Genomic DNA, 123,197 nt, shown 5'->3' on the forward strand with positions numbered 1-123,197 from the left:
TGTGCCAAACAAAGAAACAAACTATGGACTAAACTTTTAAATCACTTAAAAACATCAAATTCCACAGAGGTCAAGAGGGAGGAAGAAAACTCTGCAAAGAAAAAAACATAATTAAAAAAATATTGTCTGTCTTCTCAGCATGTTTTGGTGCAACATATGTTGAGTTTTGTTGAAAATGTTAAATGCAGATTTTATGGTGCACCTTAAATGGCTGACAATGTAATATGACAAGTTTTAGAGCATTGTAAGACCTGGAAATATACAGTATTTAACTACGGTTGTTATTATCATTGTTGTTATGCTATTTATGTTGTTATCATAAGTTGAACAAAGTGTGTGTTTGTTAGTCTTGAATATTTGGGTTATTTAACTAGGGGAGGAAGCTGTGTGAGGATTCTGTCAGGGGAAGCTGTGGGATAAAGCTTAATGAAAGGAAGATGATGTCTCTATTTCTTTCTGTATGTCTGTCTGTCTGTGTCTCTGCATGTATGTCTGTCTCTGCCTGTCCCTGTCTGTCTATCTGCCTCTCATTTAACTAAGATATGATACAGACTAAAGAGTAAGTTTGATCTGTGTGGACATCGACTCTAGTGGGTTAACATCTGACATGTCTGCCATAACCTTCATGTTTCACCTGGGACAATCTTAAAGTTTCCCTGGCTCGTTTCGCCTTCAATTGTGTTGTTGTTGTGATACAGAATAAGTTCAGGTTAGTTTCTTCAGCAGTTCCCATGGCGATCACATTAATACAGGTAGAGCTATCAGGACACAGTATCTGTCCTCTATTCCTGGTCTCTGCTATCAGGACACAGTATCTGTCCTCTATTCCTGGTCTCTGCTATCAGGACACAGTATCTGTCTTCTATTCCTGGTCTCTGCTATCAGGACACAGTATCTGTCCTCTATTCCTGGTCTCTGCTATCAGGACACAGTATCTGTCCTCTATTCCTGGTCTCTGCTATCAGGACACAGTATCTGTCCTCTATTCCTGGTCTCTGCTATCAGGACACAGTATCTGTCCTCTATTCCTGGTCTCTGCTATCAGGACACAGTATCTGTCCTCTATTCCTGGTCTCTGCTATCAGGACACAGCATCTGTCCTCTATTCCTGGTCTCTGCTATCAGGACACAGTATCTGTCCTCTATTCCTGGTCTCTACTGGTTTAATGGCTGTGACTCATATAAGCTGCCTCCTGTCTGGTTTATACAGTGAATGAGGAACTTCTAGACACATCTATTCATATTCCAGGCTGCTGACGGAGGGAGAAATATTAAAGTGGGGAACGAGAGGAGGGAGGTTGAGAGGTTTAATCAGATCAAGGGACAGGTGGAGTGTGTGTGTGTGTGTGTGTGTGTGTGTGTGTGTGTGTGTGTGTGTGTGTGTGTGTGTGTGTGTGTGTGTGTGTGTGTGAGAGAGAGAGAGAAAGACAGAGACAGAAAGAGAGCGAGAAAGAGTGAAAGACAGAGCGAGAGAGACAGAAAGAGAGCGAGAAAGAGTGAAAGACAGAGCGAGAGAGTGATCCTCCTTACAGTGATTTTTTTTGTGTTTTTTTTAAACGGCTTCTTAGCAAAGGGCAATTTCTCTAGCAGGAATTCTGCTATGACTGGGAGTAGTCTGAGTGGGGAGGGGAAAACTGAAAAATAGTTGTTGTTGGCAGATAGGGTTGGAACGTTCTTTCTTATTGGTCTATTAACTAATTTACTGCATGGTGATGTCACCATGCATGACCAAAACTCCATACCACCAAAACAGGCTGAAATTTCAGGCATTTTTTAAAACGGCTCTTACACTAAAAGGGCATTATCATCATTTTCACAATTTCATAGTATTATTCCAAACTCATAGTATGGAAATATATATAAAACACAGGAAATCCCTTTTTTTTTGTCTGCACTGGGCCTTTAAGTGCAGCCATACAGCTGTTCTGTCTGATCTCACTTCACTAGGAATCACTGGGGTACAATTGCCAGCCCGTTTTCACCCAGAGTAGCAGCTGGTGATGTGAATAATTCGATCCGTTTCATCCCTCCATTCCAGACATCTTATTTTCTCAAGAGGAGACTGTGCAATGCTGTATTTTTGGTTGTTGATGCAAATTGTGTGTTTTCTCCCTCACCAGTGCGACACGTGGACAATGGTAATAGTGAGTTTATAGGTTAGTTGTTTGGTCATTAGTTTGATGCAGTATGTTTAGTCGTTTAAGATTATAATGCCACAAGGTGGCAGCACTAGCTTTACAAACATCATACGGAACCAAGAGGAACATTGATCAACTGTTCAGATTTCTCCTGCTGGTCTTTTATAACAGTATCTTTATCACAAATATGTTTGACGTTCGTCAGACTCATCTACAACACATGGATTCTATTTAGAACATTCAAATTCAAACAATAAAATTGAGATTTTGACTTGCTGGTATTAGTCCCTCCAAAAGTAGGGACATCAAAGCATGACTCATCGCCTCTCACTGTCGAGGCACCACCAGCATTCCCAAAACAAGTCCCATCCACTGTGTTGGATGATCTGCAGCTGATGCTGACTGAACAAAGAAGCTTCTGTCTATCTTTTTATTTATAGTTGAGAGTGTTAACAAGTCAATGACATATGGGGCTTCAGCCATGGCCTGTGCCAAGAGGGGTTGCGTCCAATTGGTACCCTATTCCCTCTGTAGTGTGCTACTTTTGACCAGGGCCCATCAGGCTCTGGTCAAAAGTAGTGATTCTGGTCAAAAGTTGTGCACTAGAAAGAGAATAGGGTGCCATTTGGGACTCAGTGGGAATGGGACGTTGCTGGACATGGGGGACAGGATCCATCATGATGGATTGAGCCGCCACTGCCTGCATTTGAAACATTCAATCTACGCTGAAGGTTTGTAAAGTGGCAACATTACAGATAGTTTACTGCAGTGTTGATTGGTTGCTGTTATTTACGCATGATCCTCCCTAACAGATTATACACAGTGCATCTTTCAGGGTTTTGGTTGCTATGGCTAAAACCATTGATATTTGCATTTGTTGTGTTGTTAGACGTCTCAGGTTTCTACTGCTGTTACAATTTAAACTTATAAAGGTCATCGAACTGTGATGGAATAATGATTTGATGCATCGGACTAAAAATGTCCACACTAAAGGCCAGACACCTGTTATCTGTGCAGGACAGGCTGTATTTGTTTAGCTGTTGCTCTGGGTTACGGCATCATGACGACTGAGCCTTGTAGTGAAAGCAGACACTAGGACAGGTGTATGTGTGTGTGTGTATGTGTGTGTGTACAAGCCTGTGTTTCCACTGTCACTTTAACTTTTCTATCCAACATAATCAACCAATTTGTTGTCGCATTGTAGAGAAGGGACCTGCAAGTAAGCATTTCGTTGGACAGTGTATACCATGTGTATCCTGTATATATGGCTAAAAAAAACCTCTGACGAACCATCAAAAAGGCAAAGCGTCAATACAGGACTAAGATTGAATCGTACTACACCGGCTCCGACACTTGTCGGATGTTTTAGTTAATAGTTTGCAGGGTTTGCAAACTATTATGGACTAACTAGTGGTTAGAGCATTGGGCCAGTAACCGAAAGGAATCCAAGCCTATCAGATGAGCTAAATTACTTCTATGCTCACTTCCAGGCAAGCCACACTGAAGCATGCATCAAATCAAATCAAATGTATTTATATAGTCCTTCTTACATCAGCTGATATCTCAAAGTGCTGTACAGAAACCCAGCCTAAAACCCCAAACAGCAAGCAATGCAGGTGTAGAAGCACGGTGGCTAGGGAAAACTCCCTAGAAAGGCCAAAACCTAGGAAGAAACCTAGAGAGGAACCAGGCTATGAGGGGTGGCCAGTCCTCTTCTGGCTGTGCCGGGTGGAGATTATAACAGAACATGGCCAAGATCTTCAAATGTTCATAAATGACCAGCATGGTCAAATAATAATAATCGCAGTAGTTGTCGAGGGTGCAACAAGTCAGCACCTCAAGAGTAAATGTCAGTTGGCTTTTCATAGCCGATCATTGAGAGTATCTCTACCGCTCCTGCTGTCTCTAGAGAGTTGAAAACAGCAGGTCTGGGACAGGTAGCACGTCTGGTGAACAGGTCAGGGTTCCATAGCCGCAGGCAGAACAGTGGAAACTGGAGCAGCAGCACGGCCAGGTGGACTGGGGACAGCAAGGAGTCATCATGTCAGGTAGTCCTGAGGCATGGTCCTAGGTCCTCTGAGAGAGAGAAAGAAAGAGAAAAAGAGAGAATTAGAGAGAGCATACTTAAATTCACACAGGACACCGGATAAGACAGGAGAAATACTCCAGATATAACAGACTGACCCTAGTCCCCCGACACATAAACTACTGCAGCATAAATACCGGAGGCTGAGACAGGAGGGGTCAGGAGACATTGTGGCCCCATCTGATGATACCCCCGGACAGGGCCAAACAGGAAGGATATAACCCCACCCACTTTGCCAATGCACAGCCCCCCCACCACTAGAGGGATATCTTCAACCACCAACTTACCATCCTGAGACAAGGCCGAGTATAGCCCACAAAGATCTCCGCCACGGCACAACCCAAGGGGGGGCGCCAACCCAGACAAGAAGACCACGTCAGTGACTCAACCAACTCAAGTGACGCACCCCTCCTAGGGACGGCATGGAAGAACATCAATAAGCCAGTGACTCAGCCCCTGTAATAGAGGCAGAGAATCCCAGTGGAGAGAGGGGAACCCGGCCAGGCAGAGACAGCAAGGGCGGTTCGTTGCTCCAGAGCCTTTCCGTTCACCTTCACACTCCTGGGCCAGACTACACTCAATCATAGGACCCACTGAAGAGATGAGTCTTCAATAAAGACTTAAAGGTCGAGTCCGAGTCTGCATCTCTCACATGGGTAGGCAGACCATTCCATAAAAATTGAGCTCTACAGGAGAAAGCCCTGCCTCCAGCTGTTTGCTTAGAAATTCTAGGGACAATTAGGAGGCCTGCGTCTTGTGACCGTAGCGTACGTGTAGGTATGTACGGCAGGACCAAATTGGAAAGATAGGTAGGAGCAAGCCCATGTAATGCTTTGTAGGTTAGCAGTAAAACCTTGAAATCAGCCCTTTCCTTAACAGGAAGCCAGTGTAGGGAGGCTAGCACTGGAGTAATATGATAAAATGCTTTGGTTCTAGTCAGGATTCTAGCAGCCGTATTTAGCACTAACTGAAGTTTATTTAGTGCTTTATCCGGGTAGCCGGAAAGTAGAGCATTGCAGTAGTCCAACCTAGAAGTAACAAAAGCATGGATTAATTTTTCTGCATCATTTTTGGACAGAAAGTTTCAGATTTTTGCAATGTTACGTAGATAGAAAAAAAGCTGTCCTTGAAACAGTCTTGATATGTTCTTCAAAAGAGAGATCAGGGTCCAGAGTAACGCCGAGGTCCTTCACAGTTTTATTTGAGACAACTGTACAACCATCAAGATTAATTGTCTGCTTGAAACATGCATGAGAGCATCCGCTGTTCCGGGCGGCTGTGTGATCACGCTCTCCATAGTCGATGTGAGTAAGACCTTTAAACAGGTCAACATTCACAAGCCCGCAGAGCGGAACAGATTACCAGGACGTGTACTCTGAGCATGCGCTGACCAACTGGCAAGTGTCTGACATTTTCAACCTGTCCCTGACCGATTCTGTAATACCAAACATGTTTCAAGCAGACCACCATAGCCCCTGTGCCCAAGAACACCAAGGTAACCTGCCTAAATGACTACCGACCCGTAGCATTCACGTAGGTAGCCATGAAGTGCTTTGAAAGGCTGTTCATGGCTCACATCAGCACCATTATCCCAGAAACCCTAGACCCACTCCAATTTGTTATAAATAAGTTACAAACAATGCAAATTAACAAACAAAAAAACACAATCGGATGGGGAAACATCTGCCTTCTTCTCCGGCGCCGTCTTTACCGCATAACTAAAGATGATAATACAGTAAATATAACTAACAGCATGTGCTGTACACAGCTTGTTTTCAGTTTGGTTTTTATCAAGCACATGGCAGACTAGAACTAGGAAGTGGTTTGTATTCTACCCCCATTGTTCATTCGACTTCCTGGTCTTAGTTTTATTTTCTCTTCTTCTGCTGATTTCTTTTCTGTTTTCAGGATTTCTTACTATTACGTGCTTTACTAACCTGTGATTTTAAACTGATCTTATGTGATATTTATTATGCTTGTCTTAAACCAATTATTTTAATGTTTTTTTTAAATAGTTTGATAGAAGAACAGCCATAACAATGATTTAATGGACATCCAATGGGGCATTCTGTAATGCCCTTTGTACTTGTGTGTCGACCATATAAAAGAAAGATACAACATTGATGTAAACCTTACTGTACCAACATTATCTAAAGAGGTGTAGGCTATTATATTTTATAATAGCTGTGTAAAATGCTGAAACAGTCAACATCCTTCCTTGTTAATTAAGCAATGGAATTTATGCAATTTCCTCATGGATTTGTTTATATTTTTTTCTCAAATGAATGTACATTTCCTGGTAGGTTGATACAGAGTGTTCCACTATGTAGTGAATGGATACATTCCTTTTAAGCTGGTGAGGATTTAAACAACATATATCTAAATAAACTATGATTTAACAAGGCAAGTCAGTTAAGAACAAATTCTTAATTACAATGACGGCCTAGGAACAATGGGTTAACTGCCTTGTTCAGGGGCAGAACCACATATTTTTACCTTGTCAGCTCAGGGATTAGATCTAGCAACATTTACGGTTACTGGCCCAACGCTCTAACCACTAGGCTACCTGCCGCCTGAAATGACCCTATGTGGACATAAATACAGAGGGGAGGTAATATTACCACCAACAAGCTAAGGTGTTTTCTTTTTGATACGTTGTTTTCACTTAGACATAATGCACAGTTCTCCCCAGGTTAAGGGGTACAGGGGGAGTTGGGTGGAAGGGGGGGGGGTCAATGAGGCCTGAGTAAGGAGGAGGAGCAGGGGGTTGGGGTCAATGAGGCCTGAGTAAGCAGCAGAATTTCCCTCAAACTTGTCTTTCTACACAACTAGAGCCACATAGGTTGCGTCACAAATGTCACCCTATTTTCCTACATAGTGCCCTATGGGCCCTGGTCCAAAGTAGTGAACTATATAAGGAATAGGGTTCCATTGTGGACAGCTCTCAGCCAGGAGGAGCAGGAAATGGGTCACAGCACAATATGGTTCACGTCAGCGCTGCAGCAGCAGCCGTTCTATTCCCACAGGATATCTACAGTACCTCTGGTCTCCTATGGAAGTGAAGGGCAATGATCAAGGCTTGAAAATAGAAACAGGTACTGACTAAACATGTGGTTCTTCTTCAGTGTTCTTTAAGGTTATGGTGGCCAGCCAGCCACTCACTGCTCTTAAAATTACATTCCTTCATTGGGAATGCAGTAAACTGGGAATCACACCGATGAAACCACAAAATTGTTTCATTTGATAAAATGTCTAATTCATTCCTTGAATAGATTTTTTTTTTAAAGACAGCTGTTTCCTAATCTCTCATGGACAGAGCACCTATCTGACCAAATTACGCAGGATTTGATTAGTTCTGGGTTAACTGAGATTGTTTCTTGATGGTTGTTTGTTTTCCTTCCTTTTGCGTTGTCTTCCTTCATTGTGCCATGGGCCTAGTCTAGTGTTGTCATTTGTTATTGATTTTTGCCTTTGTGTGGGATGAGTGCAGGACTGCAAGTATACTAATCTGGAGAGCCTATGACTAAATGACTCAAGTTCTGGCATAACAACTTTACCCATTTCTTTTTATGCTTGCAATTATGTGGTGTATAACAATTTCCTGAACATAAAGGGAGAAGGAGGATCCCTGAAGGATTTTGCATTTGAAGCACAGCACGAAGATTGTTTCACATAGGCCCAAACCTCAGTTGACTGGCTGTTGGACTACAGTCATAAAAACTCAGAATATCAAGACTTTAGACAAATGAAACTTTAGTAGCTGGCAAATGAGTTGTAGAAGGGATTTTACAGCAGACATAGCCACATATCCTCAGGTTTAAAACAATCCTTGCCATATATTCGCCCTGTAGGTTAGTATTTTTACAGGGTCAAAACCTTGGTGGCAACAATGTTCATTATCAGCCTCCTTTTACCGGTTTAGTTCCATAGCTCTTGGAACGTAAGCCCAAAGTGAGACCATAAACAGCCTATAATAGTGATTGACAAGTCTAGGAGGTATGTGGGCTACACAATGTGAATGGATTGTGCAGGGCTACTTTTAACCTTGGCACCACCAGCTCTAGAGACACCTGCTGTCCAGAAGCGACCGAAGGGAAGGGAGAGTGACAAAAAAGTATTTGTATCTCTGTCTAAGGTCAAAAGGGGGATGAATTTACTACCACAGACAAGAGAATGATATGATGATATGGAGAAAATGAGGTCTTGGAGCTGGCAGTGGCTAGTTATGATGAGATGTTATACAGTAGAGTATATGGAAGTAGAGAGTGCACTATATAGGGAATATGGTGCCATTTGGAACACATAAAGAGTCTACTGTCCCTCCTCTGGGTAGTCTCCTCTCTACAATCATAATGATGATATCCTGTAGATCTTGGGTGGACAGACAGATGGTTATTTAGATCAAGGTTTCCCAAACTGGGTCCTGGGGCCCCCACTTGGTGCAAGTTTTGCTTTTTACCCTAGAACTACACAGCTGATTCAAATAACCAACTCATTATCAATCTTAGATTATTTTAATCAGCTGTGTGGTGGATTTGCCCCTGCCAAGTAAAAAACATTGTGCCTTAATTTTCCTTCATCTGAATGGAAAATATCTGTTTTCTCATGTAACACATCTCAGTTTGTACTGAATTGGCTGACTCCTCCTTGGCTATGGATGAAGATTGGCACGGTATAATATCCCATTGAATACAAAGATGAAAAAACACTTCGGGGGGAAACCATGTCCAACGAGCCAACAGTGAAAAGGCTCCAGATTCCCACAATGTATTCTCTCTGTAAATGGATAATGACTATACAAATCTGTTGCATTGGCTAATATAATCCTCTACAGGAGTTTAAATACATACACATGCCATTTATACCCACACATGGGATATTCTAGACTGCTAATTAGGCTATAAGAGCCAAAAATGTCAAAGGACCAAATGTATTTTTTCTGACTCAAAATGTTTTGCAATCACTGGATGCTCTGCCTCATATGAGAAGACATAGAATGATTTTACTCTCCAATCCCAGCCTAACCTTGTCCCCAGGCTCCATTTCTACCTCATATAAAGAGAGAACCAGCTGGTGGACAAGATTAATCCCAGCCTTACATCACAACAACAATATAATGTAAAGACTGTAGTTAAAAGAGTCTTGTAAATTCTACAGGCATGCACGGTGTTTCTTGTCTAACACCGAATTGTGCCAGGAATCAGAATCGCCCAACAGGTTGTCCGGAGGCTTCGTCTTCTCTCCCCCCCCCCACATACAAATTGGGTTGAGGGGTTATGTACAGTTATGTACAGTTATGTACCGGAAACAAATCAAGTTAAACTTCCTGTTGGCCTCATCGATGTGCAGTAGGTTTTCAGTTTAGTTTTCGGGTTTACAGAACATTTCTCCAGTCCACACAGTGGTATGTGAAGTTGTTCCATTTGTTCAGATTGGATGGGAGCTATTATGTGACACTGACAAAATAAAGGACCTATTGAATAACCAGTAATAGAAAAGTGATTCATGTTTTGGAAGAGAACAGGTTATTGTTTCTAGTTGGCTAATTGGATGGGATCTATTGCCTACCCACGTATCCTGAAACCTTGTAAACTTTTTTATTTATCAAACCATACTAAGTGATGACAGGGTCAAGGGCATTGGAATGTGTGAATGGAATGTGGATGTCCATGTTTGTCTTGTTGGAATGTTTACATCCTTTGCTGGAAATCTGACCCCCTTTGGTGAGCTTGTTGTTGGGTTGATAGAGTAAATATATTAAGTGATTTGCATGAGCAAACAAACAAATCAAATTAAACCAAATGCTATTTTAAATATATATATATATATATATATGTGTGTGTGTGTAATATTTATGACTGTTAATACTGTTATTTAACAATATGTAAATTAGATTTGAAATGCTTTCTAGAGGATGGTCAAATAAGTCATGGTTTATTTTTCTTTAGGGACAGATAGTTTGGACAGGTAACATTAGCTAGCTAACTGATTGCAACATGTTCGAGTAGGAAGCAAAAGGGGGTTGGGCGCATGTTCATTCAATTACTGGTAAAGTGAACAGTGCAGACTGTAAGGCTATTTCGCGCCCAAGAAACTGCTTCCTACCAGGTAAGAACATGCCATAACAGCTTTTCAGTTGGTATATTTCACAGTAGTAGCCTACAATAGCTACTGTATGATTAGTATCATGCTTTTAAATAATAATATGCCCGTTTAAATAAATTGAGGTGGGCGCAATCCTCAAGATTGGACAAATCCAGGAAGGAAATTTGACCTCGATAGCCACTGCTGCGTAGTAGGCGACCAAAATGTGGCTAATATTTGGTAGCTAACGTTAGTGTACGGCAGTGGTGGATATCGTTTTTACATTACGATATCGCAGAAATGTATTTTACATCAAATAAAAGATATGCCTTCGTGTAGTTGAGGTAAAATATTGTGCGTCCTTGTCCTTAGCAACTCAGCATTCGGTGGTTTCTTCGTTGGTTTGGCTAGCATAGCAAGCCAGCCAGCTTGCTAACTGTTGCTAGGTTTTTTTGTTGCAAACATTGTTTCGCTAGATTATAAACAAACTAGCTAGTTTCGTGTCAAACAAGTCTGAGCTAAGTGAAAATGTTTTTTTTTGCTTTACAAACCAGTGTTTTTGCTATTGACGTTTTAATGGTCAGCCAAGGAAGCTAACCAGCTAACTAACGTTACCTAGTTACCCTCCCCCTGCTCCACTGACTGTCTCCGGCCACTGATAGAATACCAAAATATTGCTTATTTTAGGTCTACCTCTGTTCTTTGCGTCTACTCTCATTATAGAGCCCAGTGTTGGGCCAGAACTGTTTTGGTTAGAGCAATAGGCAGGCCTTGGGCCTAGTGCAACATTTACAACGTCTAGATTCAACCTGTGAGATCAAGTGAATCCTGTTTAGTAAGTTGGTTTATAATAATAAACGCACCAAGCGCAACATATTTGTGGTTCCTTGGACAGGAAATATCACTTTTATAACTGAACAGATCATGAGACTACCTACATGAGGCTACATTCCTATTCAATAAAGGTGCTTCTCTGTGTGTTATGAGAAAGTACAACGATTGATGAATGCCCCTTGATTTAGTCCACATTATGTAATACATTTTGAATTCAGGCTGTATTCAAAATGTATTAAATGATCTACACACAATACCCTTGGCGTCGATTACAGCTGAGTCTTTTTGGGTAAGTCTCTAAGAGCTTTACACACCTGGATTGTACAATATTTGCATTATTCTTTAAAAAAATATTCAAGCTCTGTCAAATTGATTTGTTGATCATTGCTAGACAGCCATTTTCAAGTCTTGCCATAAATTCCCAAGCCGATTTTTAAATCAAAACTGTAACTAGGACACTCCGGAAAATTCAATGTCATCTTGGTAAGCAGCTCCAGTGTAGAGTTGGCCTTGTGTTTTAGGTTATAGTCCTGCTAAAGGTGAATTAATCTCCCAGTGTCTGTTGGAAACCTGGTTCAGTCTGCTTTTCATCAAGGATTTTTCCTGTGCTCAAAGCTGTATTCCATTGATATTTTTTATTTTTTTATCCTAAAAAACTCTAGTCCTTACTGATGACAAGCATACTTATAACATGATGCAGCCACCAACATGCTCTAAAATAGGAAGCGATATGTTGCAGCCACCAACAGTGGTGTAAAGTACTAAAGTAAAAATACTTTCAAGTACTACTTAACCTCTCTTGGGTATGTGGGACACACTATTGAACAGCCAGTGAAATAGCAGGGCGACAAATTCAAAACAACAAAAATCTCATAATTTAAATTTCTCACACATACAAGTATTTTACACCATTTTAAAGATAATCTTCTCGTAATCCAACCACATTGTCCGATTTCAAAAAGGCTTTACGGCGAAAGCATAGCATTCGATTTTTTTATTTAATTTTTTTATTTTTATGTTAGGACATAATATAGATTATGTTAGGACATCACCTTGACAAGAAAAACCACACAGCCATTTTCCAAGCAAGGAGAGGCATCACAAAAAACAGAAATACAGCTAAAATGAATCACTAACCTTTGATCTTCATCAGATGGCACTCATAGGACTTCATGTTACACAATACATGTATGTTTTGCTTGATAAAGTTCATATTTATATAAAAAAAAAAACATTTTACATTGGCGTGTAATGTTCAGAAATGTTTTGCCTCCCAAAACTTCCGGTGAATGAGCACATCAATTTACAGAAATACTCATCATAAACGTTGATAAAATATTAAACTGTAATTCAAAGAATTATAGATACACTTCTCCTTAATGCAACCGCTGTGTCAGATTTCAAAAAAACTTTACAGCGAAAGCAGATTTTGCAATAATCTGAGTACAGCGTTCAGACACGAAACCAAACCCGCCATTTTGTGTAGTCAATAAAACTCAGAAATAATATTATAAATATTCACTTACCTTTGATCTTCATCAGAATGCACTCCCAGGTATCCCAGGTCCACAATAAAATGTTTGTTTTGTTCGATAAAGTCCATCATTTATGTTCATATACCTCCTTTTTGTTCGCGCGTTCAGTCCACTACAAATGCAGGAAGCGCGCCGAAATTTCACGACAAAAAGTCAAAAAAAGTTATATTTACCTTCGTAGAAATGTCAAACGATGTATAGCATCAATCTTTAGGATGTTTTTAACATAAATCTTCAGTAATATTCCAACCGGACAATTCCAATGTCTTCAGAAAAGGAACACAGCTCACACTCACGTGAAAGCGCGCCTCTGAGCTCATGTAATTTCCTCACTCATCTGACTCCAGGCCCTCTTGTTCGCTTCAAATTCACAGTAGAAGCATAAAACAACATTCTAAAGACTGTTGTTTGAATTGTAGTTTGAATTGGGAATCAATTGAAAAAACTACAAGCCTCAGATTTTCAACTTCCTGGTTGGTTTTCTCTCAGGGTTTTGCCTGCCATATGAGTTCTGTTATACTCACAGACATCATTCAAACAGTTTTAGAAACTTCAGTGTTTTCTATCCAAATCTACTAATAATATGCATACCCTACCTTCTGAGCCTGAGTAGCAGGCAGTTTAATTTGGGCACGCCTTTCATCCGGACGTCAAAATACTGCCCCCTACCCTAGAGAAGTTAAGTAGGTTTTTTGGGTATCTGTACTTGACTATTTATATTTTTGACAACTTTTACTTCACTACATTCCTAAGAAAAGTATGTACTTTTTACTCCGTACATTTTCCCTGACACCCAAAAGTACTTGTTAAATTTTGAATGCTTAGCAGGACAGAAAATGGTCCAATTTGCACACTTATCAAGAGAACATTCCTGGTCATCACTACTGCCTATGATCTGGCGGACTCACTAAACACAAATGCTTTGCTTAGAAAGGATGTGTTGGAGTGTGACCCTGGCTATCCGTGCCTTCTGGAATTTATCATTCATACTTTTACTTTTGTTATTTAAGTACATTTTAAAACCAGGTACTTTTAGACTTTTACTTAAGTACTATTTTACTGGGTGACTTTTACTTGAGTCAATTAAGGTATCTTTACTTTTACTCAAGTATGAAAATGTAGTACTTTTTCCACCACTGGCCACCAACATGTTTGTGTTGGATTTGACCCAAACATATCTCTTTGTATGTCTTTGCCACATTGTTTGCAGTATTACTTAAAGGTGCAATATGCAGAAATCAGTCTGCCATTTCCTAGTTGCTACATTTCTAACCGTAAAGTTTGTGACAAAACTAGCAATCATTGTGTAGAGTGTCATTGTAACATCTGAACTGTGATTTTTTTTTTTTTCTCCATAACCCAATTTCTTCTTTTTTTTTGCAGTTTGAAGCTGGTGTTCAAAACAGAAAGTGAAAGATGCAAAAACAAAACTTAAGCACGGGAAGCATAGAAATTGTGCTTATAGAACAGATCTACCACTTCTTAGACTTGCTTTCAATGAGTGATGGGTGTACAACAAAAATTTCTATGTGAATTTGGTTGGGTCATCCAAAAAGTTAAATATTGTGGCTTTAAGTGCCTTGTTGCAAACAGGATGCATGTTTTGGAATATTTTTTTTCTGTACAGACTTCTTTCTTTTCACTCGGTCATTTAGGTTAGTTTTGTGGAGTAATTGCAATGTTGTTTATCCATCCTCAGTTTTCTCATATCAGAACCATTAAACTGTTTTAAAATCCCTGAGCAGTTTCCTTCCTCTCCGGCAACTGAGTTAGGAAGGACTCTTGTATCTTTGTACTAACTGGGTGTATTGATACACCTTCCAAACCCTAATAACGTTACCATGCTCAAAGGGATATTCAGCATACAGCTTTTAATTATTATTATTATTTTTTAATACACATCTACCAGTAGGTGCTCTTCTTTGCGAGGCACTGGAAAACCTCCCTGGTCTTTGTGGTTGAGTCCGTGCTTGAAATATGCTACTCGATTGATTATCTGTTTGTTTGGGGTACAGAGATGGGGTAGTTATTAAAAAATTATGTTAACTGCTGTTATTGTCTATACAACTTATAATGCAATTTGTTAAGCACATTTTTACTCTTGAACGTATTTAGGCTTGCCATAACAAAGGGGTTGAATACTTATTGACTCAAGAAATTTCAGCTTTACATTTTTTTTTTATACATTTCTATAATTTTCTACAAATGAAATTCCGCTTTGACATTATGGGATATTTTGTGTATATCAGTGACACACAATCTCAATTTAATAATCAGGATGTAACACAACTAAATGTGGAAACTAAAGGGGTGTGAATACTTTCTGAAGACACTACATGTAGGCTACCTTACAGTTAACCCCTCTAAAATATTTGAAAGAATCTTGTTTTCTTAGCAATAAAATAGTAAACGCAGAGCACTTGATCCCTGAGCCCTGACTCTCTCTCTTGGACCCATTTGGGCATAGTGGAAACCAGTGCTAGCAATACTAGTGTTATTGGAAAAATAGATTGTATTTCTTCACTCAACATTTGCTTTAAAGTAAGAAATACACTTAAAAAAAAAACACACATATATATATATATATATATCTGTAGAGAATGGGAGAAACTCCCCAAATACAGGTGGGCCAATCAGCGGAGAAGAACAGTAGAAACTGAATACAGGTGGGCCAAGCTTGTAGCATCATACCCAAGAAGACTTTAGGCTGTAATCGCTACCAAAGGTGATTCAACAAAGTACTGAGTAAAGGGTCTGAATACTTATGTAAATATGATATTTCATTATTTTATATATATACACACATTTATTTCTAAACCTGTTTTTGCCTTGTCATTATGGGGTCTTGTGTGTAGATTGATAAGGGGGAAAATTATTTAATCCATTTTAGAATAAGGATATAACGTAACAATGTGGAAAAAGTTAAGGGGTCTGAATACTTTCAGAACGTGCTGTAGTTTGTGTGTCTCTGAAGCAGAGCCAGACATTATGGAGTTTCCACAGGCTGTGTATCTTGTCCGGAATGGTTCTATAGTCTCTCTTCACTCCCTGCCCACACTACCATGCATTATGGGTATGGCTGCAAAATAAAGACAAGCCATTGCTAAAAAGCATTCAAAGCCATTCTCTCAACTGTCTTGTTATAGATTCTGATATTGTGTAGCTTCTATTTTTAGCCAGGTTTTGACTTTTTCCCCACAAGCACTGTGAAGGTCGGGGGGGCTTTTGGGGATACTGGTGACCGCCAGGGGTCAAGCAGGCGAGGGCAGTGGGTCTTGTTGACAGGGGACAAGTTGTCAAGTCATTGTTCCAGACCTGAGGTCTCAACAGTTCTAGAAATAGCCTGGAAATAAATGGAACCCATTTATCTATATAGTGCACTACTTTAGACCAGGGCCCATAGGACTCGGGTCGAGAATAGGGTGCCATTTGGGACATAGTCAGTCAGAATGATGATGAACTCTCCAGAGGACAAGCCACCAGAGCAGCAGGACCTTCTGGCCTCTGGTTGCTGATAGGCTCCAAGAAATCTATGGGAGCCACGATTTTGACTGTGGAGAGATGATTTTCTTCATTGTGTTGGAAATTTTGTAGTGAGGTTTTTTTATTGGACAGTGTGTGAAATGTTATGTGTTTTGCATTTATTTAGCAAATAAACACTTTTTTTCTGACCAGCTAGTTTTATTGTAGATTTGTGTTTAGGCTAATTTGAAGTTAATAACTTCCTTGTTCTAGGCTCGTCTAGTTTTGTCAACATGCATGAAGTTTGAGCACTATATAAAACACAAACGTTTATACTTAAATCACCCCATCCTTCCTGTTGTTGGACAGGTACATCTAGTTGTATATTTAGATTTGTCTTTATTTCAAGGATGTCCACTTTCTTGTTCTACCTCACATCATACCCAAACCGGACGTGTGCAATTTGATATTGGCCCCCCACACCAAATGCGATCACGAAACGCAGGTTGAAATATCAAAACAAACTCTGAACCAATTATATTAATTTGGGGACAGGTCGAAAAGCATTAAACATTTATAGCAATTTAGCTAGCTAGCTAATTTGTCCTGGGATATAAACATTGAGTTGTTATTTTACCTGAAATGCACAAGGTCCTCTACTCCGAAAATTAATCTACATAAAACGCTCAACCGACTCGTTTCTAGTCATCTCTCCTCCTTACAGGCTTTTTCTTTGGACTTTATATGGCGATTGGCATCTAACTTACATAGTATTACCACGACGACGACCGACCTCAGTTCATCTTTCAATCACCCATGTGGGTATGCCCACGTGCCATCTCCTCATTGGTTATCTGCATCTATAAACAATGAGGAGATGGGAGAGGCAGGACTTGCACCGCGTTCAGTGTCACAAATAGAACTGACTTCTATTTTAGCGCTTGGCAACGCAGATGCTCATTGGCACGCGCAATGATTGAATAACATGTATGTGTACATTTATTTTGCAACGCGCACGTGACGTGAGCGGTGTGGTCAGCATGTCAGGACCTTAAATGGCTACCCAGACTATTCACATTGCACCCCCTCCCTCCCCTCCACACCACCACTGTCACTAGGATCTGTAACAGTGGACTGTGTTTTGTAGATATTACCCTTTGCCAAAGTTTCAAAAAGTGTGTTTAGGAGTGCAAGGGCAAATTGAGTTATTGCACACGTGCACTTCAGAGTAGGCGTTCCCTAATGGAAATATGCAAATGAATGCTTGAACAAGCCAATAGGATCTCACTAGCTCGTGCTTGGCTCTGCCCACCTCCTTGCTTGTTTTGTCCGCTATGAATCATTTGCTCCCATTGGAAATGACAGGAAATGACAGGCTCTGGGCTATCTTTGTTTTTTTATTTTTTATAACTAACCCATCTTTGCTTATATGGTCTCTGTTTGTACTTAGTTTGGTCAACAAGCAGGTTGGGAACTGTTACTGTATAAAACACCCAAGTGTATTACCAGTGCATACCTACGTCACTCATCCCTCTTGTTGTTGGACAGGTAAACCTCTAGACAGGCCTGACAGTGGAGATGTCCAAAGCAGCAGATTGCCCTGCAAGGACCCGCTCCAGATCAAAGTCCAGGTCCAGGTCTTGCACACGGTCTCATTCCAGAAGCCGCTCCAGATCCAGGAAGCACCGCTACAGGTGAAGTTTATAATCACTTCCTTCCTCTACTGTATGGAGACTTGTCATCAAGCCCTGCTTTCCATTCATTACTAGGACATATACTTGGCATATATGCCTACCATGAGAATGTGCTACACATTTTTCATTGTAATTTCAGAATGTCCATAATATATCTAGTGCTAATAGTGGAATGATGGTTTCACATTTATTAATTACTCGCCAGTGTTGTGATTGGCTGTGATATTCGATTTTTCATGCTGGAGCGACATCTGTTGTCAAATGGGGAAAGCTGTTCTGACTTTGGGTGTGTTATCTAGTGGAAGTCGCACATTTCCTGGTTGCTGAAATTCTACATTGTTCACTCGAATTGATTTTGTGAGAAGAAAAAAAAGAACCATCTAAATCGCTGTGAAATATATTTTCAGTAAATAACAAAAAATATTGTTTTTCCAACTATTTGTAGCTGGTGGACCAAAAGCAACTTTGGTTTTGGTCCACCAGCTTTAAACCGCTGTAAAAACAAAATGTTGTGTTATTTACTGAAAATATATTTCACAGCAATTTTGTTATTAAAATGTATTTACATTTACATTTTAGTCATTTAGCAGACGCTCTTACCCAGAGCGACTTACAGTAGTGGATGCATACATTCATACATTTCACTTCATGCAATGTTTTTTTTTTTTTTTGTACTGGCCCCCTGTGGGAATCGAACCCACAACCCTGGCGTTGCAAACACCATGCTCTACCAACTGAGCCACAGGGAAGTGTATTTCCTACACTATTCAGTGCTTGTTTTCTCACGGAGCGATTTCCGCTAGATAACACAGCTACAAAGTCAGCTTTCCCAGTTTGATAACAAAAGCCGCTCTGGCTGGAGAAATCAATAGGCCAATATCACAGCCAATCACAACACTGGCGGTTAAGTACTACTAGGGCTGGGCAATATGGCCAAAAGAATCATATCTCTAATTTTGTCAAACTTATGGACGATTCACGATATATACACACACACACACACACACACACACACACACACACACACACTACCGTTCAAAAGTTTGGAGTCACTTATAAATGTTTTTTTTTTAAACATAAAAAAAAGAAAAGCACTTTTGTCCCAATAAAATAACATTACATTGATCAGAAATACACTGTAGACATTGTTAATGTTGTAAATGACTGTTGTAGCTGGAAACGGCTGTTTTTTTTAAATGTAATATCTACATAGGCGTGCAGAGGCCCATTATCAGCAACCATCACTCCTCTGTTCCAATGGGACATTGTGTTAGCTAATCCAAGTTTATCATTTTAAAAGGCTAATTAATCATTAGAAAACCCTTTGGCAATTATGTTACCACAGCTGTTGATATGATTTAAAGAAGCAATAAAACTGGCCTTCTTTAGACTAGTTGAGTATCAGCATTTGTGGGTTTGATTACAGGCTCAAAATGGCCAGAAACAAAGACATTTCTTCTGAAACTCGTCAGTCTATTCTTGTTCTGAGAAATGAAGGCTATTCCGTGCGAGAAATTGCCAAGAAACTGAAGATCTCGTACAACGCTGTGTACTACTCCTTTCACAGAACAGCGCAAACTGTCTCTAACCAGAATAGGAAGAGGAGTGGTAGGCCCCGGTGCACAACTGAGCAAGAGGACATTAGTGTCTGGTTTGAGAAACAGATGCCTCACACGTCCTCAACTGGCAGCTTCATTAAATAGTACCCGCAGAACACCAGTCTCAATGTCAACAGTGAAGAGGCGACTCCGGGATGCTGGCCTTCTAGGCAGAGTTGCAAAGAAAAAGCCATATCTCAGACTGGCCAATAAAAAGAAAAGATTAAGATGGGCAAAAGAACAGACACTGGACAGAGGAACTCTGCCTAGAAGGCCAGCGTCCCGGAGTCGCCTCTTCACTGTTGACGTTGAGACTGGTGTTTTGCGGGTACTATTTAATGAAGCTGCTAGTCGTTTTGTTACAAATTAAACCAGAACCATGCATAATGCACATTCACTAATAATGGCTAACTTCTTGTAGCAGGCATTATAGAAAATGAACAGTGGTCTCATTAAACAATCTCTCACGCACAAGTCCACGTGCTAGTGAGTAGCCAGCTAATCTTGATATTTCAAGTTTAGCCAACTTGGATCTATTTGCTAGCTAACCAGGTAAAACAGTTGAATTGTTATGAACACACCCTTCTGTCCATCTCCAACTGTTTGAACAGCATGCTAGCCCATGGACTTTTAACATTTTGAAAACAAGTGGCCTACCTTATTTCTCAGAATGAAAACGAGTTGCCAATTCCTTATACAGATGCATTTTTTTTTCATGTTTATTGCACATTTAGACAGCTAGTATAACAGTCTTTGGCCAAAATGCTGCTAGTGGTACTGCAATGCCATGTGTGACAAACTGAGCATTAATTTTCCAGAATCATTAATATTCTTGTGGTAGTAGTGCTCTGCACGCAATTTGAGGAGTTGAGACATGAAAGGGTGTCGTTGGAAAGGATAACTTCTCCATTGCAGTAATATAATGTCTCCATGTGTTGTGCTGTTCATAGGAACCATTCTGTTGGACCAAACCTCAAATGCAAATAGCGATTTGAAACCGCTTGTCAGAGAGGAAGATGTGATCTCTCATCTTTATTGTTGTGAGTGCCGGGGGAAGGGGGGTGTGAGAGTGAGCAGAGAGGAAGAGGCGACGTGACATTTCACCCTCACAAAAATAAACCCAATGCATTTCTGTGGGCTTATTTTGGACCTAAGTTTGTCGCCTGCGAAGACATGAGCTTCTAATATAATTCTTTGTGTGTCCGTCTTTCGGGAAGTTTGTCTTGCATCTCAACAAACATAAGCACTACATCACCAATAGGTGCATAAATACATAAATCACAAGCAATAACTACAGCAGACAACACATGGATACAGTCTGTAATTCAGAATGTAAATTTGTGGGGGGGGGGTGTTGAGCAGGTATTTATGCAATTGACTTATCCTGGTGGGAATGAAGGATTTCTGGCCTCTGTATCTGGCGGTAGGAGCTGGTCCTGGTTCAGTGGATGCTTCATCATTCTATTCTGGTTTCTGGTGTAAATGGGAAGGTCCACACAGCACAGAAGGCGCAAAGGTCACGAGACCAAAAAGATAACATGAGAACAACGGACATAAATGCTCATTAAAAATGAAAAATAACAACCAGGATTCATGTGATATAAGTTTGGCATTTCGCTCAAAATCATACATTCAAATGAATACAATAGATCTCCCAGCCCTAAGTAATAGTGTGAAACACTAGAATTCCACTGTTAGCGCTTTATATATTTATATTTGAAATTTCAATGCAAAAATAAATTAAATCCTGTGTTGCACCTTTTTAAGATATACTATTGGTACCCTGTTGGGTAAAATGTTAATTTATCCTTTTTCTTTGCTAGGATAAAAATGTAACTTCATATTTATGATGGGATTAAAATGACCGCCTCTTAACCAGAAGACACATTTTATATTACATAATCTATTTCCCCTCCGTCTTCTGTTTCAACTGAGACAGAGTTCACTAATGCACCTACATAACATGCGGTCAGTGACCCATCAGTGTTATTCATTACTGAATCATCCTTTTTGTTCCAGAGGAATACTTAGTCATCCCCTGGATGTCATCCCCTGGAGAAGGGTTGTCAAACAGCATTCAGCACTTTGTGTGTCTGTAATGACTTCCATGAGGAATTATGGGCCCAGTGTTGGTTACATTTCAACATAGTTATGAGTGAGCATTGTTTTTTTTTATAGATATTAAGTAGGCTATTGTTAAAGTTTGATCCCCTCAGACAGGAGATTTGGTGTTTTTGACATACAGAGGCTTGATAACAGGGCGCTCGGGACCTCTCTTTCGGTGAAATGGTCAGCAATGCATAAGACAAGTGCCATAGAAAATGAATGACTTGTCCAAAAGGAAAGTAATGGCTGGAAGTGCTTTCACAAAGAGAGAGACGTGTCAGAAGGACAGGAAGTGTTGTCTAGCCAGGTCGTACACCCTCTTCCCACTCCCTCCTCCTACAGGGATTAGAGTAAAAATGCTTTCCCATTTTGTCTCAATGTGTACCGCCTCTTTCCACTGCTCCAGTCCCTCCACACACACACACAAACACACACACTCGCCAGATAAGGGGAGTCCCTCACTAACAACTGTGTGAGTACGCTATGTAGCTCACGGCTCAGAACATCACCTCAAGTCTCTTTCAATGACAAAGCTCAAGAGGTAAGTTTTGGGGGATTTTATATGATGGATTTGGCAGTTTTCCCCACTGCAGTACATGGGTAGAAACCAATATCCTGTTCGCTTGCTCTAAAATGTGTCTGCTACTTTGCGTTTTCCTGGATTTGTAGGAGTAGTGTGCCGATGTACTGTGGGGACGCTACTTTCATTGTCAGTGTTTTATTTTTCTGCTTCACATTATTTCCATGGCTTTAAGGACAGATGTTAGAATCCTTTATATGTGGTGGAGGCAATAGTCTTCATGTCTAAAATCTCCAGCATTTAACCAAATACATCGGCTACGTCTTCGTTCGTTGGTTGAGAATGACACAGCATAAGCAGTAAGAACATGTTGTATTCCATATGATGCCTGATTGGGGATTTCTCCTTCTCTGTCCTTCTCTCATCATGTTACTCAAAGGGCACCTTTGAAGTGAAGTTGTTTGAATTTTGAGTGTCTTCCTTGGAAAAGGGTTGGAGGAGAATCCTGGCTGCGTTGGTCCCTGGTTGTGTTTTAATAGGCGCTAGTGTGTGGTTTAGTAGCTCCTCCAAGTGGACAGAATACTCTTAACGCAGTCCCTCAGTCCCATCCACTCGGACCACAGCCGGTTAACCTCTCTTTGGGAAACCACGGTTCACACTATTCAACAGCCAGTGAAAAATCTTAAGCGCCAAATTCAAAACCACAAAATGTCATAATTCAGAGTTCTCAAACATACGACTATTTTACACCATTTTAAAGATGCACGTCTCCTTAATGTAACCACATTGTCCGATTTCAAAAAGACTTTACGGCGAAAGCATAAAGTTAGATTATGTTAGGACAGTTCCAACACAAGAAAAACCATAGCCATTTTCCTAGCAAGGACAGGTGTCACAAAAACCAGAAAACCAGCTAAAATTATGCACCAACCTTTGACGATCTTCATCAGATGACACTCCTAGGACATCATGTTACACAATACATGCATTTTTTGTTTGATCAAGTTCATATTTATATCCAAAAACAGCATTTTACATTGCTGCGTGATGTTCCGAAAATATTTTGCCTCCAATACTGCCGGTGACTCACCACAACAATTTACAAAAATACTCATCATAAACGTTGATAAAATATTAAACTGTTATTCAAAGAATTATAGATGAACATCTCCTTTATGCAACCGCATTGACAGATTTCAAAAAAGCTTCACGAGGAAAGCACACTGCAATAATCTGAGTACTGCGCTCAGAAAAATACACTAGGCGATACAGATACCCGCCATTTTGGAGTCATCTAAATTCATAAATAGCATTAGAAATATTCACTTACCTTTGATCTTCATCAGAAGGCACTTCCAGGCATCCCAGGTCCACAATAAATGTTGTTTTGTTCGATGAAGTCCATAATTTATGTCCAAATATCTCCTTGTTGTTTGCGCGTTCAGTAAGCTACTCCAAATGTAGGAAGCGCGGCCAAAATTTCACGCAAAAAAGTCGAAAACAAGTTCTATTTACGTTCGTTGAAACATGTCAAACGTTGTATAGCATCAATCTTTAGGGCCTTTTTTTTTTTTTTTTTTTTTTTGAATAGACTACCAGCATCAGATTTCCCACTTCCTGGTAGGATTTTTCTCAGGTTTTTGCCTGCCATATAAGTTCTGTTATACTCACAGACATCATTCAAACAGTTTTAGAAACTTCAGTGTTTTCTATCCAAATCTACTAATAATATGCATATTCTAGTTCCTGGGCCCGAGTAGTAGGCCATTTAATTTGGGTACGTTTTTCATCCGGCCGTGAAAATACTGCCCCCTATCCAAGAGAGGTTAACCTACACTGTTGGTTTCATCCGCTGGGACCATAGCCAGTTAACAAACCAACAGTGTAGGTTATTTAGCCTGACGGTCTGTTCTTTCTGAGTGATATTGTCTGAAGAATGAAAAAGGCACACCTGAGTTGGCGAGGTGCAGGCTGGCGAAACAAAAACATTTCTTATTTTACTCTCTGACTGTATACTCCTACTCAGTCCAACTTAACCAGACAGGATGGTCTCAAGATGTACATATGTTTACTGTTTTCATAATGTTTAGGCAACCTTCTGAAAAGTGTACCAACATTGACTTGGCTACACAGTATCTTTAACAGACTTCTCTCCTAGTTCTAGGTCGCGTTCCCGCTCCAGATCTCACTCTCCGTCCCATGGCAGGAACTATCCCACCAGAGACTACCAGAACAACCGGGGTTACCAGAGGGGCTACAACCGTGGCTTCCGCAGACCCTTTTACTTCCGCGGTAGAACCCGGGGCTTCTACCCTCGCCATGGTTACCAGAGAGGCGGTAACAGCTACGGCTACCGAGCCAACAACTGGCAGGGGGGGGGCTACCGGGACGGGCCACCCCAAGACCAGGACCACCACGGTCCTCACAGCCCCAGGAGAGGGAGATCTCGGTCCCGCACTCCCCGGAAACGCTCCGGCAGCCGCAGCCACTCCCGGTCTCGATACTCCGACCGTTCGTCCTCCAGGGGTTCCCGACGGTCCCGGCGGCGCCACAGCTCCTCTTCCCGCTCCTCTTCCCCGCGGAATCGCCGCAGCAGCCCCGGCTCAGGGAAGCCTGGCTCTAAAGATGTGAAGGACAAGACTACGCCAGCAGAGGCCAAGGAGGAGAGGGGAGGGGCTGGGGAGCAGGCAGGGGGAGAAGGCAGCAGCCATGATAAGGCCTCTGCTGGGAAATGGCAGGGTCTGAGTGACTATAACACTAGCCCCAAACGCAGCAGTCCGGCTGTTGGTGCCAAACAGGGGAAGTCAGACCCCAAAGGGTCATTGTGGAGAACCATGGGCAGCACTGGCAGTGTTCCCTCTACCAAGAGCCCACCAGACTCCACCAAGGCTGGGCCGACTGCTTCCACCAGTGGGTTTGGTTTCTTTGGCAAGGAGGATCCCACCAGAGCAGATGATAAGACTGCTATTTCCTCTGCTTTCAAAAAGTATGTTCCCCTTTTACATTCTGTTTCTTTCATTGTGTTTTTTACATTTTTCTTCCCAGTATGTGATTGTAATTATTTATTATAAGCTTGTTCAGTCTGCACAGCTACAATAGATTTAAAAGAATGGATGCCATTGCCACACTTCTCAATTTAAATGCATATAACACAATTGAAAAAGTCACTGCTGTTGTCCTCTGCATTTTTTATTATACCCTTATTTTACCAGGTAAGTTGACAGAGAACACATTTACATTTACAGCAACGACCTGGGGAACAGTTACAGGGGAGAGAAGGGGGTTGAATGAGTCAATTGGAAGCTAGGGATGATTAGGTGGCCATGATGGTATGAGGGTCAGATTGGGAATTTAGCCAGGACACCAGGGGTTAACACCCCTACTCTTAATATAAGTGCCATGGGATCTTTAGTGACCACAGAGAGTCAGGACACCCGTTTACCTGCACCCTACACTGGGCAATGTCCCCAATCACTGCCCTGGGGCATTGGAATATTTTTTGGGGGGGACCAGAGGAAAGAGTGCCTCCTACTGGCCCTCCAGCACCCCTTCCAGCAGCATGATATCCCTCTAATTTAAGAGGTGATGGTTAAGTAAGTATCATTATTACAATATGAGTCCTGGTCATTCTATTCTAAGTGTTCAATGTCATTCTCTGCTATTGTCAGTCTTCTATGGTTGTGTAGTCTTGTTTCTTCTGTTTCATTAGATCATCCAACGTTCTACCACGTGATGAAATGTCTTTCATTTTAATATCAGCGCCCTGTTAGAAAATCTGGATTCTGTAACGATAATAGATTTGAATCAACATTCTCCTTTTGTATAACACATTGTAAAAGTCGATTTGTATAACACAATGTAAAGGTCCATATGCTTCTCTGTCTGATTGCCCAGGTTCTTGGCAGAAAACAAGAACAAAAAGCAGCAACAGGCGGCGGCAGAGTGGGAGAATGGCCAGGATGGAGACGGCAGAGAGAAAGGGAACAGCAAGATTGGAGGAGGCCTCTTCAACATAACAGCAGCCTCCTTCAGCTCCAAGACCGATAAGTCCCTGCCCTTCCTGGAAAGAGCCGAAGAGGCCTTCCTCAAGTCTCAGGCTGCTGAAAGAGAGGAGGAGGTGGTGGTCAAGCCCAAAGGAGCCACCCTGACGACACGGGATGTGTTTGGGAAGTGGGAAGACGAGCCCCATTACTACCCCCCGGGGAAGGACGAGGAGAGACGGAGAGAAACGGCCGAAGACGTGGATGAAGACCTGGAGCACATGGAGGAGGAGCTCTACCGCAGCCGCAAGCAGGCCTCCAAGAAAGAAGAGAAGTCCAAGAGGAAGGAGAAGAAGAAAGAGAAGGAGAAGAGCAGCAGCAGGAGGAGTCCATCTCCTGTCAGCGCAGCAGTGCCCCCTAGGGGTTCAGGCAGCGGGGAGGACAGGCCCTTGGCCCTGTTCCCCATCAATAGGTTGGAGTCACACCTACCCCGGCCCTCTGGGAAGAGGGAGGGCTTGGAGCACAGTATCAACACATTTGATGAAATGCCCAGGTAAGCAGCATCACCAATGGTGTCCATCAACAGACTGTTTGGATGGTTAATAGTTTCTGAAACTGGCCTCGTTCTTAACTCTGCATCTAGTTTTGGATATGATTGAGGGGTTAACATTTTTATGGAACTCTGTCACAGTCTTGAACAGTTTTGTTTCAGCTTGTCTTCCTCTTCTCAGCTCCTCTGGAAGTCTGACTAAGGAGCGTGGTATGTCCAGGGATCTGGTGCATCCCAGTAAGAAAGATCCCGGACAGTTTCGCTCCATTTTCCAACACATACAGGCTGCTCAACTCCAACGCAGCCCCTCCGAGCTGTTTGCTCAGCATATTGTTACCATTGTGCATTACATCAAAGGTAAGGGCTGCTTACGGTGACCGTATTACCGGTCACGAGTCATGACGGCAGTCAGATTCCACGTGACTGTTTAGTCACGGTAATTAGGCTTCTCCGAGCTGCTGCTGGTCGTTAGTAACCTACCAAACCTGCTAACTGCCTGGTACTCAGCTCTCTATTGTCCCTCTATTCATTCTGACATCAATGTAAATGTAATCAAACACTTCATAACAGCATGAGCTCATGTTGTGCAACATTTCTATTGGCTATGCAATTGTGGGAGAAAACAGAGTGTTGGCCTCTAGTAACGGTCAATTACCGTGAGACAGTCAGTCACCGGCTGACAAAATGTCATAACCTCCACAGCCCTACTCTGACCCACAACAACACCTAACCAGTAACCACTGGCTGACAAAATGTCATAACCGCCACAGCCCTACTCTGACCCACAACAACACCTAACCAGTAACCACTGGCTGACAAAATGTCATAACCGCCACAGCCCTACTCTGACCCACAACAACACCTAACCAGTAACCACTGGCTGACAAAATGTCATAACCGCCACAGCCCTACTCTGACCCACAACAACACCTAACCAGTAACCACTGGCTGAATGAAGTCAGTGATAGCAGATCTATAGGTTGATTATTAAACAGGGTCTGGGTCCCAAATGGCACATTATTACCTTTTATAGTGCACTATAATAGGGCATAGTGTTCCATTTGGGACTCACAAAGGATATTTATTGGTTACCATGTCAGTATCTGAAAGCACAGACACAACAAGGACAGCCGTGGGGCTTGGATTTGGAATGTTCAGTAGTTCCATGGACTGTTGACTCACTAGTCCTTTTGGAGGATTTGATGTAATTCTGGCATTGTGAGAACATTTCAAGTTAAAAAGGATGAGCTGACCCACCTGAATGTTTGTGGAGGTGCTGACAAACGGAGGGTAAACGCTGTGCTCCCAACAGTTTAATGGATATACCTAACCAATGTTTCGGCACACAGTGCCTTAGTGTGCGACATTCTTTAAGTTCTTTGAATTTAAACAATTGTCTGAGTTGGGGACGTCCACGGACTATGAAAGGTTGTCTGTGCCTTCAGATTGGTATTCAAACCCCTTGATTTATTCCACGTTACAGCCTGAATTCAAAATTGATTAAATATATATATTTTTTAAATCTCACTCATCTATACACAATAATGACAGTGAAGACATGTTTTTAGAAATGTTAGCAAATTTATTGAAAATTAAATACAGAAATTTGTAATTTACATAAGTATTCACACCCTTGAGTCAATACTTTGTAGAAGCACCTTTTGGCGGCGATTACAGCTTTGAGCATGTCTATCAGCGTTGTTCATCTATATTACAGCTTTGAGTATGTCTATCAGCGTTGTTCATCTATATTACAGCTTTGAGTATGTCTATCAGCGTTGTTCATCTATATTACAGCTTTGAGTATGTCTATCAGCGTTGTTCATCTATATTACAGCTTTGAGCATGTCTATCAGCGTTGTTCATCTATATTACAGCTTTGAGTATGTCTATCAGCGTTGTTCATCTATATTTGGGGGTTTTCTTCCTTGCAGATTTTCTCATGCTCTGTTAAGGTAGCTGGGGCGAGGCGGTGAACAACAATCATCAAGTATTTCCACAGATTTCCAATGGGATTCAAATCTGGGATTTGGCCGGGCCACTCGGACTTTCATATTCTTGTTCTGAAGCCATTCCAGCATTGCTTTGGCTGTATGCTTGAGGTCCATGTGTTGATGGAACGTATGTCTTCGCTCCCCAATCTAATGTAGTTTGCACTCGAAGCAGGTTCTCATCAAGGATTTGTCTCTATTTTTCTCCATTCATTGTTCCCTCTATCCTTAGCAGTCTCCCAGTCCCTGAAACGCATCTCCATAGCATGATGCTGCCACCACCATGCTTCATGTTAGGAATGTTGTTAGACGGGTGATGAGCTGTGCCTGGTTTTCTCCAGGCATAGTGCTTTGCATTCAGGCCAAAGAGTAACATTTTTGTCTCATCAGACCACAGATTATTTTGCCTTATGCTCTTGAGTCTTTCACGTGCCTTTTTGCAAACTGCCAGGTGTGCTGCCACGCGCCTTTTTTCTCAGGAGTGGCTTCCGTCTGGCTACTCTCCCATAAATCCCAGATTGTTGAAGTGCTGGAAAGACTGTTGTCCTTCTGGCAGCTTCTCCCATCTCACCTCTCTGACCAAGGTCCTTCTTTCCCAGTTGCTCAATTAGATCGGACGGCCAGCTCAAGGCAGAGTCTGGGTAGTTCCATTATTGTTTCAGTTTCCCCAATGATGGAGACCACTGTGCTCTTGGAAACATTCACTCTAGACATTGTTTTATAGTCTATGGACAGTTCCTTGGACTTCATGGGTATAGTTTCGGCTACGACATGCACTGTCAACTGTGGGACTAGATAGATATATTCATATAGACAGATGTTTCTTTCTAAATCACGTCCAAACAATTAAAATGGCCACCGGTGGACTTCAATCAAGTTGTAGATGCATGTGTTTGATTTTCAATCAATTTGCAAAAATGTCAACATGTTTTCACTTTGTCATTATGGGGTATTGTGTCTAGATCAATTTAATCAATTTAGAATTCAGGCTGCAACACAACGTGGAATAAGTCAAGGAGTATGAATACTTTCTGAAGGCACTGTATGTAAATATTGTCTGCGTTAGTGGTGTCCAAATATAAACATTGTATCTGTCCTCCAGCACAACACTTCCCCTCTTCAGGCATGACTTTAAGTGAGCGATTTGCCATGTACCAAAGAAAAGCAGCTGAGATGGAATTGATTAAACAAAGGAAGAGTCCAGAAATCCACAGGTACGTCATTCTCAACCAACATTGTAGAAAATACAGATAACTGCCAAAATAAAGGAAACCCTTGAGTAAATGAGGGATACAAAGTATATTGAAAGCGGGTGCTTCCACACAGCTCTGGTTCCTGAGTTAATTAAGCAATTAACATCCCATCATGCTTAGGGTCATGTATAAAAATGGCTATGCCTTCATAGGGTGACAATGCACCCATCCGCAGGGCACGAGTGGTCACCTGAATGTTTTGATAAGCATGAAAACGATTTGAACAATATGACATGGTCGTCTCAGTCACCAGATTAACCCAATTAAACACCTAGGGGACATTCTGGAGCGGCGCCTGAGACATCGTTTTCCACCACCATCAACAAAACACCAAATTATGAAATTTCTTGTAAGAATGGTGTCTCATCCCTCCAGTAGAGTTCCAGACACTTGTAGAATCTATGCCAAGGTGCATTGAAGCTGTTCTGGCTTGTGGTGGCCAACGCCGTATTAAGACACTTCGTTGGTGTTTCCTTTATTTTGGCAGTTACCTGTAGGTCTGCCTTTTGACTGACATGAGATTTATGCAACACAAATCAAACATACCATGTGGCTATGGATTATAAAGGTGTGTGTGTGTGTGTCAGTCAAAGTTACTCACAAATAATTGAATGAGAAATATTGAACATTCTTTGAGACCATTGTGTGATCAGTACACACGTGTAGCTGTATCCAACGGTCCTTTGTGTTGTGTCCCCCTCCAGGAGAATCGATGTCTCCCCCAGTGCTTTTACCAGACACTCTCACCTGCTTGAGGAGTTGGAGGATTGCAGCTACAAGGTGAACGGCCTCTTTTGGCATTTGAAGTAAAACAGGGAATTGAGACGGTCCAAACAAAGCAGCAGTGTTCAGCTTGTGCTTTTTTTTTTAAAGGAGATGCATAAGTCTAAATCAAAAGAGCCCAATTGTGTATTGTAATGCCAAGCGAGCCCCCGAGCCTAAGAGATCATATGGTTATTGAGCTGTTATGTACGTACATACGTACCCACCCAAGCAAAGGCTAACAGGAAGTGACTTAAGATGCTGTGTCCAAGCCTCTCAAGGGACCCTAAGCAATGCCGTTGTAAGTATTTTTCTCAAAACAAACAAGCAAAATGTTTTCAAGTTCAGTGCAAATGATTTTGGTTTTTGAAAATCTATCTTAAGAGCTGCTGTTTTACTATGAGGTGTGTTTTACTATGAGGTGTGTAGATGTCTGTCTGTAAAGGTGTGTCTGTTACTTGGCCAAGTTATTCAGTTTAATAGAAGCCTTAGAAGATTAACTTAGTCTACATTAACACATATTATATTTGATTTGTTTACTTGAGTACATACAAAATACTTTGATATAAAACATTCAAGTTATTTGAAAGAAAAGCTGTTAACATCAAGTTGGCCTTATATCTCAGGAGGGCTGGATTTGGTGTCATCACCAGCAGATGGGTCCAATACTAAAACTGTTTAACAAGTTCTGTATGTGAAAAGACATCATTACTTCATTATATTTTGTCCATTGATGAAGTTAAGTGGTAGGATGGTAAATTACAAGTTGTGTTGTCCGAAACGAAAGCGATCACTAACACAGACAACATTTCTATATCTACACAGGATCGGGGTAGAACAGCAAAAACTGACCCAATGGACCTGCGTCTGGATATAGAGCGCCGTAAAAGGTTTTCTGGGAAGGAGCCTGGGCAGCAGCAACGGGATGGGGGCAAGGGCTCCCAAGGACCCAGCCAAGAGAGGTCCTCAGAGAAATCTTCCAAACGCCACAAGAAATCAAAGTAGGCTTAGTATATCTTAATGTAAAATCACCTCCCTATAGTCTCTTCCCATTGTCTTACGTCAGACAGCCCGATGAGCCGGTAGTGTTAGAATGAAGCCATCTGCCTGAAGACAATGTTTCATCCTTAAATTGTATCTTTGATTAAAATGTAGTGATACAAGCTATATGTGACACGTTTTCACCCTTCATGATTTCCTGTTTTTCACTCCCAACTTTAGAGGCAGTCAAAATGGAGACTAATTGAGATTTGCTCTTTTACCTCTCACTCTCAGAAAAAAGAAGAAGAATCGTGATCGCTCTCCGTCCTCCTCCTCTTCCTCCTCCTCTCCCTCTCCCTTCAGAGGAGGGTTCAGAGGTAAAGACCACATGATGGGGGAGGAGATGGAGCATATGGACCAGGGCTACAGTAAGCCTCGCTTCGGGTCCGGCGACTATGAGGGCCCTATGGACAGGGGTCCCCCACGGGACTATGAGGGCCCCATGGATAGGGGTCCCCCCCGGGATTATGAGGGCCACATGGATAGGGGTCCCCCCCGGGATTATGAGGGCCACATGGATAGGGGCCGAGGACGTGGAAATGGTGGAGGATTTGTAAGTTCTGCTCTCTGTGTGGTGTAGTCTACTGTACACCTAGCCTAACTTAACTGTATAGACTGGACTGTACAATTGGAATGATGTGATTGATTGTCTTGTAATATACATCAGTGACATGCAAAAGCACAACACTCCCACTATAGGCCTGATTCCTCTTTTCTCCACAGCCAACTGAGAACCCCTAGTGTTCTCTCTCTTTCCCTCCCTCTCTTTCTCTCCCCTACTCTTTCTCCCTCTCTTTCCCCCTATAGCTGTCTTTTTCGCTCTCCCACTCGCTCCTACAACAAAACTGACCCAAGATCAGTATCTGGGGCTGTAGAGTGAAGTTGCCCATAGTCTGACCAAGTTTGTTGTTGTGGTTTCAGCTTCCCAGACTCAGAGGAGGAGGAAGGGGCTGGAATAGGGGCAATTACCAAGGTAACACAAGCAGCAATGGCAACCCTCCTCCTAGTATGAACACCGCCCCCCCAGAGCGCCCTCCAGATGAGGACTGGGACCCAGAGTACACCCCCAAGAGCAGGAAATACTACTTTGTGAGTTTCACCACTTCCTGTTTTAGCACATATTATTGCTTTGTCCTAAATGGCACCTTTTTCCCTTTTTATAGTACACTACATGTGACCAGTGATGATCTTGATTTGAATATGGAAACCTGGTCTTAATCGTGTTTCAGTATTGTGATAGTTGATCATCTTAGCTCTTAGGGACATTAATACGTTAAAACATGTTCCTCTACTGATGCTGGTTCTTTTCACTGACCTCTCTGGCCATCCACCTTACAGCATGATGACCGTGAGGATGAGAAGACGTGGCTGGAGAGCTGTGGCCGAGGGGTTTTTCCCCACAGCAGGGGTCGCTTCATCTACCGCAAGGGGGGCAGAAGCCCCAACAAGTGGACTCATGACATGTTCCAGACTGGGGAGGAGGGGGGCGGCAACAAGGAGGAGGAGCACCACACAGAGATGGACCAGAAAGACGACAACCAGGCCGCCGTAGACCCCTCAGCTTCCTCCAAACTAGTAGAGGACTAGGCCCTGTAACTTCTCTTGCTCTTCCCCTTGCTCCTTCTCCTCCTCGCCCCATCTTCTACCACCAGAGCTTTCTGTCCATTTGTGAGAGGTCATCTGATCCTCTGAGATCATCTCTGTGTAGGCTATAGGAGCCTGAACCCTGGTTACATGCCTGGCCCTGCACACAGTCACATCAGAATGTACATGATACACTGGTCTTTGTATTGTTGAGCCAGTGCCACTTTCAGTAAGATGTTGAATTGAACTTGAATTAAGAGCAATACTTTTTTTAATTTTAATTACTACCAGTAATTTGTCTTTGTTTCTGAGTGTTTTTTATTAACTACCAGTAACGTGTCTTTGTTTGTCTGTATTTGCTTATTTGTTTCGCGAACAGCTGACTGGTTTTCAGTTGTTTTCTGGGTCTGCAATGGTGACGGTATTGCAGCTACATTGATTTAAAACTTCAAGGACAAAAGTATTTTCCCTCTTAAGACATTGAAATGACATGCATTTGTGCCTTAAAGTTTATATTCATACATGGTGATATATGTGCATCGCTCAAATTTTGTGCTAATTTTGTGCTCTACTAGCTAACGCAAGCCTTTAGCTAAACAGTTGTTTTGGACAATGATATGTTTCTGAGGGTATTTGCATAACCATTTGGACTCGAACTTCCCCACCCCATGGGACCAACCTACTGTGGGTACTGAACCTCCCAACCCTATTGGACCAACCTACTGTGGGTACTGAACCTCCCCACCCTATTGGACCAACCTACTGTGGGTACTGAACCTCCCCACCCCATTGGACCAACCTACTGAGAACTCCCCATTAGAGTTTCTCACACAACATTATGTCTGTCCCCATTTGAGAATTCTTAATCATATACTAAGCATTCTCATTACCGCCAATACTTCTGCTCTCCTACTTTTCGGGGGGGTTGAGATTTTGTATGCGGTGCCCCCCCCCCCCCCCCCCGTTGATACTGGATGTTTTTTTGTTTTTAAAGCATCACAAGGATTTTCACTGTAAAATGAAAGGACTGTGACAAAAAAATAGCTTTGTTTCAGAGTAAATTAACAATTTAGGAGGAAAAATAAAGTAAATTATTGTTTTTGAGGCCTTTATCTTCAGAGTCTAAACGTTTAAATAGAATACTGTATGTTTTAATAACATTTTTGAAAATGGATCAGTTTATGGGCTTGGAGTCCTTCAGTAATGTTCTTTATCAAAAGGTAAACCTGGACTGTTGAGGTTTATGGCGTAAGATAACTGAAGTAGAGAACATTTCCCTGTATGTGGCAAATACTGTCAAATTATAATTGTTGGAGTTTAAACAGGTGAGTAGGGTTTGGTGAGGTACTGGGCTGCTTTGTTTGGTCTATCCAGACTGTCCTGTACTGTAGGACTGTGATTTACATTTTTGTTTTTTATGCTACATTTGAAACTGAAGCTAACATTTTCTGTTACTTCAGAGCTTTGAACTACTCTTCTACGTTCAATAAATATGTTCTCCAGTTCGCTTGAATTGTTTCGTCAATTTTTCCTTTTTCCTTCAGTACTTATTTAAAGTTTTGTTAGTTTTCCACATTCTTAAGCTTGACCTGTTATATCAAACCCCTGACGAAAAGTCATTAGATCTAGTATTAAAGTTTGGGATTTGGTAAATTAAGCCCTTTATCAGATGAACTTGTGGATACCAGTTTTATATGTGCGTCCAGTGTGAAGGAAGTTGGAGGTAGTTTCACAAGCTAATGCTAACTGCGTTCTCTGTTCCAACACACTATCAGTACTTATTGTAAAATGACCTATTTGAAACTCGTGACAGGCACACAATTACTGTGTATTACATGATTTCCATACGGCATTTTGTGGGTATTACACGATTTTCACACTGCATTTTGTGGGTATTACACGATTTTCACACTGCATTTTGTGGGTATTACACAATTTTCTTAACACCGTATATATTAAATTAATTCCAATTTGTTGTGGCTAACGTTAGCTAGGCTAGGGGTTAAGGTTAGGTAACATGCTAAGTAGTTAAAGGGTTAGCTAACATGCTAAGTAGTTGCAAAGTTGCTAAAAAGTAGTTAAAGTTGTTAATATTATGAAGTTGTCTGTGTTGAGAGTCGACCACACAACCTTTGGGTTGCTAGACTTGCTTTCTACATCCATCCTCCTGACCCCCCCCCCCCCCCCCCTCCTAAATATCCCACTGTTTTTATCTGTGATTGAACTGCACGGTATACTGCACATGAATTTTTTTTCTTCCAATAAGCAATTTGTTTATTTCACTATAATCTGTTATACTGACTTACATAGACTTCCAGTCATTGCACTAACGCTGGTTAGCAACTTCAAACTGTATGCAGAGACATAAAAATGATATCGACAAGTTCATCTGGGGAAGGAAATAAAGGCGAAAGGGGAATATTAAAGGGCTTCATTGCCAAAATGCTGAACTAACCCTTTAAGTTGTACACATTCAAAGCTGTAGTATTTGAAGTTCTTTGGACTCAACAGGATATTTTGCATAGTTTCTAACCTGTTTTAGACATTATGTAGGCCAAAGAAAAGTCTGCTTAGGACAATGTGATAAGGACTGTAGGAATTTAGCAGTGGACTGAAATATTCTTTACCGGGCCAATTTCAAATACAGCATTTGGCAATGATCACATGCAACTTTGTGCAGACTGAAGTTACATAACCTCTCAAATCAAGTTACATAATCTCTCAAATCAAATTACATAATCTCTCAAATCAAATTACATAATCTCTCAAATCAAGTTACATAACCTCTCAAATCAAGTTACATAACCACTCAAGTCAAAGACTAGAGTCACTCACTGAAGCGGTATTAATAAAGGGATGAGTCCCAAATGGTACTCTAATCCATATATAGTAGTCAGTGGAGGCTGGTGAGGGGAGGACGTCTCATAATAATGACTGGAACGGAACTCATAGAATGGCATCAAACACATAGAAACCATGTGTTTGATACCATTCCACCGATTCCGCTCCAGCCATTACAATGAGCCCGTCCTCCCCAATTATGGTGCCACCAACCTCCTGTGATAGTAGTGGGGAATGGGGTTCCATTTGGAATGCAGAACAGGTCTCTGTGGCCTTTTCATAAGTTCTCAACAATCTTCCCTTGAGGGGAGAGCTGCTGCAGTGTTGCTGCTGCTGTAACAGAGAGGCTGCTGGGACTTGAATGGGTAACACAGGAAGTGATGGGGTCAGAGGTGGTGGCTAACGCTGGGTTAAAGGCTGGGAGGATTCTGTGGGAAGACTTCTAGCCGGCTAAGATTAGCCTGTAGGGTTGGAGCTTGGAACTGACTCTGTGTGGGAGCAGCGGTACAACCATAGAGGAGTCCATAAGCAAATGTTGACATTATACACGAAGAGGCAGCAATGTTGGTGGTTGGTTCTTCAAGCTGTCTGCATTGTAAATAAATGTGGGGTATTTTTCATGTTACTTATTATGTGTGTCCATTGGGAGCAGTGATTATGACATTCTATTTATCTGAATACTAATTGAATAATTAAATGTTGAAGCTTATTGTGCAACGCACTTTTGTCATAGGCCAGTACAGTCGTGGCCAAAAGTTTTGAGAATGACACAAATATACATTTTCACAAAGTCTGCTGCCTCAGTTTGTATGATGGCAATTTGCATATACTCCAGAATGTTATGAAGAGTGATCAGATGAATTGCAATTAATTGCAAAGTCCCTCTTTGCTATGCAAATGAACTGAATACCAAAGAAACATTTCAGCTGCCCTGCCACAAAAGGACCAGCTGACATGTCAGTGATTCTCTCGTTGACACAGGTGTGAGTGTTGACGAGGACAAGGCTGGAGATCACTCTGTCATGCTGATTGAGTTTGAATAACATACTGGAAGCTTCAAAAGAAGGGTGGTGGTTGGAATCATTGTTCTTCCTCTGTCAACCATGGTTACCTGCAAGGAAACACGTGCCGTCATCATTGCTTTGCACAAAAAGGGCTTCACAGGCAAGGATATTGCTGCCATTAAGTTTGTACCTAAATCAACCATTTATTGGCTCATCAAGAACTTCAAGGAGAGCGGTTCAATTGTTGTGAAGAAGGCTTCAGGGCGCCCAAGAAAGTCCAGCAAGCGCCAGGACCATCTCCTAAAGTTGATTCAGCTGCAGGATCAGGGCACCACCAGTACAGAGCTTGCTCAGGAATGGCAGCAGGCAGGTGTGAGTGCATCTGCACACACAGTGAGGCGAAGACTTTTGGAGGACGGCCTGGTGTCAAGAAGGGCAGCAATGAAGCCACTTCTCTCCAGCAAAAACATCAGGGACAGACTGATATTCTGCAAAAGGTACAGGGATTGGACTGCTCAGGACTGGGGTAAAGTCATTTCTCTGATGAATCCCTTTCCGATTGTTTGGGGCATCCGGAAAAAAGCTTGTCCGGAGAAGACAAGGTGAGCGCTACCATCAGTCTTGTGTCATGCCAACAGTAAAGCATCCTGAGACCATTCATGTGTGGGGTTGCTTCTCAGCAAAGGGAGTGCGCTCACTCACAATTTTGCCTAAGAACACAGCCATGGATAAAGAATGGTACCAACACATCCTCCGAGAGCAACTTCTCCCAACCATCCAGGAACAGTTTGGTGACGAACAATGCCTTTTCCAGCATGTTGGAGCACCTTGCCATAAGGCAAAAGTGATAACTAAGTGGCTCGGGGAACAAAACATTGATATTTTGGGTCCACGGCCAGGAAACTCCCCAGACCTTAATCCCATTGAGAACTTGTGGTCAATCCTCAAGAGGCGGGTGGACAAACAAAAACCCACAAATTCTGACTAACTCCAAGCATTGATTATGCAAGAATGGGCTGCCATCAGTCAGGATGTGGCCCAGAAGTTAATTGAAAGCATGCCAGGGCGGATTGCAGAGGTCTTGAAAAAGAAGGGTCAACACTGCAAATATTGACTCTTTGCATCAACTGTAATTGTCAATAAAAGCCTTTGACACTTGTGAAATGCTTGTAATTATACTTCAGTATTCCATGGTAACATCTGACAAAAATATCTAAAGACACTGAAGAAGCAAACTTTGTGAAAATATATATTTGTGTCATTCTCAAAACTTTTGGCCACGACTGTACATGAATGATAATGAAATAAGTTTGTACATAAAAAACTAAAAAAATCATTGAATGAAAAGATGAAGGTGAATCTGTGCCAGCCTAATAAAGTCAGCTACAGTGTTTGTCTGGAGTAGATCAACCCTAATTAGTTCAGGGTTCAGACCATGCGTTTTAGGTCCTTTAGTCCGTTAGTGGTAGTGTACCCGTCCGATGGTCCCTGTTCCAGTGGTCAGTATATCAGGCTGTCCGTTCCTCCAGATCTCCCTGACGATGCGCTCCCTGTCCTCCAGTCGTCTCGCCCTCTCCAGCTCCTCCGCCGACGCAAACACATTCACGCTCCTCAAAGTACCGTTCGATTGGCTGCTGCGGTCGCTCATGGGCGCAACCGTCACTTTAGGGATCTCTGCCTCCTCCCCTTCTTCCACATCCACACTCTCCTCATCCTCCTCTTCTTCACTGGACTCCTTCAGTTGTCTCCTCTCTGGGGAGGGGGAAGGCTTAATGGTACGGCGGGTCCTACAGGTGATGCCGGTGACCAGGAGGCACAAGGCCAGGAGCAGGCCAAAACACACACCCATCATGAAGTACAGAGCAAAGCTCTCTGGGTTAGCTGTATGGGAAAACAGATTGTTAGATCACTCACCTACAAAAGCCTCGTAAATCCACACTGACTGTTCACTTGTGAGATCAGGTGTTCAATAGGGCCATTCGTAGTCTCATTCAAACTAAATACAACAACAGCATGTGAATTGTCCGTGCTTTGAGAATGCCTCGATGGGTATCAGTTCCTGTCAAAACTCTTCACAGTGAGTACGAGCAGAAAAAGGCCCCTGTCTGTTCTGACTGTATAAGCCACTTTCCTTTAGCTGTAATAGAAGTGCAGGAAACGAGGACGTTTACATAATATTTGAGAGGGTGAGCATGCAGACACTTTCACAGTTCAGGGGTGTCAAGCCAAAGCAGACAGTACACATAAGTCCCTAAAACGGATCGTGGTTCTACACCAAGGTAACGGCTCTTTCTGAAGCAATTCTCAAAGCATCAGAATGAATAAAGAAAAAGACAATATTACATAAAAAATAATGAACAAAGGGTCACTTTATCCTAGAACTATAAGCAGAAATAACAAGGGGGTCTTACCTTTGATGTGAGCATAGGTAGCCATGCTGTTACTTAGCAGCTCCATGTCTTTCCTAATTGGTTCCATTTTGACCTCTCTGCTTGTTTGTTGACAACCATTCACCAGCCTGTCTCCAATATGAGGTCCTGTGGTTGAAAAATAATTGACGTATTAGAACTGCCCCCCACAGACAGGAAGTAATCACCATTTTATCTTCTACTATGACACTTGGTGTCATCTGCAATGGGAGGAACTGTGTCATTTTCTGACGGCCAGCTCTGTGTCTCGCTGTCTGAGTTCATTCTCTCTTCCACTGAGTCTCAGAAGGCTTAGAGATGATAATGTAACAGAATGCCTCCATGTATTCCCCATCCCCACCCAGCCATTAGAGATGATAATGTAACAGAATGACTCCATGTATTCCCCATCCCCACCCAGCCATTAGAGATGATAATGTAACAGAATGCCTCCATGTATTCCCCATCCCCACCCAGCCATTAGAGATGATAATGTAACAGAATGCCTCCATGTATTCCCCATCCCCACCCAGCCATTAGAGATGATAATGTAACAGAATGACTCCATGTATTCCCCATCCCCACCCAGCCATTAGAGATGATAATGTAACAGAATGCCTCCATGTATTCCCCATCCCCACCCAGCCATTAGAGATGATAATGTAACAGAATGCCTCCATGTATTCCCCATCCCCACCCAGCCATTAGAGATGATAATGTAACAGAATGCCTCCATGTATTCCCCATCCCCACCCAGCCATTAGAGATGATAATGTAACAGAATGCCTCCATGTATTCCCCATCCCCACCCAGCCATTAGAGATGATAATGTAACAGAATGACTCCATGTATTCCCCATCCCCACCCAGCCATTAGAGATGATAATGTAACAGAATGCCTCCATGTATTCCCCATCCCCACCCAGCCATTAGAGATGATAATGTAACAGAATGACTCCATGTATTCCCCATCCCCACCCAGCCATTAGAGATGATAATGTAACAGAATGCCTCCATGTATTCCCCATCCCCACCCAGCCATTAGAGATGATAATGTAACAGAATGCCTCCACGTATTCCCCATCCCCACCCAGCCATTAGAGATGATAATGTAACAGAATGCCTCCACGTATTCCCCATCCCCACCCAGCCATTAGAGATGATAATGTAACAGAATGCCTCCACGTATTCCCCATCCCCACCCAGCCATTAGAGATGATAATGTAACAGAATGCCTCCACGTATTCCCCATCCCCACCCAGCCATTAGAGATGATAATGTAACAGAATGCCTCCACGTATTCCCCATCCCCACCCAGCCATTAGAGATGATAATGTAACAGAATGACTCCATGTATTCCCCATCCCCACCCAGCCATTAGAGATGATAATGTAACAGAATGCCTCCACGTATTCCCCATCCCCACCCAGCCATTAGAGATGATAATGTAACAGAATGCCTCCACGTATTCCCCATCCCCACCCAGCCATTAGAGATGATAATGTAACAGAATGCCTCCATGTATTCCCCATCCCCACCCAGCCATTAGAGATGATAATGTAACAGAATGACTCCATGTATTCCCCATCCCCACCCAGCCATTAGAGATGATAATGTAACAGAATGCCTCCACGTATTCCCCATCCCCACCCAGCCATTAGAGATGATAATGTAACAGAATGCCTCCATGTATTCCCCATCCCCACCCAGCCATTAGAGATGATAATGTAACAGAATGCCTTCATGTATTCCCCATCCCCACCCAGCCATTAGAGATGATAATGTAACAGAATGACTCCATGTATTCCCCATCCCCACCCAGCCATTAGAGATGATAATGTAACAGAATGACTCCATGTATTCCCCATCCCCACCCAGCCATTAGAGATGATAATGTAACAGAATGCCTCCACGTATTCCCCATCCCCACCCAGCCATCACCACTACAGGCCAATGAAGTGTCAACGATCATTGTGATGGGCACATTGTGTTCCTGGTAAGTTTCTTCGCTAGGGCCCCACTGAGGACACCATACCCAGACAAAACACATATATCTTGCCGACGTCGGTCTGACAGCGGGTATATCGTTAGTAGACCACGTACCATTTAGAAGGACAGAGGGAGGGCGGCTGTGAGTGAGGAAGGTCAAAATGCATGTGCACTGCACCGTCACATGGCCGCTCAGCATCACAGAGTCAGCCGTAGATCGTGTTGACATCGACATTGGGACGAGTGTCACAATGCTTGAATAGCTGCCTTCTATCGATGCATTATAATTCCTTACCTGCGGGTGGCACGCTTCACATATTTTAGGCATAGCCTACCTATGGACAGGCAAACACTTTCAGTTCATGGTTGGCAATACTGTTATCAGAAAATATGTCTAAAACCTATAGGCTTAAATCAATAAATAAAAGCACATTTTCTGATTACAGTACTTGTCCCATGCATTCTTTTCACCGTATGTGGCTCAAATGTAAAGTTTTTTTGTTGTTGTAAATATATTCATCACATATTCACTGCTCTTAGCCTGTAATAAAACCTTAGTTCCATCTTTATTAAACAAACTGCACACCCTCTGTATAAGCAATCTTTTTGTTAAATGTGATGTTTCTGTTTCTCTGTTCCTTGTTCCTCTCTTCTCTGTGCTGGGGTTCTTTTAAGAACTTGATGCTATAGCAATAGCCTAATAAACTTGACATTAACTTGAATCTTCTCTCTTCATTTTACCTACAAACAAAATCACCTATATTCTAGTAAAGCATATTGTTTGTATTATTGCCAGCATCATTTATCTAATAATCTTTCTTATATTTTCCATTCAAATTCGATGTTTACACTCATTTGGTAAGGGTAATTCAAACCGTGTAGTGAAACATTATTTGCTGTTGGCTCCGAACTCAAATAAAGGTATTTTTGAATGTCTGTATTGGAGCGACTAGGCAGCATGCAGCTTTAACATGCATCGTCCAAACAGAGGCTGAAGGGTGAATATGATCTAATGCCGACGTCTCAGCAACTTGTTGCCAATGTGCAAACGCTCTCCATACTACGTCGGCCTGATGTATCATGTATCCGCCGGGCCGACGTCGGCAAGACGTGTATGTGTGTTATCTGGGATAGTCCCCACTAAGGACACCATAGTCCCCACTGAGGACACCATAGTCCCCACTGAGGACACCATAGTCCCCACTGAGGACACCATAGTCCCCACTGAGGACACCATAGTCCCCACTGAGGACACCATAGTCCCCACTGAGGACACCATAGTCCCCACTGAGGACACCATAGTCCCCACTAAGGACACCATAGTCCCCACTGAGGACATCATAGTCCCCACTAAGGACACCATATGCCTCACTAAGGACACCATAGTCCCCACTGAGGACACCATAGTCCCCACTGAGGACACCATAGTCCCCACTGAGGACACCATAGTCCCCACTGAGGACACCATATGCCTCACTAAGGACACCATAGTCCCCACTGAGGACACCATAGTCCCCACTGAGGACACCATAGTCCCCACTGAGGACACCATAGTCCCCACTGAGGACACCATAGTCCCCACTGAGGACACCATAGTCCCCACTGAGGACACCATAGTCCCCACTGAGGACACCATAGTCCCCACTAAGGACACCATAGTCCCCACTGAGGACACCATATGCCCCACTAAGGACACCATAGTCCCCACTGAGGACACCATAGTCCCCACTGAGGACACCATAGTCCCCACTGAGGACACCATAGTCCCCACTAAGGACACCATAGTCCCCACTGAGGACACCATATGCCCCACTAAGGACACCATAGTCCCCACTGAGGACACCATAGTCCCCACTGAGGACACCATAGTCCCCACTGAGGACACCATAGTCCCCACTGAGGACACCATAGTCCCCACTAAGGACACCATAGTCCCCACTGAGGACACCATATGCCCCACTAAGGACACCATAGTCCCCACTGAGGACACCATAGTCCCCACTGAGGACACCATAGTCCCCACTGAGGACACCATAGTCCCCACTAAGGACACCATAGTCCCCACTAAGGACACAATAGTCAGTCAGCTTGCTTTCCTAACCGAGTTCTGTGTCCAGTTATCTGTTAATCTGTTTGTATTTATGGTATTTCTGTAGCAGTGACCTGGCTGACCCTTTCTTGTGTGTTCAGAGCGGGGGTTTCACTTTTCCCACAGAAACACACATGAATGCTAAGAAGAACAGTGTGGGGTCTCCTCTGGGAAATGGGAGAGAAGAGAAGCTTGTGTCGTACTCCAGAGAGGAGAGCCGAAGAGAGAGGGAGGAGGAGAGATCTTAAAGACAAACATACATAGGCTTCAGACAGAGATTGAGGGTGAACCTGGGGACTTGGGGAGGGAATAGGATGAAATCCCATGGTTTCAATCATAAATCTAACGACTGCTCAGTGGTGTAAAGTACTTAAGTAAGAATACTATAAAGTACTACTTAAGTAGTTTTTTTTAAACTTTGTTATTTATATTTTTGACAACTTATACTTTTACTTCACTACATTCCTAAAGAAAATAATGTTATTTTTACTCCATACATTTTCCCTTGGCACGTGTTACAATTTAAATGCTTAACAGGACAGGAAAATGGTCCAATTCACACACTTATCAAGAGAACATCTCTGGTCATCCCTACTTTCTCTGATCTGGCGGACTCACTAAACACAAATGCTTCGTTTGTAAATTATGTCTGAGTGTTGGAGTGTGCCCCTGGCTATACATAAATGAAAATAACAAGAAAATTGTGCCGTCTGGTTTGCTTAATATAAGGAATGTCAAATTATTTGTCCTTTTACTTTTGTTTTTGATACTTAAGTATATTTTAGCAATTCCATTTACTTTGATACTTAAGTATATTTAAAACCAAATACTTTTAGACTTTCACTGAAGTAGGTATTTTACTGGGTGGCTTTCACTTTTACTTGAGTCATTTTCTATTAAGGCATCTTTAATTTGACTCAAGTATGACAATTGGGGACTTTTACCACCACTGTAACTGATGACTGACTTCCTCCCTCATAACAATCAGTCCATTGCATGCAATCCAACAACAGTGGGTGCAATGGCAGAATGTTGTTCTTTCTCTGCCTCTTTCCTCAGTTTAAAATCATGCCCATCAGGACCCTGTTTCCCCACCCTGATCTTTATCCCGCCAACTCTTGGCAGCAGACCCTGACCCTGTTAACTCTCAAAGGCACATTTTGCCAATTAAATGGTGGTCGCCATGGCAGCGTTGCTGCTTTGTTGGTCCACAGACTCATGGGAGATGATGGGTCTTGCTGCCTTGCCCGAGTCATGGGCCGTGTTCGAGAGTATCAAATTCATGATGCATTGTGGTTAAATGGTGACTGACTGACTGATATACAAATAATGAGTAGTTATTTATGATGCAAGGTGATTTGTAGATCAGTCAGTTAGTTGGCAGTCGCCTGCACTGTCGGCTACAATGTTGAACAAGCCCATAGTTAACTGCATACGTGGAATATGTCTGAAAGTGGGCATTGTGAAACAAGTGGGAGGATCAAGACCAGTGAATGTATTGAAACCTAACAGCTAATTGGGTAGATTGGTTGCCAATCAAGACCATTTCGTGTGGCTGCTTGCTGCTTCCTTGTAGCGTTTTAGCTAAACCTAAACATAACTGGGTGAAGGGTCTAAATGGGGCAGCAGGTAGCCTAGTGGTTAGAGTGTTGGACTTGGAACCAAAAGGTTGCAAGATTGAATCCCTGAGCTGACAAGGTAAAAATCTGTTGTTCTGCCCCTGACTTGCCTAGTTAAATAAAGTTTAAAAAAAAAGTATTCTCCTAACCTGCCATGTTAATTATCCTAACCTGCTACGTTAGTTCTCCTAAACTGCCATGTTAATTATCCTAACCTGCTACATTAGTTCTCCTAAACTGCCATGTTAATTATCCTAACCTGCTACGTTAGTTCTCCTAAACTGCCATGTTAATTACCCTAACCTGCTACATTAGTTCTCCTAAACTGCCATGTTAATTATCCTAACCTGCTACATTAGTTCTCCTAAACTGCCATGTTAATTATCCTAACCTGCTACATTAGTTCTCCTAAACTGCCATGTTAATTATCCTAACCTGCTACATTAGTTCTCCTAAACTGCCATGTTAATTATCCTAACCTGCTACATTAGTTCTCCTAAACTGCCATGTTAATTATCCTAACCTGCTACATTAGTTCTCCTAAACTGCCATGTTAATTATCCTAACCTGCTACATTAGTTCTCCTAAACTGCCATGTTAATTATCCTAACCTGCCTAACCAGTTTAGTTAAAATGCTACAAGGAAACAGGAAGCCTTGAGTGGCAACCAATCTGCCGAATTAGCTGTTAGGTTGACACACTGGTGTTGGTCCTCCCAGTTGATTTGCAAAACCCACTTTCAGACACTCCACATATGCAGTTACCCATACTTGCCTTGTCCTATCAGAGCACTGAGTTATCTACTTAGTTATTTAGGCTGGATAACTGATTTGACTTTTGAAATATCTCACCAACTCCATCCTTGTTTTTTTCCCAGGCTTTAATGACATAAGCGCTGTGAGTAATTTGGTTTTGAGTTCAGTTCATTCAAAGACAAACAATGTTTTCATTTAATTAGGCCTTGCATGGCCTCCGTTTTCATTTCCCAAATCTTACAAATTACCACGGTAGTGTTTCCTTGCTATGAGTCAGGCAGATTGAAAAAGGTCCAAGTTTGGAAGAGTCGATGGCTTCCTTTTTACATTTGTTTTTTCATATTTTAGAAACATTTCTGTACTTGTGGGTATGTGTTGGCATCTTGAAATGTAATCCCTTATAAACACATTCTACTCCCTGTGGATTCCGCTTCCTGTCCCTCTCTTTCTTCCCACCAAGGCACATTCTCCAGACAGTTTTATCACAAACAACCATAAAACTTTGTCACAGCCAACAAGAAACAGTACCGTGATAAAAGTTTCTCTCGAAGTCTGAAAATATCCGGAGGCAACATATCCATGGTAACTGGTGATAGAAGACATATGTCTCTTTAGTCACACAGTTCTTTAACACCTCCCAATAACGTGCACAGGGTCAGCAGCTGTGATTGTTTATACACCTCATAAACCGCTCTGCCTTCAACCCGACACATTTCCTGCTTAGATAATCCAATTGGATTCAAACAATGAGATTCTAAACCTTTGAATTTATAGGTATTATACTTATCATTGGTGCCTTGTAACAGATATCATCTTACAACACAGCAACTTGGAGAGAGGAGGTGATTCTGTTGTCATAATACAACAAACATGGTGACAACAAAAAAAGCGCCAAAAGCGCATGTGTTGTTTAACAACATACATGTGTGTCAGGCCGGGAGACGGGCGGCTCTCATCCTGTTGCTGTGATAAGTAGAGGATGTCGAGGCGGTACGGCTCTCATCCTGTTGCTGTGATAAGTAGAGGATGTCGAGGCGGTACGGCTCTCATCCTGTTGCTGTGATAAGTAGAGGATGTCGAGGCGGTACGGCTCTCATCCTGTTGCTGTGATAAGTAGAGGATGTCGAGGCGGTACGGCTCTCATCCTGTTGCTGTGATAAGTAGAGGATGTCGAGGCGGTACGGCTCTCATCCTGTTGCTGTGATAAGTAGAGGATGTCGAGGCGGTACGGCTCTCATCCTGTTGCTGTGATAAGTAGAGGATGTCGAGGCGGTACGGCTCTCATCCTGTTGCTGTGATAAGTAGAGGATGTCGAGGCGGTACGGCTCTCATCCTGTTGCTGTGATAAGTAGAGGATGTCGAGGCGGTACGGCTCTCATCCTGTTGCTGTGATAAGTAGAGGATGTCGAGGCGGTACGGCTCTCATCCTGTTGCTGTGATAAGTAGTGGATGTCGAGGCGGTACGGCTCTCATCCTGTTGCTGTGATAAGTAGAGGATGTCGAGGCGGTACGGCTCTCATCCTGTTGCTGTGATAAGTAGAGGATGTTGAGGCGGTACGGCTCTCATCCTGTTGCTGTGATAAGTAGAGGATGTCGAGGCGGTATGGCTCTCATCCTGTTGCTGTGATAAGTAGAGGATGTCGAGGCGGTACGGCTCTTATCCTGTTGCTGTGATAAGTAGAGGATGTTGAGGCGGTACGGCTCTCATCCTGTTGCTGTGATAAGTAGAGGACGTCGAGGCGGTACGGCTCTCATCCTGTTGCTGTGATAAGTAGAGGATGTCGAGGCGGTACGGCTCTCATCCTGTTGCTGTGATAAGTAGAGGATGTCGAGGCGGTATGGCTCTCTGCTTCTGCTGCTGCTACTATGCCTATAAAGAGTCTTTATAGTCTGTCATTATAAAGTACAGACATTAATATGAGGAACAGTCTACTAATAAACCTCCATGTCATCGTGTTACTTCCAGTGTACAGGATCACTTTTTAGGTAAGCTAATAAAGTTATTTCCGAAATTGTTAGGAAACCAATATTTTCCATAGAAAACATCACATGTAAAAAGGCAAGACAATAAATCCTCATCATCATCATCATGAGGACATCAACAGTAGGACCTACAGACAGAACTAAAGTGACAAGTGAACGCAAAACTAAGTTAATCTCACACACTCGCCTTAATCCTGATAAAGATACAACAACGATTCCAAGTCTAGAAGGAGCAGCTGTCCATCGATCTACGGGTAAAGCAAATACCGCAACAGACTGTAATAAAGTGGAAGAGAAACCTGAGGATCCCAGAGGTGTAGAGGAGTAGGAGTCCGATCAGACTGTTGAACTGCTGATCCAAGGCTCAGTTAGTCAGGGCTGCTTGACATGGCCTCTCTGTAGAGCTGGAGACAGAATCAGATAGAGAAAAGTGCTGCTGCATCTCTCCCCGACATCAGGGCCAGCTGTACACCACAACCAGAAAGAGGACCAGCCAAACCCGGGACCGAGAGAGGCTGTCAATGGGGAGGTGTTTCCAGAGAGAGAGAGCGAGAGAGCGAAAGAGAGGGAGAGAGAGCAAGAGAGCGAGAGAGAGTGAGGGAGGGAGGGTGGGGCCTGATTAGCATTTAGCAACTCTATAACATTAAACAAACACACAACAAAAACCAAAACACTGTAAAATGGATTGTGAGTAAACCCCAAAACACCCTAAAATGGATTGTGAGTAAACCCCAAAACACCCTAAAATGGCTTTCCCAAATCCTCATACACGACTTACTCTGAAGTATGCTTGTGCTGTAGTGAGTGTCCCTATTTGTCAGGGTCTCACTGCTCACCAAGACATGGGCCTGTGACTGCACGGTGAATGGCGATCTCCGCTGTGGGCCATGCCACAGTGCGGTAGCTCTGTTCAGTGTTTAGCCAGGAGGGTGGAACAGGAAATAGCTAGTAGACTACTGTCGGCACAGGGCTCTGGTGTGCTGCTGCTCTGGGAGGGACTGACTGGGGATTAAACAACCTCCGTGTTGTGGTCTCAGGGGCTCCGTCCCAAATGGCACCCTACTCCCAATACAGTCCACTACTTCTGACCAGAGCCCTATGGCCCCTTGTCAATAGTAGTGCACTATGTAAGGGATAGGGTGCCATTTGGAACAGACACAGGGTTTTGGGGATTCAACAGTATGTCTCTAAATAAACCGTTTCACACCAGCAGGTGAAGTCTGAGACAGAAAATATAACATCCGGTTGTCAGTGTAAATCATAAAAGTTGTTTATGCGGTTATATTGTGTAAACCATAGACATACATCACATTATGAGATCAGTGAATAAACGTTGTTTCTTCTTATTCTGAAGGGGCTTTCACAACCAAAACACAGAATTTTGAATTCCTTCTGAAGAGCTATTCTGAGCTAAACAGTGTTGATGTGGCAGTCAGTCTAACGGCTTCAAAAGCAGTTATTATGTGGTTGATGTCACAGAGGTTTCCCAAGGTTGGTCTTTTAGAAAACATTTGTTTTCTAAAAGAAGTCTCAAACCCAAATCACACCACAGGTCCCTGACTAACAATGATGGAACGGCACAGGGGAATTCCAGAGAGCCACTGGTGTAACTATATACTTTATTTACCACATTCCATAGGGAAAAATTGACCCCGGCTGTATTCAACTAGGCTTTGTACTACACTCTATACACGTACCAGACTGGTCACGGTGCTTGGGACAGTCCATCTTGTTCTCCTGCTGCCACCGCCTGTGTTTTGTCAGGCCTGTCCTCTTCCTGACACTGCTAATAAATAACATACCCCTTCTGAAATTCCACAAATTCCCAAACCCTCTCATATCCCGCTCTACCGCCATAGAATCATTCCGTCCTCTTGCTGCTCAATGCCATTGGCCACAAGAAGTTCCATCCTGGTTCCGTGACCACCAGTCCACCAATCACAGTTAAGAATGACCCAAAAGGCTTGCATGAGAGGACTCTGTTTGTGATAGGGAGAGCTGAGCCCTGTTTTTTTGTCCCCCCTCCAAACTGGTATTGATCATGAATAATGTGTTCCCTCCTTCAGACTGGTATTGATCATGAATAATGTGTTCCCTCCTCCAGACTGGTATTGATCATGAATAATGTGTTCCCTCCTCCAGACTGGTATTGATCATGAATAATGTGTTCCCTCCTTCAGACTGGTATTGATCATGAATAATGTGTTCCCTCCTCCAGACTGGTATTGATCATGAATAATATGTTCCCTCCTCCAGACTGGTATTGATCATGAATAATGTGTTCCCTCCTCCAGACTGGTATTGATCATGAATAATGTGTTCCCTCCTTCAGACTGGTATTTATCATGAATAATGTGTTCCCTCCTCCAGACTGGTATTGATCATGAATAATGTGTTCCCTCCTACAGACTGGTATTGATCATGAATAATGTGTTCCCGGTTTGCCTTGGCGGGGGTCCCTGGACAAGAAAAGGTTGAAGACCTCTGGTGTAGAGTATGAGGGAGTTTGATTAAACTGAACCGCGGCCGGCCCGGGATGTGAACGGGCAAAAGCAGTGAAGGAGGAACGCCCTTGTCAAATGGAACAGTAATCTATGCCGCTCTGTCATATCAACAAGGCAGCCTAATGCATCGTTCAGAAACATACAGCACCAGTCAACAGTTTGGACACACCTACTCATTCAAGGGTTATACAGAAGATAGCCCTATTTGGTAAAAGACCAAGTCCATATTATGGCAAGAACAGCTCAAATACGCAAAGAGAAACAACAGTCCATCATTACTTTAAGACATGAAGGTCAGTCAGTCCGGAACATTTCAAGAACTTTGAAAGGTTCTTCAAGTGCAGTCGCAAAAACCATCAATCACTATGATGAAACTGGCTCTCATGAGGACCGCCACAGGAAAGGAAGACCTTACTACTGCTGCAGAGGATAAGTTCATTACAGTTACCAGCCTCAGCAATTGTAGCCCACATAAATGCTTCACAGAGTTTACGTAACAGACACATCTCAACATCAACTGTTCAGAGGAGACTGTGTGAATCAGGCCTTCATGGTTGAATTGCTGCAAAGAAACCACTACTAAAGGACACCAATAAGAAGAGGAGACCTGATTGGGCCAAGAAATATGAGCAATGGACATTAGACCAGTGGAAATCTGTCCTTTGGTCTGATGAGTCCAAATTTGAGATTTTTGGTTCCAACCGCCGTGTCATTGTGAGATGCAGAGTAGGTGAATGGATGATCTCTGCATGTGTGGTTCCCACCGTAAAGCATGGGGGAGGAGGTGTGATGGTGTGGAGATGCTTTGCTGGTGACACTGTCAGTGATTTTTTTAGAATTCAAGACACACTTAACCAGCATGGCTAGCACAATATTCTGCAGCGATACGCCATCCCATCATCCCATCTGGTTTGCAAATGTTTTTTTCTTTCCCTAGCAGCACCAATTCATTTCATTCAACTAATCAACTCATTATCAGGCCTTTGATTGGTTGAATAAGCTGTGTTAGATTTTTTCCCCCCTTGCACTATGTGTACCCTTTTGGGTTCCCAAGACCAGGTTTGAGAAACACTGAAGTAATGCACAATGAAACTTGGTTTGGCCAACGGAACTCAGAGGTAATGGTGAGTCATGTGCATCGATTGAAGTCCAGCTGCAGTGTAGTGGATAACCACAGTAACATTAGGCCAAAACTACAACACTGATTGTACAGCTCCCACCTAAACATCACCATCACGGTCTGGGGTGAAGATTCCCCTAGGTGCTGATCGAGAATCAGCGTCCCCTCCCCATTCCGATCCTTAAAAAATAGTGGGCGAAATGCAAAACTGACCAAAGATCAGCGTCAAGGGGAAACTTCACCCTACACCCATCAACACCGTCATAGTTCAGTAAGTTCATCCATCATGGCAGGCGGCCCTTACTGCTTAGTCCCTCTGGTGGTTCAGTCTGTTCAGCGATCCGAGTCAGTTCTGTGTTGAGAGGAAAACAAAACACGTCATTTGAGGCATATACACAGGATAATTAAGTACAACTGTTGCTTGGCACAGATCTGCTGTTTAGTCTTAAAGGGGAAGGGAAACATTATGCTTTAGAACACCAGCTAACTGTAAATCCTGAAGTGTTTCCATTCCCCTTTAAGAATACAAACCGATGACACATGGTGGTTGTCTTTAGTTCCTCAGTCAGACCTCAGGTTTAGTTCCTCAGTCAGACCTCAGGTTTAGTTTCTCAGTCAGACCTCAGGTTTAGTTTCTCAGTGGTTTAGTTTCTCAGTCATACATCAGGCTGTGTTTACATTATTTCTTAGCTAACATGTGCACTATACCCCTGTTATAATCACTTAAAGCTTTTAAAATCACACAATACCACCATAGATACCTGTATTGCTTGAATATGAATCACTTCAAATTACTGATCTCCACTCCCTATTGAGTCTTTACCGTAGAAGGCAAAGATCATACCAATGACTTGCTTGGATCAAACCAAAGAGTTTGACCCGGAACTCTGTTTCAGTATCAGTGTTTGGGTTCTGAACCTCTATTCCACCCATTAGTTGAGCCAGCAGGTTCGGCTCCTCTTTGGCAAGGTTTTTGGGTTCAGAGATCGCCTCTGGATCAAAGAGAATATAGTGGGGTTCTGTCCCAAATGGCACCCTATTCCCTATGTATTTTTGACCAGGGCTCATAGGGCTCTGGTCAATAGAATAAACTAATGTAGACATTATGAAATGCGTTTCTATAGCTTCCAAAATAGTATTTACAAAAGTAGGGGAGTGCCAAGACATAGGAGGCACGGTGGTTTTAACACAGCGCCCCCTATCAGTCATCTAGTGTATATACTGTATAAATCATTTTTGGTAAAAAACAGGAAATATTATAGACCAGCAAAATATTAATACAGTTACTATTCATAACTGTAGTATATAATATATTAGACACATCAGTGTCTTGAAACACAACTAACAGAGTAAAATCAGGCTAGATTACAGACCAACAAACTATTACTACAGTTAATATTACTAACTTTAAAATGCAATTTATGACAGTCAATACAATTTCTCTTGGCCTTTACGATGCATTACTGTATTACCTCTCACTCACCACTCATGGAGAACCAAGAGCCAGATAGAGTTGATCTGCTAACTAGTTGTTCAAACGTGTTAAACACCTCCTCGTCGTGTTACTGACAAGTAGAGGAGTACCTGATTAACCCCGGGACTTCTGTCCCATGGTGCACTGGGCCTGTGGGGATTAACCCTGGGACTTCTGTCCTATGGGGCACTGGGCCCGTGGGGATTAACCCCGGGACTTCTGTCCCATGGTGCACTGGGCCCGTGGGGATTAACCCCGGGTTTTCTGTCCCATGGGGCACTGGGCCCGTGGGGATTAACCGTGGGACTTCTGTCCCATGGGGCACTGGGCCCGTGGGGATTAACCTTGGGACTTCTGTCCCATGGGGCACTGGGCCCGTGGGGATTAACCCCGGGGCTTCTGTCCCATGGGGCACTGGGCCCGTGGGGATTAACCCCGTGGCTTCTGTCCCACTGGGCCCGTGGGGATTAACCCCGGGTTTTCTGTCCCATGGTGCATTGGGCCCGTGGGGATTAACTCTGGGACTTCTGTCCCATGGGGCACTGGGCCCGTGGGGATTAACCCCATGGCTTCTGTCCCACTGGGCCCGTGGGGATTAACCCCGGGTTTTCTGTCCCATGGTGCATTGGGCCCGTGGGGATTAACTCTGGGTTTTCTGTCCCACTGGGCCCGTAGGGATTAACCTTGGGACTTCTGTCCCATGGGGCACTGGGCCCGTGGGGATTAACCCCGGGGCTTCTGTCCCATGGGGCACTGGGCCCGTGGGGATTAACCCCGTGGCTTCTGTCCCACTGGGCCCGTGGGGATTAACCCCGGGTTTTCTGTCCCATGGTGCATTGGGCCCGTGGGGATTAACTCTGGGACTTCTGTCCCATGGGGCACTGGGCCCGTGGGGATTAACCCCGTGGCTTCTGTCCCACTGGGCCCGTGGGGATTAACCCCGGGTTTTCTGTCCCATGGTGCATTGGGCCCGTGGGGATTAACCCCGTGGCTTCTGTCCCACTGGGCCCGTGGGGATTAACTCTGGGTTTTCTGTCCCATGGGGCACTGGGCCCGTGGGGATTAACCCCGTGGCTTCTGTCCCACTGGGCCCGTGGGGATTAACCCCGGGTTTTCTGTCCCATGGTGCATTGGGCCCGTGGGGATTAACCCCGTGGCTTCTGTCCCACTGGGCCCGTGGGGATTAACCCCGGGGCTTCTGTCCCATGGGGCACTGGGCCCGTGGGGATTAACCCCGTGGCTTCTGTCCCACTGGGCCCGTGGGGATTAACCCCGGGTTTTCTGTCCCATGGTGCATTGGGCCCGTGGGGATTAACTCTGGGACTTCTGTCCCATGGGGCACTGGGCCCGTGGGGATTAACCCCGTGGCTTCTGTCCCACTGGGCCCGTGGGGATTAACCCCAGGTTTTCTGTCCCATGGTGCATTGGGCCCGTGGGGATTAACCCCGTGGCTTCTGTCCCACTGGGCCCGTGGGGATTAACTCTGGGTTTTCTGTCCCATGGGGCACTGGGCCCGTGGGGATTAACTCTGGGACTTCTGTCCCATGGGGCACTGGGCCCGTGGTCGAGAGGGCAAAGCGTCCGTTGGGATTCTGCACTTTATACTTGAGGAAAAGTGACACCTGGTAGAGACAATAATTCATTTTTTTCAGTTAGTTTTTTCTACATCAGAATGGGTAAACATACTCTTTATTTGCATGCCATTCATTTAGTTTTATACAGAAACAATATTCTGTAGTTTTCAAAAGCCGATAAAGATAAAAAGAGACTTACCCTGACATGCAAGGGTGTGTACACCTTTAACAGACACGGAGAGTGGATGGATCAACAGATTTAGTTTGGCATCCTATGCAGGATGTGGGCGAGGCAGCAGCAGCAGATAAATGTCATCGTCTCTGTAGTTTAGGCAAAGCATTCATGTAATCTGTCGCAAAGAATCAGGCTACGTCCCAAATGACATCCAATTCCCTACATAGTGCACTACTGTTGACCAAGGCCCAATAGCGTGCCAGTGATGGGGTCACTACCACAACGATCTTTTGGTGTGTCTCGTCCACTTGGTTAAGAACACTGGTGGTGTCTCTTACAAACTACCGGATGGTGTCTCTGGTCCTATAAGATAAGTAGCAGGTCTCTGTGACGTGGGCAGAGCACGAGTTGGTATTTGAAAGCCATCACCATCAACTCATACAGGTACACAGACAACATCATACAGAAGAAAACACAAAGGACAGTATGTTAACTGAAAAATAATGTAGGCCTAATACAAGATGACATGACTGGTATCTCTCTGTTCATATCTGGGAGGAGACTCTTGAAGGGGCTTGAAGGATAGGCCGCAACGTTTCCCAAAGCTCGTCGCCATTGGAGTCTGGAGCAGTGAAAACACGTTCTCTTCACCATCTGGCAGTCCGACCGATGAATCTGGGTTTGGCGGATGCCAGGAGAACGCTACTTGCCACAATGCCAACTGTAAAGTTTGGTGGAGGAGGAATAATGGTCTGGGGTTGTTTTTCATGGTTCGGGCTAGGCCCCTTAGTTCCAGTAAAGGGAAATCTTAATGCTACAGCATACAATGACATTCTAGAACAATTCTGTGCTTCCAACTTTGTGGCAACAGTTTGGTGAAGGCCCTTTCCTGTTTCATAATGACAATACCCCCGTGCACAAAGCGAGGTCCATACAGAAATGGTTTGTCGAGATTGGTGTGGAAGAACTTGACCGGCCTGCACAGAGCCCCGACCTCAACCCCATCAAAAACCTTTGGGATGAATTGGACCACCGACTGCAAGCCAGGCCTAATCACCCAACATCAGTGCCCGACCTCACTAAAATTCTTGTTGCTGAATGGAAGCAATGTTCCAACATCTAGTGGAAAGCCTTCCAGAAGAGTCGAGGCTCTGATAACAGCAAAGGGGGGGATCAACTCCATATTAATGCTCATGATTTTGAAATTAGATGTTCGACAAGCAGGTGTCCACATACTTTTGGTCGTGTAGTTTATGTCCAATATCTAACATCAGTGAAAAAAACAAAAATACCGGGATATATCAGATTGTTGAACACGCAATAGCCTATAATTGCAGTGCTGTCTTGTATGACAAGCTTTCTGAACCAATCACATGGGCTCCTGAGTGGCGCAGCGATCTAAGGCTCTGCGTCTCAGTGCACGAGGTGTCACTATTGTACCTGGTTTGAATCCAGGCTGTGTCACATCTGGCTGTGATTGGGAGTCCCAGAGGGCCGTGCACAATTGGCTCAGCGTCGTCCGGATTTGGCCGGAGTAGGCTGTAATTGTAAATAAGAATTTGTTCTTAACTGATTTGCCTAGGTAAATTAAGGTAAACATTTTTTTGGGGGGGACTGACTACTAGCTAGAACAGTAGTACAGGATATAGCCTACAGCTATATGAGGAGAGGGATCTGACCGGCTAGGATCTCTTTTTCTGTCGTCCTGTGACCATACGCCTGCAATGAAGTGATATTTAGGTAAATACATGTGTATAATGACAAATACATATGTTTAGAGATCAGGATCACACAACGACAGTGTGTCTGGGGTTAGCTAGCCATCTAGCTAGCTAGGCTACTTAGAAAGGATTGGGATTAATTGGCTGCCTACACAAAGCTAACATGAAAAGCTAACATAACTATGTTAACCGAGCTACAGACTACCTTCCTGTGTATTATCATCGGCGCTATTCTGAGTTTGAGAATATAGAGTATTTCAACTCCGAGGTTAATAAAAACCAGGGGAAGTGTCCTCATAGACATTTTGAATCAGAGGATTAGCTTGCTAGCTAGTTTACTGGCGTGATTGGTGTAGTGTCCTGTATTGTGGATGACTGAGTAACTGACTTTCTCTGCTTATCTTGGAGTAAATGTATAACGTCAAAAGCTAAAATCGATAGCTAAAGTATTCATCATCAAGGCCTAATCCAACAGGGATCGATTGGGCTTCAACCTCCGTTCGCCTTTTCAATCACGTTGTGCAAGAGCAAATGGTGGGCGTGATAGGTGACTTCTTGATTTGCTCAAAATCACGTGTCACGGAAGAACACAAACCAATCAGACAAATTGAACCACAACATGGCCCACCCACAACTCTCCCAAAAGTAATTCAATTATAGAAAATCCACACCAGTTTACTGCTGGTAACAATGACTGGAAGGTTGGTACTTAGCCTACTGATGGAAATGAAGGTTAAAAATGATAACGTAGTCTAATGCTGCGTTCATAACCACGTGGGAAGGTGGTAATTTCCAGGTGTGTATTAGGCTGTATAACAACATGAAAAATAGTCACATTAATGAATGGCATTCCAAAGTCAAAATGTCCAACAACTCTAATCAATCACCCTCAATCAACCTAATCAATCATCCTCAATCATCCTAATCAATCATCATCAATCCTCATCATCTTTTGGTAAACATTTTTGTAATCTATATGAACTTATCATGGGGTACAGTATCATGGGATGAGATGTATTAGTCTGTGTGGATGTTCACGTGTGACTTAAGGCAGGACAGGGACAGTAAAGGATGCAAATTCCTTCTACTGTAGTATCTTTTATGGAAATTTATGAGCCACAAAGACGGTTCCATGAACTTGATCATAGTTAACCTCTCCTACCAACTGGGGGATTAGAATACTATATAACACCTTTACAGGTATGGAAATATCATCAATTTATTATTTTATAATGGACAAATGCCTGTTGATAATATTTTAACAACTCTCAGGTCACTTTCAATTCTGTGATTATTTGGCTTCAGAGGGGATAAGTTTTTTTTAAGTAGCTAAAACAATTCTCACAATGTGAGTTTAGCTATTGCATTCCATGGGTTTGTAAGTTTATTATGTAGTCATTGTCATACAGTAAATGAGTTTAGTATGTAGTCATTATTATACAGTAAATGAGTTTAGTATGTAGTCATTGTTATACAGTAAAGGAGTTTAGTATGTAGTCATTGTTATACAGTAAAGGAGTTTAGTATGTAGTCATTGTTTTACAGTAAAGGAGTTTATTATGTAGTCATTATTATACAGTAAAGGAGTGTAGTATGTAGTCATTGTTTTACAGTAAAGGAGTTTAGTATGTAGTCATTGTTTTACAGTAAAGGAGTTTAGTATGTAGTCATCGTTATACAGTAAAGGAGTTTAGTATGTAGTCATTGTTTTACAGTAAAGGAGTTTATTATGTAGTCATTATTATACAGTAAAGGAGTTTAGTATGTAGTCATTGTTATACAGCAAAGGAGTTTAGTATGTAGTCATTATTATACAATAAAATAGATGAGTGTATATCCACTCTTTCCATTCTCCAGACTGGCTTCATTGGGAATACAACAACCATGGGCTTCCATCTATGCCTATGTCTTCTCTCTTTGTAAGTAAGAGTTATCTGCTTCAATAGTTCACCATAAAAAGGAAAATGACATTATCATAATATTAATGTAGGTTGATAGAAGATTGATTTTATGTCTCTTCACTTTCAGGATTTTCACAACTGCTTGTGGTTCAGGTTTTAGTGACGACTCAACGCTTCATGAAAACTCTTATAAGGAAAAGTGGATGGCATCGATACCTGATGACCATCTCCTTTCAGCTGTTACTATTCCCGGAACTCATGAGAGCCTAACTCTGCATGGTGGACCTCTTATACAGTGTCAGGCTTGGACCTTGGAGAACCAGCTGAAAGCAGGATTGCGGTACTTTGATTTACGTATAGAGGCCAGTATTTTCCACAACACCCTTGATGTCATGGATGGGCATATAAAACATACCAAGTTCCATGACGTGCTAAACATTCTGTGGGAGTTCTTGGGCAAACATGACAGTGAGACGGTGCTTTTGAGAGTGACACTGCAAGGGATGAGTATCTGGAATGCTGGAGAATCTATCAAGAATTTGATTAAGAAATCCAAAGATAAAGTATGGACAAAAACGTTTGTCCCCCACATGCGAGATGCGAGAAGAAAGATTGTCTTTGTGCAGAGTACCAATTTCAATGTCGGAACACTTAACCATAACACTTTCGTCACCTACGATGGATGGTTCAAAGACATTGAAAACAAGATGAAAACGATCACAAAACATCTGAAAGAAGCTCAAAAGAATTGCGCTCATACAATTTCCTTGACTGACACATCCGCCACAGACTTTTTCAAAGGCCCTAAAACTGTGGCCAGAGTGGTTAATGATCAGCTCAATAAGCTCTTAGGTAAACTAAAGACAGGATCTGATAAACCAAACTGCCTGGGGGTAATCAGCATGGACTTCCCCAGTCCGGACCTCATCCAGAACATCATTGAGGTCAATAGACAACCAGGGAGCGGTTCATCTGATCACCTAGTAGAGCCTGAACCAGCAGAGCCTGAACCAGCAGAGCTTGAACCAGTAGAACCTGAACCAGCAGAGCCTGAACCAGCAGAACTTGAACCAGCAGAGCCTGAACCAGCAGAACTTGAACCAGAGTCTGAACCAGCAGTACCTGAAGAGCCTGAACCAGTAGAGCCTGAACCAGTAGTGCCTGGACCAGTAGATCCTGAAACTGCAAAGCCTGAAGCAGAAGAGCCGGAACCACTAGAGCCTGAATCAGCAGAGCTTGAACCAGCAGAGCCTGAACCAACAGAGTCTGAACCTCCAGAACCTGGGGAAACTGAACAAGCAGAGCCTGAACCAGCAGCGCCTGAAGAGCCTGAACCAGCAGGGCCTGAACCAGCAGCGCCTGAAGAGCCTGAACCAGCAGGGCCTGAACCTGCAGGGCCTGAAGAATCTGAACCAGCAGAGCCTGAGCCAGTAGAAGAGTCTGAACCAGTAGAGACTGAACCTTCAGGGGAGACCGAACCAGTAGAGCCAGAACCAGCAGCTCCTGAACCATCAGAGCCTGGGGAGCCTGAACCAGCACAGCCTGAACCAGCAGAGCCTGAAACAGCAGAGCCTGAACCGATAGAGCCTGAACCAGTAGAGTCTGAACCAGCAGCACCGGAAGAACCTGAACCAGCAGAGCCTGAGGCAGTAGCAGAGCCTGAAATGGTAGAGCCAGAGCCAGTAGAGTCTGAACCAGCATCTTCGGAAAAACCTGAATCAGCAGAGCCTGAGACAGTAGCAGAGCCTGAACCTGTAGAACCTGAACCTTCAGGGGAGCCTGAACGAGTAGAGCCTGAACCATCAGAGCCTGAACGAGCAGATCCTGGTGTGCCTGAACCAGAAGAGCCTGAACTGGCAGAACCTGAACCAGTAGAGTCTGAACCAGCAGCACAGGAAGAGCCTGATCCAGCAGAGCCTGAGCCAGTTGAAGAGCCTGAAACAGCAGAGCCTAAACTGTTAGAGACTGAACCAGCAGCACCGGACGGACCTGAATCAGCAGAGCCTGATCCGGCAGCAGAGCCTGAACCAGTAGTGCCTGAACCTTCAGGGAAGACTGAACCAGTAGAGCCTGAACCAGCAGAGCCTGAACCAGTAGAGCCTGAACCAGCAGAGAGAGAACCAGCAGAGCATGAGGAAACTGAACTAGCAGGGCCTGAACCAGCAGAGCCTGAAGAGCCTGAACCAGCAAAGCCTGAGCCAGTAGAAGAGCCTGAACCAGCAGAGCCTGAAGCAGTAGAGCCTGAACCTTCAGGGAAGCCTGAACCAGTAAAGCCGGAACCAGCAGATGAAGAACCAGTAGAGCCTGAACCTTCAGGGGAGCCTGAACCATCAGAGCCTGAACCCGCAACGCCTGAAGAACCTAAACCACCAGAGCCTGAACCAGTAGATGCTGAACCTTCAGGGGAGCCTGAACCAGGAGAGCCTGAACCAGTAGAGTCTGAATCAGCAGCACCGGAAGAATCTGATCCAGCAGAGCCTGAGCCATTAGAAGAGCCTGACCCAGCAGAGCCTGAACTGGTAGAGCCTGAACCAGCAGCACCGGAAGAAGCTGAATCAGCAGAGCTTGAATCAGTAGTGCCTGAACATTCAGGGAAGACAGAACCAGAAGAGCCTGAACCAGCAGAGCCTGAACCAGTAGAGCCTGAACCGCCAGGGGAGCCTGAACGAGTAGAGCCTGAATCAGCAGAGCCTGAACCTGCACATCCTGAACCCACAAAGCCTAAACCAGCAGAGCCTGAACCAGCACAGAGAGTACCAGCAGAGCATGAAGAAACTGAATTAGCAAGGCCTGAACCAGCAGAGCCTGAGCCAGTAAAAGATCCTGAACCATTAGAGCCTGAACAAGCAGAGCCCAAGCCTACTCAGCCTGAACCAGCAGAGCCTGAACCAGCAAAGGCAGAAAAACTAGCAGAGTATGAAGAACCTAAATCAGCAGATAGTGGGGTGCCTGAACCAGCAGAGCCTGAACCAGCAGAGCCTGAGCCAGTAGAGCCTGCACCCGCAGATTCTGAACCAGCAGAGCCTGAAGCAGCAGATCCTGAACCAGCAGAGCCTGAACCAGCAGCACCTGAACCAGTAGAGCCTGAACCAGTAGAGCCTGAACCAGTAGAGTCTGAACCAGCAGCACCGGAAGAATCTGATCCAGCAGAGCCTGAGCCAGTAAAAAAGCCTGAACCAGCAGAGCCTGAACCGGTAGAGCCTGAACCAGTAGAGTCTGAACATTCAGGGAAGACAGATCCAGCCGAACCTGATCCTGCACAGCCTGAACCTACAAAGCCTGAGCCAGTAGAACCTGAACCAGCAGAGAGAGAACCAGCAGAGCATGAAGAAACAGAACTAGCAGGGTCTGAACCAGCAGAGCCTGGAGAGCCTGAAACAGCAGAGCCTGAGCTAGTAGAAGAGCCTGAACCATTAGAGCCTGAACCAGCAGAGCCTGAGCCTACAGAGCCTGAACCAGCAGAGCCTGAAGCAGCAGAGACAGAACAACTAGCAGAGTATAAAGAAACTAAACCAGCAGATCATGGTGTGCCTAAACCAGTAGAGCCTAAACCAGCAGAACCTGGGCCTGAAGAACCTGAACCAGCTGAGCCTGAACCCGCAGAACCTAAACTATTAGAGCCTGAACCAGCAGAGCCTGAGCCAGTAGAGCCTGCACCCGCAGATTCTGAACCAGTAGAGCCTCAACCAACAGAGCCTGAGCCAGCAATGCCTAATTCTGCAGAGTCTGAACCAGCAGAGTCTGAACTGGTAGAGCCTGAAACAGAAGAGCCTGAACCAGCAGAGACTGAACCAGTCGAGCCTGAACCAACAGAGCCTGAGCCATCAGAGCCTGCACCCGCAGATTATGAACCAGTAGAGCCTGAACCAGCAGAGCCTGAGCAGGCAATGCCTAATTCCGCAGAGTCTGAACCAGCAGAGCCTGAACTAGCAGAGCCTGAACCAGCAAAGCCAGAACCATCAGATAATGAGCAAGCAGAACCTGAACCAGTAGAGCCTGAACCAGCAGAGCCTGACCCAGCAATGCCTGAACTAGCAGAGCATGAACCAGCAAAGCCGGAACCATCAAATAATGACCCGGCAGAGCCTGATCCAGTAGAGCCTGAACCTTCAGGGGAGCCTGAACCAGTAGAACCTGAACCAATAGAGCATGGGGAGCCTGAACCTCCAGTGGATCCTGAAGAACCTAAGGAAGAAGAAATGTCATAAGACACATAAGACTAACATATAAGTATTAACATACAATTCAGTTATTGTCCAATGAAACTCAGACCTATGCCCAAACCCCCCAAAAATATATACAATGTAAAATCTTCCAAACATTTATTTGTCTAGACTTCCATTGTGTTCTGAGGCCATGGTAAGAGGCAGCTAAATAGAGTGTCGTTGATGTGTTGTGAGAAGAGAGTTCCACACTTCCAATACAGTTTGAAACAATACACAGCAGAGGTGTCAAACTCATTCCACAGAGGGCCTAGAGTCTGCAGGTTAGACAACCAGTGGAGGGAAGTTCCTTACTAATTATTCACCTTATTTTATCAATTAAGTACAAGGGAGGAGCAAAAACCCGCAGACACTCGGCTGTCCATGGAATGAGTTTGACACGTGATATACAATATATCTGGTGCTTCTTTATGTACATTCCAATTACGGTTGGCTCTCTTCTTCAATATTACATGTACATTTCACCTCAATAACATTTGAAATAAAGATTGAACCAATACATTTATCTGGTCTTCCTTCATGTACATCTTCATCAACTGAACTGACTAGGCTAGAGAAAGAGCTAGAGTTGCTTGAGTGAGAGCGTGAGAAGCAACCAGTAAAAATCTGGTTCATCCAGGGGAGCAATTTCCAAATGCCTGAAGGTACCACGTTCATCTGTACAAACAATAGTACACAAGTATAAACACCATGGGACCACGCAGCCGTCATACCGCTCAGGAAGGAGACACGTTCTGTCTCCTAGAGATGAACGTACTTTGGTGCAAAAAGTGTGAATCAATCCCAGAATAACAACAAAAGGACCTTGTGAAGATGCTGGAGGAAACAGGTACAAAAGTATCTATATACACAGTAAAACGAGTCCTATATCGACATAACCTGAAAGGCCGCTCAGCAAGGAAGAAGCCACTGCTCCAAAACCGCAATAAAAAAGCCAGTCTATGGTTTGCAACTGCACATGGGGACAAAGATCGTACTTTTTGGAGAAATGTCCTCTGGTCTGATGGCCATAATTACCATCGTTATGTTTGGAGGAAAAAGGGGATGCTTGCAAGCCGAAAAACACCATCCCAACCGTGAAGCACGGAGGTGGCAGCATCATGTTGTGGGGGTGCTTTGTTGCAGGAGGGACTGGTGCACTTCACAAAATAGATGGCATCATGAGGCAGGGAAAATTATGTGGATATATTGCAGCAACATTTCAAAACATCAGTCAGGAAGTTACAGCTTGGTCGCAAATGGGTCTTCCAAACGGACAATGACCCCAAGCATACTTCCAAAGTTGTGGCAAAATGGCTTCAGGACAACGAAGTCAAGGTATTGGAGTGGCCATCACAAAGCCCTGACTTCAATCCCATAGTACATTTGTGGGCAGAATTGAAAAAGCTTGTGCGAGCAAGGAGGCCTACAAACCTGACTCAGTTAAACAGTTTTGTCAGGAGGAATGGGCCAAATATCACCCAACTTTTTGTGGGAAGCTTGTGGAAGGCTGCACGGAATGTTTGACCCAAGTTAAACAATTTAAAGGCAATGCTACCAAATACTAATTGAGTGTATGTAAAGTTCTGACCCACTGGGAATGTGATGAAAGAAATAAAAGCTGAAATAAATCATTCTCTACTACTGTTCTGACATTTCACATTCTTAAAATAAAGTGGTGATCCTAACTGACCTAAGACAGGGAATTTTTTACCAGGATTAAAGGTCAAAAGTTGTGAAAAACAGTATTTAAATGTATTTGGCTAAGGTGTATGTGAACTTCCAACTTCAACTGTATCTATTCAAAGATTTGGGGTTTATAATCGCTTTCTGTGTTGAAACAGGAAATAAGTTTAATAAAAACGTCATACAGCAGAGTTTCTAAAAGTTTCTCTTGAAAGGTAAGTCAAAAACAATTAGATATTTCCAGCAGACAGACAGATATTATTCATTGTAATGCATACATTATGATCCATAAGAAAACAGCCGATGCATTAATCAGGTACTGCATAACAGGAGTTTCTGAGTGCTCTGGAGAATGGAACATGTAAAACAACTAAGACACATGCCTACATGATGAAGTCAGGTAAGAGCTTTAGGCATACAGTGCAGATAAAGGGTGTATTGTTCTGTCACATAGGTCATCAGACCACACAGGTGACTTCTCTGTCTGGTCTAACATGGGCTGGCTCAGCTGGGTCAAAGTTTCTACAAACAATGAGTTGGCCTTTATTCTCCTTTTATGGTGTAAGAAAATGTAGAGTAGTTATTTTCCAGCTTTGTCAATGGAATCTCAAATGCATACTTCCTTTTTTTTGATTGTGGACCATACAGTGGGCTATAGACGGTAGATAATAGACAGTGCACTATAATAGTATTTATGACAGTGTAAAGCTCACCAAGATTACCAGCCTTTTTCCCCTTGATTTCATCAACAACGCTTAGAAAGGACATTTTAATTATTGGGTGTAGCAAATGTTTCTGTAATGATGAAGGAAACAATCCAAAGTAAAACATTTCCAACAACTCTCTCATCATCATCATCTTTTGGTAAACATTTTTGTAATCTATATGAACTTATCATGGGGTACAGTATCATGGGATGAGATGTATTAGTGTGTGTAGATGTTCACGTGTGACTTAAGGCAGGACAGGGACAGTAAAGGATGCAAATTCCTTCTACTGTAGTATCTTTTATGGAAATGTATGAGCCACAAAGACGGTTCCATGAACTTGATCATAGTTAACCTCTCCTACCAACTGGGGGATTAGAATACTATACAACACCTTTATAGGTAAGGAAAAATCATCAATTTAGTATTTTATCATCGACAATTTGGCTGATTGAAAACTACTGTTGAGAATATTTTGATAACTGTCAGATCACTTTCAATTGTGTGATTATTTGGCCTTGTGGCTTCTGAGGGGGATTATATATATATATATATATGAAGAGCTAAAACAATTCTCACAATCTTGAGTTACGCTATTGCATTCCATGGGTTTGTAAGTTTAGTATTTTGTCATTATTATACAGTTAAGGAGTTTAGAATGTAGTCATTATTATACAGTTAAGGAGTTTAGAATGTAGTCATTATTATACAGTAAAACAGTTTAATATGTAGTCATTGTTATACAGTAAAGGAGTTTAGTATGTAGTCATTATTATACAGTAAAACAGTTTAATATGTAGTCATTGTTTTACAGTAAAGGAGTTTAGTATGCAGTCATTGTTATACAGTAAAGGAGTTTAGTATGTAGTCATTGTTATACAGTAAAGGAGTTTAGTATGCAGTCATTGTTATACAGTAAAGGAGTTTAGTATGTAGTCATTGTTATACAGTAAAGGAGTTTAGTATGTAGTCATTGTTATACAGTAAAGGAGTTTAGTATGTAGTCATTATTATACAATAAAATAGATGAGTGTATATCCACTCTTTCCATTCTCCAGACTGGCTTCATTGGGAATACTACAACCATGGGCTTCCATCTATGCCTATGTCTTCTCTCTTTGTAAGTAAGAGTTATCTGCTTCAATACTCTTTTTTTTTTGCCACATGGAGTTCGCCATAAAAAGGAAAATGACATTATCATAATATTAATGTAGGTTGATAGAAGATTGATTTTATGTCTCTTCACTTTCAGGATTTTCACAACTGCTTGTGGTTCAGGTTTTAGTGACGACTCAACGCTTCATGAAAACTCTTATAAGGAAAAGTGGATGGCATCGATACCTGATGACCATCTCCTTTCAGCTGTTACTATTCCCGGAACTCATGAGAGCCTAACTCTGCATGGTGGACCTCTTATACAGTGTCAGGCTTGGACCTTGGAGAACCAGCTGAAAGCAGGATTGCGGTACTTTGATTTACGTATAGAGGCCAGTATTTTCCACAACACCCTTGATGTCATGGATGGGCATATAAAACATACCAAGTTCCATGACGTGCTAAACATTCTGTGGGAGTTCTTGGGCAAACATGACAGTGAGACCGTACTTTTGAGAGTGACACTGCAAGGGATGAGTATCTGGAATGCTGGAGAATCTATCAAGAATTTGATTAAGAAATCCAAAGATAAAGTATGGACAAAAACGTTTGTCCCCCACATGCGAGATGCGAGAAGGAAGATCGTCTTTGTGCAGAGTACCAATTTCAATGTCGGAACCCTTAACCATGACACTTTCGTCACTTACGATGGATGGTTCAAAGACATTGAAAACAAGATGAAAACGATCACAAAACATCTGAAAGAAGCTCAAAAGAATTGCGCTCATACAATTTCCTTGACTGACACATCCGCCACAGGCTTTTTCAAAGGCCCTAAAACTGTGGCCAGAGTGGTTAATGATCAGCTCAATAAGCTCTTAGGTAAACTAAAGACAGGATCTGATAAACCAAACTGCTTGGGGGTAATTAGCATGGACTTTCCCAGTCCAGACCTCATCCAGAACATCATTGAGGTAAATAGGCAACAAGGAAGAGGTTCATCTGAACCAGCAGAGTCTGAACCAGCAGAGCATGACAAACCTGAACCAGCAGAGCTTGAACCAGCAGAGCCTGAGCCAGTAGAAGAGCCTGAACCAGCAGAGCCTGAACCAGCACAGCCTGAGCCAATAGAAGAGCCTGAACCAGCAGAGCCTGAAACAGCAGAGCCTGAGCCAATAGAAGAGCCTGAACCAGAGCCTGAACCAGCAGAGCCTGAACCAGCAGAGCCTAAGCCAGTAGAAGAGCCTGAACCCGCAGAACTTGAACAAGTAGAGCCTGAACCAGCAGAGCCTGAGCCAGTAGAGCCTGAACCAGCAGAGCCTGAGCCAGTAGAAGAGCCTGAACCAGCAGAGCCTGAACCAGCAGAGCCTGAACTCGCAGAACCTGAACCAGTAGAGCCTGAGCCAGTAGAACCTGAGCCAGTAGAGCCTGAACCAGCAGAGCCTGAACCAGCAGAGCTAGAAGAACCTGAACAAAGAGAGCCTGAACCAGCAGAGCCTGAGGAGCCTGAACCAGCAGAGCCTGAACCAGTAGAGCCTGAAGAACCTGAACCAGCAGAGCCTGAGCCAGTAGAAGAGCATGAACCAGCAGAGCCTGTAGCAGTAGATTCTGAACCTTCAGGGGAGCCTGAACCAGTAGAGCCTAAACCAGCAGCGCCTGAGCCAGCAGAGCCTGAACCAGCAGAGCCTGAGCCAGTAGCAGAGCATGAACCAGCAGAGCCTTTACCAGTAGATTCTGAACCTTCAAGGGAGCCTGAACCAGTAGAGCCTGAACCAGCAGAGCCTGAGCCAGTAGAGCCTGAACCAGCAGATCCTGAACCTGTAGAGCTTGGACCAGCAGAACCAGCAGAGCATGAAGAACCTGAACCAGGAGAGCCTGAACCAGCAGAGCCTGAACCAGCAGAGCCTGAAGAACCTGAACCAGCAGAGCCTGAGCCAGTCGGAGAGCCTGAACCAGCAGATCTTGTACCAGTAGATTCTGAACCTTCAGGAGAGCCTGAACGAGTAGAGCCCGAACCAGCAGAGCCTGAACCCGCAGAGCCTGAACCAGTACAGCCTGAACCAGCAGAGCCTGAACCAGCAGAGCCTGAGCCACCAGATCCTGAATCAGTAGAGCCTGAACCAGCAGAGCCTGTAGCAGTAGATTCTGAACCTTCAGGGGAGCCTGAACCAGTAGCACCTGAACCAACAGAGCCTGAGCCAGTAGAGCCTGAACCAACAGAGCCTGAGCACGCAGAGCCTCATCCTGTAGAGCTCGGACCAGCAGAGCCTGAACCAACAGAGCCTGGGGTGCCTGAACCTCCACGGGAGCCTGAAAAACCTAAGGAAAAACCTAGGAAGAAGAAGAAGAAATGTCATAAGACACATAAGACTAACATATAAGTATTAACATACAATTCAGTTATTGTCCAATGAAACTCAGACCTATGCCCAAACCCCCCAAAAATATATACAATGTAAAATCTTCCAAACATTTATTTGTCTAGACTTCCATTGTGTTCTGAGGCCATGGTAAGAGGCAGCTAAATAGAGTGTCGTTGATGTGTTGTGAGAAGAGAGTTCCACACTTCTAATACAGTTTGAAACAATACACAGCAGAGGTGTCAAACTCATTCCACAGAGGGCCTAGAGTCTGCAGGTTAGACAACCAGTGGAGGGAAGTTCCTTACTAATTAATCACCTTATTTTATCAATTAAGTACAAGGGAGGAGCAAAAACCCGCAGACACTCGGCTGTCCATGGAATGAGTTTGACACGTGATTTACAATATATCTGGTGCTTCTTTATGTACATTCCAATTACGGTTGGCTCTCTTCTTCAATATTACATGTACATTTCACCTCGATAACATTTGAAATAAAGATTGAACCAATACATTTATCTGGTGTTCCTTCATGTACATCTTCATCAACTGAACTGACTAGGCTAGAGCGAGAGCTAGAGTTGCTTGAGTGAGAGCGTGAGAAGCAACCAGTAAAAGCGAGTTCCCCCTCTGCTGGCAGCAACACTGTCATTCCAATACACAGTCTGATGTTTCGAGTACAATTGCAATTGCATGTTTAATAGAGAAGACAAATGTTACACTAGCTTGCAGTTGAAAACGTGATGGTTACTGGTAAATTAACACATCTGCACTTGGGACTCTTTGATGATTTGTTCCCCACCCAAAGAATATTGCAACTTCTAACTCATAACTAAACCCACAGTCAGTAACTCCTAGAGGGTTAAATGTAACAGTACTACTGGAAATAAAACTTTAAATTAATGTTGTCTTCAAGATGACCAGATCCTCCCTCTTGAAATGTATCTATTCAAAGATTTGGGGTTTATAATCGCTTTCTGTGTTGAAACAGGAAATAAGTTAAAAAAAACGTCATACAGCAGAGTTTCTAAAAGTTTCTCTTGAAAGGTAAGTCAAAAACAATTAGATATTTCCAGCAGACAGACAGATATTATTCATTGTAATGCATACATTATGATCCATAAGAAAACAGCCGATGCATTAATCAGGTACTGCATAACTGTAACGCCCTGGCCATAGAGAGGGGTTTTTGTTCTTTATTTTGGTTAGGCCAGGGTGTTACATTGGGTGGGCGTTCTATGTTCATTTTTCGATGTTTTTGTATTTCTTTGTTTTGGGCCGTGTGTGGCTCCCAATCAGGCACAGCTGTAGTTCGTTGTTGCTGATTGGGAGTCACACATAAGTAGCCTGGTTTTCCTTTGTGTTTTTGTGAGTGATTGTTTTCTGTTTAGTGTGTAACCGGACAGAACTGTTGCTGGTCGTTTTGTTTATTTTATAGTGTTCATGCGATTCATTAAATCCTTTATGATGAACACATCCTCCGCTGCACCTTGGTCTCTTTCTGACCATGGCCGTTACAGAATCACCCACCAAAAACGGACCAAGCAGTGAAAGAAGGAGCAGCACAAGGAGGGGATGAAGCAGCGTGCTCGGGAGGTCATGGCATCCTGGTCGCTGGAGGTGTTGGAGTCAAGGATTGACTGGACATGGGATCAATTATTTGACCACTGCAACAACCTGCCAAGGGAGAGCGACGGACACGGGAGACAGCCCCCCCAAAAAATGTTTGGGGGGGGCACACGGGGAGATTGGCGGAGTCAGGCGGTAGACCTGAGCCAACTCCCCGTGCTTACTGGAGGCAGAGCAGTACTGGTCAGGCACCGTGTTATGCGGTTAAGCGCACGGTGTCTCCAGTGCGCGTTCATAGCCCGGTGCGCTACAGGCCAGCCCCCCGCAAGTGCCATGCGAGCCCAGGCATCGAGCCAGGATGGATTGTGCCAGCTCAGCGCGTCTGGTCTCCGGTGCGCCTTTTCGGTCCAGGTTATCCTGCACCGGCTCTGCGCACTGTGTCTCCAGGGCGCTGGGAGAGTCCAGTTCGCCCAATGCCAAAGTGGGCATTCAGCCTGGAGTGTGGGTAAAGAGCCTACGTACCAGAACTCCAGTGCTCCCCCACAGCCCGGTTTATCCTGTGTCTCCTCCTCGGACCAGGCCTCCAGTGGGTCTCCCCATCCTGGTCAGACCTGTGCCTCCTCCCACGGACCAAGCCTCCAGTGGGTCTCCCCAACCTGGTGAGTCCAGGGCCAAAGCCGCCAGAGCGCCCGCCAGTCCGGAGCCGCCAGAGCCGCCCGCCAGTCCGGAGCCGCCAGCCTGTCCGGAGCCGCCAGAGCCGCCCGCCAGCCTGGTGAGTCCTGTACCTGCACCCAGGGCCAGGCCTCCTTCATGTCTCCCCAGCCTGGTGAATCCTGGGCCAAAGCCGCCAGAGCGCCGCCGGGGCTGCCCGCCAGCCCGGAGCCGCCGGGGCCGCCCGCCAGCCCGGAGCCGTCGGAGCCGCCCGCCAGCCCGGAGCCGCTGGAGCCGCCAGGGTCGCCAGCCGGGCGCAGCCAGGGTCGCCCGCCAGTCCTCCGGCGGGCCAGGAGCGCCACCTAAGTGGGCGACGCCGAGGGTGGAGCGGAGACCACGTCCCGCACCTGTGCCGCCGCCGTAAGAAGGCCCACCCGGACCCTCCCCTTCAGAGTCAGGTTTTGTGGCCGGAGTCCGCACCTTTGGGGGGGGGGGGGGGGTACTGTAACGCCCTGGCCATAGAAAGGGGTTTTTGTTCTTTATTTTGGTTAGGCCAGGGTGTTACATTGGGTTTGTATTTCTTTGTTTTGGGCCGTGTGTGGCTCCCAATCAGGCACAGCTATAGTTCATTGTTGCTGATTGGGAGTCACACATAAGTAGCCTGGTTTTCCTTTGGGTTTTTGTGGGTGATTGTTTTCTGTTTAGTGTGTAACCAGACAGAACTGTTGCTGGTCGTTTTGTTTATTTTATAGTGTTCATGCGATTCATTAAATCCTTTATGATGAACACATCCTCCGCTGCACCTTGGTCTCTTTCTGACGACGACCGTTACAATAACAGGAGTTTCTGAGTGCTCTGGAGAATGGAACATGAAAACAACTAAGACACATGCCTACATGATGAAGTCAGGTAAGAGCTTTAGGCATACAGTGCAGATAAAGGGTGTATTGTTCTGTCACATAGGTCATCAGACCACACAGGTGACTTCTCTGTCTGGTCTAACATGGGCTGGCTCAGCTGGGTCAAAGTTTCTACAAACAATGAGTTGGCCTTTATTCTCCTTTTATGGTGTAAGAAAATGTAGAGTAGTTATTTTCCAGCTTTGTCAATGGAATCTCAAATGCATACTTCCTTTTTTTTTTATTGTGGACCATACAGTGGGCTATAGACGGTAGATAATAGACAGTGCACTATAATAGTATTTATGACAGTGTAAAGCTCACCAAGAAAGGAACACTTAGAAAGGAAGATCCATGCATTGGCAGAAATCTATACAGAAAATAATAAGAAACTGCTTATTCACTAGGAACTATATGATGTGGCTCAAAAATGTCATTAAAACAAAATACAAATGTTTTATGGTACAATCCTAGGCCCTAGACCACACAAATATTGTATTCAGTAGACTTGGCAGTAGGAGCATTGATTTCTGCCAGAGGCTATCATACCATGGTCTATCAGTCCTTAATAATATAGTTGCACTTGAAACGTGTTTGTAAAAGGTTTTGGGAAAAAACTGTTTAGTTTGCTGGTCAATTACTGATTCGGTTCACCGAGTGGCGCAGCGGTCTAAGATACTGCATCTCCGTGCTAAGAGGCGTCACTATAGTACCTGGTTCGAATCCAGGCTGTATCACATCAGTCCGTGATTGTATGTTCCATAAAGCGGCGCCCGGGTTTGGCCGACATAGGCCGTCATATAAATTGACTTTACTCAGATAAATGATCATTTTTATGATCAACTGCTGTTGTCCTGTTTGCTTACATCAAGAAAGGAAGACGGGAAAGCCCCTCTGTTTCCTTGTGCGGAGTTGTGACGTCATATTTGCGTGTGTAGCGGAGTGTCCACACTGACCCTGCTCACAGAGAGAGAGACATTTCACATGGATAGCAGCACCAACATTACATTACATCGCGAAACTGTTGAGCTATAAATTACTGGTAAGTAACTACATTGACGGCTTAACTTTGTTTCTTATTTGGCAACATGTTGACTGATTAAGGTGTCAAATGTTCAGGAAGTTAGACTATATGTTAAGGTTTTCCGAAACGGACTAAATTGCGGAACAAATCAAAGAAGGATAACTCGGGTTGATACTCATAGGCTACATTTAACATCTCGTCGACACATTTCTGGGAATGAACACCGGCAATTGATTTAATTTCCTTTAAATACTCGAGTGGTCGACAATATACTGTAACGACCCTGGGACACCAATGTAATGAACAGGCAGGGAGCAGGTCTCGAACCCTCGACCTTCAAGCCCGAAGTCCGGCGCGCTATCGACTGTGCCGCAAAAGCACGCTCAAGCGGCAGAGTCGATTTCCGCGCTTATAAACCCAGGGTCGTTACAATACATTTAGGCTATTGATACAGTAAACCAACGGGTCATTCCTAGGCCTACTGTACGTTGCCTTTTGGACCTCATAACTTTAGGTGGGGAAAAATGACGTTTCAGGCATTTAAATCCCCTGTTAGGGGAACACATGACTACCCAATAAATAATGTTATCCATTGAACAGGAGCATAGCCTATTAGTAGCTGTTAGGTAGTCTAGTTGTTAGAGCGGTGGGCCAGTAACCGAAAGGTTGGTTGATCAAATCCCCGAGCTGACAAGGTATAAATCTGTTCTTCTTCCCCTGAACAAGGCAGTTAACACACTGTTCCTAGACCGTCATAAATAAGAATTTGTTCTTAACTGACTTGCCTAGTTATATAGCACAAGATGAACAACATACAGTACTTTTATTTTCTGCCCGAAGTTACTGTTGCTGTAAAGTCACAGTAAAGTAAATTGAGTAAAGGAATATAATAGATTATAGATAATACACAATATACACATGTTTTGTCTCAGAGCTTTTCGTATTATTTTGTTTGTAAATCCTAGACACGATAGGTTTCGTATGGTACTGTATGTATTAATTTGTCGATGTCCATCACCCATTCTGTATGATATGTTACGAATTACAAATCGTATTATATGTAAGGAATAAGGAATCCCTGGGATAGGATATAGTAATCCTTCTAACCCCCCCCCCAAAAAAAGATATAGATGTACTATTGTAAAGTGGTTGTTCCACTGGATATCATAAGGTGAATGCACCAATTTGTAAATCGCTCTGAATAAGAGCGTCTGCTAAATGACTTAAATGTAAATGTAACGAATTTGCAAAACTTACAATATGTAACGAATTTTCTAAAGGTTATAATGTTATGTTATACTTTTGAAAACGTATGACATGTTACGAATACTAGCTAGCTGGCTAACGTTAGGGTTAAGTTGAGGAGTTAGAAGGTTTAAGGTCACGGGAAGGGTCAGCTAACAGATAGTTGAAGAGTTGCTAATTAGCTACAATTCTAAAGTTGTCCGTGATGACATTCAAATGTTTGCGTTATACGGGCGCTCATCCCCCCCCCGACCTCTTCGCCTTAGGTAGCCATCTGTCTTACAGTATGTAACCATACCAAACATAACATATCAGAATATTTGAGTGTCCCTGATTTACATTTACTATGCTACATCTGGTCTATGAGACCATGTTGTTAGGTCGCATTCGATGATACTGACAGACAGGAGCACTTGTCATCAAGAGTTAAAAAGGTACAGATGTAGGATCTTAATTTGAGCCAGTTTGCTACAGCAGGAAAACAATCCTTCAGTAACAGTACATTTTAATTTGTATGTGGTTTGTAATTAATGGGCATTTTTTTGTTGGGGTTGATACATTTTTCTTAAGGACAAATCAATTCTGGAAATTTCAAAGTGGAAATTACAAACTTCAGAAACCTTTTTAAATCTCAAATACACTACAAGTTTAAAATGTCCTACATTGCAGGAAAGTTCTCCTGCAACAGGGTGATCAAATTAAGACTAACTTTAATTAGGATAACTTTAATTATCCTGATCTTTTTTTTTATTTAACTTGGCAAGTCAGTTAAGAACAAATTTAAAAAAAAACTTTTGGTTACTAGTCCAACGCTCTAACCACTAGGCTACCTGCCACCTCATGTAGACTAACTTAGGGCAGGGTTCCCCAATAGGTGACGCATGGCTGATTTTATGTTTCATTGTTGGACATAAACGACTGTAAAATCACTATGATATTAGCTCAAAGGGATTTTAATTGAGGAAATCCCACGCATATATAGAAAGGCATATGTGATCATATCCCAATATAATCAAGTTTTAAATTGACTATGTTTTTGTCAAATGCTGTATCTGTTTGGGATTCTTGCGGTCAATTTGCAGTGTGCAATATACTTATATCTATGTCACAGAATCGGCCCACGGCTGAATATATACGCTTGTTTATCCAATGTGTAACTCTGTGTTGTTGTTTATTGTCGAACTGCTTTGCTTTATCTTGGCCAGGTCGCAGTTGTAAATGAGAACTTGTTCTCAACTGGCCTACCTGGTTAAATAAAAGTGGAAAAAAAATTAAACAAAAATGAATGTAATTGGCGATCCCCGGCCTAAGGGCTGTTAAACTAGTGGTCCTCTGTAGCTTGGTAGAACTTGGTGCTTGCAATGCCAGGATAGTGGGTTTGTTTCCCAGAACCACCTGTATGTAACATGTGTGCATGCATGACTTTAAGTCGCTTTGGATAAAAGCATCAGCTAAATTACATGTATTATATTATTGGGGGCCATAGGCAAGATTTGGTTGGGGGGCCCCCCCACCTCGTCGCAAAACATTCTAGAGACTGCAATTCTACACATATTGCCGTGGGGTGGAGAGACATTTTTGTTGATTTTTACAGCTAATTTCCTGCAATTCTATCCATTTTGCCATGACTAATGCCATGTTAATATGATATCTGGCTGAGAATGGAGGCCCTCTGGAGGTCAGGGCCCCCGTGCCCGGTCGTTGTTCGGCCATGATTACTACAAGTTTAAAAATGGCTGATGCACAACTCAATTTCGAAATTGCACTTGGTATATTCTAATATTGGTCATTTCTATGTAAAAGGACCCATGAGCACCAGCACGGAAGTTTATAGGAGCGTGTAAAATTGGGTCTCAAATGAAATTAAAGAGTCTATTTTTATTTATTAAACCATCAATACATTTCCCAACTATTTTCTATCCTAAAAATGAGGAATCAAATCAAATCAAATGTATTTATATAGCCCTTCTTACATCAGCTGATATCTCAAAGTGCTGTACAGAAACCCAGCCTAAAACCCCAAACAGCAAGCAATGCAGGTGTAGAAGCACGGTGGCTAGGAAAAACTTCCTAGGAAAAACTCCCTACAAAGGCCAAAACCTAGGAAGAAACCTAGAGAGGAACCAGGCTATGAGGGGTGGCCAGTCCTCTTCTGGCTGTGCCGGGTGGAGATTATAACAGCTGTACAGTACAGGAATAAGCTAAAGCTTTGATTTCTGGTCAAACTGATGGAAAAGGGGTCTTAGAAAATATCTACCAGAATTTTTTTTAAACAGTATTAGAAAAACATCAAAACACAATAATGTTGAAGTAAAGATCCCTGCCAACTAATATCAACACTTATAGTTTGGAGAATTGTTTACACCTTTAAGAAACATTTCCTTGTACCTTGACATTCCGTTACCAAAAACCCCCATAATTTCTCTCCCTCATGAGGAGGGAGGATAATGAAAGTTCACAGAAGTAACAAGTAAAGGTAGACCTATCAATTAGTTATAGTGTTTTTACTGATATACATGTTGTTTATGAATTATTAAGTGATTAAAACTCAATTCACAGAATTTCTGAAAAACTGGTAGAACAATTTCTGCAATTGAATTGGCTACAATGGGAAATCATAGTAGTTACAAACCACAGTTGGGTTCACAATTTTGGACAGTACAGCACAGCACAGTACAGCACAGTACAGCACAGCACAGCACAGCACAGCACAGCACAGCACAGCACAGTACAGCACAGTACAGTACAGCACAGTACAGCACAGCACAGTAGAGTACACTAGAGTTGAGTACACTATAATGTAATGTACTGTACTGAACTATACTCTACTGTAATGTACTCGACTGTACTCTACTCGGCTGTACTCGACTGTACTCAACACTGAACTAACTCTACTCAACTGTACTGAACTGTACTCAACACTGAACTCGACTGTACTCAACACTGAACTTTACTGTACTCGACTGTACTTGACTATACTCAACACGGAAATCTACTTTACTATACTGTTCATTACTCTACAGAGCTTTACTGTACTGTACTTTGATGTCTAAACTTGTGAAACATAGATGTATATGATTGGTTCAGATTTGGTACGGTCCGGACCAAGGAAATGTGGTCTTTTTGGGGGCAGAGCTCATTAAAATAATAGCCAGTGTCTAGAATAATACCCAAATATGCAAAGGAGGATAATGCATATTTATACCTTTGTGTAATAGGTACATCACCATGAAGAGAATGACATTAATATCCATAGTTATGTATTTCTGTGTAATACAGATCAGGGACCAATGATGAAATTACGTTACTGCAATTCTGTTACTGGGTGTAAATCCACTTCACTCTCGTGGAATAAGCAAAATTGATTTTTGTTCAAAGCCTGTGTGTCATGTCATAGCTGATACCCCATTCTTTCTGCAGACATTTTGGAATTGCCCTTTTCTTACTCTCAATAGTAAGTCGGGACCCCGACTGAGTTCCAAAATAATTAAATATATACAGTACCAGTCAAAAGTTTTAGAACCTACTCATTCAAGGGTTTTTCTTTATTTTTACTATTTTCTACAATAGTGAAGACATCAAAACTATGAAATAACACATATGGAATCATGTAGTAACCAAATAAGTGTTAAACAAATCAAACTATATTTTATATTTGAGCAACTTCAAAGTAGCCACCCTTTGCCTTGATGACAGCTTTGCAAACTCAATGTGAGTACTGATATTCCATTTACATTTGAGTAGTTTAGCAGACGCTCTCATCTAGAGCTACTTACAGTTCGGAGAGACAACCACATATCACAGGCATAACAAGCACATTTTCCCTCAATAAAGTAGTTAAAGTAAGATGTGATCTGTTTTCAGACAGGAAGAAAATGATTGTAGTGGTGATAACTTAAATGACAAGCTGGATTGTAGTCTCCTGGTGTATGTATTGTAGAGCTGATGTGTGTTAATATACAACCCTTTTCTTAGTATTATGACAGGTTTTCGGGGAAACCTCAAACTTTAAATAGCCCTATCACAAACCCACAACAATGATGACATATTTTTTTAAACAGGTGTCCTATATGAGACCTGCGAGAGAGAGAGAGAGAGAGAGATGAAGATTGGTGCTATCTCAACGCTGAGTCCGGTCAAAGATGTCTTGCCATGGAAAGAGTTCTCCCACACAGCCCGTCTGAGCCCCACAGAGCCCCACGACACAGTTGGATGGCTGTCCACTCTGCCTGCCCTTCACAATCATCCTCATCCACCCTGTCCCATCTGTGAGAGAATGCACCCTGGTACCCACTGCTCTGCCCCGGAGGAGAGCGGCAAGACCCCCGCAGAACCTGGAGAGGCTCAGCTGGACTTCTACCGTAAACTGGGTTACTCCCCAGCACAGGTCCAGACCGTGCTGCAGAAGTTTGGCCTGAACACAGACACTAACAGGGTTCTGGGGGAGCTGGTGCGGACGGGAGCCGGCCCAGAAGGGATTGAGAAGGAGAGGGAGAAGGAGGGAGCCTCATCTACCGTGTCTATCCTGGTGGCCCGAGGGGAGACCCTCAGTAACCTGCCCCTCACCCCTCCACCCAGCCAGGGCGATGTACCCAGTGAGGAGGGAGATGCCCTGAGACCCATAGTGATCGATGGGAGCAACGTGGCTATGAGGTGAGCACAGAGTTTTTCCCCTCCCCACTCACCACTCCCAGACATTGCTAGCAAAATTCTTGCTTGAGAAAGAGTTTTCATCAATAAATGTGTGTCCATTTTATTGGAAAACTATCACAGTAAGGTACTTAATTGTTACCCAGAAATGATTTAGTATTGATATGAAAGGTATACTGCCTTTAATGGGCTCCAGAGTGGCGCGGTGGTCTATGGTACTGTAGCTCAGTGCTAGAGGTGTCACTACTAGACCCTGGTTCGATTCCATGGCTGTATCACAACCGCCCGTGATTGGGAGTCCCGTGTGGCGCCGCACAATTCGCCCAGCATCGTCTGGTTTTGGCCGTCATTGTAAATAAGAATTTGTTCTTAACTAACTTGCCTAGTTAAATAACAATTATATAAAACAGATTATGTTCATGGGAAAAAGGTAGATACAGGTTGGACCAGCCTTCATCATATCTCTCTCCAGTAGTTGTAGTTAAGTGTTTCTAGGAGCTTATGGTTTGGCAGAAAGCCTGTAAAGAAGGTGCTGTGCCAGAAGAATTCCCTGTCTTCAAGAACAGATCATTTCCTTACTGTGCTAAACTCCTACCCATACCACTCTAGATAAACTCCTACCCTAACGCCTCATAATTACTTCTCTAGATAAACTCCTACCCTAACCCCTCATAATTAAACTCCTACCCTAACACCTCATAATTAAACCCCTACCCTAACCCCTCATAATTAAACTCCTACCCTAACCCCTCATAATTACTACTCTAGATAAACTCCTACCCTAACCCCTCATAATTACTTCTCTAGATAAACTCCTACCCTAACCCCTCATAAATAAACTCCTACCCTAACCCCTCATAATTAGGATCTAGCTAACTGCAGCCCTAACCCCTCATAATTAGGATCTAGCTAACTCCAGCCCTAACCCCTCATAATTAGGATCTAGCTAATCTCAAGCCCTAACCCCTCATAATTAGGATCTAGCTAACTGCAGCCCTAACCCCTCATAATTAGGATCTAGCTAAACTCAAGCCCTAACCCCTCATAATTAGGATCTAGCTAACTGCAGCCCTAACCCCTCATAATTAGGATCTAGCTAAACTCAAGCCCTAACCCCTCATAATTAGGATCTAGCTAACTCAAGCCCTAACCCCTCATAATTAGGATCTAGCTAACTCCAGCCCTAACCCATCATAATTAGGATCTAGCTAACTGCAGCCCTAACCCCTCATAATTAGGATCTAGCTAAACTCCAGCCCTAACCCCTCATAATTAGGATCTAGCTAACTCCAGCCCTAACCCCTCATAATTAGGATCTAGCTAACTCAAGCCCTAACCCCTCATAATTAGGATCTAGCTAACTGCAGCCCTAACCCCTCATAATTAGGATCTAGCTAACTGCAGCCCTAACCCCTCATAATTAGGATCTAGCTAACTCCAGCCCTAACCCCTCATAATTAGGATCTAGCTAACTCCAGCCCTAACCCCTCATAATTAGGATCTAGCTAACTGCAGCCCTAACCCCTCATAATTAGGATCTAGCTAAACTCAAGCCCTAACCCCTCATAATTAGGATCTAGCTAACTGCAGCCCTAACCCCTCATAATTAGGATCTAGCTAACTGCAGCCCTAACCCCTCATAATTAGGATCTAGCTAATTCCAGCCCTAACCCCTCATAATTAGGATCTAGCTAACTGCAGCCCTAACCCCTCATAATTAGGATCTAGCTAATTCCAGCCCTAACCCATCATAATTAGGATCTAGCTAACTGCAGCCCTAACCCCTCATAATTAGGATCTAGCTAAACTCCAGCCCTAACCCATCATAATTAGGATCTAGCTAACTGCAGCCCTAACCCCTCATAATTAGGATCTAGCTAACTGCAGCCCTAACCCCTCATAATTAGGATCTAGCTAACTGCAGCCCTAACCCCTCATAATTAGGATCTAGCTAACTGCAGCCCTAACCCCTCATAATTAGGATCTAGCTAACTGCAGCCCTAACCCCTCATAATTAGGATCTAGCTAACTGCAGCCCTAACCCCTCATAATTAGGATCTAGCTAAACTCCAGCCCTAACCCATCATAATTAGGATCTAGCTAATCTCAAGCCCTAACCCCTCATAATTAGGATCTAACTAACTCCTACCCTAACCCCTCATAATTAGGATCTAGCTAATCACCAGCCCTAACCCCTCATAATTAGGATCTAGCTAACTCCAGCCCTAACCCCTCATAATTAGGATCTAGCTAACTGCAGCCCTAACCCCTCATAATTAGGATCTAGCTAAACTCCAGCCCTAACCCCTCATAATTAGGATCTAGCTAACTGCAGCCCTAACCCCTCATAATTAGGATCTAGCTAACTGCAGCCCTAACCCCTCATAATTAGGATCTAGCTAACTGCAGCCCTAACCCCTCATAATTAGGATCTAGCTAACTCCAGCCCTAACCCCTCATAATTAGGATCTAGCTAGAAGTCAGGAATGGTAACACTGTTTCAGACCTGCTTTTATGTCTATGGTTTCAGCCCTGCTTTATGTCTATGGTTTCAGCCCTGCTTTTATGTCTATGGTTTCAGCCCTCAACACTCCACCAGCCACTCAGTCAGATGTCACTGTTAGCCTGAGGGAAGTCTGAACCTTTTCTCCCACACCCCCGTCACTCCCCCTTCTGCTGCTCCTCTGTCTCCTTTGGCCTTCTGCCCACTTTGATACAACATTCGTACAGGCATGTCTCTCCCTCATTGCTCTGACATGCAAATTTGAGCATGCAAATCAGTGCACAGTGCAACAGGAACAGGCCTGACTGCATTTTATGCCCTGCCTGCCTTGCTGGACATACACCAGCACATTAGCTCCAAGTGATTTTCATTTTGGAAATGTGTTCCAAAGTATTCCCACGCATAATAGAGAGATATATGATCGTATACAAATGTAAGCAAGGTTTGAATTATTATGTTTTAGTCAAATATTATATCTGTTTGGGCTTCTTGCAGTCAATTCGCGGTCCACAAATGATTTGTAATTATGTTCAGGCCCTCTGACCATCCACTCAGCTGAATCTAGTTGATGATCCCTGGTCTAGATTCTAGTAATAGTCCTACTGTACCTAGTTCGTAGGTGGTCTACTGTGAGAACAGGGACCATTTGATTTGTGTATACACAGTTACAACATTTGCATTGCAAATGCTGTGATATTGTGTGTACATGTAGCTAAGTGCTTTCACCTGAAAAATAACTGTTGTAGTAATCGCGGGCCCACTCTCTCCAAATGTGTCTATTGATATAGCTCTTGAGGTACAGGTTGCGTTCCAAATGGCACCCTCTCCTTATAAAGTGCACGCTTCTTTTGACTAGGGCCCAAAGGGTGCCAATTGGGACGCAAGCCAATGAGTTAGCATAGGAGGAATATTTCCTTACCCTTACCACACAGGTAAGTCATTGTGAACGCTATTGGCTTGCTTGCTCAACCATATTTATTTATTTATATTGCCTTTCTGTTGTAGCCACGGGAACAAGGAAATGTTTTCCTGCCTGGGAATCCAGCTGGCGGTAAACTTCTTCCTGGACAGAGGTCATACTGATATCACCGTGTTTGTTCCCTCATGGAGGAAGGAGCAGCCTAGACCAGATGTTCTCATCAGAGGTAAGATGTCGGGAATACACTGCCCGGCACGAGGCCCGATGTCAGCCCTCATTGTATGATATACGGTCTTCTCTGTATCACACAACAGCCCTCATTGTATGATATACAGTCTTCTCTGTATCACACAACAGTCCTCATTGTATTGATATACGGTCTTCTCTGTATCACACAACAGCCCTCATTGTATGATATACGGTCTTCTCTGTATCACACAACAGCCCTCATTGTATGATATACAGTCTTCTCTGTATCACACAACAGTCCTCATTGTATTGATATACGGTCTTCTCTGTATCACACAACAGTCCTCATTGTATGATATACGGTCTTCTCTGTATCACACAACAGTCCTCATTGTATTGATATACGGTCTTCTCTGTATCACACAACAGCCCTCATTGTATTGAATACAGTTTCCTCCTCAAGCCATCCCACTGGGCACAGACGTCATTTCAACCTTTAGTTTTGATTTGGTTGAGTTGTCAACTAACGTGAATTTATCGTGAAATCGACAAAAAATGTCACCATGTCATTGGATTTGGGTTTAAAGTTGGGTAAAATAAAAAAAAGATGACTTTTTGCAAATTTGATCAGTTTTCCATGTCGATTCAACATCCTCACATAAATTATTTTGTTGAATTGACGTGGAAACAATGTTGATTCAACCTGTTTTTGCCCAGTGGGATAAAGTTGGGCGGACATTTGTTTTAGACACAATGGAACATTGAGTTTCTATGTTATTTTAATCAGAGATGGCATATAGAGTATATGTAAGCAATAACGTATGAAGGGGTGTGGTATATGGCCAATACGGCTCTTCTTATGCACAACGCATCGCGGAGTTGTATATTGGCCATATACCACTATCCCCAAGGTGCCTTATCGCTATTATAAACAGGTTAATTGGTTAACGTAATTAGAAGAGTAAAAAATACATGTTTTGTCATACCCGTGGTATATGGTCTAATATACCATGGCTTTCAGCCAATCAGCATTCAGGGCTCGAACCACCTAGTTTCTAATATGTAATACGTTATGTGATATCAGAATCTGTTGTTCTGCCCCTGAACAAGGCAGTTAACCTACTGTTCCTAGACCGTCATTGAAAATAAGAATTTGTTCTTAACTGACTTGCCTAGTTAAATAAAGGTTAAAAAAAATATATAAAAAATATGTTGACTTCAGGAAATAAGCATACAAGCACAATGTTTGAGTAGAGAGCGTGTCTCTTTGATCATGTGTGAGCAAGAAACAGTTTGGCATATGGACTTGTTTGGCTTTTGCCAGTTGCTGAACTTGAGATCAGATCAGGGGTCAAAGTGATGCAACTCCACAACTCTGGGAAGTGAGAGCAGTGGAGAGCAGGAGGGGAAAACCCAACACTGATATTTCTGTTTCATTACGTCTCTCTCCTTCAGCTGATTAAACTAGGGACTTTTATCAGCGCATTTATCACTTCCTGCATGTAAAAACTGTCTTCTCATGATGAGCTTGGCTGACCTAGTTACTGTCAATTATTTTACCTTAATTTAACTAGGCAAGTCAGTTAAGAACAAATTCTTAGTTCCAATGATGGCCTTGGAACAGTGGGTTAACTGCCTTGTTCAGGGGCAGAACGACAGATGTGTACCTTGTCAGCTCGGGGATTCGATCTTGCAACCTTTCGGTTACTAGTCCAACGCTCTAACCACTAGGCCTTCACTGGTCCAAAAAAATTGTACCCATTCCTAAATGGGCCTGGGGCATCCCCATTTTTTGTAAATATAGAGACCCATTCCAAACGGGCCTGATGATAACTGGACCTGTTCTGTATAGACCTGATCGGATCCAGACCCGATTCGAGTGAGGGAAGCAGACGAGTCATTTTATAAGCTACTAAAAGCGTGAGGGAGAGGAGGTAGAGAGCCTCTGGCAGTGCTGTGTGTATAGGCTACTGTGAGGGACAGGAGGTAGAGAGCCTCTGGCAGTGCTGTGTGTATAGGCTACTGTGAGGGACAGGAGGTAGAGAGCCTCTGGCAGTGCTGTGTGTATAGGCTACTGTGAGGGACAGGAGGTAGAGAGCCTCTGGCAGTGCTGTGTGTATAGGCTACTGTGAGGGACAGGAGGTAGAGAGCCTCTGGCAGTGCTGTGTGTATAGGCTACTGTGAGTGTAAGAGGAGGTAGAGAACCTCTGGCAGTGCTGTGTGTATAGACTACTGTGAGGGACAGGAGGTAGAGAGCCTCTGGCAGTGCTGTGTGTATAGGCTACTGTGAGGGACAGGAGGTAGAGAGCCTCTGGCAGTGCTGTGTGTATAGGCTACTGTGAGGGACAGGAGGTAGAGAGCCTCTGGCAGTGCTGTGTGTATAGGCTACTGTGAGGGACAGGAGGTAGAGAGCCTCTGGCAGTGCTGTGTGTATAGGCTACTGTGAGGGACAGGAGGTAGAGAGCCTCTGGCAGTGCTGTGTGTATAGGCTACTGTGAGGGACAGGAGGTAGAGAGCCTCTGGCAGTGCTGTGTGTATAGGCTACTGTGAGTGTCAGCAAGTGACATGGGAACAGGGAGGAGGGAGGGAGAGACGAGAAGCAGCAACCAACCAAGTCGACTCGCGTTATAGTAGACTAATAGCCGCCATAGCTAGGTTCTATATCATGCAATATGATTACGTAGTACCTGTCTTGACTGCATCAAACTGGGAGAAGCTAGTTAAGCTAGCTAGCTAGGCTAATTGAGGCAGCATGCGCTTTCTCATCCTACACAGTTGCAACTCCATTCAGAATATAAAGTAGCAGTCTACCTGTTGGCTCTTGGTCGTTGTAGCCTGTCCTCCTTTAACTTTTAATTCCGTAATTTTAATTCCGTCTTCCATTGATTAGTTATCTCCTAACTTTTGCCCCACATGGAGGCTCTATGACTGTAGCTTATTGCCGCTTTGATGACTTATGATTGGCCAACAACAAGCTACACGCGCCTCTCCTGTGAAAAGCAAAGAGAGGTAGCATGAATTATACAATTTCTCTCTCTGTTGCAGCACTCGCGTTCGGATCTGTATGTGTCCTTCCAGACAAGCCAGTTAAAATTACACATACCCGAGGCCTGTTGCAATCATATCAGATACGACCCAGACCCATTACATTATTTAGAATTATGGATCCGTGAAGACCTCTTAAATACATTTTTCTCATGCCTTATCCATTGCCAAGAGCCGGTTAGAGCCTGTAGGCTCAACGTTAATATGACGGATAGAGTTTAATTGAGTTAGCCTCATATTTTAAATATATGTGTGCCATATATATTAAATATATGTGTGCCAAATATCATATAAACGTTGAGCCTACACGCTATAGCCGGCTCGCTATCAGATTAGTTGCTCGAGTTCCCAAAACGTTTGACAACCAAATATGACAATATGAGAGGTAGATTGTGAGAGGTAGAATGTGAGTGATAAAGTAAAGTGTGTTAAACAAGTTGTGAAATCTGTTTCCTGGAAACAATCATTTTACATACAGACCAGGATTAGGGGTGGTTAATGCGTAATTCATCTCTTAAATAATTCTTAATTGATGATTAACTCATCGAATGGTTATCTAATGTTAATATTTTTCTCTGTTTCTAAAGATCAACACATTTTGCGTGAGCTGGAGAGGAAGAAGATCGTGGTGTTCACCCCTTCGCGGCGGGTTGCAGGCAAACGGGTGGTCTGCTATGACGATCGCTTCATCGTCAAGCTGGCGCATGAGACCTCCGGCATCATCGTGTCCAACGACACCTACCGTGACCTTCAGGGCGAGAGGCAGGACTGGAAGCGCTTCATTGAGGAGAGGCTACTCATGTACTCCTTCGTCAATGACAAGTACGCCTTGTGGTAGCTTACTATTAACCTTGAAATACACACAGTGGACAAATAACTAATGTTTTAACTATGTGGTTACAGTGGACAAATTACTCATGTTTTAACTAATATGTGGTTACAGTGGACAAATAACTCATGTTTTAAATAATAGCTAATATATGGTTACAGTTCTACAAATATCATGAATAAGCCATTGCTTGGTCGTATAACTTGTACATATTTTATACTTATAGATCTGTATAACTGCACAATTGATGTTATGCAAATGATGCATTATTGTTCAGTGTACATTAGCCACAGTGTAGTGGGAATCTAAACTCTACTCCCCCCTATCTCAGGTTCATGCCTCCTGATGACCCTCTGGGTCGCCATGGTCCCACCCTGGAGAACTTTCTACTGAAGGTTCCTCGTTTACCACGGAAACAGCCGTGCCCTTATGGTGAGGTCATATCTCTACTAGGGTCATCCTGTGGTTGACCTTACATATGGGTGGGGGGGACATTTGCAAATAATTATTGACAAACTGACACCAATACTGTAAATGATGTAATAAATGTACTGTACGTGCTGATGTAACCGATGTGAAATGGCTAGTTAGTTAGCGGTGGTGCGCGCTAATAGCGTTTCAATCGGTGACGTCACTCGCTCTGAGACTTGAAGTAGGGTTTCCCCTTGCGTTGCAAGGGCCGCGGCTTTTGTGGCGCGATGGGTAACGTTGCTTCGTGGGGTGTCAGTTGTCGATGTGTGCAAGGGTCCCTGGTTCGAGCCCGGGTTGGGGCGAAGAGAGGGACGGAACCTACACTGTTACACTGAAACTCAACGGTACTAATGAACTCTTGTTTACATTTCATGAATCCAGGAAGGAAATGCACTTACGGGATGAAGTGTAAATTCTACCACCCGGAACGAGCCAACCAATCCCGTTGCTCTCTGGCTGACGAGCTGCGGAAGAAGGCCAAGCTATCTTTATCAGAACACAAACACCCCACCTCAGGTGCTGGACCTGCCTATGGCCTGTCTCTGGAGGAGAGGACGGCTCAGAAACTGCCTCTAGAACAGAGGTATGGCTCCCTGAAGAAAGGCCACATCAGTGAGAATGTGCTTCTGATCAAGGGAAGCCATCGTTCCAGCCGGAGGTTCCCAACTAAGGACAAGGCCAACCGACACTTCATGACCGATCTGGACTCGGCCATGCCCAGTGGCTCTCACTCCCCGACAGACCTGGACTCGGCCCTGCCCAGTGGCTCTCAGGAGCGGCTAGATTCTGGTCTTGGCTCCTTCGAGAGCCAGGTGTCTGACCCCTCCAGGGACCACTGTGACCGTTATGGGAAGGCTGGGTACAGGAACTGCATGTCCCTCCCCAGTATGAGACAACAAATCTATTCCCTGCCAAGCAACCTGCCTTCTAGCTGCAGCTCTCATCCTCCTCAGCCTTTACTGGGCCCCAGCGCAGGATACCAACAACATCGCAGCAGGGGCCCAGCCAGCACCCACAACAACACCCACAGCCCACATAACAGCATGGGCCCAGCTAGCACCTACCACCCAGGCAAGATAACCTACAGACCACCTTATTACCTCAGCTATGGGGCACCGATATATCCAGTTGGGAAGCATCAGTACAGGTACCCCGATGACTTCCAACAGGAGAGCAGGGCCCACCCTCCACAGCAGACCTACTGGTCCGATCCGTTCGGGACTTATCCTCAGACTCTCCTTAGCACTGCTCAAGTGGAGAAGCAGAGACACTGGCTACTCCCTCGGACACAGCCCCACCCCCACGGGGAGGGCAGGGAGAGAGAGGAGGTCAGGATGAAGCTGCTGGCTATCTTTAACGGCAGTCTGGTGGACAAGGTCATGGACATGTTTCCTCAGCTCATGGACCCACAGAGATTAGCTGCTGAGATCCTCATCCTGCAGTCTCAGGGCCTGTGATTGGCTCGTTGCTCTGGTGTGGTGGGGACTGGGAATTTTTGTTTCTTTCAATTGAAAGAATCTCTTGTGAAAAACTGCAAGCTAATGTAAAGATCTGTGTTGTGTCAAAGGTTTTGCAGTGTTTTCCACTTTGGGGAAACATTGATCTTCCTACTTCCTACTTGCCACGTGTTTCAGGACCAAGGTTGTTTATATTGCTTCTGATAGCGTGAAACCTGAGGCAATGGACTGTTGATGCAAATTGCATCTTTTGGGAAAAAACATAATATTTCTAGACTCTTGAAAGTATTTGATGGGAAAATGTTATGTATTTGAGAAACAATATTCTTACAGTATTTTTATTTCATCTTTATTTAACCAGGTAGGCCAGTTGAGAACAAGTTGTCATTTACAACTGCAACTTGGCCAAGATAAAGCAAAGCAGTGCGACAAAAACAACAAAACAGAGTTACACATAAACAAACGTACAGCCAATAACACAATAGAAAAATCGATGTATGCATTTACATATATATGTATGATGTAGTGTTCAGAGGCCTATGTATCAAGATGAGTTATGGCATAAAGAGTTTTATTGGCACTGTGTGCCATTGTGGTGGGTCACAGCTAACTATCTAGCTAGTACGCTAGTGAAGTAGATGCCCTATGGGTCTTGTTTCTTTGAAGACTATTAAAGCTGGAATCCATACTTGGTGATACAGCCACTTCTGTTTGAGACATTACAACAACAAAGATTTTACTTCAAACAACCAACACAGTTTTTTTCCCCCTCAGACATAGAATCAGCAGAATATGTGTTGTTTTCCAGACGTTCCTCTCCTCTTTCGTCAACAAAACAACAACAATAACAGTGGTGCTGTTTCACCTTATGCAGATTCCAGTTGTAATGTTCTGAGCAGAACAACATATGCATTTTTTTATGATAAAAATACATTTTAAGTAGTACAAAAACATACACAAATATATCTAAAGTCTAAAAATAAAATACAAATATTTACAGTCGTAAGTAGAAGAGTAGAAAGACGTTGTGATTTGCCATTGCCACTATCTAATAAATAATAATAGAAAATAATAAAACATTTTTAAAATCTACTTATGTGCAGCAATGAGAGAACAGTGTATAATTCCAGATAATTGATTTGTGACAGGTTTAGTTCCCTGCTGTGAGCTTTTGTTTCTTCTTTTCTTCAGTGTACATAGAATTGTGGTATGGGATACAGTCAATTAATCATTTCAGTGTTTATGCAAACATTTTAAATAAAACAAAAATATATTTAAAGGTTTGTGAATCTTGCTGTTTATGACATGGATTCTCACAATATACAGAATATGTGAAATCGCCTTGTTTTTATAACTATAGTAATGCTGGGATTCAACCCGAGGTGCGTTATAGAGCGATTGCCATTTTAAGGTATCTGCAGCGCTTACCCCGAATGCGATCTCAACAAACACGGGGACATTTCCTTTATACTGCCTTGTTGACAACGCTCTACAACACCACTTGGATTGAATCCTGCCTAATTCTGTTTTGATAGGACCACAACATGTGATTTTAATAGCTTAAAGGCTTCTACACACCTTTCCAACCACAGACAACCCAGCTTGGATAGGTATGAACAAAACCTTAAAGGGGCAATCTGCAATTGCTACATGCATTTTTGATAAATGTATCATATGCACCCATTGATTCTTTAAGAATATAACTTAGAAATGCTTCATGAGCTTAGTTCAACTGTCGTACCCCATCAGAACCCCCAAAATATAAGCTTGTTTTACTCCAATGTTTTTAAACAAAGTCAACGTAAACAAACACTATAGCCTTAAAACATGGTTAAAACTATACTTTGTATATCATGGATGGTCAGTCCTTGCATCCATAGCTCAGTCTATGAATTTGAGAGTGGTTACATTTCTTCAGCCCCATCCCTCAGCTTTTTGCCAAAACGGGTGGCGAAAAACGCTTTGTTATTGTTTCACCTGCTCATTGCCCCTTTAAGAGGCACATGCCGCATCCGCCCATACAGTTCATCGTTATATAAAGTGATGTTATTGTACTGTTACAAAAGCTGAACCTGTGTCTCGTTTGCACAAGTGAATTCCTCTGTCACTCAATTTTAACACGATCACATGTCTGAAAGAAGCTCGCTCAGACACGATACTCATAAACATTCCATTGTGGAGAAATACGTTTTTATTTGCACTGATCGTAAAACGTGGCGTACTTGCTCTAGGCTACTTGAGGAAGCACATTACATACTGTATCTATTGTAAAACTAGGTGTGGTACTCAGAGTACCTTACACTGTGTTCTCTTTACAGGTTTCTCCCTTTGACAAGTGACAAGGCATACTAGAGTTATAGGGGATCACTTAACCTTCAGTTAGCATCACCGTAAAGTTTGTCCTTAGCTGACGAGTATACTGTATGTCAGTGAACTTTCAGGGCAGGGGGTTGAAAACACTGACCTGTGAACTCGCCTAAACAGACAGAGAGAGAGAAAGGTCTGTGTGAGAGTAAAGTGGTTGTTCTGGAGAAGCGTAAAGGTGAAAGCATGTCTTCTTTGTCAAGACAATTTAACGCCTGCTCTGAATGGCATTCACAGATGTATTTTTAAAACATGGTCTGAATTACATATTGACATCTTGTTTTTGAATTCAGAAATAGTTCATAGTGACCAATATTTTTATGTTTTGCAAGTTGTGGCATGATGTCACAAACAGACTGGTACCCAGGCTACCAAGTTGTGGCATGATGTCACAAACAGACTATTACCCAGGCTACCAAGGAGTGGCTTGATGGCACAAACAGACTGGTAACCAGCCTATCTGCCCACATGAGTATGTCAACACCGAAGAGGGCGATGGGTGTGTCAGCCTAGCCATCCTCTCCTAGGCACCATCTGTGAATTCAAATAAAATGCGTATCATAACAAACATGGCAGCAGAACCCACAACTGTCACATCTGATCCTGCTACACCCTCTGGTGTTCATCCGGTGTCTTCTTGACCTGCAGTTATTCCCCCTTTACACTCTTTCTCTCTCTCCCTCTCCCTCTCTGTGTGATTGTGTGATTGGAGACAGGTGTGCTGGAGTCAGCAGATCCCTACCAGCTGCAACTCGTTCCATAATCAAGACCTCTACAAATACTCAGTCCTGCCACTTCCACTCTGCCAGATTGTAATCTCTGCTCAGTCAGTTCATGATTCTAGACATTTATGATTATTCAAGATCTTGTTACTCTGCCGTGCCTGTTTCCCAGCCTGACACCGTTTATCCTCATTGCAGTTACTGCTCTGTCTCTGGCTCCTGTTCCACATCTCACCACCCAACTACCTTGCTCTGGATTTTACTCACCACCACTACCTTGGATTCCCCTCAGGGCCTGTTTACCCTGTTCTACTCAACTAACTCCAACCTCAGTCTCCACATCTGGTTTTTAAGCAACTCATCAGAGCTTCCCCGGATCTGCACTCCATATATCCCTGTGTAACAAATATTTTGGTTCATTCATCCCTGTTTCCTCATCTGGGTCTGCTCGAGTTCCCCTGTGTCGCTCCGCATAAAAACAACCTGCTACCCATTCTGTAAATGTCAGTCAACATATAAATCACCCAGCCGTCAGGAAGATATTCAGAGCATTCGGAAAGTATTCAGACCCTTTGACTTTGTCCACATTTTGTTACGTTACAGCCTTATTCTAAAATTGATTCAATATTTTTTTCGCCTCATCAATCTACACACAATACCCCATAATGACAAAGCAAAAAACACAAATTCCACAAAAAACTGAAATCACATTTACATAAGTTTTCAGACCCTTTGCTCAGTATTTTGTTGAAGCACTTTTGGCAGGGATTATAGCCTCAAGTTTTCTTGGGTGTGACACTACAAGCTTGGCACACCTGTATTTGGGGAGTTTCTCCCATTATTCTCTGCAGAGCCTCTCAAGCTCTGTCAAGTTGGATGGGGAGCGTTGCTGCAGAGCTATTTTCAGGTCTCTCCAGAGACGCTCAAATCGGGTTCAAGTCCGGGCTCTGGGTGGGCCACTCAAGGACGTTCAGACTTGTCCTGAACCAACTCCTGCGGTGCCTTGGCTGTGTGCTTAGGGTCGTTGTCAAATAAAATAAAATGTATTTATATAGGCCTTCTTACATCAGCTGATATATCAAAGTGCTGTACAGAAACCCAGCCTAAAACCCCAAACAGCAAGCAATGCAGGTGTAGAAGCACGGTGGCTAGGAAAAACTCCCTAGAAAGGCCAAAACCTAGGAAGAAACCTAGAGAGGAACCAGGCAATGAGAGGTGGCCAGTCCCCTTCGTCTTCCCGGTGGAGATTATAACAGAACATGGCCAAAATGTTCAAATGTTCATAAATGACCAGCATGGTCAAATAATAGTAATCACAGTGAACAGGTCAGGGTTCCATAGCTGCAGGCAGAACAGTTGAAACTGGAGCAGCAGGACTGGGGACAACAAGGAGTCATCATGCCAGGTAGTCATGGTCCTAGGGCTCAGGTCCTCTGAGAGAGAGAAAGAAAGAGAGAAAGCATACTTCAATTCACACAGGACACCGGATAAGACAGGAGAAATACTCCAGATATAACAGACTGACCCTAGCCCCCCGACACATAAACTACTGCAGCATAAATACTGTAAGCTGAGACAGGAGGGGTCAGGAGACACTGTGGCCCCATCCGATGATACCCTCGGACAGGGCTAAACAAGCAGGATGTAACCCCACACACTTTGCCAAAGCACAGCCCCCACACCACTAGAGGGATATCTTCAACCACCAACTTACCATCCTGAGACAAGGCCGAGTATAGCCCACAAAGATCTCCGCCATGGCACAACCCAAGGGGGGGCGCCAACCCAGACAGGAAGACCACGTCAGTGACTCAACCCACTCAAGTGACGCACCCCTCCTAGGGACGGCATGGAAGAGCACAAGTAAGCCAGTGACTCAGCCCCTGTAATAGGGTTAGAGGCAGAGAATCCCAGTGGAGAGAGGGGAACCGGCCAGGCAGAGACAGCAAGGGCGGTTCGTTGCTCCAGTGCCTTTCCGTTCACCTTCACACTCCTGGGCCAGACTACACTCAATCATAGGACCTACTGAAGAGATGAGTCTTCAATAAAGACTTAAAGGTTGAGACCGAGTCTGCGTCTCTCACATGGGTAGGCAGACCATTCCATAAAAATGGAGCTCTATGGGAGAAAGCTCTGCCTCCAGCTGTTTGCTTAGAAATTCTAGGGACAATTAGGAGGCCTGCGTCTTGTGACTGTAGCGTACGTGTAGGTATGTATGGCAGGACCAAATCGGAAAGATAGGTAGGAGCAAGCCCATGTAATGCTTTGTAGGTTAGCAGTAAAACCTTGAAATCAGCCCTTGCCTTAACAGGAAGCCAGTGTAGGGAGGCTAGCAGTCCTGTTGGAAAGTGAATCTTCGCCCCAGTCTGAGGTCCTGAGCGGTCTGGAGCAGGTTTTCATCAAGGATCTCTCTGTACTTTGCTCAGTTCATCTTTTCCTTGATCCTGACTAGTCTCCCAGTCCCTGCCGATGAAAAACATCTGCACAGCATGATGCTGCCACCACCATGCTTCACCGTAGGGATGGTGCCAGGTTTTCTCCAGACGTGATGCTTGGCATTCAGGCCAAAAAGTTCAATCTTGGTTTCATCCGATCAGAAAATCTTGTTTCTCATGGTCTGAGAGTCCTTTAAGTTCCTTTTGGCAATCTCCATGTGGGCTGTCATGTGCCTTTTACTGAGGAGTGTCTTCTGTCTGGCCACTCTACCATAAAGGCCTGATTGGTGGAGTGCTGCAGAGATGGTTGTCCTTCTGGAAGGTTCTCCCATCTCCACAGAGGAACTCTGGAGCTCTGTCAGAGTGACCATTGGGTTATTGGTCACATCCCTGACCAAGCCCCTTGTCCTCTGATTGCTCAGTTTGGCCGGGTGGCCAGCTCAAGGAAGAATCTTGGTGGTTCCAAACTTCTTCAATTTAAGAATGATGGAGGCCACTGTGTTCCTGGGAACCTTCAATGCTGCATAAATGTTTTGGTACCCTTCCCCAGATCTGTGCCTCGACACAATCCTGTCTCGGAGCTCTACGGACAATTCCTTCGACCTCATGGCTTGGTTTTTGCTCTGACATGCGCTGTCAACTGTCGGACCTTATATAGACAGGTATGTGCCTTTCCAAATCATGTCCAGTCAATTGAATTTACCACAGATGGACTCCAATAAATTTGTAGAAACATCTCAAGGATGATCAATGGAAACAGGTTTTAACAATACACACAGGAAACTGTTGAGCGTGAAAAACCCAGCAGCTTTGCAGTTCTTGACACAGTCAAACCGGTGCGCCTGGCACCTACTGACATACCCCGTTCAAAGGCACTTCAATCTTTTGTCTTCCCCATTCACCCTATGAATGGCACACATACACAATCCATATCTCAATGTCTCTTAAAAATCCTTCTTTAATATGTCTCCCCCCTTCATCTACACTGATTGAAGTGGATTTAACAGATGACATCAATGAGGGATCATAGCTTTCACCTGGATTCACCTGGTCAGTCTATATCATCAAAAGAGCAGGTGTTCCTAATGTTTTGTACACTCAGTGTAGATTAGTCAGTGGTGGAAATAGTGCTCAACTGTCATACTTGAGTAAAAGGAAATACTATACATCACATTCCTAATATTAAGCAGACCAGTGATAAGAGAATTATCTATTAAAGGTAAATGAATCAATAGACCATGATGAATTATTAGTCATACAGAATGGTTAATGAATAATCAATGTAATGATCAATGTAGGGATCTATAAGTTTGATTAGTTCTGGAAAGTCCAGGAACCACGGGATAGGGAAAGAAATGTGTATATGCAATTACGAGGGACACCAGGAGACAGATGGTCCTGGGAGTAAAAGCTTCAAAGCATTTCTAACCTTGAGGGAAAGGAACAGGCGAGCTCGGGATAGAGATAAACAGTGTGAGAAGTTTGTGGGGGATGCAGGTCACCAACAGTTTGTGTGTAAATGCATGTGCATAAGAAAGCAAGAACTATATAATGACTGTTTTGTTAACCTGACCTCAGAACGTTCTCTGAATAAAAGCTACAGATACCTTTTGCAGAAAGCTGAGTCCTTGCCTAATTATTTTAACCCATTGTCTTACAAACCTTGGGCATTAGTCAAGGCGAATTGATTCTTGATTATTATCATCAAAGATATAAAATTCCTTTAACAACCAGGCAACACAATTTTCTTGTTTTTTACATTTACGCTCAGCCAGGGGCACACTCCAACAATCAGACATCATGTACAAACACAGTATTTGTTTTTAGTGAGTCCGCCAGATCAGAGGCAGTAGGGATGATATTGATATAGGTGAGTGAATTAGACCCTATTGCTGTCCTGCCTGAGCATTCGACATGTAACGAGTACTTTTGGGTGTCAGGGAAAATGTATGGAGTAAAAAGTACATTATTTTCTTTAAGAATTCAGTGGAGTAATAATAAAAGTTGTCCAAAATATAAATAGTCAAGTAAAGTACAAATACCCCCAAAAACTACTTAAGTTTTTACTTAAATACTTTACACCACTTTTATTAGTCTGTGATAGTGTATCTCCCCAAATGTCTGAAATGTTTTGGACAAACCTTTACAGATAAAACATAATTTGAAGATGGATAATAGGTAGTAAAGTTGTTTTGTTTTGTCAAAGTTTTGGTAGTGGTACCGATAAACCTTCATCTTTTGGGGGAGTTGTCAAGTCCTTCTACTGCAAATACATCTGTTGTGACTCACTGTGCTGTGAGCTGTTCACATGTGCTATTCTATTAGATTTTTCACTGCTATTGTTACTGATGGAAAAATATAAACGGCTGATATGAGGAAATGTACCCAACTGAGACAAACTGGGGTTGAATTACGTTATGACTCACTTGAGGAAACAGTTCTCCTTCAGTGCACTGTCTTATATCAGGCCACGTTCCTCCTACACAACGCTCGTCCCTCCAGGAGGAATCTGTACTTTTCCTTCCACTAATACAGTAAAACATGTTTTATATATTGACCGGTCACTTGTCAACACACACACCGTTTCTCATGACAAGGAAGCAGACATCATCTCACAGGCTATTCCCTCGGTCTAGTGTCTGATAGGTGGCTTCACTGTTCTCGCCAATAAACCATACTGTAATTACATATATAACATCTGAGATGTGATGCCGTAAAACATTGATTCACTGTGATCTGCTGTCACATGTATCAAGCGTCTCAGAGTAGGAGCGCTGATCCAGGATTTGTTTAGTCTTTTTAGATCATAATGAATAATATTACATGGACCTGGGGCCACCTCATCCTAGAACTGATTCTAGACCCACTCTGAGTCACTATACTACATGTATAGGCATCAATGTTGATGATGACCTTTGATCTTCTGAAAAACTATGTCATTTCAAATATGACAACTACTGTCAGTCAGAATCTCTTCTCTCTTATTGCTTATTCATTCTGAAATCGACCGACTAACCACTCTCCTCCCTAACCCCACAGTATTCTATGTGATAATGGGGAAGAACCACAAATGTAATCTTCCAGAAATAGCAATATCTATGACATCACGACCCATGACAGTAGCTCGGTTTCCATTCAATTGGCTACAGATCTTCATGCAAATATTCATAAATAAAATATGCGAAAGTCTGGGTGATGACGTAGTGCACACAAAATGCACTTTTTTTCACGTAAATTCTCACGTATCGAATACAAATCTACAACTCAATGTGTTTCCATCGCGTTTTCAACTCTTAACTATTTTGTCACAAAAAAACAACAACTGTTGAGTCAAATAGTAAAATGCGCCTACTCTGGTCTTGGCATGTGTGATTTAGATAACAGCTCGTAGATACAGTGCGGGTAAACTGGCAACATGAGATTATTATGGATAAGAGTGAGGATATTTTAATTTGTCAAATGACAGTCAATCGTCATGTCAGCAGAATAATCCTCTAGATATTTATTGGAAAGGAGTATCAAGATTATTTTACACTTTCTCCACCCTGTGAATTTCCTCAAAATGTATTTAATTTGTAGCCTAATAAACTGCGTGGTTTCCCGAGTCGTAGTGGGAGGACCACACACCATATCATCATCATCATCATCACATGGCTCCCAAGTTTACTTCGATATGATGGTTATTACACCAATATTTGCGCATCAATGCGTTTCCAACCACCATTTCTCGCATAATACATTTTACCGACACAAAAAGATCGCACCAAATCGAATGATCGGTCGCCATTTATACAACTGTTTCGTCACAGCTGTCGTGATTTATTTTATACAGTATGACTTCACTGGCATAACAACTGTGGATGGCAACGCAGTTAGTGAAACATCTTCTTCCTCTTCTTCTAGCCAAGTCAAAAGAACCCCAGACTCTTGTCCTTCAATGACTGTCAGTTACTGTGGGTTGCTTTAGGAGTGGGGCAGTCCAAGTCCTTTCATATTTGCTTGAGTTTATTGGTCAGAAAATAGAGAGCGAAAGATAAGGAGAGTGTGTTATAGCGGTGTGTCATATTCTAATCAATGCTGGTAGCAGTCCAAACAGTACATGTGATCTTGAGGCAGTGGCTTAGATGGCTAGAGCACACAGTATAGCCAATTGGTCACATTCTACTTATGATAAATAGGTAGATCCATGATTGGCACATTGATTTGAAATCTGTAGAGTGATTGCTCAATCACAAAATTTTGTTTCTGTTCAATGGTTCGAATCGCAATCCTGACTTGAGTAACATTTCTCTCTGGTGGTATTTCTGTCTTGGCAAAAACTACAGCTGTCAATGAAAACATTTATAACATGGACTTTTTACATTGTTATTACTAATTAGCGGTTCACATTTCTGGATACTTTTTTTCCCATTTAGACCCTACAGGATGTGATTAGCACATGGAAATAGGTTACCCTCAGACTGACCGAATGCTAACTGTTATATCAGGCAGGAACACAAGTCTGATTGTTACCAGCATGACTTGACTGTGAAACATTGTATTGCTAATTAACCAACATTTTGTATTACAGGATTATTTTCATGTTACAACTACTGTATGTTCTACACTAATAAATAATGCTTCGTTCCGTATGCTTGTAAGTTACACAATCTTTGCTTTCAAATAAAGTTATTGAATTCGGACACTGAAATGCTCACCTCCTATACTCTTCAGCAGAACTTCCTGCACAAGATGTAACCAGTATGAATCATTGCAAACCACCAATGTCCTAGATCTCTATCGCCGTTTCTTGGAAACGGACGTGCAAAAAGCCCTGTTTTTAATTATTTCTCACATTCAAACATACTGTAGGCCTATCTTCCATAGGTAGTTATGCAGATGGGCCAGTTATACAGTATTTTTTTGTAAAAGTGTTACCTTTATTTAACTAGGCAAGTCGTTTAAGAGTAAATTATTATTTACAATGACTGCCTACCCCGGCGACACTGGGCCAATTGTGCGCCACCCTATGGGACTCCCAATCACGGCCGGATGTGTCCTGGTGAGAACCTATAGTATCCCAAAGGGAAATGTATTTATTTATAATGAGATTACTGTGTTCCCTTAAATGTTTGCACCTGGAGAAAGGTTCATCAAATGGAAATGGATCTGCAGAGTTCCAACAACAACTTTAGAGCAGGCGCCAATCTGACTACATGAAGGTAGGATTTGAATCATGCCAACCTGAAGCATTTCGTGTCAAGGCATACCAAACGCAAGCTCTGTAAACTCGGGAGTTCTCACCCTAAATGAGATGCCACTCAACTTCAATCAGACACATTTATCACTGACAAGGTGTCTGCCTAGATCTCACACACTGTATGCAAATATTCAGACAAAATGTACTCGTGCCAGCCAGGGGCGTAGGTAGTGACATACATAAAAACGTATGCTGACACCCCTTCAAATTAGTGGATTTGGCTATTTTAGCCACACCCGTTGCTGACAGGTTTATAAAATCGAGCACACAGCCATGCAATCTCCATAGACAAACATTGTCAGTAGAATGGCTTTACTGAAGAGCTCAGTGAATTTCAATGTGGCACCATAATAGGATGCCACCTTTACAACAAGTCAGTTCGTCAAATTTGTCTGTCCTCAGATGCAAAACTCACTACCGAGTTCCAAATTGCCTCTGGAAACAACGTCAGCACAAGAACTGTTCGTCGGGAGCTTCATGAAAGGGGTTCCAAGGCCAAGCTGCCGCACACAAGCTTAAGATCACCATGCGCAATGCCAAGCATTGGCAGGAGCGGTGTAAAGCTCACCTCCAGTGGAAACGCGTTTTCTGTAGTGATGAATCACTCTTCACCATCTGGCAGTCTGACGGACGAATCTGGGTTTGGCGGATACCAGGAGAACGCTACCTGCCCCAATGCATAGTGCCAACTGTAAAGTTTGGTGGAGGAGAAATAATGGTCTGGGGCTGTTTTTCATTGTTCGTGCTAGGCCCCTTAGTTCTAGTGAAGGGAAATCTAAATGCTACAGCATATAATGACATTCTAGACGATACGGTGCTTCCAACTTTGTGGTACCAGTTTGGGGAAGGCCCTTTCCTGTTTCAGCATGACAATGCCCCCGTGTACAAAGCGAGGTCCATACAGAAATAGTTTGTTGAGATCGGTGTGAAAGAACTTAACAGGCCTGCACAGAGCCCTGATCTCAACCCCATCGAACACACTTGGGATGAATTGGAAGGCCGACTGCGAGCCAGGCCTAATCGGCCAACATCAGTGCCCCACCTCTAATGCTCTTGTAGCTGATTAGAAATAAGTCCCCGCAGCAATGTTCCAACGTCTAGTAGAAAGCCTTCCCAGAAGAGTGGAGGATGTTATAGCAGCAAAGGGGGGACCAACTTCGTTTTAATGTCCATGTTTTTGGAATGAGCTGTTTGACGAGCAAGTGTCCACATACTTTGTCAGGTTGTGTATATACAGTATATATTTAGGAACTTAGTCAGGGTCTCAACTTACTGTTGAGAGTTAAAATAGTTGAACACACAAGGTGTAATTTAGAAACTTGGTTGTGTATCAGCAATCTTCCTTTTCTTATGTCACTCACTGTTAGTCACTCAATTAGCCCATGTCAGGAAAAATGTGTTTCATTTGTAAATGAGTCTAGTTAGTTAAGCAAGTCTCGTGGCTGAATTACCAACCGGGCACAAAGGGCATGTTCCAAGGGGCCCTGATTTCCAGGGGGCACACATTGATTTTATTAGGCACTCTCACTCAGCTAATGGGGATCTGAATTAAAATCAGAAATCATCTGTTGTAGAAGCAGCAGCTATTCTTCCTGGGGTCCACACAAAACATAGAACATGACAAAATACAGAACACTAATGGACAAGAACAGGAACACATAAATATCATATTACATTTCTACTCATTTCACATTAACTTAGCAAAATATATGATATTTATTTTTAAAAATTATTCCACCTTTATTTAACCAGGTAGGCTAGTTGAGAACAAGTTCTTATTTACAACTGCGACCTGGCCAAGATAAAGCAAAGCAGTGTGACAAACAGAGTTACACATGGAATAAACAAGCGTACAGTCAGTAACACAATAGAAAAAAGAAAGTCTATATATAGTGTGTGCAAATGGCATGAGGTGGTAAGGCAATAAATAGGCCATAGTGGCAAAGTAATTACAATTTAGCAAATTAACACTGGAGTGATAGATGAGCAGATGGTGATGTGCAAGTAGAAATACTGGTGTACAAAAGAGCAGAAAAGTAAATAAAAACAATATGGGGATGAGGTAGGTAGATTGGATGGGCTATTTACAGATGGACTATGTACAGCTGCAGCGATCGGTAAGCTGCTCAGATAGCTGATATTTAAAGTTAGTGAGGGAAATATAAGTCCCCAGCTTCAGCGATTTTTGCAATTCGTTCCAGTCATTGGCAGCAGAGAACTGGAAGGAGAGGCGACTTTGGGGATGACCAGTGAGATATACCTGCTGGAGCTTGTGCTACGGGTGGGTGTTGTTATCGTGACCAGTGAGCTGAGATAAGGCAGAGCTTTACCTAGCAAAGACTTAGATTACCTGGAGCCAGTGGGTCTGGCGACGAATATGTAGCGAGGGCCAGCCGACTAGAGCATACAGGTTGCAGTGGTGGGTGGCGTATGGGGCTTCGGTGACAAAACGGATGGCACTGTGGTAGACTGCATCCAGTTTGCAGAGTAGAGTGTTGGAGGCTATTTTGTAGATGACATCACCGAAGTCGAGGATTGGTACGATAGTCAGTTCTACCAGGGTATGTTTGGCGGCGTGAGTGAAGGAGGCTTTGTTGCGAAATAGGAAGCCGATTCTAGATTTAATTTTGGATTGGAGATGCTTAATGTGAGTCTGGAAGGAGAGTTTACAGTCTAGCCAGACATCTAGGTATTTGTAGTTGTCCCCATATTCTAAGTCGGAACCGTCCAGAGTAGTGATGCTAGTCGGTCGGGCGGGTGCGGGCAGCAAATGGTTGAAAAGCATTGATTTAGTTTTACTAGCGTTTAAGAGCAGTTGGAGGCCACGGAAGGAGTGTTGTATGGCAATGAAGCTCGTTTGGAGGTTTATTAACACAGTGTCCAAAGAAGGGCCAGATGTATACAGAATGGCATCGTCTGCGTAGAGGTGGATCAGGGAATCACCCGCAGCAAGAGCGACATCGTTGATATATACAGAGAAAAGAGTCGGCCCGAGAATTGAACCGTGGTACCCCCATAGAGACTGCCGAGGTCCGGACAACAGGCCCTCCAATTTGACACACTGAACTCTGTTGAGTCTGCCGATAAGAATACAGAGTTGATAGCCTTGGCCAGGTCGATGAAGACGGCTGCACAGTACTGTCTTTTATCGATGACGGTTATGATATCGTTTAGTACCTTGAGCGTGGCTGAGGTGCACCCGTGACCATCTCGAAAACCGGATTGCTCAGCGGAGAAGGTACGTTGGGATTCGAAATGGTCAGTGATCTGTTGATTAACTTGGCTTTCAAAGACTTTAGAAAGGCAGGGCAGGATGGATATAGGTCTAACAGTTTGGGTCTAGAGTGTCACCTCCTTTGAAGAGGGGGATGACCGCGGCAGCTTTCCAATCTTTAGGGATCTCGGACGATACGAAAGAGAGGTTGAACAGACTGGTAATTGAGGTTGCAACAATGGCGTCGGATAATTTTAGAAAGAGAGGGTCCAGATTGTCTAGCCCTGCTGATTTGTACGGGTCCAGGTTTTGCAGCTCTTTCAGAACATCAGCTATCTGGATTTGGGTGAAGGAGAAGCAGTGGAGTCTTGATCATGTAGCTGCAGGGGGTGCGGTGCTGTTGGCCGGGGTTGGGGTAGCTAGGAGGAAAGCATTGCCAGCCGTAGAGAAATGCTTATTGAAATTCTTGATTATCGTGGATATATCGGTGGTGACAGTGTTACCTAGCCTCTGTGCATTTGGCAGCTGGGTGGAGGTGCTCTTATTCTTCATGGACTTTATAGTGTCCCAGAACGTTTTGGAGTTAGAGCTACAGGATGCAAATTTCTGTTTGAAAAAGCTAGCCTTTGCTTTCCTGACTGACTGCGTGTATTGGTTCCTGACTTCCCTGAAAAGTTGCATATCGCGGGGACTATTCGATGCTAGTGCAGTCCACCACAGGATGTTTTTGTGCTGGTCGAGGGCAGTCAGGTCTGGAGTGAACCAAGGGCTATATCTGTTCTTAGTTCAATTTTTTTTTAAAGGGGCATGCTTATTTAAGAAGGTGAGGAAATTACTTTTAAAGAACGACCAGGCATCCTCGACTGACGGGATGAGGTCAATATCCTTCCAGGATACCCGAGCAAGGTCGATTAGAAAGGCCTGCTCGCAGAAGTGTTTTAGGGAGCGTTTGACAGTGATGAGGGGTGTCGTTTGACCGCGGACCCATAGCGGATGCAGGCAATGAGGCAGTGATCGCTGAGATCCTGATTGAAAACAGCAGAGGTGTATTTGGAGGGCAAGTTGGTCAGGATAAAATATATGAGGGTGCCCATGTTTACGGATTTAGGGTTGTACCTGGTGGGTTCCTTGATAATTTGTGTGAGATTGAGTTCTGTCAATCTCTGCAGTAGATTGCAACTCCTCCCCCCTTTTTCAGTTCTATCTTGACAGAGAATGTTGTAGTTGGGGATGGAAATCTCAGAATTTTTGGTGGCCTTCCTAAGCCAGGATTCAGACACAGCAAGGACATCAGGGTTGGCGGAGTGTGCTAAAGCAGTGAGTAAAACAAATTAAGGGAGGAGGCTTCTGATGTTAACATGCATGAAACCAAGGCTTTTTTGTTTACAGAAGTCAACAAATGAGAGCGCCTGGGGACACACAGGGCCTGGGTTAACCTCCACATCACCTCCACATATCAAAACTGGTCATCTAGTGCGTTGGAGACAGAATAAAAGGAGAATATTTCTGGGCATGGTAGGATAGGTTCAGGGCATAATATACAGACAGGGGTATGGTAGGGTGCGGGTACAGTGGAGGTAAACCCAGGCAGTCAGTGACGATAAGAGAGGTTGCATCTCTGGACACAGTTATGCTGGGTGAGGTTACCGCATGTGTGGGAGGTGGGACAAAGGAGGTATCTGAGGCATGTTGAGTGGGACTAGGGGCACCGCAGTAAACTACAACAATGATATCTATCCTAAACAACAGTATACAAGGCATATAGTCATTTGAGAGAGACATAACGCAAGGCATAAAGCAATCACAGGTGTTGATTGGGAGAGCTAGCTAAGACAAGGGGTAAGACACAACAGCTAATCAGCTAAGACAACAGGTAAAATGGTGATGAATGGGCAGAGAGGGTCAGAAAACTACACAGGGCCTGATTAACATGGCATAAGTCATGGATAAATGTCTCGAATTTCAACAACAAAAAATCTCCACCTCATGGCAAAATGTGTAGAATTGCAGAAAATTTGCTGTAAAACTGCAACAACAAAAAAGCTATATAAAACAAACTTATTCGTTTACCTTTTGTTAAAAAACATTTTTTTTCCTGCTAACAGATCCCTATGTCTGTATTAAATTATTGTTTTTAAACCCGGTGGTGAGTTAATGTTTAGCGGATAATATTATATAGCTAATAGTTTACATGTTTGTAGATCGACTGAGGTGAATGAAGCTACAGCAGCTGAGGGGATAATGGCTGGGGTCATTTTGGCTTGTTTTCACAGTTCTCAGTATAGCATTTAAGGGTTTTTAAATTGCGTAGAAATGCAGTAAATGAGCGTCAACTTTCCTAAAAGATTCAGAAGACTGCCCTTGGGCTTTTCCCATACATGGGGATCAACCTGGTAAGAGGGGTGCATCACGTCCAACACCATGATTCTCTGGAGACATTTGAAATAGGGGATGATGACATCATTGCTGTTACTTACCCACGGTCAGATAAGACCATGAATTTGTAAGCGCTTAAGATCACAGACTGCATCTTCATGTCAGTCGATTACAGTTGTTACAAGCAATTTGCTTACTGGCCCAATAGATCCACAGACGATGCAATCGCTATCACACTGCCCTATCCCATCTGGACAAGAGGAATACCTATGCAAGAATGCTGTTCATTGACTATATCTCAGCATTCAACACCATAGTACCCCCCAAACTCAGCATTAAGCTCGGGCCCTGGGTCTGAACCCCGGCCTATGCAACTGGGTCCCGGACTTCCTGATGGGCCACCCCCAGGTGGTGAAGGTAGAAAACACCTCCACTTTACTGACCCTCAACACTGGGGCCTCACAAGGGTGTGTGCTCAGGCCCCTCTTGTACTCCCTGTTCACCCATGACTGCGTGGCCACGCCGCCTCCAACTCAATCATCAAGTTTGCAGATAACAACAGTAGTAGGCCTGATTACCAATAATGACGATACAGCCCACAGGGAGGAGGTGAGGGCCCTGGGAGAGTGGTGCCAGGAAAATAACCTCTCACTCTACGTCAACAAAACAAAGGAGATGATCGTGGACTTCAGGAAACAGCAGAGGGAGCACGCCCCTATGCACATCAACGGGACAGCAGTGAAGAAGGTGGAAAGCCTCAAGTTCCTCAGTGTACACATCACTGACGATCTGAAATGGTCCACCCACACAGACAGGAGGCTGAAGAAATGTTGCTTGGCCCCTGTCATGACGTTGGCCTCTTTGGGGTACAGGGAGGACAGTTGACCCCCTCCCCTTTGTACCATCCCCCAACCTACCTTCCCCCCAACCCAGGCCCTGTGTGAAAGGGTTGTAAAAACTCTAAGAGGAGAATCTCCTACCACATGTTTCATAGAGAGACAAAGGAAATTCTTCCAACTCATAGAATTGGAGAACCGAACGACATTTTATGTTCTGGAGAAGGTATGGAAGATTGGTGAAGAATCCAGCTACGAACTGGTCCGCTTGGTACAATTTTGTGATACTCAGAAGAGACAATGTAGCCATATTACCATAAAACTGTTTATATAGTAGCCTCAGCGATGAGACTTGCATCATAATGGTTGTATGGAATGTATTGATAAGGATAAAGCTATTTGTAGTACATTGAGATGCTATGTACTGATGTTAATGTGATAAAATTGGATTTCTGTACCAAGCTTAACTCAGCCATCGGCACGCCCCCCAGGGACACAGACAGGACCAGGCGTCATTTGACAAGCCTGTTCTAGGGTCACTATAAAACTATACCCTGAGCTACATTTCTTTAGACCAGGCCTCCACTCCATTAGTGAGTTGGCCAATAGGTTTTACCATCCAATTCCTCTACTGAAAGTGAACTACACCACGTGGTTAACTTTTAGACTATCGAGACCGACAGAATAAGAACAAGTCTTTGATATTAATTATTAGTCTGCAGCAAAGTAAATTATATCATCGAACGCGAAGACCAACAAAACATCCATTCTATGACGACATTAATGAATGTCACTCTGAAAGATCCATTCTAACCGAGAGAGAGAGAGAGAGAGAGAACGCGGACAAAACTCCCCAACAGAACAGAACTCTCCAACAAGAATCCCGACGACACACTGAGCGTAAATATATATTGATTGCAATTGTTCCCGAATGAGTGAGCGTTCATGTGCAAAGGATTAGCATATCAATTGTAATATTAATGAACTCTGTAGGTGTGCATCCTCAGCTGACTTTTATGATCCATTGTTCAACAGGCCGACCTGCCTGTTAGCCCATTAGGGCACATTCCTCTACCAATTCTTTGTGACGATAATTACTGTTTGTATGTTTTCTGTTAATTACTTAGTGTAGTAAATAAATGATTTTAAGACAATTGATGTATGGATGATTTTAGTAAAGACTGGGTTCGTGCAGATACAACAATTTACGACGTTTGGAATGAGACTGAACGCGAGGTAAAATACACCATTTAAACCAGAAGATAATCGGCCTATATTATAACATAGGAAAGTTATATTAGGAAAATTATAACTTTGTAATCTGAATATTTTTCTTGGTGCCCCGATCTCCTAGTTAATTACAATTAAACGATTAATCAGTTTAATCGCGTGATAATAATTACAGGGAGTTAATTGATAAACATGTCTTCAGTTTAATGGTACCCCAAAGACACAACATTTATGGTACCCCCTGTGAGGAATCTAAGATAGAATTGGACTTTGCTGTGAAATTCTATATATCAATTGTGCAAACAGAATTGTACAAACAGCCTGCTATCTAAACAAAGTGATTGTGTATTTTCCATTGGGAGAAGCTATTTAGAGTGGCTCCGGTCTTATGTCGATAGCAGTGAGGGATAAATTCCAGTTTTAGTCCGTTAGGCCAAACGGTACTATTTCTGTCGGTAAATATTAACTTCTAGAGTAAGGTTAGAAATTAGAAGTTAACTGTCCGGTAACCGAGCCGAATAATTTGCCTACCGCACTAAGACAGTGTGGGCAGACCGTATGCGTATCTGTATTTAAGTACCGTGTCGCTCCGGTCAGCATAAACGCTAGCAGAATATGCTGAATGGGGTTAAGGTGAGACGTCACTAGAAAACCCACCCTTTCCATAGTGAAAGGATCCTATTTTGGTGCTTGGAAGGATAATCCTGAACCAAGTAGCAATAGCTTAGCATTACGGGCAAGCTAACAGAGAGGGAACATTTTACCCTCCTCCGTACCACGTTTAAAATTCCTCCGTAGCGCATGTCTTCCGTTTAATGGTACCCCAAAGACACGACACCCCTAAAACCCTCACAAGCTCTTAGATGCACAATTGAGAGCATCCTGTCAGGCTGTATCACTGCCTGGTACGGCAACTGCACTGACCGCAACCGCAGGGCTCTCCAGATGATGGTGCGGTCTGCCCAGCGCATCACCGGGGGCAAACTACCTGCCCCCCAGGAAACCTACAGCACCCGATATCACAGAAAGGCCAAAATGATCATCAAGGGCATTAACCACCAGAGCCACGGCCTGTTCACCCCGCTACCATCCAAAAGGCGAGGTCAGTACAGGTGCATCAAAGCTGGGACGAGAGACTGAAAAACAGCTTCTATCTTAAGGCTATCAGACTGTTAAATAGCCATCGCTAGCCGGCTTCCAGACGGTTACACAACACTGCCCCTTAGAGGCTGCTGCCCTATGTACATAGACATGGAATCACTGGTCACTTTAATAATGGAACACCAGTCACTTTAATAATGTTTAAATAATGTTTCTTTTCTGTTTTTCTCATCTCATATGTATATACACTGTATACTAGTCAATGCCACTCCGACATAGCTCGATCTAATATTTATATATTTCTTAATTCCATTCTTTTACTTTTAGATGTGTGTATTGTTGTGAATCGTTTTTATATACTACTGCACAGTTGGAGCTAGGAACACAAGCATTCCACTATGCCTGCAATAACATCTGCTAAATATGTGTATGTGACCAATAACATCTTCTAAATATGTGTATGTGACCAATAACATTTGATTTGATGTCAACTGTTGTGATTGCATAATGACAGTTATGTTGTGGTTAGGGTTACAGGGAAAGGGGGATACCTAGTCAATTGTACAAGACTGCTGATCTAAGGTCTTATTTTAACAAAGCTACCAGCTTTAATGAACCACAGAGAGGTGTGACATGCCATCATCCAGCGCATTGCGCTGCCATAAGCAAGTATCCATTAGTAATAAAAGGTGTTAAAGCACAGTGAAGTAGCCTGGAAAAAGTGTAGGGCCTCAAAACAATTCAGATGTGGATATACCACCCCCTGCTGGACTGATAAGGGATGAACTGACAGAAGCACCCCGGTGAGATCTCGTTGGACAGAAAGACTGGCTGGCCTTCTGCTCTGGCTTTGGCGCTCCTGAGGGACTGACTGCGTGTAGAACATGTTGCTGTATTCTTTAATCTCCACAATTTTACAAACTTCCTTGATGCATACTTGATGCTTTTGATACCATAATGCTTTTGATACCATCGATCACTACATTCTTTTGGAGAGATTGGAAACCCAAATTGGTCTACACAAACAAGTTCTGGCCTGGATTAGATCTTATCTGTCGGAAAGTTTTCAGTTTGTCTCTGTGGATGGTTTATCCTCTGACAAATCAGCTGTAAATTTCGGTGTTCCTCAAGGTTCCGTTTTAGGACCTCTATTGTTTTCACTATATATTTTACCTCTTGGCGATGTTATTCGGAAACATAATGTTAGCTTTCACTGCTATGCGGACTATACATAGCTGTACATTTCGATGAAACATGGGGAAGCCCCAAAATTGCCCTCCTTGGAAGCCTGTGTTTCAGACACAAGGAACTGTCATTCTTATTGTAAACATGGCACCGACAGAGATGGTCACTTCGCTTCACAGGAACCTATGCAGTATTTTGTTTCTTTTATGAATTATTTCTTACATTGTTACCTCAGGTAACCTTAAGTCTTATTACAAACAGCCGAGAAGAACTGTTGGATATAAGGGCAACGTCAACTTACCAACATTACGACCAGGAATACGACTTTCCCTAAGCAGATCCTCTCTTCGTACCGCCACCCAGGACAATGGATCTAATCCCAGCAGCTGACCGAAAACAGCGATGTCACGACTTCAGCCGAAGTCGGTTCTTCTCCTTGTTCGGGCAGCGCCCGGCGTTGCCGGTCTACTAGCCATCGCCGATCCACTTTTCATTTTCCATTTGTTTTGTCTTGGTTTCTACACACCTGTTTTTCATTCCCCTAATTATTGTTCCTGTATTTAACCCTCTGTTTCACCCATGGTGTTGTGTGGGATTGTTTTATGTCATGTTCGGTATGTTGGTGACTGGTTATTTCGACGGGTGCTGTTTCTTGCCTGTGCGTAAAAGTTGATGTTCGTGTGTTTGTGTTTGGGCAACTATTGTTTTACCTTGCACCATTCATTATTCTGAGTAAAGTTACGTTGCTCCCAATTCTCTGCTCTCCTGCGCCTGACTGCATACACCAGCTACACCCACCATTCTGACAGGCGATGCATAAGGGGCAGACGCTCCAGAGTATACTTCTCGCCAATGTCCAATCTCTTGACAACAAGGTAGACGGATTTAGAGCAAGGGTTGCCTTCCAGAGAGACATCGAAGAGTAACATTCTGTTTCACAGAAACATGGCTCTCGAGGATATGTTGTCGGAATCGGTCCAGCCACCGGGCTTCTCCATGCATCGCACCGACACAGATAAACACCTCTCTGGGAAGAGGAAGGGCGGGGATGCATGCTTTATGATTAACTCATGGTGTGATCATAACAACACACAGGAACTCAAGTCCTTCTGCTCACACAACCTAGAATTCCTTACAATCAAATGCTGGCCATTCTATCTACCAAGAGAATTCTTGTCAGTAATAGCCACAGCTGTGTACATCCCCCCCTCAAGTGAACACCAAGATGGCCCTCAAGGAACTTCACTCGACTCTACGTAAACTGGAAACTATATACCCGGAGGCTGCATTTATTGTAGCTGGGGATTTTAACAAAGCAAATTTGAGATCAATGTTACCTACATTTTATCAGCATATTGATTGCACGACACGAAGGGCTAATACTCTCGACCACTGCTACTTTTACTTCCGCGATGCATACAAAGCCCTCCCCCGCCCTCCCTTTGGCAAATCCAACCACGACGCCATCTTGCTAGTCCGGGCTTATAGGCAGAAACTCAAACAGGATGTACCAGTCATGAGAACCATTCAACGCTGGTCTGACCAATCGGAAGCCATGCTCCAAGATTGTTTTGATCACGCGGACTGGTTGATGTTCCAGTCAGCCTCAGACAATGACATTGATCTATATGCTAACTCTGCGAGCGCGTTTATAAATAAGTGCAGATGTAAGTGGAGATGTCGTACCCACTGTGACTGTTAAAACCTACCCTAACCAGAAACAGTGGATGGATGGCGGCATTCGCAAAAAACTGAAAGCGCAATCTAGCGCATTAAACCATGGAAAGAGGTCTGGTGATATGGTTGAATATAAAGAGTGTAGTTATTCCCTCCACAAGGTGGAGTCGCAATTCAAAAGCTCAGACACGAGACGTATGTGGCAGGGTCTACAGGAAATCATGGACTACAAAAACAAAAACAGCCACGTCACGGACACAGACGTCAAGCTTCAAGACAAACTAAACACCTTCTTTGCCTGCTTTGAGGATAATACAGTGCCGCCGTCAACAGTGAATAATCATCACCAAATGGCCATGAAATCAACACAACGAGCGATGGAGAGGAACCACCATCACTGCCCGGCAATCCCGAGTTCATCGGGCCAGTCAATTTAGCATTTCTGCAGTATTTGAGCATGTCACATTTGTGATGGTAAATGCCCATTGAAACATATTGCAAATGGACAGCCGGGCGCCTGGTGATCGGAACGGGTTACCAGGAGCCCATTTAATGGGGGTGCAAGGGGTCCACGGCTGGGTAGGGAGCACCCCCCACCTGTGCCCATCCTGGTAATTTGATGGGGTTTTTTTTAAACGACGGAGTCCCACTTCTCTCTCATCATACATGACAAATAGACCTTCTAGGTTGTGTCGTGTCTTTGGCTATGCCGGATTAAGTGATATGACATGCTATTCTCTAAAATCTTTTCTCTGTAATTATTATTACCTGATTGATCTAATCATGTAAATGTAATTAACTAGAAAATTGGGGCACCACGAAAGAGTGTTTATAGAGCTGTTATCTTCCGAAAAAACTCTGAAAGATTTGGTAATATACTGCTCAAAACAATAAAGGGAACACTAAAATAACACATCCTAGATCTGAATGAATGAAATAATCTTATTAAATACTTTTTTCTTTACATAGTTGAATGTGCTGACAACAAAATCACACAAAAAGAATCAATGGAAATCCAATTTATCAACCCATGGAGGTCTGGATTTGGAGTCACACTCAAAATTAAAGTGGAAAACCACACTACAGGCTGATCCAACTTTGATGTAATGTCCTTAAAACAAGTCAAAATGAGGCTCAGTAGTGTGTGTGGCCTCCATGTGCCTGTGTGACCTCCCTACAACGCCTGGGCATGCTCCTGATGAGGTGGCGGATGATCTCCTGAGGGATCTCCTCCCAGACCTGGACAAAAGCATCCGCCAACTCCTGGACAGTCTGTGGTGTAACGTGGCGTTGGTGGATGGAGCGAGACATGATGTTCCAGATGTGCTCAATTGGATTCAGGTCTGGGGAACGGGCGGGCCAGTCCATAGCATCAATGCCTTCCTCTTGCAGGAACTGCTGACACACTCCAGCCACATGAGGTCTAGCATTGTCTTGCATTAGGAGGAACCCAGGGCCAACCGCACCAGCATATGGTCTCACAAGGGGTCTGAGGATCTCATCTCAGTACCTAATGGCAGTCAGGCTACCTCTGGCGAGCACATGGAGGGCTGTGCGGCCCCCCAAAGAAATGCCACCCCACACCATGACTGACCCACCGCCAAACCGGTCATGCTGGAGAATGTTGCAGGCAGCAGACGGTTCTCCACGTCATCTCCAGACTCTGTCACGTCTGTCACATGTGCTCAGTGTGAACCTGCTTTCATCTGTGAAGAGCACAGGGCGCCAGTGGCAAATTTGCCAATCTTGGTGTTCTCTGGCAAATGCCAAACATCTTGCACGGTGTTGGGCTGTAAGCACAACCCCCCCACCTGTGGACGTCGGGCCCTCATACCACCCTCATGGAGTCCGTTTCTGACCGTTTGAGCAAACACATGCACATTTGTGGCCTGCTGGAGGTCATTTTGCAGGGCTCTGGCAGTGCTCCTCCTGCTCCTCCTTGCACAAAGGCGGAAGTAGCGGTACTGCTGCTGGGTTGTTGCCCTCCTACAGCCTCCTCCACGTCTCCTGATGTACTGGCCTGTCTCCTGGTAGCGCCTCCATGCTCTGGACACTACGCTGACAGACACAGCAAACCTTCTTGCCACAGCTCGCATTGATGTGCCATCCTGGATGAGCTGCACTACCTGAGCCACTTGTGTGGGTTGTAGACTCCGTCTCATGCTACCACTAGAGTGAAAGCACCGCCAGCATTCAAAAGTGACCAAAACATCAGCCAGGAAGCATAGGAACTGAGAAGTGGTCTGTGGTCACCACCTGCACAACCACTCCTTTATTGGGGGTGTCTTGCTAATTGCCTATAATTTCCACCTGTTGTCTATTCCATTTGCACAACAGCATGTGAAATTTATTGTCAATCAGTGTTGCTTCCTAAGTGGAAAGTTTGATTTCACAGAAGTGTGATTGACTTGGAGTTACATTGTGTTGTTTAAGTGTTCCCTTTATTTTTTTGAGCAGTGTATTTGACATCAATAGCAGACAATATTAATCGTCACCTTATTTCAGTCTCATCTGAAAGTTGTAAATTCTTGGATATCTTCACAAACCCTGGCTAACAAGTTGAATCAGCAATACACAATTGGGTTCAATTATTTATTTACTAAATACCTAACTAGTCACACAGAATTACATATACACAGAATGCAAGTTATGTCATACAGAAAACATCCCTGGTGGACGGAACCTGTATGATGGCTTGTTACACAAAGAGAGGGGGTTGGGCTTGAATGAAAGAGCGGGAAGACTGAGGAACAAAGGGAGAAGCTCTGCTATCGTAAATACAGTATCTTATGCATTCTAAATTACTGCCCATTTGAAAAAGGAAAATGCAATAAATATTTACTCTGAGCTGCGCTTCGATAGGTTGGTCGTAGATGCTGGCCAACAGAGATCTTCCTGTCCTCGCAAGAATGTCTCTGGTGGTAAATTGGATACGTTGTGGTATCTTCGTTGTGTGTTAGACTGGATACGTCGTCCGTCCTTTCCTAGCCCAACGTTTACAGCTGCTGTTGCTAACTCAACGGCTAGGAGGTCTCACTTCTTTAGTGAATAAGAGTTCAAAGTTCATACCATTCACAACCAAAGCTCACGCTGAGGTTGGCTTAGTTCTATAGTTGACATGTTAGTCCTTTTTAACGTATGGACCGTCGTCATATCGTCCTCTGAACAGGAGGTTACATTTTCGTCAAGGGCTTATATAGTGGAGGGAGAGAAGGGTGTGTTTCATAGTGTATAACCCATGTCTCTTCACAGGGGCGGGCCACTGATTGAGCAGGGCTCTAACCTTATGAAAACCCAATTCTCTCATTTGGAAGCTAAAATTACATTTAATCTTATCACAAATAGTTTCATATTCAAACATTTAATTTGCACAACAATTCCATGTGAATCTGATAACTAGAATGTGTAGACTTTCCCAGATACAGTTTATGTCGTCCTGTCATCAGTCATAATGTCTCAGATGACAACCGAACAGACATTATATACAGTAAGTACCAACGCATATTTTCAACTGGTTCTATTACCGAAATATGGTTCTTTCACGCACTTGTTTGATGTTCCCAGACTCTCGATGTTTAACAAAGGCTATTCAAGAGTCCTTCAGTAGAGTCAGAGAGAGAGGGAAGGGAGAAAGGTATTTATGGGGGGGTCATAAACCTTACCCACAGGCCAACGTCATGACAGTTGATTCAGGACTTAACTTAAGGTATTGGGGGCAGTATTTTCGATTTCGGATGAAAAGCGTGCCCAGAGTAAACAGCCTAATACTCGGGCCCAGAGTCAAATATTTGCATATTATTAGTAGATTTGGATAGAAAACACTCTGAAGTTTCTAAAACTGTTTGAATGATGTCTGAGTATAACAGAACTCATATGGCAGGCAAAAACCTGAGAAAAATCCAACCAGGAAGTGGGAAATCTGATGCTTGTAGTCTTTTCAAGTCATTGCCTATCTAACACAGAGACTTAGGGTTCATTTTGCACTTCCTAAGGCTTCCACTAGATGTCAACAGTCTTTAGAACCTTGTTTTAGGCTTTTGCAGTGAACAGAGAGCGAACAAGAAGGCCGGGTTGGTGACTCAGAAAATGACATGAGTTCATTGGTGCGCATTCACGTGATGAGGTAGCTGTGTTCCATAACGTTTTTCAAGACATTGGAATCGTCCGGTTGGAATATTATTGAAGTTTTATGTTAAAAAGGCCCTAAAGATTGATGCTATACAACGTTTGACATGTTTCTACGAACGTAAATGTAACTTTTTTTGACTTTTCGTTGCGCTTCCTACATTTGGAGTAGCTTACTGAACGCGCAAACAACGAGGTATTTGGACATAAATTATGGACTATATCAAACAAAACAACATTTATTGTGGACCTGGGATTCCTGGCAGTGCCTTCTGATGAAGATCAAAGGTAAGTGAACATTTATAATGCTATTTATGATTTTAGATGACTCCAAAATGGCGGGTATCTGAATTGCCTGATGTATTTTTCTGAGCGCCGTACTCAGATTATTGCAAAGTGTGCTTTCCCCGTGAAGCTTTTTTGAAATCTGTCACAGCGGTTGCATTAAGGAGGTGTTTATCTATAATTCTTTGAATAACAGTTTAATATTTTATATTTTTGTAAATTGTTGTGCTGATTCACCGGCAGTTTGAGGCAAAATATTTTCTGAACATCACGCGCCAATGTAAAATGGGGTTTTTGGATATAAATATGAACTTTATCGAACAAAACATACATGTATTGTGTAACATTGAGTCCTAGGAGTGTCATCTGATGAAGATCGAAGGTTAGTGCTTAATTTTAGCTGTATTTCTGTTTTTTGTGACCTCTCTCCTGCTTGGAAAATGGCTGTGTGGTTTTTCTTGTGTTGGCACTGTCCTAACAATCAAATTTTATGCTTTAGCCGTAAAGCCTTTTTGAAATCGGACAATGTGGTTGGATTAAGGAGAGGTGTATCTTTAAAATGGTGTAAAATAGTTGTATGTTTGAGAAATTTTAATTATGACATTTTGTGGTTTTGAATTTGCTGCCCTGATATTTCACTGGCTGTTGAACAGTGTGAACCGTGGGTTTGACGGTAGCGTCCCACGTAGCCCTGAGAAGTTAACATAGTGATATATATCATTTGGGCAGTATAAATGCCATTTTGACATGGTTACTGACTTTTGGGTTCGGAAGCCGACTTCCTATGATCATATATGGCAAATTGACATAACATCCTGATTTGGCACTTTCAATACTTATATATTGCATTTGGACATTTCTTATTGCAGTTGGCAGTGGTTCACTGACTTGACTTCCTATGATACATATTGCAAATGGACAAAACATATGCCTTATGGACAACTCAATAACATATGTAAAAGGTATGTTCATACAGTTCTTATACATGTATAAATGACAAAAAAATAAATCTAAATAATTTCAAAAAACGGTCCAGAAAGAATTTCTTTAGAGGGTGATAATTTTTTCAAAATTTTCTAATTTTCAAAATTTGACACTTGGGTCTTGACTTGATGTCCATTTGCAATATGAAAATTAATGGAGCGCGCTCACCCTCTTTGGGATTTTTGCTGTATGACACTTGGCATTCGCCATATGCCAGTTGCAATAAGCTTTGCAGGAATTGCCATCCAATTGAGTGGTATTTGCCATCGAATATATGTTTCGCCCAATGGTAATATGTTCCCATTCATTTTTGTCCAACTCAGGGGGGTATTCCTTTACCACATCGATAGGGTCAGCAGTGGAGAAGGTGAAGACAGACAAACTGAAATGGTCCACCCACACAAGCAGTGTGGTGAAGAAGGCTCAACAGCGCCTCTTCAACCTCATGAGGATGATGAAATTTCGCTTGTCACCCAAAACCTTGACAAACCTTTACAGATGCACAATCGAGAGCATCCTGTCGGGCTGTATCACAGCATGGAACGGCAACTGCACCGCCCGCAACCGCAAGGCTCTCCAGAGGGTGGTGCGGTCTGCACAACGCATCACCGGGGCAAACGACCTGCCCTCCATGACACCTACAGCACCTGATGTCACAGGATGGCCAAAAAGATCATCAAGGACATCAATCACCCGAGCCACTGCCTCTTCACACCGCTACCATTCAGAAGGCGAGGTCAGTACAGGTGCATCAAAGCTGGGACCGAGAGATTGAGAAACAGCTTCTATCTCAAGGCTATCAGACTGCTAAACAGCAATCATTACGTCAGAGAGGCTGCTGCCCACAATGAGACCCAATCACTGGAGACTTTAGTAAATGGATCACTAGTCACTTTAAACAACGGCACTTTAAAAAATGCCACTTTAATAATGGTTTACATATCTTACATTACTCATATCACATGTATATACTGCATTTTATACCTTCTACTGCACCTTGCCTATGTCGTTCGGCCATCGCACATCCATATAGTTATATGTTCATATTCTCATTCACCCCTTTAGATTTGTGTGTATTAGGTAGTTGTTGGGGAGTTGTTAGATTATTTGTTACATATTAATGCACTGTTGGAACTAGAGGCACAAGCATTTCGCTACACTCCCATTAACATCTGCTAACCATGTGTATGTGACCAATACAATTTGATTTGGATGGCGGAATTTTTTAAACTCGGACAAAACAGAGATGCTTGTTCTAGGTCCCAAGAAACAGAGATCTTCTGTTGGATGTGACAATTAATCTTAATGGTTGTACTGTCGTCAAAAATGAAACTGTAAAGGACCTCAGCGTAACTCTGGACCCTGATCTCCCTTCTGACAAACATGTCAAGACTGTTTCAAGAACAGCTTTTTCCATCTACGTAACATTGCAAAAATCAGAAACCTTCTGTCCAAAAATGATGTAGAAAAAAGTATCCATGCTTTTGTCACTTCTAGATTAGACTACTGCAATGCTCTACTTTCCTGCTTCCCGGATAAAGCACTAAATAAACTTCAGTTAGTGCTAAATACGGCTGCTAGAATCTTGACTAGAAACAAAAAATGTGATCATATTACTCCCTTATTACTGGATCATATTAGTCCTTTATTGTCCCTCTCTACACTGGCTTCCTGTTAAGGCTAGGGCTGATTTCAAGGTTTTACTACTAACCTACAAAGCATTACATGGGCTTGCTCCTACCTATCTTTCCGAATTTGTTCCGCAGTACATACCTACACGTACGCTACGGTCACAAGACGCAGGTCTCCTAATTGTCCCTAGAATTTCTAAGCAAACAGCTGGAGAAAGGGATTTCTCCTATTGAGCTCCATTTTTATGGAATGGTCTGCCTATCCGTGTGAGAGACGCAGATCATTCTCGACCTTTAAGTCTTTATTGAAGACTTCTCTTCAGTACGTCCTATGATTGAGTGTAGTCTGGCCCAGAGGTGTGAAGGTGAACGGAAAGGCACTGGAGTGACAAAACACCCTTGCTGTCTTTGCCTGGCCAGGTCCCCGCTCTCCACTGGGATTCTCTGCCTCTAACCCTATTACGGGGGCTGAGTCACTGGCTTACTGGTGCTCTTCCATTTTGTCCCTAGGAGGGGTGCATCACTTGATTGGGTTGAGTCACTGATGTGATCTTCCTGTCCGGGTTGGCACCCCCTCAGATTCGTGCCATGGGTAATAAGATGTCCTGGGCCTGCTGTTTTCGACTCTCTCTCTATCGCACATGCTGTCTCTAACTCTGAATGATCGGCCATAAAATGCCAACTGACATTTACTCCTGAGGTGCTGATCTGTTGCACCCTCTACAACCACTGTGATTATTATTATTATTTGACCCTGCTGTGATCTTCCATCTATGAACGTTTAAACATCTTGGCCATATACTGTTATAATCTCCATCCGGCACAGCCAGAAGAGGACTGGCCAACCCTCAGAGCCTGGCTCCTCTCTAGGTTTCGTCCTAGGTTCCTGCCTTTCTGGGGAGTTTTTCCTAGCCATCGTGCTTGTTCATTTGCATTGCTTGTTGTTTGGGGTTTTAGGCTGGGTTTCTGTATAGCACTTTGTGACTTCGGCCGATGTAAGAAGGGCTTTATAAATACATTTGATTGATACATATGAATCAGAAATGTATCAAACATGACTGATGATTCAGTTTCTTCAGGGAAGCGGTAAGTATCTCAGAATGATATGGAGATCAAGGGGTTAAAAAAATAAGTTAAGAACAAATTCCTTTTTTCAATGACGGCCTAGGAACAGTGTGTTAACTGCCTTGCTCAGTATTAACATCACATGGAACACTTTGTCCTAGGCTGTAATAGCTGTTATAAATAAAGGCTGTAATAGGTGTTTTAACCGAAGGCTGTTCTAGACTGTAATAGCTGTTTTAACTGAAGAATGGGAGAGGAACAGAAGATTCAGAAGACTGCCCTTGGGCTTTTCCCATACAAGGGGATCCACCTGGTCAGAGGGGTGCATCACGTCCAACACCTTGATTCTCTGGAGACATTTGAAATACGGGATGACGACATCGTTGCTGTTACTTACCCACGGTCAGGTAAGACCATGCATCTGACATAGGTTATAGGCCTATACAATACTTACTGTAGTGTGACATATAGGCTCCACTACACAATCTATTGAATTCTGCATGAATTTAGGTATTGTGTTGTGAATGTGCAACATGATCGCACAAATGCTGTGATTATATTTCTTTAAAAACACAGGAACTACATGGACACAGTATATTTTGTCCCTACTGTATCATGGAGATCAAATGACAGAGGGAAGTACCAAACCAATCCAGGAACTGGTGCCCTTTCTTGAGGAGAACATAATACAAATAGACTACAAGCCATCAACAAGAACATTCGCATCTCACTTACATTTGTCCTCGATCCCTCAAGGACTGAGAGAGAAGGGAAAGGCAAGAGAGAGAAAGAGATAACATGCAATGAATGCAAAACAATAACTGCCAGTGAAACCCATGTTTTGATAATTGTTTAAATAAAACTGTACGCAGACAGAATATATATATATTTTTTAGGTCTTCAGAGACTGACTGTACATTTTTAAAAACCTGGATGCCAACAATGAGATTTGACAGATTATTTAATTTACATCAATTGAATCTACAACGTACTGTATTCGTTTTGTGGTGTTAAAGTTATATTGATGAGGCTGCATTCTAATTGAGTCAATTGTTTATTAAGGTGATCTACATAGCCAGGAACCCAAAGGATGTTGCCGTGTCCTTATTTCATCTCCAAAATTTCACAAAAGTCCTTAAGAGCGAACCAGACTTTAATACATTTCTGATTCAATTTCTTAAGGGGGAGGGTAAGTATATCTCAGAATTTTAAACACATTATTCACCCATTCGAAACATGTCCAAAGTGTCAATGTGAAATACCCTAATAATGTTTGTTTCTTAGTTCTCGGGGGCTCTTGGTTTGATCATGTTGCTGATTGGTATGCTCACAAAGATGAATTTGACATCCTTTCCCTGACATATGAAGATATGATCAAGGTAAGTTAATTTCCATAATAGATAAGATGACATAACAGTGGATAATATACACTGAGCGGAGAAAACATTAGAAACAAATGCTCTTTCCATGACGTAGACTGACCAGGTGAATCCAGGTGAAAGCTATGGTCCCTTATTGATGTCACTTGTTAAATCTACTTCAATCAGTGTAGATAAAGGGGAGGATACAGGTTAAATAATATTTTTTAAGCCTTGAGACAACTGAGATATGTATTGTGTATGTGTGACATTTAGAGGGTGAATGGGGAAAGACAAAATATTGAAGTGCCTTTGAACAGGTTATGCCAGGCACACCTCTTTGAACATGTCAAGAACTGTAACGCTGCTGGGTTTTTTATGCTTAACAGTTTCCTGTGTGTAAACAGAATGGTCCACCACCCAAAGGACATCCAGCTTACTTAACACCACCGTAGAATGTTTGACACCTTGTAGTCCATGCCCCGACGAATTGAGTCTGTTCTGAGGGAAAAAGAGATGTGTTCCTAATGTTTTGTACACTCAGTGTATTGCTGAGACTAGTAATCAAATAATAACAATTGTTTTCAGGACACACGAGGTGCAGTTGTCAGGATATCAAACTTCTTGGGTAAAAAGCTAGATGACCAAACCATTGACACAATCGTGGACAAATCCTCCTTCAAGAACATGAAGGAAGACCCACAGGGTAGACGTGATAAACAGTATCCAGCATTTTTTGAAAAAAGTGGATCCTTTATTAGAAAAGGTATGGTATCTATGTTATCCACATTAAGAAAGTTTGCGTTAGTCATGAAGTCCATTTCAACTGTTGGTTACAAAATTCAACAAGGAAAATATCACTAAAAATAATGCCCTCAAAATGCTGTCTGTTTTGTCTCTAACCAGGGAAGGTTGGGGACTGGAAGACTATGTTCACTGTGGCCCAGAGTGAGAGGTTTGACCAGATCTACATGGAGAAGATGAAAGACGTGCCTCTTGAATTTGACTGGGAGCTGTGAAAATAGACATATCCTGGTTACATGATGAAGACCTTCATCAACTTGGCTGAAGATGTCAGCAAATTGATCCAGATCAACAACAAACAGTTTTGTTGTTGATCTGTTGTTGTCAAATTGTGCTTCAGTTGTGCGAATCACTCCAAATATGTCACTTAAACATGTTTTGAATCTAGGCTGACGAGATTGGAGGAAATAGCTGCCCTGCTGCAATGATTGTGAAAATAAACACATGCAATAATTACAAAATATTATTAAGATGTGCTCATAATTCATAAACTGTTACTATAAAAGCACTAGATTTATTATTATGATTTGCCCAATGTTTTGTTGAACTAGAGTGAGGATATGGGATTGGGTACAGGGAGGACAGTTGACCCCCTCCCCTTTGTACCATCCCCCAACCTACCTTCCCCCAACCAGGCCCTGTGTGAAAGGGTTGTAAAAACTCTAAGAGGAGAATCTCCTGCCACATGTTTCATAGAGAGACAAAGGAAATTCTTCCAACTCATAGAATTGGAGAACCGAGCGACATTTGTGTTCTGGAGAAGGTATGGAAGATTGGTGAAGAATCCAGCTACGAACTGGTCCGCTTGGTACAATTTTGTGATACTCAGAAGAGACAATATAGCCATATTACCATAAAACTGTTTATATAATAGCCTCAGCGATGAGACTTGCATCATAATGGTTGTATAAAATGTATTAATAAGGATAAAGCTATTTGTAATACATTGAGATGCTATGTACTGGTGTTAATGTGATAGAATTGGATTTCTGTACCAAGCTTAACTCAGTCATCGGCACGCCCCCCAAGGGACACAGACAGGACCAGGCGTCATTTGACAAGCCTGTTCTAGGGTCACTATGAAACTATACCCTGATTTACTTTCTTCAGACCAGGCCTCCACTCCATTAGTGAGTTGGCCAATAGGTTTTACCATCCAATTCCTCTACTGAAAGTGAACTACACCACGTGGTTAACTTTTAGACTATCGAGACCGACAGAATAAGAACAAGTCTTTGATATTAATTATTAGTCTGCAGCTAAGTAAATTATATCATCGAACGCGAAGACCAACAAAACATCCATTCTATGACGACATTAATGAATGTCGCTCTGAAAGATCCATTCTAACCGAGTGAGAGAACGCGAACAAAACTCTCCAACAGAACGACGCTCCGACAAGGATCCCGGCGACACACTGAGCGTAAATATATATTGATTGCAATTGTTCCCGAATGAGTGAGCGTTCATGTGCAAAGGATTAGCATATCAATTGTTAATATTAATGAAATCTGTGTGCCTCCACAGCTGACCTTTTATGATCCATTGTTCAACAGGCCGACCTGCCTGTTTAGCCCACAAGGGCACATTCCTCTACCAATTCTTTGTGACGATAATTACTGTTTGTATGTTTTCTGTTAATTACTTAGTGTAGTAAATAAATGATTTTAAGACAATTGATGTATGGATGATTTTAGTAAAGACTGGGTTCGTGCAGATACAACAATTTACGACGTTTGGAATGAGACTGAACGCGAGGTAAAATACACCATTTAAACCAGAAGATAATCGGCCTATAATATAATATTATAATATAGGAAAGTTATATTAGGAAAATTATAACTTTGTAATCTGAATATTTTCCTTGGTGCCCCGATCTCCTAGTTAATTACAATTAAACGATTAATCAGTTTAATCGCGTGATATTAATTACAGGGAGTTAATTGATAAACATGTCTTCAGTTTAATGGTACCCCAAAGACACGACAGTACCCAAAAGGCAAAGCGGCAGTACACGGGTAACACGGACATATGACAATGAATGCAGCAGCGGAGAAAAGAGCTGTGGAACTGACAAATATAGGGGAGGTAATAAACAGATGATTGAGTGAGTCCAATATCGCTGAAGCGCGTGACGAGGGAAGTCAGGTGTGCGTAAATGATGGGGGCAGGAGTGCGTAATGCAGGGCAGCCTGGCGCCCTCTTGCGCCAGGGGGGAAGAGCGGGAGCAGGCGTGACAAAAACAGTGGAAAGATTGGTCCTGTACAAAATTTCCAAATGTCATCAGTTTGACCGGTTTAAGGGAAATGAAAAGCTGACTTCAGTTCACCTTGAGTGCATATTTTATGTGGATGAAATACTGTTTGCTTGCATAACAGTGTCAAAGATAACACATCATACACATATTCACATTTCTCAAGAGATGCTGAAAGAAGCAAATCATGTTTCTCCAGTCCCGTTCCCGAGACAAAATTAACATTTGTTTTATCATTTTACTGCAGGTAATGAATAATTCTGCAGGAGTAAATATTATATTACGCTACTAACCCATAAGAACTTAAATGAGGAATATTCCGTTTATTCATGGCTACTCGTGAGCGGGATATCAAAGGTGCATGTAAACAGCTTATCCCGAAAAAGACCTTGAGCCTAAGATCACCATGTGCCGTGCCAAGCATCGGCAGGAGCGG

General features: G+C 43.2%; 6 protein-coding genes across 15 annotated transcripts in view; 5 read left to right on the plus strand and 1 right to left on the minus strand.

Moving 5' to 3' along the window:
• Positions 1-436, plus strand: part of LOC115174086 (MAP7 domain-containing protein 1) — an 89,850-nt gene extending 89,414 nt beyond the window's left edge. For all 6 annotated transcript variants that reach the window (XM_029732749.1, XM_029732751.1, XM_029732750.1 and 3 more), the window contains one exon: positions 1-436. This exon is cut by the window's left edge and continues 92 nt beyond it. The gene's annotated coding sequence lies outside the window, so the exon portion shown is untranslated.
• Positions 437-10,235: 9,799 nt separating this feature from the next.
• Positions 10,236-34,731, plus strand: LOC115174085 (thyroid hormone receptor-associated protein 3). Of its 2 annotated transcripts, none has more exons than XM_029732747.1 (11): positions 10,236-10,332; positions 17,688-17,833; positions 24,216-25,043; positions 25,952-26,590; positions 26,769-26,944; positions 29,681-29,792; positions 30,536-30,611; positions 31,419-31,594; positions 31,869-32,187; positions 32,556-32,723; positions 32,973-34,731. In XM_029732747.1, the coding sequence occupies exons 2-11, from the start codon at positions 17,718-17,720 to the stop codon at positions 33,219-33,221; spliced, it is 2,859 nt and encodes a 952-aa protein (XP_029588607.1). In that variant the 5' UTR covers positions 10,236-10,332; positions 17,688-17,717; the 3' UTR covers positions 33,222-34,731. The 2 variants fall into 2 exon arrangements, with proteins under 2 accessions (XP_029588607.1, XP_029588608.1); XM_029732748.1 differs by having other exon boundaries at positions 24,222-25,043.
• A 3,568-nt stretch (positions 34,732-38,299) lies between these two features.
• On the minus strand, positions 38,300-52,235 carry LOC115174088 (protein eva-1 homolog B). 4 transcript variants are annotated; one of them, XM_029732759.1, is made up of 4 exons: positions 51,834-52,235; positions 48,205-48,420; positions 39,475-39,600; positions 38,300-38,944 (listed from the first exon to the last, which is right to left on the minus strand). In XM_029732759.1, exons 3-4 carry the CDS (start codon positions 39,539-39,541, stop codon positions 38,523-38,525), a joined length of 489 nt encoding a protein of 162 aa, XP_029588619.1. In that variant the 5' UTR covers positions 39,542-39,600; positions 48,205-48,420; positions 51,834-52,235; the 3' UTR covers positions 38,300-38,522. The 4 variants fall into 4 exon arrangements, with proteins under 4 accessions (XP_029588619.1, XP_029588618.1, XP_029588620.1 ...); XM_029732758.1 differs by lacking the exon at positions 51,834-52,235 and adding an exon at positions 48,684-48,983; XM_029732760.1 differs by lacking the exon at positions 51,834-52,235 and having other exon boundaries at positions 48,205-48,466.
• A 5,370-nt stretch (positions 52,236-57,605) lies between these two features.
• Positions 57,606-68,537, plus strand: LOC115174089 (titin-like). The gene is made up of 4 exons (XM_029732762.1): positions 57,606-57,673; positions 58,331-58,392; positions 58,502-62,523; positions 67,106-68,537. The coding sequence occupies exons 2-4, from the start codon at positions 58,358-58,360 to the stop codon at positions 68,443-68,445; spliced, it is 5,397 nt and encodes a 1,798-aa protein (XP_029588622.1). The 5' UTR covers positions 57,606-57,673; positions 58,331-58,357; the 3' UTR covers positions 68,446-68,537.
• A 3,925-nt stretch (positions 68,538-72,462) lies between these two features.
• Positions 72,463-89,156, plus strand: LOC115174087 (ribonuclease ZC3H12A). The gene is made up of 6 exons (XM_029732757.1): positions 72,463-72,586; positions 77,875-78,466; positions 81,972-82,111; positions 85,707-85,941; positions 86,280-86,380; positions 86,801-89,156. The coding sequence occupies exons 2-6, from the start codon at positions 77,916-77,918 to the stop codon at positions 87,874-87,876; spliced, it is 2,103 nt and encodes a 700-aa protein (XP_029588617.1). The 5' UTR covers positions 72,463-72,586; positions 77,875-77,915; the 3' UTR covers positions 87,877-89,156.
• A 29,306-nt stretch (positions 89,157-118,462) lies between these two features.
• Positions 118,463-120,970, plus strand: LOC115174091 (amine sulfotransferase). Its single transcript, XM_029732765.1, has 6 exons — positions 118,463-118,752; positions 118,922-119,121; positions 119,408-119,534; positions 119,630-119,724; positions 120,292-120,469; positions 120,610-120,970. The coding sequence occupies exons 1-6, from the start codon at positions 118,593-118,595 to the stop codon at positions 120,720-120,722; spliced, it is 873 nt and encodes a 290-aa protein (XP_029588625.1). The 5' UTR covers positions 118,463-118,592; the 3' UTR covers positions 120,723-120,970.
• Positions 120,971-123,197: the final 2,227 nt, after the last annotated feature.

Source organism: Salmo trutta, chromosome 34 (genome assembly GCF_901001165.1).
Source record: "Salmo trutta chromosome 34, fSalTru1.1, whole genome shotgun sequence".
Taxonomy (NCBI): Eukaryota; Metazoa; Chordata; class Actinopteri; order Salmoniformes; family Salmonidae; genus Salmo; species Salmo trutta.

Coding starts and splice junctions, on each gene's coding strand:
- LOC115174085 (XM_029732747.1), top strand. CDS start 17,718: ATGTCCAAAGCAGCAGATTGCCCTGCAAGGACCCGCTCCAGATCAAAG. Junction 29,793..30,535: donor AAGAGTCCAGAAATCCACAG/GTACGTCATTCT, acceptor GTCCCCCTCCAG/GAGAATCGATGTCTCCCCCA. Junction 32,188..32,555: donor GTGGAAATGGTGGAGGATTT/GTAAGTTCTGCT, acceptor TTGTGGTTTCAG/CTTCCCAGACTCAGAGGAGG.
- LOC115174088 (XM_029732759.1), bottom strand. CDS start 39,541: ATGGAACCAATTAGGAAAGACATGGAGCTGCTAAGTAACAGCATGGCT. Junction 38,945..39,474: donor TACCTATGCTCACATCAAAG/GTAAGACCCCCT, acceptor TTTCCCATACAG/CTAACCCAGAGAGCTTTGCT.
- LOC115174089 (XM_029732762.1), top strand. CDS start 58,358: ATGGGCTTCCATCTATGCCTATGTCTTCTCTCTTT. Junction 58,393..58,501: donor TGCCTATGTCTTCTCTCTTT/GTAAGTAAGAGT, acceptor CTTCACTTTCAG/GATTTTCACAACTGCTTGTG. Junction 62,524..67,105: donor AGAACCTGAACCAATAGAGC/ATGGGGAGCCTG, acceptor AGCATGACAAAC/CTGAACCAGCAGAGCTTGAA.
- LOC115174087 (XM_029732757.1), top strand. CDS start 77,916: ATGAAGATTGGTGCTATCTCAACGCTGAGTCCGGTCAAAGATGTCTTG. Junction 82,112..85,706: donor ACCAGATGTTCTCATCAGAG/GTAAGATGTCGG, acceptor CTGTTTCTAAAG/ATCAACACATTTTGCGTGAG. Junction 85,942..86,279: donor TACTCCTTCGTCAATGACAA/GTACGCCTTGTG, acceptor CCCCTATCTCAG/GTTCATGCCTCCTGATGACC.
- LOC115174091 (XM_029732765.1), top strand. CDS start 118,593: ATGGGAGAGGAACAGAAGATTCAGAAGACTGCCCTTGGGCTTTTCCCA. Junction 118,753..118,921: donor TGTTACTTACCCACGGTCAG/GTAAGACCATGC, acceptor TTAAAAACACAG/GAACTACATGGACACAGTAT. Junction 119,535..119,629: donor TCAATTTCTTAAGGGGGAGG/GTAAGTATATCT, acceptor TTTGTTTCTTAG/TTCTCGGGGGCTCTTGGTTT.